A 144179-nucleotide genomic window follows, 5' to 3' on the forward strand; every position below is an offset into this window, starting at 1 on the left:
ATGATAAGCATTGCAACGTATATCTTTAAAACTTAGAAGATTTCTCTTTGATTGACTAGAGAATAATGCATTGTCAAATGTAAATTTTGTTCCTTTAGGCAAAATAATACTTGCTTCGCCAAAACCTTCGATTAAGTTTGCAGAACCTAATATTGTATTTGCTTTTGTTTTCAGCATTGTCAATTTGGAGAAATATTTTTTATTTGTAAGTATTGTGTGTGTAGTTGCACTGTCTGCTAAACATAGATTTTCTTTGCTCATTTTTGAAACACGCAACTTAGGAAAATGATCCATGTTTCTTCATTAAAAGAAAATAATTACAATAAGAAAAACAACACTTAAAATAAACAAAAGTTATTAAAAAAAAAAGAGAAGAAAATAGATAAAAGAAAATAACAACATTAAGTCTAGATATTCTCAAAGTCAAAAGAAACACTTAATGTTCCACCAACTGTGTCAATCTTATCTTTAGAAGATTCAAAGAAGTCCGCGGCATCCAAATTTGTCATGTGAGATGGATCAAATATATCATTATCCTGGAATGCAATATTTGCTTCCACATTTTTCTCTTTTTTCTTTAGAGAGGGGATAGAGGTCAACTAAGTGTTTTGACGTACGTCAGGTATATGACCAATGTCTAGTCATTCTGCATTGGAAGCATTTATTTTCAACACTCTTTGAACTTTTATTTTGTGGAGTTTTTCCTTTGTGATCATCATTTTGTGTGGTTCTTTTGAAATTTGAATGATTAGAGCGACCACCATAAAAATAATAATTATTTCTTCCTCTACCACGGTAATGACCTCGACCACGACCACGACCTCGACTACGATTATTAACATTCAGAACATTCACTTCGGGGAATGGTGTCGTTCCGATTGGTCGAGATTCATGATTTTTCATCAATAACTCGTTATTTTGTTCGACCATGAGAAAACATAAAATTAATTCACAATACTGTTAAAACCGTTCTCTTGATGTTGCTATTGTATGAGCATATTCGAGACATAAAATGTAGAAAATGTCTTCTCTAACATATTAACATCAGTAATTTTTTCTCCACATAACAACAATTTTGAACTAATTTTAAATAATGCGGAATTGTAATCACATAATGATTTAAAATCTTGTAGCCTCAAATGCATCCACTCATAACAGGCTTTAAGAAGAATAATTGTTTGTTGATGATCATACATTTCTTTCAATTTTTTCCACAAGATACAGGATCTTTTATTATAAAATATTCCATTTTTAAGCCCTCGTGAAGATGATGATGAAGAAAAATCATAGCTTTTGCTTTGTCCAGACTGGATGTTGTATTTTCTTCTTTAATCGTTTCTCCCAAGTTCATAGCATCTAGGTGAATTTTGGCATTGAGCAACAATGACATAATTATTGCCATTAATGTCAAGGGCTGCAAATTCTACTTTTGTAAGGTTTGTCATGACAACACTATCACAAAATATTATATTTATATTAGAAATTTAATAGATATTGATTAAGTAAAATAACATTAAATTTATTAATTATAACGAAGAGAGAAAAATCGACATACCTTTAGGACCTACCTTCAGCGATGGAAGCAAGAGGAGCTCGTGCTGGTAACGTGCTATAAAATTGAGGAGCACGACGGGAACACTGATATGGATAAAATATAATATAATAATATATTTATATAACAATAATAAATAAATAAATAATAATATAACTAAAATTATATAATTGGATTATATGAAAATTAATAGAATTTTGAAGTGGATTTCTCACCAATGTGCATTATTTTGAGATGTACCAAATGCCACTATTTATAGGCAAAGTGTCGAGTAGGATGTGATTTACATGGACACCAAATATGAATTATTACAAGATACCTGGACAATATGAAAAATGATACATGGCTTTTAGGACACCAAGCATCGAACATCTATTTTTTATGATATTTATAATAGATTCAACGTATATTAAATAAATCATTAAATTTTTCATTTTTTCTAACATGTCGTCAATAAATTTAACATTTTTTAAAATAATTTATTAAGTTAATAAACAAAGAAAAAAAATTAATGTCATGTTTAATAGGAAGTTACCATTTCAATATTCCATTCAATAGATTTGTAAATTTTTAAAGATGTATGACTTATTAAACATAAAATAAAAAATTTAAAAATTTATTAGACAAAAATCAAAAGTTTAATGACTTTCTTTTTATTGTTTAGATTCCTATTGGAGACACAAAATTGAAAGTTTAAATACTTGCTAGATGAATTTTTTTTGGTCAAAAATTGAAAATCTAATACCATGTTTAATAGGAATTTAAAATTTCAATATTGCGTTCAATAGATTCGTAAATTTTTAAAAATGTTTAATAGATTAAAGACTTATTAAACACTGAATTAAAAGTTTAGAATTTTATTAGATATAAAATCAAAAGTTTAATGACTAAATTTAAATACCTGTTATTTTTGTAGGGACGAAAATTGAAAATCTGAATTCAACTTACTTTTAACTTATAAATTATATAAAAACTTATTAGACAATGTTAGTAATTTGATATATTTACTTCAAATTAATGAACGTTGCGTTACTATTATTAATTAAATTATGAGTCATTGCGTTATGTCATGGCTTCAACCCAAAGCAAAGCTTTAACCGACGGTGGTTTAGCAAAGAAATAGTTTATATTATTATTATAGTTATTTTTAGTTAAATAAGCTTTTTCTCCCAAAAATTCAATTAAATGTTATAAACAATTTAACTGTATATTTAAGAGTGGTTTTGAAAATATTGAAATTACTTCTTCTTAGATTTAAAAGTACCTCAAAACATCTTCTTTAATAATTCAAAATCATTTTTTATCAGATGAAAATCTCATTTAAAGTGTACAATCAACCACTAAACTGATTTTGAGTGGATATAATGACGTATTTTTTATGAAAAAATCACTCTCAAACATCACTAAATTGATTTTGAGTGAATAACGTCACATGCTTCATGACAAAATAATTCTCAAACACGGACTAACAATACTATATAATATACATAAGTCAGAGGGTTTACCATTCCTTTTGAACTAAACAATATACTAACTAAAAAGGTTAAGTTATTTTTTAAAAAATTTTAAGATTACGTCCAATGCATGAACATTAAATAGTATTTAATACGTCCTTAAATTTTCAATTCTTAATAATATGTAGACTTTCACTTAGGTGTCTAAAAAAATTCTAATCTATTTAAATTTTGTCATTAATAAGATCATAATGTTTCGAATTTTATGCACAACACATGACTAATAGTTAAAATCTCGTAAAACTCAAATGTTAAATACGCCAAATATCTATGATATCCTAAAAATTCACAATCACTAATCTCATAATTTGTAGAACTATTAGATATAATACTGAAAATTCAGAAGTAATTTTATAACTTTAACATAACTAAAACTCTACTTTAACCCGTTAAATTGAAAAACCTATAAATGTTGGTAGTTTCTTCAAACCTAAGAACACCAAGTAAAACTAATTAAGAAAGTAAATTCAGTTTGATTTACATGATTTAGAAATATGAAATGTTAAAGTTAATATCTTCAAATCACCATGAAAGTTCAATATTAGGAGACTAAACAACAATGGAAATCGAAAAGCAATGCAATGAACATAACATTTGTGATGAATTCATGATGAAAGTGACATATGCTATGCATATAGGTGCCAGCCAAACACCCATTCATGAAAGCAAAGATAAAAACTAGCATGAAAAAGCCGAAAAAAATAAGTAAGAATGTTCCTTAAACCTAACTGAATAATGCTCTGCTGAATGTGATGGAAACAAACATCTCGAGAAATGGAAATGAGAGAGGAAACTTGCAATATTTGCACCCCATATCTATTTATATATGATACGTTAACTTAGTCCATTGAAATTAAACGATCTCAATATATCTTATCTAATGATCCCTTTATCTTAAATGGTAGATATAAAACGTTGAGTCAAATACATATTTCAGTTAGTTTAGTTTTACTTAACAAATTTTACATCATGTAACTGATAAAAGGTATGTAATATAAATACCTACTGATAAGATCTATAACATGCATTCATCAGTTTTTCTCTTGTAAACGCTAAACTACTATAAAGCAATCTTGAAAATAAGTAAAGAAAAGAAATCTTCCCGTGGATGTATGCATCTTTGCCGAACCACGTAACTGTGCCTTCTTATTCTTCTTCTCCTTGTGTCCTTGCAAATCCTTATCTATTTTTCTGCAAAATCAACACAAAATATCAAGAAATCAAATGACAATATAATCTGAGTAGAGAGAACTTGAGAGAACTTCGAGTAGGAAGAGAGAAAGTAATTTCACTTGATTGAGTTTGTCTTCCCGAGTCCACCGATCAATTCAGCTGGTAGAAAAAATCTTGCCATACACGTGTTACTTGATCCTCTAATCTTTGTAGCTCAAAGATTGCTATGCATTTGTTGCTACTTTGTAGGTTTAAATGGTGCTTAGATGGAACTAGGTCACGTTCGTAGCTTGGGGGGATGCATATGTTGTAATTGTGTTTTAGATTATATAGAAGCCTAATTGTGCACTTTAAAGGAATTTTTTTCTCGGCTTATATGTAAGGATCCAAAAGTTGAGTTATATGCTTTTAGGACTATCGAATGACGGGTTTAGTCTTGAAATAAATTTATGTGGATATAGGGGGGAGAGATTTACTTCGACGCTTTCTATGCATTTGTTGTTACTTTGTAGGTTTAATGACGTTTAGGTGGAACTAGGACATATTCGTAGCTTGGAGGAGGAGGAGGAGGAGGAGGGAGGGAGGGATGGGATGTACATTTTGTAATTGTTTCTTAGATTAACTAGAAACCTAGTCATCAAGCTTCCTACAGCAGAAGCATAGGGAATCATCTCATCTTCTCAACTTCTTGAGGTATCTTAAGACATTGATCCTTAGACAAAATGATTGTATGTCTGAAGGGTAACAAACTCCTCTTGAAATCCTGTATCCTATACCTGATCAACATTTGATCAATGTACGATGTCCGAGACAAGGCTAACTGTTTGTTCTTGCGATCCCAAATAATCTGAATCCCGAGAACATACTGTGCCTCACCCAAATCTTTTATTTGGAATTGGGCAACTAGCCACTTCTTAATGTCAGTCAGATACCCCACATCATTCCCAATGAGTAGGATATCATCCACACACAGTACTAGAAAAGCTACTGAGCTGTTGATGATTCTTGTAAACACAAGGCTCATCAATGTTCTGGTCAAAGCCAAACGATTTGACAGCAGTGTCAAATCTGATGTTTCAAGATCTAGATGCTTGTTTTAGCCCATAAATGGACCTATTAAGCTTGCAAACTCTTTGCTCTTGATCTGGAACTACGAACCTCTCTAGTTGAGTCATATAGATGGTCTCCTCAAGATTACCATTAAGAAAGGTAGTCTTGACGTCCATTTTCCATATTTCATAATCATAAAATGTGGCTATGGATAAGAGAATCCTGATAGACTTCAGCATGACAACAGGTGAGAAAGTTTCCTCATAGTCAACTCCTTCAACCTGGGTGTAACCCTTTTCCACGAGTCTAGCCTTAAATGTTTGCACCTTTCCATCTACACCTCTCTTTCGCTTAAAGATCACTTACACCCAATAGGTCTTACCCCATCAGGTGGATAAACAAGCTCTCAGACGTTATTGAAGTACATAGACTTCATTTCCTACTTCATGGCCTTAACCCATTCATCTTTGTCAACATCCTCCATTGCTTTCTTAAAAGACAACGGATCCTCAACCCCCATCATTCGTAATGACATTTTGGGCTTCATTCAAACCCATGTAGTGATCCGGTGGGTTTATAACCCTCCCACTACGTTGAGAAAATCTCAACTCTTGAGCTGGTTGACTAGACGTTCCGACCTCAACAACTCTTGTTGATCTATCGGCCTATTCAACAACTCTTGTTGAACCCTCTGCAGTCTCAGTCTCACTTGAGATCTCATGTAAAACGAGCTTACTCCATGGTTTATGATTCCTTATGTGATATTCTTCCAAGAAAATAGCATTAGTGGAAACAAACACTTTGTTCTCACTCGGATCATAGAAGTATCCACCTCTCGTTTCTTGGGGTAGCCTACAAAGAGGCAAACCTTCGAACGCAGTTCCAACTTCTTTGGGTTAGTCGCTAGCGCATGTGCCGGACGGCCCCAAATCCTGAAGTGGCGTAAACTATCTTTACGGCCTCTCCATAACTCAAAAGGTGTTTCAGAAATACTTTTTGAGGGAACGTTGTTCAGGATATAACATGTTGTCTGTACTACATAATCCCAAACGAGTCTGAAAGATGAGCATAACTTATCATAGACCGAACCATGTCCAACAAGGTCCTATTTCTCCTTTCTGATACACCATTTTTCTGTAGTGTACCAGGGGCCGAGAGTTAGGACGCAATCCCATGTTATATCATATAGTTTCGGAATTGGAGGTCCATATACTCTCCACCACGATCAGATCGTAGTGTTTTTATCTTCTTACCTAACAAGTTTTCAACTTCAGCCTTATACTCCTTGAACTTGTCAAGGGCTTCAGACTTACATTGCATTAGGAAGAGATACCCAAACCTTGAATAATCATCTATATAAGAGATGAAATATTCATACCCACCTCGAGCTCTAACATTCATCGGACCATAGAGGTCTGAATGTATAAGCTCCAAGGCTTCTTTGGCTCTGTAATCTTTTCCAGTAAAAGGTTGTTTGGTCATCTTGCCTTCGAGACATGATTCACATACCGACAAGGAGTTTTCTTCTAAACTCTTTAGAAGTCCACTTTGCACCAACTTCTCAATCTTATTGAGGTTGATGTGACCTAACCAAAGATGCCAAAGATGGGTGTTTTCTTTTGGAGAAACCTTTGGTCTTTTAGCTATTGTTGCCATACTGAACATTTCGGTGTTAAACAAGGCTTTTATGACTAACAGTCTTAGTACATATAAGTTATTTTCCATTGAACCATAACCAATCTCCATTCCATTCTTAAAAATAAACACTTTATTCTCAGAAAAGTAGATGATATAGTCTTGTTCAATGAGACAAGAAACCGAGATTAAGTTCCTCTTAATATGAGGAACTACAAAAACATTATCCAGTAACAGATAACGTTTCTTGTCAACAAATAACTTCAACCTGCCTACAGCAACAGCTGAAACAACCTCACCAGTACCGACTTGAATAGTCATCTCTCCCCGTGGTAACGTTTTCCAGGAATTGAATCCTTGGTAAGAGAAACTGGCATGATTGGTAGCACCTAAATCGAGGATCCAGGCAGAATCATCATTCTCTACCAGACATGTCTCCAAGACCAATAAATCGTATTTACTGTCCTGTCTCCTCTTTTGGAGAGTAGTGAGATCGAGGTCGTTTGCCACAAAATTTGTTTCACATTATTCTTTTCACTGTAAATGGTCATTTTAAAAGCTTTAAACGAAAATACTAACGAATTGCTGAAAAGAAAAAAAAACACATTGAACTACGTTAGGTTTTAAGCAAATACCCATTGTAACACAAAACAACATCCAAAAAGGTTTTAGCAAAACTAACATGAACCCCGTATGATATCTAATTTCGCAATGACACTTCAAATGTTTAGGACAAAAGCCGTCGAAGGGAGGTCAGTTATCCCTCCTCTGAATTGAGAAGTTCTCAACCAGCCATTAATACCAGAACAACTCTTGCTCCTATAATGACTAGCCATCATTGATTTGGCCAAGAGATCATTAACTTACTTAACAATCTCCTGTAAGTGTGACCTTCCATTTTAAGCCCTAAAGGTTCGTCCCAAAAGGCCAATCCGAAGGGAAAAATCCGATTGGGGAAAAACCTAAAGAGACCCTATCCATTTCTGGAGTTCACCTTGATATTGACCAACTGCACAAAACCTATTCGAAGAGGGACGCTCCGAAGGCGACACAAGGGCATACAGAATGATCTCACGGTGTGAACCAATGATAGAGATCATAGAACGTGTTGACACACACCCTTCACCTACTTACTATAAACACTCTCTCTGTTCACCTTGATATTGATTTATGCAAACACCATCCGAAGAGGGATGCATTCTGGGCACCACGAGGCCAAGCATGAATCTCACGATGTGAACATACAGGGACAAATGTGAGCGAAATCATAAACATATCTGATACGTCTCTTCCTCCCACTGAGTATTTTGTAACCAAGGGTTTAGCTTACTTAGAAAAAACACGGTAAGGATTTTATCTAAGTGACTTTTAGGTTTTCAAGAGTAACATTTACCTTGGATAGTTGAAACAACTTTTGATCATCATCCATTAAACTCTTTAACAGAATTCTTGACCAAAACGTCGCATGCTTATTGAAAATTTATCTAATTCATCTTTTCCAAGTAGGTTACCAGGTAGGGTATTACGTTTTCGTCAACTTAAGAACCCCAGCCTAGTCATAATCTGCCTTAAACAAAAGGTCCCTTATATATAGGTTTATAAAAAATGTAATCTTTTATTTCAACTAATTTAATCCTATTAAATCGATTTTGAAAGATTAATATAGGTTACTAAACTCTTTAGAACCATTTGCACTTAGGTCTATCTCAATTCAATTTTAGAACTCTTTTAAAAAACTTAAGTTCACCCTAAGTCCGTATGCAATTTGAATTATTGATTTAGGTCTAATTTCCTTTATAAAACTTATAAACGGAAACAACCACAATGCTAAGCCAACACATGCAAGGCACTCATGACGCTTATAAACAGCCTAAGTGTCATGCTCAATGCATTGTCCATTCATTGCTACTTCTTTTATATAACACTTATACAAAACAGCAATGAAACAAGCAAATATGCTTACCATCCACCCTTAATCTATAAATTTATATAAAAAGATATGCTTGAAGAATGCTTACTGCATCAAAATATAACTCTATATTTCATTAATGCATGCGCATCCGCTTTCAAGTATTTCTTCATGCATCACATTTATTATATACTGATGTCATTATATTTGCACAAACTAAGGTGGTTTTTTAACTTATATGACAAACACTTGAACATATAAAGTACCATACATCACATGTATAAGCAATAAAAGTTATGAAACCGGTAAGAATTGCCTTTTAAAAACACAAAGGAAAGCTAGCCTACTGCAAGAAAAGAGTCTCCGTTCAAACAGGTGAACCGAGTTCTTGATACCACTCGGCAAACATCGCTTCTCCAACATCATGTAATAACACTGGAACATTGTACTATGATAAAACAAACGCTTTTGCTTTAATCGCTTACCAAAATGCCTCCAGAGTGTAGACGATTGTTGCCAATTTAACTAAATAACATTGTCTAGAAAATCAAACGATCTTTTAAGCGGTTTACCCCTTTGATGCATCGTTTGTACCTTACAAAGCGATGAAAGCCTGAAGTATACAACGATTGCTAGCGCGCATCCATAAACGCCTCGCTTCCGTGATCGTCTAAGGCGATTCATGTCGCTAAAGCACCATCGCTAAGCGATCGCTTAGCTAGCGTCTCGTACTCATTACGCGTGAATCTCATAGGTAGTAACTAAGTTCGATGAAGCTGCTAACTACACGATCGTTCTAAACGCACGCTTCTATTAAACGACGAGCATCCACATCTCCACTATGATTTTGTCTACCTCCAGTGCCTACGCACGCAACCAATGCCACGCTATATGGTAAACGATTTACCTCATCGCTTAATATTAGCTAAATGATCGTTCAGAAAATACTACACGATCGTCTAAAAAAAACTACTAAACGATCGCTTAGTTAAATCTCAACGATCGTTTACCTGAGGCTACACGATCCGACCAATGCTTGGTCTTCTTCTTCGTTGAGAACTACATCACCATGCACCGAAGCTTCACCACGAACGACTCGACAAACTCAAACATTTTGAATTACAAACTCGATTGCCTTGTTAATTTCGCCCAAAAGAACAGGGGCCCTTACAATTAACACTTTGTAATATCGAAAGCTTTAACAAAAAAGGCAATTTAAACCTGAAACATTAATCAATTCATCCACAAATGAAAAAAAAACGGTTAACCACAAATGCCAATTCAGATCTGTAATTTGGAATATCAAAGAACCTGGCTCTGATACCAATTGAAGAAAATCGGAAGCAAGATTTCCATGAGCAGCAGAAACAAGATTATTCCAAATCACAATCATGAATGAACAATGCATTTACAGTTGACTTCAAACAAACGGTTATGCAATTCATACAGAAATTACAACATGAATAACTACAAATGCTCAAAGGAAAAACTGTACAAACATTTGCAGATGCGTCTCCACGCTCCGATGCGCACGATCGCTCGAACAACAGCAACCTCGAACGCTCGATCTACATGACCGCAACACAGAACGAACATAACACGAACACCGCACTCGTCCTTAACGATCGCCTCGACCACAAACTTCTTAACAACACAAACGGCCTCCAGAAAACCTCGACGGTGTCGAGTTGAGTCTGACAACACCAACAAGGCAACCTTGGTATTCTCGACGTGAGAATCCAGATGGTGGGCTCTATTCGGACTTGGTATGAGGTAGACGAACGGAGGAAACACCGATCGTGTACACGGGCAAGTGGGAGATGGTGGAGACCTATCATATAGGTCGATGCCCAATCGTTTAGATAAAACTAACAGATCGTCTAGCAAAAACTATGCGATCGTTTAGCTCATCATTTAGCTTGGTTTGTCGCCTACAGACAGTACGCGATCATTTACTTAGGGCAGGCGATAGTCTAACAAAGCTATGCGATCGTTTAGTAAATACTGCACGATCGTTTAGCTCGCCCAGTTGTCGTTATCTGTATTTACTTGACGACTACCGTGAGATCCCTTTTTGCCAAGAGAAATCTCAAAAACTTTTTTCAACCTTTTGTAAAAACTTCTTTTCAAAATAGGAAAATCATTTTCCTTTTAAACTCACAGTTACCATGATTCCATTAACCACCTACGCACTTGGTTATTAAAGAAAAAGAATTAATTATCCAATAATTAATATTATTATAAATATAAATGATAACCAACTTATCATACTATATTTATAACCTATAGTTTTAATATTTCATCTCATGAAACATATAAACCATAGTTCTTTTTTTATTCCATGGTATTTAATGTAAATCTCATTTACATCAATCCTCCGCTAGATGTATCTCATACATCATACTAATTATATCATATATAACCAAAATACCTCTTGTCAATTTGAACATTTCAAATCAACACCAAGAACTGATCTTCAACTGAATCAATTGAGCTACCAAGGGGACCTCATGGACCTGTAGCTCGAAGCTCCAACGATACGTGAATAACTAACTAAACTCTTTAGTCACGGGATCCACCATCCGCTAACTGTCAGGCACTCCACTAAAGACCGACAGCTGAACTCTTCTTACCACAGATATATTATGTGTCCATCTTAACCAATCAGCAATGCGACAACTCTCCATAGATCACTCGTAAGTACAGCTGGGCCAATAACCGTTATGCCCCTATAGTTACATCTGTCTTCTTAAGTACCATTGATCTCTCTAATGAACATAAGTCATGGTTCTACTATGACCCAGTCTTCTCTTCTAAAGAGAATTGTGGCCACGATGTTCAAGCCCCAAAATCAGCCCTTAAAGGAGCAATCTCTCTACTTATCCCTGCTTCGGGAAAAGAGTGAATTCCATTTTGTGGATTGAATTCCTAGCTCCCAGATTAGACAAGTCTCTAAAAAGGTAGGCATGTTAAGTTGACAATCTGGCCACTTCTACCCATACTAATCAAAAGACCACCCTCAAAGGCAAGAGTTCCCAAAACACTCAGGATTGAGGTTGTGTCACCTATGGTCGTTTAGGTGAGATGTAAGTCTCTAGTATCAACGACGTTATATACAGAATCTAGTCATCTCGTGGTCCAGGTCTTATACAAACTCTTTGTATAGGACACCCCGTTCGCACGTCTTCACATGAATGGTCGGGAGCAACCACGCACGTCTCCACATGAATGGTTAGGAGCAACCATCTGTAGTAGTTTACAATACTTGCAAAACTCTACAAAGCAGGCCATATCCGTAGTGTCACCAGGATCAGGTATCCCACCTTAATCCTTATACTACAGACCTATTTAGGTTATCACTTAAGGCATGATCCACTTGTATATCACATATGCATGCTTAAATTCACATAAGATAGCCAAGGAGCTTTGTTTATTGGATATGAATAAATTCCAGAATTAAATAACACTTATTTTATTCATTAAACAATGTGTATCTTTAAAAAACAACAAGACTCCAAAAGAATTAGGACACCAATCTCAACAGTTCTATCTTCCTCCAATCGAACTTCAGAGAAAACCTCCATAAGGGACAGTATTGGCCTTTGTCCCAGTATTTTATTGCAAACCGCATCAAATTTTGAATTCAACCTAGCAAGAAAGTCATAGACACAATCGGTCTCCTCAATCTTCAAATACTGGACCCCACCACACGAGCAATTCCGGACAATCTCCCGGCATCAATCAATCTCTTTCCATAATAAAGACAACTTATTGAAGTACGAGGTCACGTCCATGGTTCCTTGTTTGCATTTATGGACTTGTTTTCGCAATGTATATAGACGTGAGTCATTTTGTCTTTTTTAATACAACTTCTGGACCACATCTCAAATGTCTCAAGTAGTGGCAGAATACAGCAAGAGTTTTCTGATCTGAGGTTCCATGCTGTTAATCAATATCGAGCGAAGTAGGGAGTCTTCACCCTTCCAAACCCATTCTTAAGGGTTCCCAGGGTTTGGCCTTGGTATTTCACCAATCAGATATTTGAATTTATGTCGTCCTTCGAAAACTGTTTTTATAAATTGAGACCAAGAAAAACAATTTTGGTCATTTAGTTTCTCTATTGTGATTATTCATGCAAAATTCCCTACAGAACTAGATAAAATGTTTGCAGTAGATAAATTAGGGAAGGCTGTTACCAGAGTTTTCAAGTATAAAGGCAAATTTGAAGACAATTTTGAATTAGGGTTCGTCTGTGGGTTGGATGTGGTCCTAAAAAATGACCCAAGTGTTGCGATCTTTTGTTGGAGACTAGAAATCTGTAGTTGAATTCCAATCGGAGAGACACCCATTGGTCCTAAACCTCCATCACCGATCGATCAATAAGTTGTAGGAGGTTGCTGCCCGTTCGGACCTGAAGAATGAAGCTGACCCATAGGCTCGATGGCTTGGGTGTGAGGCTGTCCGATTGGAAGCTGCACAGGTCGCGGTTGAAGCCTTAGATGAGCCGCTACTTGGAGGGCATTGAATAGGGCAGGGGTGGCACTGTAACTCGAACTCGACACTTATTGGGTCGGAGTCGCATTGGTGGATGGGTCGATATGCCTTGAGTAATGCTCGATCGGCTCGGCGCTGAGTGGTTGCATGATCGGCAGCTAGGTCTAAGTTTAGATTGGCGGTTGTAGTTGTTGGGTCGCGAGGCTAGTGTACTGCCCTCCGAACGACTGTTGGACATCAATCGGCTGTTGAGGAAGTTGGGTCTGGAGTATGTGTAGAGCGGCTGGGCTTCCAATCGGCTACTGTGGGTTGAGAATCGACCTGAGGTAACGATCAACGGCAGCCTAAATTGTAGCGGTGTTCGTCTCTTTCGCCGTTGGTCCATCACCTGCTAGGAATGATGACTAAATTTCTTCTATCGGGTCTAGAGTTTCATCCTCTTGCTTAAGTCATATTGAAAAAAGGGAAAGAAAAAATAAACAACGGGTTTACGTGAAAAACCATAGATCAGGGAGAAAAAACTACGATAGGAGAATTTTATTAATTTTTGTCACATTTACAAGCACCCAAGACTTAGATATAAATAGATTTGTAGAAACCTAAAAATAGCAGGAACACGTAAAAAGACTAAAACACCCCTAGGGCAATTACTCCTTATTTCAACCCTTACAAATGAAGAAAGTTACAACTTTGCTTCACAAAATTTTGGCAAGTCTATGGACGCTTTTTTCTTAGTACACAAAGAAATTAGGAGCTAGGAGAATAAATGTAAAAGATTTGAATATGTTCTTAACACAAATTGCAAAAATCAAGTTCTAGATTACGCAGTGAAGCAGTAACACAAACAATTATAACCATAACTTTTCACACGAGAAAACACGCACACATGTATATAATGAGACATTTTCCCAATTATGAGATGTACTCAAATGTCTTTAGAAATTTCAAAATATCATGGTGTTTCTTAAGGAAAAAGTCAGGAGGTCTAAATTTCTTTTTCATTTGTTTCTATTGATCTATCATGAAATAAAAGGGATAAAACTTCGTGCTTTATTTCTATTGTATAGAAAAGGATTTCACTGTAAAGTCCAAGCTATTGCTTGAGGAGATCATGTCATTCATGTTTAACAAGTTGTTAAGTCAACAAAAACAGTAAATGTAGCCATTGAATTGTTAAAACGTGTATATCATTGTCAAAAAAAGAAAATATGAGACGAATCTATCTTTTTAATCTTGGAGCACATTGTACTAGAGAAGTTTGTACTTTGGCTTTCAAGATCAAAGCCCATTGGTTAATTTCAAGATGGTAGATCAGTTTTCGAACTTCTCGCTATTGGTGTTGTTGGTCAATATTTGTTGTATTAATTTAATGGGTCTAGAAGGTATGATATAGAATAACCTAATATATCATTCTATAGAGTTGACTCTCTTACATTTTCTTTTTGTTTTCTAAAAGACTAAGTCGTATTAGCTACATGGGTATTCACCAAACTCCCGAACCTATTTTAATTTCTATTCTCACTTGGTCGATTATGTTTTTATATTGAGATATAAAGTTTAATATATGAACATCTTATTGTTATTATAGTTGGAGGAATACTTCATCTTAGTTGTAATCTACTAGACATGTTTACTACTTTTGTTATGCATCATAGACACATATAAAACTTTTACTTATTACCACATAGCATGTCATCCTTTAGGGTTTCACTTTCCCCACCATTTTTTTTATCAATTCAAAAAGTGCAATTGTAAGAGTTTTAAGCTACCTGAATTGCTTGTTAGGGAAAACTCAATTCTTATTTCTATGAATTTTCATAAGTACAAGTTCATAATATATGTTGTACACGACTGACAAGAAATTAGGCAAAATAAGTATACAAAAGCGAGCTAATTGAGGCAACAACCATTTGCTATCGAATGAGGATTATAAGATGGAGTCCGACGACTATGTGATTGTTACTAATATGGAGAGGGTTTTAGCTAAGGTAAATTTTGATTGGTCGGTGGTTATGACTAAAATTTATGTATTATCTTTTTGTTTTAGAAAATTGTTTATTTGGTGAATGTTGATTTCTCAAAGGATTACTCTGTTATTTATTTTGGTTGTGATTGCTAAAGAATGAAGTTAAAAAAAAAAAAAATCCTTAAGTTGAGTTGATCTAGGAAAAGAAAGAATGATAGGAAATCTTTTGCTTTTTGCGTACAAGGTTGTAAAGGTGGCAGATTTTGTGGTTGTACAATATCAGAGTCAAGGAAGAATGGCAGCAGAAACTGGAATATACAGATAGATGGCGCTTGAGGTGATAAATTTGTTGGAGGATATTGACAAGTTACTTTGTTAACTTGTTTAATTTATGAATTCAGAGATTGTATTTGAGAGTATTGGTAGCATTTCAATTTGACTTCAATCATTTTTGTGTTGCTTTTACTTTTCATCTCAAGGTAATAAATCATCTGTCATATGATCAGAAAGCATATATTTTAAGTTTTACGATTGTGCTGTGGGAACTAGTAACAACAGAGGTGTTTCTCTAGTTGCTGTTTGTTTTACTTTTCTTTAGGATTCCTCGATGTGTTTGGTATCAAGGAGTTGGAAGCACTTATATCTGATGGAACTAGAGTGATCAGTATCTGAAAATCACCAACAACATAATTTTGTCCCCCATCAAGTTCCAAAAAAACAACCCCAACCAGATCGTGAACAAGAGGAGGTAGAACAAGTTTCTGCTCATTTTTCTCAAACAGTAATGAACAGCTTTAATTTTTATGTCCGTCAAATATTTGGGTTGATCCCACCGGAGAACTTGGGGGCTTTGCCAAAGCCTACTGGCTTGTCAGCATGGCAAAATTAAACTTAAAAACTTAAATTTCAAGCTAAAATCTTCCCCAACTTTGAACTTTCCTCTTTTATTCCCTTTTAGAAACTTTAATTTCGATTGTAATTTGAAGATACCAAGGTTTTTCAATTGCTTGTTTGAACTTTTTCATATTCTACTCTCAAGTTAGATCTATGAACGTAGGTGCAAAAGGCTATTTAATTTGAGTTGTTCTGTGGAGAATTGTATTTTCATAGATTCTCCCAATATTTGTATTTTAAGACCCGTTGAAAGATTTGAAATCTAACGTGTATATTTAACAAAGCATGTATTATGTGCTAATTAACTTGGGTTTTTTGTTTTCTTGCTTCTTTTGGTCATTCTATCTTATGAGTTTTGTTTTTGGCTTTTACTAGACCAAAAATATCCGTAAATGGGAGAATCCTCTACTTGAATTTCATTTCTCCAAGAAGATGATTGCATCCAACAATACAAAAAATGGTGCGATTTTTTTTTCTTTTTTTTTTAGGATTTTGAATGAGATACAAAATATGAACACATAAATAGACAAAGTAAAGTTTGTTTCATAAGGTAAGTCTTGTAAGTAGGGGGACTACTATTTTCTTTTTACAAAAGCTTATTTTCCCACTATTCGCATCATTTAGCTTTCGTGTTATTGGTGATTTATGTTTTCTTTGAAACATAACATTGAAGAATTGAGGTATTCGCTTTTTTGTGCGACTCCGGAGTTGAAACAAATGAGAGTTGCAGTTCAAGAGAAACTAAGAAAGAGAGATAAATAGTTGCGAGCGATAAATTATAAGTTTAGACTCTTGAAAGTTTATTTTGATGTAAATCCACTTTGTTACATTAAATGTTCATTGAATTTAATTTTACAATTATATTTTAAACAAATTTTCACTCTTATAAAATGGCTATATTGTTTATATACGAATTGATTATTATTGGCTATCACAATAAAATTAAAAATATTACATATTTTTATAGCATTTTTAATTATTGTAAAACATGCTATTAAAGGTCAATCATAACATTTTCACTAAAAAAAAAAAAAAAAAAAAAAAAAAAAAAACTATTAAAAGTAAATCATAATATTTCTGTAATGCAATAAAATGTTTTCGTAATATTAAAATTATGCAACAGAAAATGGACTTTTATGACTTCTTTTATAGCATTGAAAAAACACTATGAAAAATAGGAGACTTTCAATAAGCTACGACAACATGCTTAAAAATGCTACAGAAAGTCTTTTGTAACTCTTTTTTTAAAAAAAAAAAAAAAAAATTATGTACATCCTTTGACATGGTTTAATTATTTTAAAATTAACTAATCTATTAGACATGATATATAAATTACACCAAATAGTTAAATAGACCCTAAACTTTCTAAAATATATGTAATAAAAGAGACAAAATTTAAAATTAAATCTGAAAAGCAAAAGCCTATATATATATATATATGGGAATTGACAAAAATAACCTTTTTCAAGTTTTGATTTTGATTTTTGGACCCTTTTTAAAAAATATGTTTTTTTGACTCCACAATTTTGAAAATGAATGAAAATTACCCTAATACCCTTCACATTTCAAAACTCACTTAAACCTTCCAAATCCTCACTTTTCTTTTCTATTTTCACTCTTCTCCATTTCAAAAGTGCTACGCAATGCGATGAAGTGCTATGCAATAGCGCTGAGCGATCGTTTAGATGTAAAGCTAAACGATCGTAGCGTGGGAACTAAACGATACGTTGGATTTTCTAAATGATGGCACTACACAATTGTTTAGCTACGACGCGCGCTAAGCAATGCGATGAAGTGCTACGCGATAGAACTGAGTGATCGTTTAGCTCTTGCAGGTACACGATCGTTTAGTTCCTACGACAAAGCTAAACGATCGTCTAACTTTTCTTCACATCGTGTAACGTCCGGAACTAAACGATCGCTTAACTATTTCTTTACATGAGAAGCTTCAGTGAATATCTAACTTTTCTTGATATTGCTATACGATCGTCTAACTATTTTTTCATTTTTTTTATATAAATATCCTTCTGAAAATAATTTGGTGAAGAGAACTTTTTGTGGGGTTGTAAACAAATTAAATTTGGTGGAGAATTTTTAATATTGGAATGTGAAAATTTTTTTGTCAATTATTTTTGGATAAAATAATTTTTTGTGAATAAATTTTTTAGGTGAAGAATTTTTTGTGAATTAATTTAGTAGGTTAGTTGTTGAAATTGAAAATGAGAATTTAGTAAGGGGCATAAAAGTAATTGTACAGCCAATATTTTCCATTCATTTTCACCATTGAGGGGATCAAAAAAACTTGTTTTTCAAAAATATGTCAAAAATACAAAATCAAACTCCAAATAGGCCATGTTTTTCAAAATATATATATATATATATATATTAATTCATTAATATTATTCTTCCGTGAGCGGATGATTGGCTATAACTTCCACCCTATTAATTAATATTAATATTTATACATATATATGTATGTAAAAACTTGTAAAGAAAAAATTTGGGTTGAAAAAATAATTTCAATTCTTCATTTCTCCCAAACAATTCAAGTAAGTTAATATTTCCTACATCAATCTTTCTTTATCAATTTTCAACAATTAATTTAGTCTTATTTTATTAACTTTCAATTTACGTAAACTTTTTCATCATCATTTCAATCACATATTATATTATTAAACCTTTGCCTCATTTCCATAATCATAAATTTCCATTCCATAATCATAATTTTCCATTTTCTACTTCCTCTCTCTTTGCCATGTGTCCTTCATGCATCCTTCCACCAATACCATTTACTCCATATTCTGTTCATTTCTTCCATTTCTTTCATGCTTCATGCAAAAAATGGTATCATATATATTATATAATATAATATATATATATATATATATAGCAAAAGCTTACTTAGGTTTCCTTTATATTTATATATATATACACACACTATTAATTATTATTATCATTATTATTATTATTCCATTGTGAAAAATCTAAACTCTCTCCCACCCTGATTTATGTACCAAAACAAAAACAGATTGTTTGTTTGTTGTTACCTTATTCTTTGGTTTCACCTACCTGTGTTAATTTTTTTAATTCAATTAAAATTAAAATTAAAAAACCTATGTGCCACTGAATTTAGAAAACTTCCCTGTAGTACAGACCCTCCACGTGGCACGTTCTAAGCCTTTTTTTTTTCAATACTTTAACGTGAAATGAGAAAATTATATTTGATTTGTTTGGTTTTTTTTAACCTCAAGTAAATCAAATTACATCTTTTTATAATTCAATATAATTATCTTTCACCATAAATTTTTTTTTTTAAAAAAAAAAAAAAAAAAAAACAGTTGTAAAACGGATATGTAGGATAAATTTTAATTTTAAATGATAAAATTAAAATTAAAATTTTATTAAAAATTGCATCATTTTTAAGAAAATCTAAAAGCTAATAAATAATTACTTTTTAAAAGAGTGTGAAATAAACTCGTGATTTAGAAGTTAATTCGTCTTTATATTCCTTTCTAAATTCGTTGTTGAAGAAGCCTAAACTTGGTTGAAGATTAATTATTGTTGAGTTAATTTAATTTAATTGGTTGTTAATTAATATTGATATTTTTTTAGTTCAAGTGTATGAATGTTAGATGAATATTAGAATATACTTCCCACTCTCAATCTAGGTTTGCTTTCCAACTTTACTTATTAATTATATATTTAGGGGTTTTCTTTTGCCAACAAATTTGTAGGTGTTGCCTTGGTGTCATGAGGCTATTATTATAAAAATCATTTAAAAAAATTTTTATGTATAAACAAGAGGGGAGCATGGAATTCAGTGGACACATTATCGTATTAGTCTTGAAATTTGAATAATGATATGTGCATTTTGTCTGTTTAGTTCTTAATTCTCTTAAACTTTTTCTAATACTACTTTGTTCACGTTATAAATTTGCATTCATAAATATTTGTGGACGCCATATTAATGTCAATGGATCTCATCTTATTTTTAAAAGTGTGCTTTGACGTGTCATACAATAGATAAGGATAAGGCATACAAATGTAGTATAAGAAATTTTTACTAAATAGATTAAGTTTTCAAAATGTATCCCTACTTAAAAATTGGTTTAAAAGTCCTAATTCTAGGCTACACCTCATCCCCACCCCACCAAATAGTCCAATTGATGGGACCCCTGTTTCAAGCTCCATAATTTTGTAATTTTATGACTTTTCTCAAACATAAAATCATGCTCAAGGTCTCGTCAATCCAAAGTAAAAAATGGGTACTTTTTCATTGTTTTTAGAATTTCATATCATTTAACATTAACAAAACCAAAACTCGAGGATTAAATATTTATTTTAATATATGAATGGATTTTATAGGTTTTGTGAAGTGGCTAAGGTACACTATGATTATGAAGGAAGGATAAAAGTGAAGAATCTAAGTCCACTAACATACTATTCTATTTACATGGTATTCAACACTTGTAAGCATTGATTGAAATTCAAAAGGTTTGTTGTGTTGGAAATGGAAGAAGGAAAAATGGTGTGTGTGGGTGAATCTCTTAGACAAACACAAAGAGAAGATGGATGGTTGGAGATTTTGATTTAATTAATAATTAACATTAATTATTTTACTGCTTTCATTTACAATGTCATTTTATAAATATTTTAATTACAAGGAGATTATTATCGTTATTGATTAGTTTGTATTTGGAATAAAATCTAATTCACCATGAAAGTTTCTTAAGGCGGGTGTGTGCTGATTGGGTTTCAAAACTGCACGCTAAGAAGGCCCATTGGGCTTTTTACAAAATAGAAATAAATCTAACTAAATAACATCTTAATACTAAATACTGTTTGAAGTTTTAGTGATATATATATATATATATAAACGTTAATTGGTTGCAAATTAAATAAATTCATTTACTGAGTGAGTACTATTACTGAGATTTAGTTTCATCTATATAACAAAATTTCAAACATATTAAGTGGTAAATTAATCTTATTAAGAAAAATTATCAGCAAAAAGTATATATTGGATTATAGTAAATATTTATAATGCAAAAATAGCCTATTTAAGAAAGTTGCAACCTGAATTTGATGAGACATCAATTAAATGTGGGTTTGAGATAAATCAGATATGGGGAAATATGAGGGTGTTTTTTTTAAAAAGAAAAAAGAAACTTCGTTTAGGCTAAATGAGCAAATGACGCCCAATTAAAGTAAGATGAAAGTCAACAAGCCTCTTGATCTTCCAAAATAGAAAAGAAAATTAGTTGCCTCATATGCTAAAGTTTGAGCAACAAAATTACACAAATTATTACATTTAACAAAAAAAGTGAATACCAACTCGACGCGCAAGTACCAATAAGGCATCAGTCATCTTTTTTCGTTTATGAGATATCATATCAAAAATGGTATCTACAAAATCAAGAATGATATCTACATAATATAAATTGTGATGTCTCTCTTTTCTGAACTTTGATGGAGCATCCATTATCAAATCGTTTGTACCCCACAGAGAGAGGAGATCCTTGAGAGATGAGAGTCACCCACCTTAAACCATCGATTCTTATTTTGCTGCCAAGGTTTGGTGGTTAAAGGTTAGTACAACTTATAAAATAATTACATTTAAAAAAATAAAATTTAAAAAAATGCTGGCCTAAAATCAACTGTAACAACACACATAGAAATCCACCTAATATCTATTATTGATAGAGCAATATTTGGATGCAGGTAAATTATGATTGGAGAATTTGTAAGGTGTATAACGATAAACGCAGGTAAATTATGATTGGAGAATTTGTAAGGTGTATAATGATAAATGTAGTCTGAGATGTACCTAAATATTTATCTTCATATCTTAACATGTTAATCACATATTAATCTATCCCACAACTAAGAAGCAAGGCATCATATTAATTAATAATATAGTTGAGATTCTAAGTGAAATCAAAATACATACCTTAGTAGCCACAGAACCCATAGAGCTAAAAATTCATTTCGAGAATTTTTAGATATAGTCCCGAAAATTCTAAAACTAAACTTATAATTAGTTTTATTAAAATCTAGTAGAACCAAATATGTTAATTTGGAGACTTATTTGATATAATGGTGAAAATTTTGGACTAAACTTGTAATTTTAATCTAAATGAATACCTAAACGTTGAATGTAAGAACTTATAAAAGTTTTGTTATTTCTCAAACACAACCAAATTAAATTTCCGATAAATAAGATGGAAAGAATTCTCTTAGAAATTGGAGTGGCAATTGCAATATATACACTCATGTATTTTAAATGGATCTCAATTTTCTTATTTAACATATGAATAATTTCGTTCCATTCAAATCGAGTCATCTCTTCACATATATATTACATTATATGTTGAGTTATAAATTTAGGTTCATGAATTTTTAAGTCTAATACTTTTAAACTTTAAAAACCAAAATTGAAAGGTTTTGAATTTTATTATATCCTTTTAAAGATCCACCATCTTTAGACACAAGAACTTACAATTGGAATTTTTACCTAAGAAATCTATCTTTGGCTATATATTTTCATAAATGTCTTTAAATTTGTTTTTTTTCAAAAAAAGTCTTTTAAGGTTAGTTTTTGACAGTTTTACCCTTTTATATATATATCATATTTTTGAAGTTATTTTAATGGTGGAGAGAGAAAATATATTTATTATAAAGAGATAAAATGCATTTAATATAGTTTTTCTCATTTATCAATTGGAGAGAGAAAATGCATCTATTTGAATTTTCTATTTTTCAATTTGGAAAAAAATACATTTAATGAAATTTTATTTTCTATTTACGTTAGTTTTCATATATTAATTTATTGATTTTTTTTCTGATTAATGATTATTTTAAATATATCTTAGAACATTTTGATGCATTCATGATTATTTTAAATTTACCTTAGAACATTTTGTTAGGTATTTGAAAATATTCTAAACAATGTATTAAATAACTACAGTTTATAAATTAGAGATTGACTCAATACTTGACATAAAACACAGTATAAACCAATATATGAAATATATCACAATATATAAATCTTTATAAATTTCATTTACACCATACTCTATATATCATAACATAATAGGTCTAAATTTTAAAAAAAAAATACTCGTCTATATCAAATAAACAAATACATATACCACAATATATATCAAATTTCCTACAAAAGCTAAAAAAAAGTACATATATATCACAGTATATATAAAAAATAGGAAAAAAAATTCATCTTCATATGCAGGTTTATAATACATAACCCTCCATCTTCATCTCTTCTTCTTCTTCAACCTTAGCCACTACGATTCTCTCTCCCATCGTCGTCGACCAGATTTGCTCATCCTGCTGTGTTGTCGGTCGAATCTGCTCAACTCGTCACCGTCGATTCGCCCCACGTCGTTTGCGCCATTGATTCGTGTCATCTCATGTCGAGCCATTAATTCGCTCCAAGCCGTTGTCTACCACTGGAAGGAGAAAAGAGAGTGAGAAGGGAGGAGAAAAGAGGGAGAAGAGAAAGAAATCGGGGTGAATTATGAGAGAGTATATGAAATATATTATTGGGGAGAAAGAATATATGCATGGGGGAGAGAAAGTGATTATAATATATATATATATTATATTATATATATATATAACGTAGGTAATGGCTAAATTGTAAATAGCTAGAAAATAGGGAGGTCAATAGATTTTTTTTTTCTTTTTCTTTTTGGTAAAAAATGAAAGGTTTAAAATATTATAGTAATATATGCCAATTTAACCTCTAAGCCCATTGAGAATTGAGATTTGAGGCCCAAAGGTTCACTTTTGCTCTAAGCCCAGCCCATCTTCTTTACTTCCTTTTATGATGGGGAATTTTTAGTTGGATTATAGTACCGTTGTTGTTGTCTTTTTATACTATTAATAACATTGATTCCAAAATGTATTTAATGTGCTAACATGAGTACATTACACTATTTTTCACTTTTATTTGAAGGGGGAATTCAACTTCTAACTTTCGAAATTGTTTTTATTTTTATTCATTTTGATGTTTGAACTTTTATTTTTAATTTATTTTCGCCTTTGAACTTTTAGAAAGCATCAATTTTGGTCCCTCAAAAATAAAATAAAAATAAAAATGATGAAAACAAAATGATCGAAATAAACATTTTGAAAATGCAAAAACTAAATGTAGGAAAGCTAAAAGTATAAAGATAAATGTAGTATTTTAAACCTATTTACATCATAGATTTGGGTCGATTAGAGTATAATCTAATTATTAAAAAATATATATGACAGGGATAAAGAGCTCAAAGGATTGAACGATAATTGGTTAAGGCATTGTCGCCTAACTAAAATAAAATAAAAGAAAAGAAAAATGTCATGTAAGTTGGCTGAAGTAAGTATTGGATAAGGTAGAAATTGAAGGAAGATTTATAGAAAGAATTAAAAGAATCATTTTTAATATTTAGGACTAAAATAGGTAAAGAATTGCTAATAATAGCAAAATTTATCGTCAATGATAAACTATATCATTGATATATTCTTATCACCAATATAATTTATCATTCTAGATTCTTTGAGCTAGATCTAAATTTTATTATATCTACAAATTATTTACATTATATTATATTTACTAAAATTTTGGATTTGATTGCTATATTTGTAGCTTGGAATTATCTTTAAAAAAAACACAATTTATTATATTTTAAATTTTGTTTGATTAAAATTTAGACAAAATAAGCTAAGTTGAACACATTTGAGCTGGTTAATTAACGTAATAAAAATCCTTCTTGTAAATTTGTAGATCTCAATCTTTGCAATCTTGTTTGTATTATAATATTTAAAAAAAATGCTACAATTATTGGTTGGTTCTTCACCATACACAATTTTTTTTTTCTTTTCATATTTTACTTTAAGGATTTAAAAGTTTCCATTGTTTGAATGTTTTAAAACTATTGGTCATGACCGCTTGATCATAGTTCATGATATGGAATCGTTTACGACCTATTAAGTCATAACTAGCTAAAAATGATCTTTTGTATATGAGTTGCTTAGTCAATATTATTACATAATCAATTATAGATAATTATATAGATAAATATAATAATCTTTCATTATAAAAAACGACAATGATAAATATATATTTTATAGTTTAACTAATTGAACTATATTCAAATTCGGATAAATAAATATCTTATTAGGTTATATGTTTGGAAGTTGGTCCTTTCATAACATGCTTGCAAACATCATCCATGTGAGGATGCATTGGAAAAGAGCTAGAATAAAATTTAACATTATATATTTTTTTTTTTCCTTTTTCTACATAATTTAAACTATTATGAAAAATTATCCATTTGTTTGGGCTTGAAAAGGTGCAATTTGTCCTTTAGCTCTCAAAATTGATGGTGTTTTCCAATTTTGATTAGGACTTGGGTCAATTTATGGGGATTTTTATTCAAATACCAATTTCCATATTGGAATTTGAAGCTAACAAAGTTGACCCATCATCCAATAAAATTTGATTTCTATTTTTTAATTAATATTCTCATAAATATAAAAAAATAATTAATGTTTCATATTCATATTAATGGTCAATGGATATGTATATATTTTTTTAATTTCAACAAATTTAAAAGATTGTTTTTATTAATTTAGATTTTTTTTATTCCCACATGCTAAACACAATCATTTTATTCTCAAGCACCACATTCTCAAACTTTACATTCTTATTCTCATATATCTAATGCTTCATTACCCAAAAGATTAAAAGGAATGTTTCCTTTTTTTATCCAATTCACTATTTCACTCTTTTTTTTTTTAATTATTTTTAAAAATAAAAAAAAATTGACTTATTTATAAATATAACAAAACATCACGATCATCAGTGATAGACACTAATGAACAATCACATTTTATTATATTTAAAAATATTTCTAACAATTTTACTATTTAAAACAATTTCTCTGTTTAATCTTTATTATTATTATTACTACATTAATATATGAGATTGGAAAATCATGTTTAAATAGTTTTACTTCAACACTTCAATGGTTATCTTCATTAACGTTGTTAATTTATTTTTTTATAAGGGTAATCAATTTTATATATATATCATATTAAATAAAAGGTTAAATTACACATTATTTGGTCCAATGGTTTGGAGAAAGTTCAAATTTAGTTTCTATTGTCTATAGTTAGAATTTAGTCCATCTGTTTTCATAGCTTTTCAGGATTATTTTGTGATAAATTCATTCAACTATAAAGACTATTTTTCAGATTTTACATACCAACTAAATTCAAACTTTTAGAATTATATTATAGAAACTAAATTCTAATTTTTTTTCTACCTATGCTATATAATTGATACCAAATAAGACCTTAAGCTTTCACTCGTGTGTCTCAAATATTGAATATGTCAAAAGATCTATTAAACAAAAAATTTAAAATTCAATGACCAATTAAATACAAAATTAAAATTAAAGCTTCTAAACATATAGATACATTTTAAAATCCAAAAATGAAATAGACATCATCTTGAATTTTAAGTGTGTGTATATATATATGTTATAAATAAATTTGACTCTTCAAATTATTGACCATTCTTTTGGTATGTCTTGGTGAGCACGATGTCACAATCAAAGATGTACTCAAGATCGGATTGGGGGAAAAAAAGATGTGTACTCAAAATAAATTTTTTAAGAAAAAATAAAACTAAAATATCTATGACAATGGAAGTCTCAAGAACTAATAATTTATAAAGAAACTTTTATTTACAAAATAAGTTTTTACCTTTCTTGAATAAACTATATAATTTATTATAAATATATTATAGAAAAAAAAATCGGTACTTTTGATCCACAAAGTTTAACTTGTGGTATGTTGCATTTGGGTTCCTAAGTTTTCAAATTTGACACTTTACATAAAATAAGAGATGTTTTCATTTTTAGTCGTCCTTGCCGTTAACACTTTAGATACGTTTGACACTTTGAACACTATATACCATGAGTTATTTTGGTCTACGAAGATTCTTTATTTGCGATGGGACAACAATTGCCATTAATAAAATGAAGAAGAGGATAAAAATGAGAAAGAAAGTGGGAAAGGAAAAATAATAATAATAATAATTTTAAAATAGTTAAAATAGTAATACTAATAAATTTTCAACAACTTAAAAATATGAAATTCTTGTAATTTAGCTTACATTGACGAGGACCACGATGATGATGATGATGATGATAATGATATTATTATTATTATTATTCGAAGGACCAAAAGTGTTAATGGTAAGGATAAAAGAAACAAGATTATTCCAGAATCACATGAACTAAAATATTAAGTATAAAAACTCTAGACCTAAATGCAATACATTATATTATATGGATTATGGAGATAAAGATAGTATAGATAAAGATAGTATAGGATTGGAGATAAACATGGAGATGAAAGAGAATAAAATTTTTCTATAATTTTATATTGTAGTATTAAACATTTTTTTTACTTCAAAAACTTTTAAATATTTTTTTTAAACTAAAGAAATGTTATGTAGAATTTTAAATAAACATATAGAAATATCAATCCGCCATGAATTATATATGTAATTCGAGTTGGATTAGACGAATTTTTATTTAACCGACCCGAGATTCAACTTAATCCAACAAAAATAGAAAAAGTTCAACCTAACTCAAAGACAAAGTTAATCCAACTTAACTTTTGTAGTTTGGTTTGAATAGTTTGAATTGTTCGAATTGTCGGATTTTTTAATCATCTCTAATCTTAAATTAGAAACTTGAAAAAAATATTACAACTTTTACTGTCAAATTATCATTAAAATAACATTTTCAATTGAATTTAACGAATTATATAAAACATAGGCCTAGCAACAATTGATCGAGAGTTTTATTGAAATTTTTTGAGTTAAGGGAGGTTAATTCAATGAACAATCGCGTACATATATAAATTCCGTTTATACAAGCTTTTGACTTCTATTGAAATTAATTACTTCGAAAGGATTTTTCATTATTTGTTTTTTTTTTCTCCCTTTCTTTTTGGTTAAAATTAGTGGATAATTATAGTGAAATATGAACCGAAGATAAAAAAAAATAATTATGAATTTAGTAAAATTTGATTTATTTTTGCTACAATTAAATAAAAGATACCTACAAATTAGAATTTGGATTATATAAAAATAATGTAACTTATAATTCGAAGAACTAACACAACATGTGAGCCATAGTTGACACGACACACAACCCATCGGAGTCATATTAATATGTCATGTTAGAATTATCGAATTAAATAATATAATGTTGGCATGCATGTTTTATTTATATATAATTTCATAATTTTGATTAACACGACATGACACGTGTGTTACTTCTATCATAGTGTAATGAATAAATTAATAATAATAATAAACACCAACTTTGGAATTGTGTCAATTAACATAGTGCTTTTACTGAAAAATATCTAGTACTATTTTAGTATCTACTTCTTCACGTATTATTTGACATATCATTAAATGATGTGTTAATTTATTATTTACATTATTTCATGGAGTCTACATAATTCTTAAATGTTATTGTTGTGACAGTAATGAAAGTAGTATAGAATTAATAATTGTATTGATTTAAGCTCTTAATTTTTGTAGTCAGATCAATCTACACCTATTTTAGATTTCATTTGAAAATTTTCATGTGAGATTTATAGTTTTACCAATTAAACTTTCTAAATTGCCATAAGTGAATTTTCTTAAGATTATTTTAGAAAATCAATATGCGTCAATTCTTACACGTGTACTAAACTTCTTCAAATGTTGGATTAAAAAAAATAGACAATTAGAATCAACACATAAACAATTTTAACGGATAAGTCTAATTTGATTTGCTTATGAAAGTTTAGAGGCTTAATTGATAAAATAACACGTCTCACACAATATTTATCTAAACATAATGTAATATAGGGTATAAATTGATACACTTACCAATGCTTCAAGTTTTAATTGATATAGTCCCTAAACTCTAGAGTGTGATCGATATTTTCTTAATGATAATAATATAAAATGAGAAAGAGATTAAGAGTCTGTTTGGATTCACTTAAAAAAATATTTTCAAAAAACTCATTTTTATTTAAACACTTTTAATTAAAAAAATGTTAAAATACACTTGAAAAACTATTTGGAGAGGTTGCTAAACATTTCAATTTCTTATCAAATGGCTTATTTTTAAATTAAACACTTGAAAGTGTATCCAAAACACACCCTTCTTCCAAAATAATTTATTTTTAAAATTATACACTTAGAAATATATTACAAGCACATTTTAAATTATAAATTTAATTCTTACAATCTTTAACTTTGTGTCATATATATGTTGTTAAAATATAAAATGTTTCATATAGATCTTAGACTTCGAAATATATAGTTACATATATATTTTTTAAAATATTTATAATAAATCTATATACTTTCGATTTTGTATTTAATAGATCATTCATCTATGCGACTTATTTTAGATCTCAAAAACATAATACACACAAAATAGATTAAATAATATGAAGACTAAAATAAAACAAAACTTAAAATACTAGGACTAAAACGATATTTTTAAATCTTACTTAACAATAATAATAATAAACAATAATTTGGTAACACTACCCACCTCCAGCTCACACTTTCAAAAAATCAAAATGGGCCCTTTACAAAGGGGAAGTCCAAAACGTACAATAATGTCACCCAAAAGTGTCATTTTTTGCCTTTCCTTCATAGGTTAGCCTATGCATTATTGTTTTGTTTTGCAAATTTCAATCTTTTTTCAAATTAGGAACTTTCAAGCAAGGATTAACATCTCCTATTGAGTATGAAATCGAGCATAGTTCAATTGATATACGAATGTATTAGAAATTATGAGGTCTATGTGTTAGCTCGAATTTTTTGTCACCTACAAACCTTCATTAAGCAAATAATATTTATAATTTTACCGAACCTACAACTTATACTACTATGTAGCACAAGCGGCAAATATAAGGTCGAACCTCAGAGAATCTTGAGATGAATTAGCCTATTATAATCCGAATGATAACCAAGTGGAGTTTTTTTGTAAATTTTTAATTGCAAAAGAAATTGAAAGTACAAATTTAAAAGCGTAATTGGAAATGGATTAAATCAATTTAAAAGAATCTAGTCTAGGTATTAAGAGTCTTCCGATATCTTGGTTATTCATCTACTTTTAATCCATGCAATGCTTGCTAATTATCATCATAGCTTATGCAAACTAATAAACTAGAATTGCATACCCTAATTTCATGATTAATTTCTTAATTATCAAACTAGATACTTCAATTAATTGGGTTTGAGGGCATCTTAATAATTTTCTCTTTTGTCATGATTGATGCTACTAAGCTCCTTTTCAACTCTTTTAAGTCCGTTTTTTCCAAATGTTTGTTCTACTCTTTAATTGCTCAATATCTACAAAATAAGATAATAAACATATAAAATTCACAAATGGAACTCAATTAAGCTAAGGAATATAGCACTTTATGGTGTTATCAGTATGGTTCGAATTCTCTACCCTCAATTATACTAGAAAAAATCTCCAATCGAGTTAAAAAAATATATATTTAATCTCTTAACTTTTATGGAAAACAACAATGTAGTTCTTGAACATGAGTATATAACATTTTAGTCTATATACTTCTAAATTTGTAACAATTTAATTAGTCTCTACTTTAGTAATTGAAGGTGTTGGGATGCCTTGAATCCTAAACCTAATTAGAATTGGGATTTGTTAGAATGCTTTGATTCCAAACTTATTTAGAATTGGTATTTCACATATTTAATTATTTAATTATTTACCTTCTCCACTTAGGGTTCAAAGAAGTGCTCTATATAAATTCTCTAACCTTATAGGCATTATTTGGCAGATTGTATTTTTTGTAACGTTCTCTCAAATAAAATTGTTCTCCCTCCACCCCGTGGATGTAGCTAACATATTGTTGACTAACCACGTAAATCTGTGTGTCAATCTTCTCTATTCTTTTTACATTCTTTTCTATTCTTTGATTGTTGATTTCGTAACAAACTGGTATCAGAGCCAATACATTATGGTTTCAAAAATTTCACATTTGTTCAACAACTAAAAATATCTGGCGTGAACGTAAAAATCGACAAATTCACGGGAGAGCAGTGCAGTTTGGTTTTTTAGGGATAGCTTCAACAAAGTTGTCGATCTTCGAAGTTTCAGCCATTGGATCATGCTGAATTTTTGTAAGCTTTTTAGGGACAAGATACAATCTCATTTTGAATGGTTGTATTTTCGTTTTCAATACTGGTTTTGTCCACAGTTGCTACTAAACAGAATTTGTAACACTGTACTGTAGTTTGATTTTTCAAAGATAGCTTTCACAATGTGGCCGATTACCGAGGTTTCAACTGTCGGATCGTGCTAAATTTTGGTCAGCCTATTCGGGACACATAACGACTCGTTTTGAACGGTTGGATCATATTTTTTACCCCTTTTTTTTTTCCATAATTGTTGCTGAACAGAATCTTTAATACTACAATGTAGTTCAGTTTTTCAAGGACAACTTTCACAAAGTTATGGATTTTTGGAGTTTCAACCGTTGGATCATGCTAAATTTTGGTCAGCCTTTTTGGGACACATAGAGTCTCGTTTTGAATGATTTGATCTTTATTTTTTAGCTCCGATTTTGTCCGTAGTTGCTTCTAAACAGAATCTGTAAAACTGTAGTGTAGTTCGGTTGTTTAGGGATAACTTCTACAAAGTTCTTGATTGTCGAAGTTTCAACCGTTGGATCATGTTAAATTTTGATCATCCTGTTGAGGACATATATAGTCTTGATTGGAATGGTTGGATCTTCATTTTGAGCTTTTTTTTTTTGTCCATAGTTTCTGCTGAACAAAATCTGTAAAACTGTAGTATAGTTTTATTTTTCAGAGACAACTTCCACAAAGTTTTCGATTGCTAGAGTTTCAACTGTTGGATCATGTTGAATTTTGGTCAGCCATTGGGTACACATAGAATCTCATTTTGAGAGGTTGATTGTTGTTTTGAGATCTGGTTTTGTTAGTAACACTGTTAAACAAAATCTGTAAAACTGCAATGCAATTCGGTTTTTCAAGAACAACTTCCATAAAGTTATCGATTGCCAGAGTTTTTCAACCATTGGATCGTGCTGAATTTTGGTTTTTTCTGACTTATTTTAGTTCATTCATTTTTGTTTGGTTCAAGTTTATTTAATTTTTATTTATTTGCAATTGTGGCAAATAAATTTTGCGGGTTTTTGTTCCATTTTCAAATCAAATTCAGCCCAACCATTTGGTTCAGTTTGGTTCAAATCAATTGTTTTGATTCCGTTCATACACTTGGTCTGGTTCATTTGTTTTAGTTCATATGTGGTTCGTACGGATTTGATTGTTCGTTATGACTTGTTTGCAGTTTGTCTATCAAGCTCATGAAGCCTCAGTTTTCTGTGTGGGTTTTTCAGTTTCAGCTTGATCTGCCTTTGTGCATTTCCTTTCCAAGCCCAGATCTACTGATTTAATTCGAAAGTATTTTTCACATACTCAAGTTGTTCGCCATTCTATCATCTTGAGTTTGAAGGAGAAGTCTAAGTATGTTTTGCAATATATTTATGTTGCATTTGGTACTTGGTACATCTGTGGGTTTCTGATTCCAGCCCAGGCCTGCTAATTTGATTCAAAAGTTTTCTTTGCAAACTTAAATTGTTCTTCATTCTACCACCTTGAGTTTGAGGGAGAAGTCTGAGTCTGTCTGACAATATATTTATGTTACAACTGGTACATATGTGAGTTATGATTCCAGCCCAAATCTGCTGATTTGATTTGGAAGATCTTTTTCGCAAACTTAAGTTGTTTGTCATTCTACTACCTTAATTTTGAGGGAGAAGTCTGAGTATGTTTAACAATATATTTTTGTTGCATTAGGTACATATGTGGGTTTTCTGTTTCCAGTCCAAATTTGCTGGTTTGATTTAGAATTTTTTTTTCATAAACTCAAGTTGTTCGTCATTTTACCACCTTGAGTTTAAGGGAGAATTCTGACTATGTTTGGCAATATATTTATATTGCATTTGGTACATTTGTGGGTTTTCTGTTTCTAGTTCAGATCTGCTAATTTGATTCAAAAGTTTTTTTTCGCAAAATCAAGTTGTTCGTCATTCTATCACTTTGAGTTCTAAGGAGAAGTCTAAGTATATTTTGTTGGGTTGTATGTCCTAAAACTTATAGTTTGTAAACAGTAAACATATATGAAGTTTATTTAGACAAGTGTTGTTGATTGTTTTATAACTCTAAATCCAATAAACTACAAACCTTTGACTATTGTTATTGGGAATGGTGTCCTAAATCTCCTTGTAGTCTTATAGTTTGTAAACTCTGTAAACATATGTTATTAATAAAATAAGTATTATTTTATAAGCATTTACTCAATCCAATAAACTAAGATCTGAGGTTATTTTATGTAAATTTAAACAAGTATGTAGATACATACAGGTGGATCTTGTTTAATTTAATAACCTAAATGGTTTGTAGTATATGGATAAAGGAAGGATACCTTAACCTGGTGACACAACGAATATGGCCCGCTTTATAGATGTTACAAGTGTTGTAAAGTGCTACAAATGATCTGATCCTAAACATTGTGTGGGGACATGCGAGCGGAGATATTCTATACAAAGAGTTTGTATAAGACCAAACCACGAAATTGAAGAAATCGATCATGAGGATCTCCATGAGCAGTGGAATAGATTATTTCCAATTACAATCATGAATGAACATTATAAATTATAGTCGTAAATAGAGACAAACGATTATACAATAAATACAGAAATTACAGCATGAAAATACAACTAAACAAGGAAAATACTACGAACATTTGTAGACTCGTCTCCATACTCCTTGCTCATGAACGCTTGAACACAATGACCTTAAACGTTAGAACAACACGACCGCTTCGCAGCACAAACACCGTGCACTTGATCTCAGCGATTGCCTCAGTCACGAACACCCCAGCAACACGAATAGTCTCCATAGAACCTCGACGGTGTCGAGTTGAGTATGACACCACCAAGAAGGCTACCTTGGTATTCTCGATGTGAGAATCTAGAGGATGGGCTCTGTGTGGACTTGGATTGAGGCAGAAGAATGAGGAAACAACAATCGTGTACATGATTGGGCAAGTGGGAGATGGCTGAAACCTATCGTATAGTCAATGTCCAATTGTTTAGCAAAAGCTAAGTGATCGTTTAGCTCATCGTTTAGCAACATGTCTGTCACCTACAAACATTACACGATTATATACCTTTTGTCAAGCTGTCGTTTAGTAAATCCGCATTTACTTGACAAGCTCCGTGAGATTCTTTTTCTGAGAGAGAAACCTCAAAAACACTTTTGACAAAAAAACTTACTAAAATTAGGAAAAAAAATTTATTTTTATCTCACGGTTACCATGAACCACTAATAACTACTCACTCAATTGGTTATTAGAGAAAAAGATTTAATTATCTAATAATTAATATTATTATAAATATAAATTATAACCAACTTATCATACTATATCTATAACCTATAGTTTTAATATTTCATCTCATGAAACATATAACCATAGTTCTTTTTCTATTCCGTGGTACTTAATGTAAATCTCATTTACATTAATCTTCCACTAGATGTATCTCATACATCATACCGATCATATCACATATAATCAAAATACCTCTTATCAATTTGACCATTTCAAATCAACACCAAGAACTAATCCTCAACAGAATCCATTGAGCTACTAAGAGAACCTTTTGAACATGTAGCTCGAAGCTCCAATGGTACATAAATAACTGACTAAACTCTTTAGACATGAGATCCACTATCCATTAACTGTCAGGCACTCCATTAAAGACCGACAGCTGAAATCTCCTTACCATAGATATATTATGTGTCCATCTTAACCAATAAGAAGTGTGACAACCCTTCACAGATCGCTCATAAGTACAACTGGGCCAATAACCGTTATATCCCTGTAGTTACGTCTAACTCTTTAAGTATCACCGATCCCTCTAATGAACATAAGTCATAGTCTTACTATGACTTAGTCCTCTCTTCCAAAAAGAAGTTGTGGCCAATATGTTCAAATCTCGGAATCAGCCCTTAAGGGAGCAATCTCTCTACTTATCCCTGCTTCGGGAAAGAAGTGAATTTCATCTTGTGGATCGAGTTCCTAACTCCCAGATCAGACAAGTCCCTAAAAAGGGAGGCATGTTGAGTTGACAATCTGGCCATTCTCATCCATACTAATCAAAGGACTACCCTCAAAGACAGGAGTTCCCAAAATACTCAGGATTGAGGTCGTGTCACCTATGTCGTTTAGGTGAGATTAAGTCTCTAGTATCAACGACATTATATACAAAGTCTAGTCATCTCGTGGTCCAGGTCTTATACAAACTCTTTGTATAGGACACCCTCGCTCACATGTCTCCACATGAACGGTCATGATCTACCATCTGTAGTAGTTTACAACACTTGCAAACCTCTACAAAGTGGGTCGTATCCGTAGTATCACCAGGATCAAGTATCCCACTTTAATCCTTATACTACAGACCTATTTAGTTTACACTTAAGGCATGATCCCCTTGTATATCAACATATACATGCTTAAGTTCACATAAGATAACCAAGGAGCTTTGTTTATTGGATAGAGTAAATACCATAATGAAATAACAATTATTTTATTCATCAAACAATGTGTATCTTTACAAAAACACGAGACTTCGAGAGAATTAAGACACCAATCCCAACAGAAATGATTAGTCTCTTTCTATAACACCATTAATAATAAAATTTGCATTTCACTAGGATGACCATAAGTTACATCACCTGAATCCTGAGTGAGTGGGAATTCCTGCCTATGAAGGCGTCCTTTGATTTGTATAGGTGAGAGTGGCCAGATTGTCACTCAACAAGCCTACCATTTTGAGGATTCGTCTAATTAAAGAGCTAGGAACTCAGCTATATAAAACGAAATTCACTTTTTCCCTAGTGCAGGGATAAGTAGATAAATTGCCCCCTTAAGGGCTGATTTCGGATCTTGAACATAGTGGCCACACCCTCTCTTGGGAAGAGAGAATTCAGTCATAGTGGGACTATGACTCATTGTTCATTAGAGAATCAGTGGTACATTAAGGAGTTAGATGTAACTACAGGGGCAAAACGATAAATTGACCCAGCTGTACTTACGAGCGATTTGTGAAGTGTCCATCGCGTTGTTGATTGGTTATATCCAATGGACATAGAAATATATATGTAGTGCAAATAGTGCCACTGTCGGTCTTTAGTGGAGTGTCCAGTTAATGGATGGTGGATATCATGATTAAAGAGTTTAGTCAGTTATTCACGTACCGTTGGAGCTTCAAGCTTCAAGGCCATAAGGGCCCCTTGGTAACTCAATGGGTTAAAGTTGAAAATCAGATTTTGGTTAGTTTGAAGTGTTCAAATTAAAAAGATGAAACTTGATTATATATGATATAATTAAAATTAATCCAATTATATGTGATGTAATTGATATGATGTAATTGGTACATTATTTTATTGGAGGAATTAATATAAATATGAATTATATTAAATACCATAAAATAGAAAAAGAACTATGGTTTATATGTTGCATATGATGCAATATTAAAACTATAGGTTATAAATACAATATGATAAGTTAGTTATTATATTTATTTATAATTTATTGATTATATGATAATTAATAATTCTTTTTCTTAATAACCAACTTAAGTAGGAGGCTATTTGCGGTTTTATGGTAACTGTGAGATAAAAAGGAAAATTTGTTTTTCAAATCATGAAGTTGTATCATCTCACAAGAAAAACTATCGAGTAAAAACTAGTTTTGCTAAACGATAGTATTAGAGCCTAAACGATCAAGTACTGAGTTTACTATACGATAGTTACTCGTTGCTACACGGTCGAGTATCAAGTCTATATAATAGGCTTATTCTTCTACATGATCTTTTGATCGCATACTCGATCGTTTACCTCCTTCATTCCTCTATCCAAAATCATACAGAGCCCACAACTCTTGGATTCTCACACCGAGAATACCAAGGTAAACTTGTGGTAGTGTCAAGTTTTGTTCAAGGATCGAGGATCGAGTTCTATTCGTTAGTAATCGAGGATCTTCCAGTTGCTCGTTGAGATCGAGTTCTAATCGTTGCGTTCGAGTTCCTGTTTGGATGCATTCGAGTTTGATCGAGGAAAATACGTGAAGAAAGAGTTTTTCAAAGGTACTATACTCAATCCCCTTGTATTTACTTAAGAAGCATGTTGTAATTTATTCTCTATGCATAACTGTTTCTATATGAATGTAATTGTTCTTTCACAATAGAGTTTGGAACGATCTACTTCCGCTCACTGGTTCTCTAATTTTAGAGTTCCTTCAATTGGTATCAAAGTCACGTTGTTCTGATATTCCAAATTTCATTGTTGTATTGAATTTCATTTACAGTCTTTGTGGGTTTTAAGTATTCTGCAATGCATTTAAGTGTTCAGTTCGGTTGTGGATTTTGTTGATGGATGTTTACGGGATGATTGTCTCTGTTTAAAGCTTTCATTTACATTTCCAAAAGTTAATTTGTAAGGGCACCTACATTTTTTGGCATAATTAACAAGCAATCGAATCTGTATGCAATTTTTTATTGTTGTGTTTGAGTTGTTCATGATGAAGCTTTAGACGCATGGAGGTGTTGTTTACTTTGAGGAAGAAGACCAATCGTGTTGATCGCATCGTGTAGCTCAAGCTAAATGATCGTTTAGATTTGGCTATGTGATCGTGTAGACAAGTTCTACTCGATCATGTAGTATTTACTAAACGATCGCATAGCTAATACTACACGATCGAGTAAAGAGTTTACTCGATCGTGTTGCGTTGGCTACTCGATCGCGTAGACGCTCGGGGTAAATGATCACATAGAGTATATGATACTCGATGCATGGCGCGCGCACTAAACGATCGTGTAGACTAGCATGCTCATCACATAGTCACTGGCTACTAGATCACTTGGTTTATGATACTCGACACTTGCTCCTCGATCGTTTAGACAATCATGCTTCATCACATAGTCATTGCCTACTCGATCACATGGCATGCATTGCTCGATGTGCGTTGCATGATCACGTAAGCCTTCATGCTCATCACATAGTCATTACACACACAACCCACGCTAAACGATTGTTTATACTTGATCGCGTTACTCGACGATCTGAAGAAGTTGCTACATGATCAACTGAAGAGGCTTCGCCCAGGCAATTCAAGACCCGGTTCGCTTGTTTGAACCGGTTGACTCGATGCTCTTTGTAATAGTTAGCTTTATTTTTTTGATTTTAAGGTTAATTATCCCGGTCCATCAATTTTATTTAATGTACGTGTGATGTACGTTTGTTTATATGCCATAATGTATGACATATAGATTTAAAACTCACCATAGGTTATGCATTTTATTCATGCATCATCTATTCATCTTTATATTATAAGAGTTATAATATAGTAGTTTGCATGATGAAATTACTTTAAAAGCATGTTCATGCATCATATAATATAAGAGTTATAATATATGCATGCATGAAAGCATATCCATGCATCATCTTTATGTTATAAGTGTTATAGTATAAGGGTGTATGTTGGCGTGTAAGCTTGGTTCATTACAAGTTATATAAAAGTTATATATAGTAATGACTGAAAATTGCATGAAGCATGACACTTAGGTTTATTTATAAATGTTATAAATACCTTGTGGAAGTCTGGCTTAGCTATGTGGTTGATTTTAATTGTTTCATTCTTTATAAGAGTTATAATTAATGAAATTAGAATTAAAATCAATAAGAAAGAGTTGCATGAAAACTTAGGTAAAATCATTTTTAAAAGAGTTTTGAAATTTGATTGAGATAGACCTAAGATCACGGTTCTAATGAGATTTGAAGCCTTAGTTTAATCTTTTAAATCAATTTAATAGGACTAAATTGATTTGAATAAAAGATTAAATTTTTAATAAATCTATCTATAAGGGACCTTTTGTTTAAGGCGAGTTCTGACTAGGCTGGGGTATTTAAGCTGACGGAAACAGAACACCCCTACTTGGAAACCTATCTGGAAAGGTGAATTAGATAGATTTACTACAAGCATGCAATTATTGATTAATATTCATTAAAATGTTTAATGAATGTTGATCAAAGTTGTTTAACTTTCCAAAGTAAGTGTTACTTTTGGGCAAACTTAAACAGTCACTTAGTAAAATAATTAGCCGTATTTTTCTAAGTAAATTAAACCCTATGTTGTTAAAATACTCAGTGGGAGAAAAAATATATATGTGATATGTCAATTCCACTCACGTTTCTCTCTCATTGTTCACACCATGAGATTCATGCTTGGCCTCATGGCACCCTGGGTTCCTCTTCGGATGGTGTTTGCATGGGTCAATATCAAGGTGAACGGAGAGAGTATTTATAGTAAGTGGAAGAAGGATGTGTGTCAACATGTCCTGCAGTCTCCTTCATTGGTTTGCACCGTGAGACCTTCTTGCACGGCTTCGAAGCGCTCTGAGAGTGTCCCCCTTCGGATGGTTTGTTCAGTTGGTCAATATCAAGGCAAACTCCAGAAATAGATAGGGTCGCTTTAGTTTTTGCTCCAATCGGTATTTCCCTTCGGTTGTCTGCTTAAGGCGGAACTCTAGGATCTAAAATGAAAGGTTACACTTACGGGAAATTGTTAACCAAGTTAATGATTCCTTGACCCAATCAATGATGGCTAATCGTTATAGGAATAAGAGTTATACTGGTGTAATGGTTAGTTGAGAGTGTCTCAATTCAGTAAGAGGAGAAATTGACTACCCTTCGGTAGCTTTTGTCTTAAATCACTGAAGCGTCATTGCAAAACTAGATGTATTACGGGGTTCATTTAGATTTTGCTAAACCTGATTGGATTTGTTTTAAAAGAGTAATGTTAAAATCTAACGTAGATCAATATGTTTGTTTTTTAAGCAAAATGTCAATGTTTGATTTTTCGTTAGTTGCATTTTCTACTTTGATCGGTTTTAAATACATGACGTGGAAAGAGTCTATTAAAACATTTCGTGGAAAACGACCTTGAATTTGTCATGTTTAAGGAGTGTCCTCAAGTCTCAACCCCCTGATGCACCGCAAATTGTTCGTAATGCATATGAAGTGTGGATGAAAGCTAATTCAAAAGCCCGATTTCACATTTTGGCAAGCATACCTGATGCATTGGCCAAAAGGGTTCAGAATATGGTCATTGCATGTGAGATCATGGACTCGTTGTAAAAATTGTTTGAATATAAGTTCTCGCTTTTTAAGCAAAATGGGATTGACGACAATATAACTAGAGATCCCAAAATAATCTCTAGTCTTTATTAAATGTCAAGGGACTAAGAGAGAAAGTAATTATTGCTAACTCTGATGAAGTTCATCGATGAGGACTGTCCTCTGAAATGAAACTTGGAGTTTACAATATAGGTTCTGATACTGATCCCACTACTCTCCAGAAAAGGAAGAAATTCGAAAATGATAAATGTGATTTATTTATCTTAGAGACATGTTTGGTAGGGAATGATGATTCTACCTAGACACTTGATTTAGGGGCTACTAACCACGTGTGTTCTTCCCATCAAGAATTTAGTTCCTGGAAACGGTTAAAAGCCGGAGAGTTAACTCTTAGAGTCGGTACTGGTGAGGTTATTTCAATAGTTGTTATAGACAAGCTTAAGTTATTTTTTGACAATAAACGGTATCTATTACTAGATAACGTTTATGTAGTTCTCATAACAAGAGGAGACTTAATTTCAATTTCTTGTCTGATTGAATAAAATTATTCCATCTTTTTTTTTTTTTTTAGAATAAAGTGCTTATTTTTAATAATGGTATAGAGATTGGTTTTGGTTCAATAGAAAATAACTTGTATGTACTAAGGCCGTTAGTCATAAAAACCTTGTTTAATATTAAAATGTTCTAATGAGCAACAACTGTAAAAAGATCAAGAGTTTCTCCTAAAGAAAATGCCCATCTTTGGCATCTAAGGTTAGGTCACATTAATCTCAATAGGATTGAGAAGTTTGTGAAAAGTGGACTTCTAAATGGTTTAGAAGAAAATTCTTTGCCAGTATGTGAATCTTACCTTGAAGGCAAAATGGCCAAACGACCTTTTACTAGAAAAGGTTATAAAGCCAAGGAAACTTTGGAGCTTATACATTCAGACCTCTGCGGTCCGTTGAGTGTAAGAGCACGTGGTGGGTATGAATATTTCATCTCTTTCATAGATGATTATTCTAGATATGGGTATCTATACCTAATGTGACATAAGTCTAATGCTCTTAAAAAGTTCAAGGAGTATAAGACTGAAGTTGAAAACTTGTTATGTAAAAAGATAAAAACATTACGATCTAATCGTGTGGAGAGTATATGGACTTAGAATTCCAGAATTATATTATAGAACATAGAATCACGTCTCAACTCTCAGCCCCAGGTACACCTAAGAAGAATGGTGTATCAGAAATGGAAAACAGAACCCTGTTTGACATGGTTCGGTCTATGATGAGTTATACTCATCTTCCATACTCATTTTTTAAGGAAATCAAGCATGAAGATTTCCATGAGCAGTGGAAGGATCGTTCCAAATTCCATTTGAAATTGAACATAAACATTTACAGTACAAAAATGGAAACTAATTGGTCATGCACAACAAGAAATTACAGCATGTCTTAAGAGAGTGTCAAGGGATAGAGTATGCGTACTTTTGAAGAACCATTCTTCAAACTCCCTTGATCAGCATCCATAGCAACACAACCCTCGAACGCAACGACCAGTGCAACATGATCACCAGCACGAACACAAGGATCACGAACCTAAGGAATGGCCTCCAGAACCTCGAAATTAATCAAGTTGAGTGAAGACACCACCACAATGGTTACCTTGGTATTCTCGGTGTTAGAATCCAAGAGTTGTGGGCTCTGTATGGACTTGGTTAGAGGAAGGGACTGGAGGACAACAATCTTGTAGATGATCGAGCAAGTAGGAGAAAACATGGTCTATCGTATAGACGATGTGCTCAATCGTGTAGTAAATGGCAGTCTATCGTATAGCTACGACCAGTTGAATAAACTATCGTATAGTTAAAGTCCACGATCGTTTGGTCTCTCTATTAGCTACCGCTTAGTGAAACACTTTCACTTGATAGCTTTACCATGAGTTATTTTCGAATTGAGTAACTTTTTAAATTTGGAAAACATTTTTTCTTTTATCTCATGGTAACCATAAAACCACCAATAAACTCCCACTCAATTGGTTATTAGAGAAAAAAAGATAATTATCACATAATTAATATTATTATTAATAAATATGATAACCAACTTACCATATTATATTTATAACCTATAGTTTTAATATATCATCTCATGAAACATCGAAACCATAGTTCTTTTTCTATTTTATGGTACTTAATGTAAATCATATTTACATTAATCTTCCACTTGATGTATCTCATACACCACACCAATTATATCACATTTAATTGAATTTCCTCTTGTTAATTTGAACACTTTAAATCAACCCCAAAAACTGATTCTCAACTTGAATCCATTGAGCTACCAAGGATACCTTATGAACCTGTAGCTTGAAGCTCCAACGGTACGTAAATAACTGACTAAACTCTTTAATCATGAGATCCACCATCCGTTAACTGTCGGACACTCCACTAAAGACCGATAGCTGCACTCTTCTCACTACAGATATATTTTTGTGTCCATATCAACCAATCAACAGTATGATAACCCTTTACAAGTCGCTCGTAAGTACAAGTGGGCCAATTTACCATTTTGCTCCTGTAGTTACATCTAACTCCGTAAGTACCACTGATTCCTCTAATGAACAATAAGTCATGGTTCTACTATGACTGGGTCCTCTCTTCCAAAGAAAGGATGTGGTCACTATGTTTAAGACCCGGAATTAGCCCATAAGGGAGCAATCTATCTACTTACCCTTGCTTCAGGAAAGGAGTGAATTCTATCTTGTGTAACTGAGTTTCCAGCTCCCTAATCAAACAAATCCCCAAAAAGGTAGGCTTGTTGAGTTGGTAATCTGGCCACTCTCACCCATACTAATCACAGGATTGCCCTCAAAGGCAGGAGTTCCCAAAACACTCGGGATTAAGGCCATATCACCTATGGTCGTTATAGTGAGATGTAAGTCTCAATTATCAACGGCGTTATATAAAGAGACTAGACATCTTGTAGTCCAATCTTATACAAACTCTTTGTATAGGACACCCCCACTCACATGTCTCCACATGAATGGTCAGAATCAAATCATCTGTAGTTGTTCACAACACTTACAAACCTCTACAAAGCGGGTCATATCCGTAGTGTCACCAGGATAAGGTATTCCTCCTTTATCCTTATACTACAGACCTTTTAGGTTATTATTTAAGGCATAATCCACTTATATATTTCATATACATGCTTAAGTTTACATACAATAACCACGGATCTTTGTTTATTGGATATGAGTAAATGCAAAATAAAGTAAATCTTATTTTATTCATAACAATGTGTACAATGTTTACAAACTACGAGACTACGGGAGAATTAGGACACTAATCCCAACAGTTTTGGGGATATGCAGTAGAGATTGCAGTTTACATTTTGAACAACATTCCTTCAAAAAGTATTTTTGAAACGCCTTTTGAGTTATGGAGAGGTCGTAAAGGTAGTTTATACCACTTAAAGATTGGAGGATGTCCAGCCCACGTGCTTGTGGCTAACCCCAAAAAGTTGGAACCTCATTCGAAAGTATGCCTATTTGTAGGTTACCCAAAAGAAACAAAAGGTGGATACTTTTATGATCCAAATGATAATAAAGTGTTTGTATCGACAAACGTTACCTTCTTGGAAGAAAACCACATAAGGGATCATAAGACACGAAGTAAACTTGTTTTAAATGAGATTTCTAATGAGACTACTGAGACTTCAACAAAAGTTGTTGAACAGGCTGATAGATCAACAAAAGTTGTTGATGTCAGTACATCTAGTCAACCATCTCAAGAGTTAAGACTGCCTCGACATAGTAGGAGGGTTGTGAACTCACCTGTATACTACATGGGTTTAACAGAAGCCCAAAACATCATATGATGGAATTGAGGATCTATTGTCTTATAAGCAAGCCATGGAAGATGTTGACAAAGATGAATTGATTAAAGCTATGAATCAAGAAATGGAGTCTATGTACTTCAATTCTGTCTGGAAGCTTGTAGATCAACCTGATGGGTAAAACCTATAGGTTATAAATGGATCTACAAGAGGAAAAGAAGTATAGATGGAAAAGTACAGACCTTTAAGGCTAGACTTATGGCAAAGGGTTATACCCAGTTTGAGAGAGTGGACTATGAAGAAACTTTCTCACCTATTGTCATGTTAACGTCTTTCAAGATTCTCCTGTCCATAGCCACATTTTATGATTATGAGATATGAAAAATGGATGTCAAGACTGGCTTTTTGAATGGTAATCTTGAGGAGACCATCCACATGGCTCAACCAGAAGGATTTATTCAACAAGATCAAGAGCAAAAAGTTTGCAAGCTTAATCGGTCTATTTATAGACTGAAACAAACATCTAGATCTTGGAATATACGATTTGATACTGCGATCAAATCTTATGGCTTTGATCAAAATGTTGATGAACCTTGTGTTTACAAGAAAATCATCAACAGCTCAGTAGCTTTTCTTGTACTGTATGTGGATGATATCCTACTCATTGGGAATGATGTAGATTTTCTGACTAACTTTAAAACGTAGCTAGCCACCCAATTCCAAATGAAAGATTTGGGAGAGGCGCAGTTTGTTCTAAGGATCCAGATCATAAGAACAAAAGGTTGGCCTTGTATCAGGTATCGTACATTGACAAGATGCTTGTCAGATATTCGATGTAGAATTCCAATAAGGGCTTATTACCTTTCTGACATGGAATTGTTTTGTCTAAGGAACAGTGTCCTAAGACACCTCAAGAGGTTGAGGAAATGAGGTGGATTCCCTATGCATCGGCTGTTGGTAGCCTTATGTATACAATGTTATGTACTAGACCTGACATTTGCTATGTAGTAGGGATTATTAGTCCATATCAGTCCAATTCAGGATTAGATCACTGGACAGCAGTCAAAACAATCCTCAAGTATCTTCAGAGAATGAGAGACTATATGCTCATATATAGAGATAAGTATTTGATCCTTACAGGATAAATAGACTCTGACTTTCAAACTGATAGAGATTCTCGAAAATCGACATCAGGGTCAGTGTTCACTCTGAATGGAGGAGCTATAGTATAGCGAAGCATCAGGAAAAGATGCATCACAGACTCCACTATGGAAGCAGAATACGTAGCCACTTGTGAAGCTATTAAATAGGTTGTTTGGCTTAGAAAGTTGTTCCAAATATGTCTTTGTCGATCATACTTTATTGTGATAATAGCGGGGCTATGGAAAATTCTAAGGAACCTTGGAGTCACCGAAAAGGCAAGCACTGTAAAACCCGAACCCTAATTACTTAAAGTAAGAATAAGTAATAAGATGTCTCCTAATGAGTTAAATGAAGCCATGTTTTAGGAGGGTTAGAGGATGGAAGCAAGAAGAAATAAGTTCTTGTGTAGCTAAGTGTAAACCCCGAAGTTCCTAAACAAGTATGTTTAGCCAAAGAAATGATATATTAAATATCATATAAGTAAAAATCCATGTTATTTAAAGAAGTTGTAGAGAAGAAAAGAAAAACACAAAATAAGGAAGCCCACTTATTGGTTTGGCACGTGGCGGTTAATCCTTGAATTCGGGAGGCGACAGGAAGATTAAAAGGGAAAAGGAACTTCGAAAGTTTGGTTTCAGAAATCTACATGAGCAAATTTAGTTAAATTGGTGCCATTTGAAAGCTGAGAGAAACTAGTTTTCAAGGTTGTCTTGTTGGAGAAGGATTGCAAGAGAAGAAGAACAGAAAGTGATGAAAATTATAGAAGAGATAGAATCTTGGGTTAATCAGGGCCCAAGGTGAAGATTAGAAGCTCTAGACCAAACTATAAGGAATGTTTGGCTGAAATTTTAAGGTAAGAAACATGTTTGTAGAAGGAAGTTTCTTCAAAAGAGATCTGGATTTTGAGTTATGAATTTTTAAAGTTATAATAGAGAATCTATGCATAAGCAAATAGCTACTTAGAAAGAACAAGCAAACAGCTCACCGTGGAGATTATAGCGAGATTTTGTGATAAGGATCTCGCTAATGAAGGAAATCTCGCTAATTTTGTGATGAAGATCTCGCTCTAAAAGGGAATCTCGCTAGAAATGGGGCTGAATCTCGCTAGAAATTGGGCTAAGTATCACTGGTATCGCTGGTAAGGTGAGTATCGTTGGTATCGTTGATCTCGCTCTAAAGGATCTCGCTAGTATTGCTCTAGAAGATCTCACTGACCTCGCTCATGGGCATCTCGCCAGTAAAGTTGTCTTTGTTGATGAAAGTTCCTTTAATAAGTGAATTAATTGAGGTATTTTACTAAGAATTCTAAGTAGTTCGAAAATTATGTCCTTTCAGGCCAAGAGGAGCTAAAAGATGCGTATAATCGGTTAAGAGGCCAACGAGCTGTGAGTGACTATATGATGGCTTACTGTTTTAATAATTTAGAAACTATGATCTCTTTGAAGATATGTCTCATGCTAAGTGTTTAAATGATGTGCCAAGCAACATATTTGTGAAACTGTTTCTCATGCTAAGTAAAGCATGTTTTCCATGGAATTGAAATGATTTAGATATGTTATCTTGTCCAAATACTATCAGTATGTTTAAGTAACTCCATTTTTATGATGAACCAATATGATGGATGAACTAATATGATGATTTGAGCACTAAGCCTTAGTGTTCAACTAAAGGTTTATGACTAGTTATATGACGGATACTGAAGGACAATGAGAAGGTATCCTTTCAACTAAAGGTTTATGACTAGTTATATGACGGATACTGAAGGACAATGAGAAGGTATCCTTTCAACTAAAGGTTTATGACTAGTTATACGACAGATACTAAAGAACAATGAGAAGGTATCCTTTCAACTAAAGGTTTATGACTAGTTATAGGACAGATACTGAAGGTCAATGAGAAGATATCCTTTCAACTAAAGGTTTATGACTAGTTATATGACGAATACTGAAGGATAATGAGAAGGTATCCTTTCAACTAAATGTTTATGACTAGTTATATGACAGATACTAAAGGATAATGAGAAGGTATCCTAGTCAAGTACCTAAGGTATGATGGTACTCAGTTATAACCACATGCACGTAGGTAATATGATGTAGAGGGATTGAGCAAAAGGGTTCTCCCCGACTAAGGTTGGCATTGAGGGTTAGATCTAATAGTTCACTCTCAACTAAGGATAAAGGTAGTCATATCTTCTTCTAGGCTAGAAGGATACTTTGGAATTACTAATGCTTATGAATGTTTATCAACGCATGATGTTACTAATGTATGGGTTTTCCAAGTATGTTTTCCATATCTAACGCATGCTAATAGTTTTACAAGCTAGTTCAACTTGATTTATGCCAACTTATTTTGCAAAGTATGAAACATGCATTAGGGTTAAAGCTAAGGTTGTATGAAGCTTGATGTACTATGCTTTAAATACCTAAGATTGTCAAAGTACATGCGTTAGTATTCCTAAATATACTGAAAGGGATATTGAAGGTAGGGAAGGTATCCTAAAGAGTTTCCTATGCTATATTTGAGAACTATTCTTTAAATGCTTTTCGAGAACTTGATAGCTTGAGTGAGCCGGATATCAAAGGTAAGGAAGGAATCTGAATAAATGTACCTAAGGTGTTGACGGTACATAGAAAACTCCATGAGCACGTGGACAGGTCTGAATGAGAGGCCGAGGTATAGGTCTCTTAGCCGATAACAGACGTTGGGAGCTAGAGCGATGCATGCTCATTCTCAACTGAGGAATAATGATGTTAATAGTGGTTTTAAAGGTTTTATGTACACGTTTGCTTGGTATACTCTAGTTTCAGTATCATGTTTTCAAGCTTTCGGTTTTAAGCATGAGATTTATATTTTTATTAAGTCACTCACTGGGCTTCTAGCTCACGTTTTCAAATGTTTTTCTTTTTCAGATAGCGGTCAGTTCCCAAAGGACTATTCTGCTGCTGCTCTTCCCCTCAAAGAAACAGGTTGAAGGAAGCGTAATTGAAGACCTATATTAGTTAGTACACATGTGTCTGTCTAGTGACTAATACTCTTGATGGGGCTCACTAGGTTGTAATATCCATGTATAAACGATGTTGCGAAACCTGTAATGTAAATGTGTTAAGTTCTGAGTTAATATGTATGTATTCAGGGTTTGAGTATTATTTAGTAGGTAAGATAGGCAGTAAGTGCAAGTAAAGGGTTGGTAACTGCTGTAGTCACCATTTCGTCCAGGTTAGAAGGGTAATCTGGTGCGGGATGTGACAAGCACATAGAACAAAAGTATCATTTGATTCGAGAGATTGTGCATGCGATGATGTGATTGTCATGAAGATCGCGTCGGAGCACAACATTGTTGATCCGTTTACAAAGGCTCTCACGAATAAAGTGTTCGACGGTCATCTAGAGAGTCTAGGTCTACGGGATATGCGGCATCTTGTCTAGGGCAAGTGGGAGATGTTACTGGAGTATAGTGTATGCCCTAGTTTATTGTATTTTGTACTGTCTTTGTATTGTACATTAGTCTCTTGAGGCTTTAGAACAAGTGAAAGATTGTTAGGAATGGTGTCCTAAATCTCCTTGTAGTCTCGTAGTTTGTAAACTCTGTAAACATATTGTTATTAATAAAATAAGTGTTATTTTATAAGCATTTACTCAATCCAATAAACTAAGATCCGAGGTTATTTTATGTAAATTTAAACAAGTATGTAGAGACATACAAGTGGATCTTTTTTAAATTAATAACCTAAATGGTTTGTAGTATATGGATAAAGAAGGTATATCTTATTCTGGTGACACTACGGATACGACCCGCTTTGTAGATGTTACAAGTGTTGTAAAGTGCTATAAATGATTTGATTCTGATCATTCATGTGGAGACATGCGAGCGGGGATATCATATACAAAGAGTTTGTATAAGATCGGACTACAAAATGATTAGTCTTTTATATAACACCATTAATAATATAGATTTGCATTTCACTATGATGACCATAAGTTACATCACCTAAATCTTGAGTGAGTTGGGAATTCCTGCCTATGAAGACGATCCTTTGATTTGTACGGGTGAGAGTGGCCAGATTGTCACTCAAGAAGCCTACTATTTTAAGGATTCGTCTAATTAGAGAGCTGGGAACTCAGCTATATAAAACGAAATTCACTTTTTCCCCAATGTAGGGATAAGTAGATAAATTGCCCCCTTAAAGGCTGATTTCGAGTCTTGAATATAGTGGTCACACCCTCTCTTGGGAAGAGAGGATTTAGTCATAGTGGGACTATGACTTATTGTTCATTAGAGGAATCAGTGGTACTTAAGGAGTGAGATGTAACTACAGGGGCAAAACGATAAATTGGCCCAATTGTACTTACAAGCAATTTATGAAGGGTCATCACACTATTGATTGGTTATATCCAATGGACACAGAAATATATCTGTAGTGCGAAAAGTGCAACTATCAGTATTTAGTGGAGTGTCTGACAATTAACGGATGGTGGATGTTGTGATTAAAGAGTTTAGTCAGTTATTCACGTATCGTTGGAACTTCAAACTATAAGTCCATAAGGTCCCCTTGGTAGCTCAATGGATTCAAGTTGAGAATAAGATTTTGGGTTAGTTTGAAGTGTTCAAATTAACAAGAGAAAATTTGATTATATATGATATAATTAAAATTAATTCAATTATATGTGATGTAATTAATATGATGTATTTGATACATTATTTGATTGGAAGAATTAATATAAATATAATTTATATTAAATACCATAAAATAGGAAAAGAACTATGGGTTATATGTTGCATATGATGCAATATTAAAACTATAGGTTATAAATAAAATATGATAAGTTAGTTATTGTATTTATTTATAATTATTAACTATATGATAATTAATAGTTCTTTTTCTTAATAACCAACTTAAGTGTGAGGTTATTTGCGATTTTATGGTAACTATGAGATAAAAAAGAAAAAAATCAAATCATGAAGTCGTATCATCTCACAAGAAAAACTATCGAGTAAAAACTAGTTTTACTAAACGATAGTATTAGAGCCTAAATGATCAAGTATCGAGTTTACTGTACAATAGTTATTCGTTGCTACACGATCGAGTATCAAGTCTATACGATAGGCTTCTTCTTCTACACGATCATTTGATCACATACTCGATTGTTTACCTCTTCCATTCCTCTATCCAAAATCATAGAAAGACCACAATTCCTGGATTCTCACATCGAGAATACCAAGGTAACTTTGTGGTAGTATCGAGTTTTTTTCAAGGATCGAAGATCAAGTTCTACTCGCTGGTGATCGAGGATCTTCCAGTTGCTCGTTGAGATCGAGTTCCGTTCGTTGCATTCGAGTTCCTCTTTGGACACGTTTGAGTTTGATCGAGGGAAATACATGAAGAAAGAGTTCTTCAAAGGTATTATACTCGATCCCCATATTTACTTAAGAAGCATGCAATAATTTATTCTCTATGCATAACTGTTTCTGTATGAATGTAAATGTATATGTTCTTTCACAATGGAGTTTGGAACGATCCGCCTTCACTTACTAGTTCTCTAATTTTAGAGTTCCTTCAATTGTCATGAATACTTGGACTTTATGTGGAGACATAAACTAGATCAAGTTTGAGTAAAATAGCCTAAACAGTCTATAGTACTTGGATTAGATTGGGTACCTATTTCTGGAGATACTATCAAATACGGTCCACTTTATGATTGTTACAAATGTTGTAAAGTGTCATAAACGATGTGATCAGTTCGTTCATGCAAATGCATGTGAGCGGGGGTGTTCTACACGATGAGATTGTGTAAGACAGACTATGAACTAATCAATGTTATGTATTAACATAGTTTACTGTTAACACTGACTGATTTCACTTCTTAATGACCTAGATAACTTGATCTAAATCCTAAGTTGTCTATGAACTCTTGTTTATTCGCGATTGTCCCTTGATCTACATAGATGAGGGTAAGCTCAACATCGTTGCTCAATATGCCTCCCATTTCAATGATAGGACCAAATAGATGGCTGGGGACATAGAATTTGCAATATGGAACTCACTCCTACCCATTTTAGAGATAGTAGAAAAGCTGTTCCCTTAAGAGTTGATCCCAGGTCTTGAACAAGGGGCCTCATCCTCTCGTTGGCCTAAAAGGGAATGGATTTAGTGATTATGATCCTAAATCAATTGTTCATTAGAGAGACAGTGGTACTTAAAGAGAAAAGATGTAACTCAGGGTATTTCAGTATTTGACCTAGCTAAGGTTATAAATAACCTGTGAAAGATCAACTTAGTGAGGAGAATGCAACTACGGGCTATAGTGAACAGTCCTATTAGTTAACAAATGTTGATTAACTAGGTTAAAAAGTTTGACCGGTTAGTCACAAATCGTTGGAGCCCATGATCTGTAAGTTCATTAGATCTTCTTGCTAGCTTATTACGGATAAAATTGAAGAATTAGATGAAGTGAGAATTTGAAATGTTCAAATTCGGGCTTAAGAGAAAAATGTATTTTATATGAGATAATTTACAATTAAATAATTAATTAATTATATTTGACAGTATTCTTGATTATTAACATGAAAGTGTTTTTTTAAACTTGATTAATGTGATTAATCAAAGTTAGGTGTCAAAAAATAATTTAATATGTGATATTAAATTATTTTTTAAAATATTTTCTAAATTATGAAAATGTTTTTCATAAAAAAATGATTTATTATTTTTTTAAAATTAGTTAGTAGAAAAATCCAATTGTTGGATTTTCTCACTAACTAAATGAAATTTATCATGTTAGAAGAGTTTGAGGTGGAAGATATGCAAGATATGATTTTGCATGTAATTTGTCTTTAAATTGTTTTTTTTTTTTTTTCAAATGTGAAAAACTATTGCTTCTTTAAGTTTTGAACTTTAATCTTCCACACAAAATCTCTTTACTCTCCTTTTACTAAAGTGAAATCCTCTTGTCTTCACTAACAAAACGGTCCTACCACCATGTTCTTCAACTGGAGAATAGCGAGGATTTACCGTTGGTAGTGTCGAACAACCTCGAAGAGGAAGATTGTGGTGGATTCTACAAATGTTGTATTTTCTAACCTTTTATGCATGCTTATTCTTAGTTTTAATGTAATTAGAATGTTATCGATCCTTACTTCTGCTGTGCATGTTGTTCTTTATATTCCAACACATTTGGCTATATCTTTTACGTTTCATTTGGTACATCTGTTATTTGTGAAAGAATTCAAATCAAGGTGGAGATTTGTTGGAATGTCTTACTGAATGTTTTGAGTTGTTAGTGATTCCTTATGGGACATTTTGAGGCATGAGGGATAAGTCTAATTACATTTGGCAATGTGTTTTATGTTGCATTTAGTACATTTGTTATATGTGAGAGAATTCAAGTCAAGGTAGAGATTTGTTGGGATGCCTTGCATCAAAACCTAATTACACAATTGGGATTCATTGGAATGCCTTAATCCTAAACCTACTTAGTATTTAATATATTTAATTATTTAATTATTTAATTATTTACCTTCTCTACTTAGGATTTAGATAAATGCACTATATAAACTCTCTAACCCTATTACTTGGCAAGTTATATTTTTTGTAATATTCTCTCTAATAAAATTGTTCTCCCTCTATCTCATAGACGTAGCTAACATATTGTTAATGAACCACCTAAATCTGTGTGTCGATCTCCTCCATTCTTTTACGTTCTCATGGAATTCTTATTAAATTGAACATTGTTTATATACACACATACATATATATACATATGTTTTTTCTCCCAAAAAAAAAAACATACATACACATGTATATATATATATGGAATTAACTTCATTTTATATCTTAAATGTCAAGTTTATATATATATATGTCTCATCATTTCGATTGAAGAGTAATAAATCATTGGAATTGGCATTTTAATTTGTTATAAAATTGATAATTGAGTTGATTTGGGTACTTATTATTAATTTAGATCTCAAAAGGAGAATAGATTATTTATCAAGTTGGAGGTTTTTTCCAAGGTAAATCAAATTGCAATATATATATATATTTCATTGGAATCAGAATGGATCTCATACATTTAATGCTTGTATTTTTATCTAAGAAGTCTAAGGTTACATATTCGAATTCCAAAACTCCACATCTTTGTAATTTTATGTTTATTGAAAATACATATATATTAAAATTGGACCATTAAATTTTAAAATATATCCTTTTAGAACTATTAACTACCTATTAGAATTTTTTTTTTTTTTAATTATATCACCATTGTAATTAATTTATTGATCAAAAATGCATTTTATTGTTTTTGGGTATTTGAGAAAAGTCATTTTGACTAATCATTATCTTGCTCATTTTCAATTCAATATAACAACAAAGATTAAACTGAAACTTTTAAACTAATTTACCCATGTAAAACTTTTAACTTTTTTGAAAACTATACAATAAACTTCACTTGATATTGACCATTGACTAGTAACTTAAATATATTTCTAGTAATATTTTAAATACAAGTACTTTTTCTAAGTAGATAGGTTAAATCTTTATTTAACTTTTTTCATTAAAAAAATTAAAAATCTTTGCTCTCACTTTCGTAATATTATATTCTAAAACGTGTTACAATTAATTATAAAGAAAGAATAAATATTACATCAAAATGAATATAGTTCATATAGATTAGTATTTGATTCCACATTCCATATATTTTATAATAATAATATTAGGAATGAGAATATACATCTTTAGGCCAAACTTGAAGATAAGCATTAAAATGAACTTAGCCTAAATCCAACTACAAGAACATATATCCCAAATTTTAAGGTTAACCAATAATCACCTAATTCCATTTCCCATTAAGGATAAACATAAATGCCTGGTAGATATTTTATTAGATATTTTCAAATAAGGCTATAAGATTTTGTCTCCCATTAGTTGACATTACTTCAAAACTTTCCTTCCTCTATCTAAATTGAAATAATCTAAAACCAAATAAAAATCTAAACTTTCAATTCTTCCGGATTAATCAAAATATATTTATATATAAATCAATTTATTGTTTTTTTTATCAGACTAACGTGCATCAAAATCATTCAATTGAACCATATTAAGTCATCAACTCTTTTCACCGTATTTTTAATTTTCATAATTCTTGAAGTCCAAACTTATATACATCTCAACTAAAACATTCATCCCTTTATATCATTGAATGGTCAATTCTAACAAGTAACCATCATAGGATTTTAAAATCCACCCACCATGAGATTTAAATCTAATCCATCCTCTTATAATCTCTCGAGAAAATTTCAAAGTATTGTAGGAAAATTTCTCATACTCCCTCCATTTAAAGTGTGTCATGTCAGCGTGTTGATGTTAATGTGAGGTCCACTAGTATTTATTTATAAACAAAGGGAGTATGGTATTTTCATACTTTTTTTCTCAATCTCCCTACTTTCTTTTACATGTCCAATAATTACTAGACCAAATTATAGACGTTATTTGTTTTATGAAGAGAAATCCGTAATAATACAACGAACAATTTTATATGATTATTGAATACATAAAATTATCAAGAAAAATCCATTTTTAAATCTATAATTGCTATTAGAAAATAACAATCGTTATGAATTTGCGTCGGCTACAAACACTTTTCATGTAGATATACAAAGATCGAAAAGAAAAAGGACGTTTTCTTTTAATGTTTCTTTTGGCTTTATATCATTAAATTATAAATAAAAACTAAGGAGCAACTCATAAAGAGGAGCCCAAGTTGGGTGCTATTGCCCCCACCACTTTCATCTCTTTTAAAAGAAAATTTAGAGTAAAAAAGAGAGAAGGCCATGGCCGATTTTTCTAGAGCTTTTCTTAAAATGTCAGAATAACAATAAAAGAGAGCTTCAATCTTAGCTGTTGTCTTGTCCAGTAATGGAGATGAGCCCATAATTCTTTGTCTCCATCTTCCTCGCTTTAAATTCACCTCTCTTTCAATCCTTCCGTGCGGTGGAAATTCGAGATTCGATTCGGTTTGATTCCAATCGATTTCGTTTTGGAATTCATGAAGATCCGCTGTGATGTTTGTGATCAAGCTGAGGCCTCTGTTTTTTGTTATGCTGATGAAGCTGCTCTTTGCCATGCTTGTGATCTCCATGTTCATCGCGCTAATAAACTCGCTGGAAAACACTCTCGATTCTCTCTACTTCAACCGATCAAAAAGGATTCTCCTCGTTGCGATATCTGTCAAGTAATTTTTTTCACTTTTTTCAAGATGTTTATACTCTGAATTTTGAGGGGGTTTTTTTTTTTTTTTTTTTGTAGAAATCGAATGAATTTTGTTGCAGAGAATCTCTGCGTTTTTTTGGAAATATCTGATTTCTTTCATCTGTTTCTGATTTCGCGATCGTTGATTTGGAGTAATTCTAAGAAGATTCGTATTGATTTTGATTTTCCTTTTTAGGAACGAAGAGCGCTTGTATTCTGTCAACAAGATAGGGCAATTCTTTGTAGAGAATGCGACATTTCGATTCACGAAACGAACGAACATACACAGAAACACAATCGATTTCTTCTTACAGGTGTGAAGCTTTCTTCGACTTGTTTTTCGTATCAAACGTCTTCGTCTTCCAATGGCTGTGATGCCGCCATGGATGTTAAAACTGGAAGCTCCAACGCTTGCAGCAAAAGACCTAAAATGGCCGCGAATGAAATCTCGAGCTCTCATTCTGGTGAAAAAGCTACTCCGCCGTCGACGAGTAATTACAAGGTTGAAGACGGCCAAGGAAGCGACGGCGGTTCGTTCTCGACGAGCAGCATATCGGAATATTTGGAGACATTGCCGGGATGGTGTGTGGAGGAGTTTCTAGATCCTTCCGCCGCTGCCAATCGTTTCTGTAAGGTTTGCAGTACACCCTCAGTGTAGAGTTTTGAAAGTACTTTCTGAACTTAGGTATCTATAATCTGAAAAAATTGATCAATTCAACCAAAGGTTTGAATTAGATTGAAATATATAAAAAATTTATGGAATTGATTGAGTTTGGGCTAGTCTTACTAAAATGATATAAAAATTGAATGAAATCTATCGATATTTATGGATATTCTTTTCTTTTACTATTTTTATAAATAGTTTGACAATTTTTGTAAGGAGTCTATCATAATTTTTTTTTTCCTATTTGACAATTTTTTATCTATGAATTTCCTACTTTAACTTATCATACAATTATAACACATAAATTTATTTTAATTTTATTTATTTTTATTATTATTATTTTGATAATTTATTTTCCAACAAATAATCTCACCTTGAAATTCTAATTAAAAATTATTTTTTTTAAAAAAATTACATATTAACATTTTACTTATTTTTATTTTAAAAATAAATAGTTGATTTGAAACTAATTCAATTCAACCTAAATATTTGATGGTTTTGTTAAATCTAAAAAGTACTCTAACTCGATCCACGAACCCCTTGTGACTGCTTCTTCTTCTTCTAACGGATTCCCGGATTTGTGTACAGTTTGATGGAGAAATTCTGGAATTTGGGAATCAAAATCTGGAAAGGCAACAAGAATCACCAAACACTGCCAAGAACACCTTGGAGAATTTAGGTAAAAATTCTCAAACTATAAGTAGTAGGTGTTGGAATGGAGTACTTGGGATCTCCATGAAAACTTGTAAAGATGAAAAAATTGGAACAGTGGGTAATCAGATCATCAGTGGCCAGATAATTTGGCTATGAAACAAACTCTCTTAAAGAAAAAAGAAAAAAAAATCAAGAACAAACAGAAACTAACTTTTTGTTTGTTATTTTTTGTTTTGTTTTGTTTGTTTGCTGCTGCTCTGATAATTTGCATATTTTACCTCCAACCACCATTCATTCTCTTTGTATTTCCATTCCCTTTTGCTCATTTTTTTAATTGGTTCGGATGAAGATGAAATAAAATATCACGTTGGTTGTTTCCTTTGATTTGGCAACTAAACCAACTTCTTTTGTCTAGGACATTCTCATTTACTAATTTTATCATATTAAAGATTGTAATCATAATTTTTCATGTGTCAAATTTTCTTATTTCTTTTTTATAATTTATTTTATTTTATTTTGATACGAGGGATATTTAAAGATAGGTGTATATTCATGTATTACCCTGTATATATGGTTCAAATAATCCATTTTTAGTCTTAAGGCTTTCAATCTGAACTCTAGCCTAGGATTGTCCCACAAATAATAATAATAATAATGAACTAGCCCTCAAAGTTTGAAATGATTGCTCTCTAGCTGGATACTTTTATGACTAGGCTATTATTTTAGGCAATAGTTTAGGATATTTAATAAGATATAAAATATTGATGTCATAGAAATATTGAAATCGCAATTTTACAAAAGTTTCAAAGTTAATAATGCTTCTGTCAATAGATATTTTTGAAATAATTATAAAATTGAAAAAATAATAATAAATAAACATTTTACATTTTAAAATTAATTAACATGCTTTTTAGTTATATTATAATTACATTAACGACATTTTTTTTATTTATTTTAAAGAAGAATAGAGAAGTAAAGAGAAGATGAGGAATATGTGAGAATTATGAAATTTGAGAATTGAACTTTCGAATCATTTTTTGGTTAGTCAAATTGAACTTTCAAATTATTTTTCTTTTCTTTTCTTTTTTTAAGTCAATTAATGGTTTGAGAACAATTTAAAATAATTATTTTTTAATTTTAAGACTAAAATGACTCCTTTAAAACTTCAATTATCAAATATAAATCAATCTTTTCAAATGAACTTAACTCTGGTATAATAAGTTAGACATTCGATCTTTCCTTTTGATATATTGTCAACAAATAATAAAAATCAGCCTCAAATTTTAAGGGACTAAAAGTCTAGTTTCTCTCTCTCTCTTTTTTTTTTTTTTTGAATTTGAGAGTTGTGTTTTGAGTTTAGGAGCTATTTCACTTGCATGATTCTATAACTAAGTAATAAATTCAAGTATTTTTATGAATTTGAATTTAAGTACTTTGTTGATTGATTACTGTTATCTATTAAACAATTTTCTATTTCAGTTTAAATTTTAAAATAGACTGATTTTTCGAATTATTTTTAAATAAAGGAGAAATGAGCCAACTTATTTATAAATATAGCAAAATGTCACTATCTATGATTGATAGATCGCAATAAACATCTAAGTGATAAAAGTCTATCGTAGTCTATTGTTGTCTACCTTTGATAGAAGTGACATTTTGCTATATTTAAAAATGCTTTCAACAGTTTTACCATTTAAAACAATTATCAATAAATTCACCGCTAATCTTACTTGAAATTTGTTTCTTTTTTCTTTTTGTAGAACAAGAACGGTAGTTGCAACTATTGTCATACCATAAATATTTACCATGGGGTTTATCGAGAAACCCAATGGAGCACAATTTTAATAATTGCTCGGAATTTCATTGTCAACCAATACACAATCATTGTACCTTTCAACTTAATATCCCCACCTATAATTTCAGTAATCCTCACATATATATACATGATTGACTCAAAAGTTTAAATTAATAGATAAACGTAAATTTAATATTATATCACCTAACAATAATACTTATTGATATATCGAGTTTTCCAAAGAATGAAACCAACGCTAAACTTAAAAGTTAGACGGATGCGTAAAGAAGTATTGGTTAGATGGGAGATGAATCATGTAAAGCAAACAAAAGAAAAGGAAAATAAAGATTTTAATATTTACACATCCTCAAACTTTAAAAAATAATCATTTTAGCGTTACAAAAAGATTCAGTTCGATTTTAGGATGTACCCATCTACTTACAGCTCACTCAATTTTTTTCTTCTCCTTTTTAAAATATATATTTCTTTTTTTAGTTTTTTTTTTCCTATTGTGTGGTTAGAATGAACTATTAAAAGATGTGTAGCTCGGAATGCATCCAAGTATCACAAGTATTGTTGTTTTAAAACATTTATCATTATTCTAACAACCGTAACTATTATAAACAAAAACAATGACATTTTTAGAAGTTATTTACATATATATTTAATAGGAAAATACTTTGTTGTCCCCTGCATCTATCTTAGTGCATTTTAAGTTGTTCAATAAAAAATTGTCATGTGGTAGTTTTGTATTTTTCTTAAAAAAAGATTTATTTCTATTCATAAAAATTGAAAGTATGGGATTAAATGCAGTTTGAGTTATATCTAATCATTATTCTATTTAAAATACTTAATTAAACGATTGAGTGAACTCTAAAAAGGAGAATATATCCTAAAATGATAAAAACAAAAATGAGGTTAAAAAAAAAAAAGGATAAAAGCCTTCAAGGCCGTGTATTAGTTCGGGTACAAGGAACTAGTACTTGCAAAAAGGTAGAAATAAGGAAGGGAAAAAAAGTACTTGTAATATAGGTTTCTGAGTTAGGGATAATATGAAATAATTACCTGAAAATTCACTTGTGTGAAGAACTCAGAATATAAAACAAAACCAATTCCATAGGTGTCAGATTCTCCATGCCACTCAAGCATTGACTTTTCAATGGTACATTCTAGATTACTTCTTTTTCTTTTACAGCACACTTCATCTATACGATTAAAAAAACTCAAAAAAGATTATAGTCAAATGCCTTGATGGATTAGAAAAAGATAAATGCAGCTTTGATGAATCTGAGATAGTAAAACGTGAAACTTAATCAAAGATTATTTAAAATTAAAGAGTGTTGAAGTTAGAATGCATGTAGAATCGAGAGTGAAATGAAAATGAGATCATAAAACATGAAACAATGAAAAAAAATGAATGAATCGAAAACTGTCGAAACAAGATGAATTTAGTATTATAATTTGGACACAGAATATTCAATCCAAACATAAATTTTGAATTACATTAGATTCTAAATCCATTAACGTGAAACAAATCACCCTTTTTTAAGTAATTTTTTACACTTTTTTTATGCAAAAGGACAAAGCCAAACAAAAAGTTGCATTCGATGCTTCTTCCAAAGTAACCAAGATATTCCCAACAATATTCCTGCAAGCTGCAGCCCGATGTTTTTCATTCCTTAAATTTCCCCTCTCCCCCTCTCTCTCGAACTCCATAGGAAATGACATAGTTCCATATTTTTGTGTATAACAATTTAATTCTTCAACTTTGATTTAAAACGATTCAATCTATAAATTTTTAATTTTGTAACAATTTAATTTTTATACTTTAAAATTTAAAATATTTTGTCCTTGATGTAAAAAAATATCAAAATTAGATGAAAATTTTTATTAATTTCATAGTATAGATTTTGTATTTTATAAAAGTGTCGAGTTTGTATTTAGTTTATCAGTTTATCTATGCAATAAATTTCATTAAAACTTGACACTAATAATTTCTACGATGATAGGAACTAAATCATAACAAACTTCAAATTAAAGTTGAATAACTAAAACTTCGTTTGGTAATCATTTTATTTTTGAAAATTAACCTATATCATCTACATTTCTTATCCTGATTAGCATATTTCCTAATTATAATAGTTGAATTCTTAGTCAAATTCCAAAAACAAAAAATTTGAAAGCTACTCTTTTTAGTTCTCAAAATTTGGCTTGGTTTTTTAAATCATTGGTGAAAAGTAGATAACGGAAGAAATTTAGAAGTAAAAGTAGTTTCTATAGACTTAATTTTTAAAAATAAAAACAAAAAACAAAATAGTTACGAAACGAGACTTAAACTTTTACTTTTATGAAAGTTTAGGGACTAAAATTGATTTTACCTAAATATCGAGGGAAGCCTATAATATGCAAGAAAACAAACCAGTTTCCAAATCTGCATGAAATGACACAAAGTAAATATATCCATGTCCAATTAAAGAAATGGTTCTACAAGCACAATGTGAATAAATTAATGATATGTAAAAAGAAAAAAACTTAGGCCCCTCCATAAGGTAAAAGCGAAGTAGTTGCAATATTTAAATTGGCAGTTGAAGTGAAACAACTAAACTAAGCAATAAAGCTTTCCATGTTGAAAAATTGAAGTTTCTTAACTACTTTAATATGATCTTTCTCTTCAAGTATTATTTTACATCTCTCAGAGATTTGAACACAATAAATAATTATGTACCTTTTGTACAGTTGCATATAAGCAAAACTAATAAAAGAATCTCGTCCTCCATCACATCATAGATTGCCGACAGTTGAAATATTGAATTTCCTGTCAGTACATGATACAAACTGAAGTGAAACAGGTTTTCGCACATTCAATGGTACAGTAAAGCGGTCATAACGAGTGAGAAGAACAGATTTGGCAATGCAGATTGAGGTTGTGGTTGATGGAATACAAGAAAGGAAGGTATGAATTACCTTGTAGGAAAAGGGCATATAACAGCATGTCAAGAAGTAAATGCAAAGAGTCTATCTACAATCTTTGTACGACAGATTGGACACTCAGAACAGGCAAGTGAACAAGATTTACATACTGCAATTTCAAAAGACCAAAAGTTAGAACCAGGAAACAAGATGTTGGAATTTTTAGAAGATGTAAGGAAACTTACAACAAAAATGTCGACATGGAAGAAGAATTGCTGCAGTTGGCAATTCGAAACAGACTTTACACATGTGGGAATTCGTATCTACATTTCCTAGACACTTGAGATCCTTTTCCTTCATCTCTTGCATCCGTGCCTGAAAGGAATATGAATGGTAAGGATCAAAACATATTGCACTCCTATGGTGAAAATCCTTTCATAGAAGAAAAGAGGTATCTAAATATTTCAATGTTCTACTCTATTGAAATTTTATACCTTAAGGCGAACAACCAATGGTTCCTCCTCGCGAGTTTCTTCGGGTTTTTTCAAATTATCAACAAGATTGGCATCTTCTTCAAAGATGGTTACTGTTTCATTATCGTCCATTTTTGTATCAATAACATTTTCCATTTCAGAATTCTGTCTTGCATCACTTTTAACATCTGAGATAGCTCCACCTCCACCCTCTTTCTTCAACTTAGCAACCAGTACCCACATGTTAGCTAAATCATTTTCAAGAGCTGCCTCCCTTTTTTTTGCTTCTTCCATTTTCTTTCGGTAATCATCTTCTACAAGTTCCTTTTCAGCTAAGGCAGCCTCCAGAGCTTCCTCTCTTTGTTTCCTTGCGTGAAATTCCATTTGTAAATCATCTGGATCAAGATTCCAGGAGTCAAAATCATCACTGGTTGCTGCTGAAATATCATTAGACCAGCCAGAGAGCCTTCCCTTCCGTCCAGGTCTCGAACCATCATTGTACTTGCGATTCCCACTGTGATTATTTTTAGAGTGGGCCAAATCTCGCGCACTCATTAACTCCTTTTCTAATTTTGCATTTTGTAAGGAAAGCTTGGTGACTTCAGCTGCTAAATTCTTCAACTCAACAGCAGCAGCAGAGGCTAGCTCCTTTGCGTAAGAAGCTTCTTCTGCCAATTTTTGATTCTGTACATGCAACCCACTGATCTCTTCTGAAAAGTGAACTGATTCCAATTTCAGTTTCTCATTCTCAATCTCCTGCTTAAATAAAGAAGCTTCAGATAAATCATGCACAGCCATTGCTCTAAGTTATAGAAAAAATTCAAATATGAATAAATAATTAGAAAAATATAACATCTATCATAACCTACAGAAACAAAAATAGAATGAACAGACAGAGTCATGTCATAAGAAGCATACAGCGCAGCGACTCGTCCTTATATACACTATTATGGTCTAATCCAATTATGACAGTGATGCCATAGAATCATATAGATGAAGCGTCAAGAACCAGTAATCAAAAAATTAGTATAGTCAACCAAGAGTGAAAAGGCTTGCCTGCGATTGAATCTTCTTTTTGAACTCTTCAATATACTTTTCTGGAAGACAACTTTCAGATGAACTTGACAATTTATTGCTAGTAACTGAAGCCAACTGTTGCTCTAAAACTTCTACTTTCTCCTGTAATTCTCTGTTCTCTGCACACTGCCAGGAGACAAATATAGAAGCAAGTGATGATCCAAAACTAAAAAAGGGCAGAACAATGAGAAGGAAGCTTCCTAATTAGATCAATTGCTCGATGAACTGTCCACTATAGGGATCTTGTGAAAAGAGTGCACGTGAATAGAGAAAAAGAGGTGGCAACAAACCTTGTTTTGCAATTGCTCTTGAAGAACACGATTGTCCGCTGTTTTGATCTGGAACAAGAGAAGAAAATTGGTAGATAAAAGGATTTTGCAATTATGGCTCCTAAATACTACTAACGACATATTGGACCAGTAGTATACATGACCACATTCTGAATAAATCAAACTTCCAACCAGTTGAACAACATTGTATCAAAGTCCTTCAATTGATTAAACCAGAAAACTTACCTCCAGCTCAAAATCCTTTTCACTGCACTGAGTCATTAATCTTGTAATGGTCTGCAACCATCAAAAGTAGTAGAAAATGAAATTAAAAATTCTAATTAAAAAATAACAATAATAAATAAATAAATAAGTTAAAACAATTGAACGTAAGTCAATGAGCTCCAGGAAGTAGCACCTGCTGCATTTCGACCATCGATGCACTAGAAATTGAAGACTCGCCAGCCTCAGTAATTCGTTGTTCCAAAGCCCTCATTTGCCTCTTCTTTTCTTGAATTTCATGTTCTAAGTTCTGGATCTGGATGAAGGAACAGAGACATGATTAAAATATTGGCTTAGGAACCTTGTGTTAACTTCTGAAGCCAATAAGATGCAGCAAATAAAGAAAACTCATGACTAACTATACTTGAACTTTAGAACCATCAGGATCATCAACAGACTGCTCCACCAAGCGTTTCAGTGTGCTGGTTTTAAACGCAATCTCTCCAGCAAGCATCTTAACTTGCTCGACAAGCAGATCCATCTGATCTGACAATGTCATCTCGTCCTATAGTACAATATAAACAATCATTTTTAATATTCATAGCTCATAGCTCTAAGAAAACAGAAAAACCACCCTTAAAAAGAATCTGTAATAAAGAAAAGAAATAAATAAAATAAATAAGAAACCAAAGACCCTCACGAGCTCCCATAGCTGCATAAATTGATATCATATAATTATGTACATTATAAATTGCCACTGTTGCACCGATGAGAATTGGAAAAAAACTGATAAGCTTTCGGTATGATGTTTAATTTGTGAAGAGAAACCCATGTAGATGTAACATCACAGAGAGTCTAAAGCACCAATAATTTCACTCACGTTAGTTGATCCAGTGATTGCACTATCAGCTGGTAAGGGTTCCCCGTTCAGCTGAATTGAAGAGAAATCTGAGTGTACAATTGAAGATGAATCATTTTGATTCTCACTTTCGGATAGCAATCCTTGGGGGACCTCCGACTTCTAAAAAAGAAAATTGAAAAATGAGCAACAGATATATTGTTCTCAAACTTAGTAAGAACTGCAGACGCGTTGAAATAGGAAAAGGGAGGCGACTTGACAAAAAACTTAGGTATGTAACGGGAGTTGGTATTTTCTCCTTTGCTATTAGATGTTACATAGCAGAAGACTAACTATTTGAACACTGTTTTATTCCACAAGTAACACAATTGATAATTTGCATTGAAATCTTATCCAAATAAAAGCAGATGATGATGATGATGATAACTGTTACAAAAAAATGCATGGAGGAAGAACCACAGAATTCCTGGTTCCAGTCACTAACAGTAAAATGTTTCATGTGCAGAACAAGGCAATATAAGATGAGAGTGCTCGTCTTGGATTTTTTAAGCACTGAATTTTTAAGTTCTTCACATTTGTGATGCCAATGAGAAGCACAAGAGAAGTGAATGTGCATGCGTATGTTGAAGAAAGCTTATAAAGACCACTTACATCATCAAAAGAAGATTTGTTCCTTTGATGGCTAGGAACATCACTCAAACATCCAGGAATAGAATTCTTAGAAGAGACAAGTATGAGTTTAGTCAGCCTCTGAATCCTACTCATGAGAGCAACCTTGGCTTCTTCCTCCTCCTCTAATCTTGATTGCATTTTTACTTGACCTTCTTCCAACTATTTAATTATACATGAAATTACACAGTGAAATAATATTCTCAAAAATAGTAATTGAGCCACCAAACATGACCGCAGAAAACAAAAACCTGTTGCCTCAAATTCATTATCTCCTCATGATTAACACCAGTAAGCATCCCCCTCTTCAACTGATCAAGTTCTTGCTTGAGGGTTGAAATTTCTCTCTGGTACTTCTTTATCAAAGATTTCTCATCAATTATCTGAACATACAATAAAGAGTTAAGAAAAGTGTTAAAGCTCATGTGCGACATTTTCTTTTAACATCGTGTCAAAAATATAAACTTCAATCAACCTTATTGCGTGAAGCATAGATTTCAACTCGTTTGGCCCTGCTAGCAAACTTCAATGTATTGTGAGTTTCCTCCATGTTACTGGATGCAGGAGTTACTGTGCAAATAAGCTGGAGATAATTTAAATGTTACATCAAAAGGAAGTTGGCAAATTTTACTGCCCAAATATTCATGGTAGGTAAAAGGGAAAGCAGATATTAATAAATCAAAATGATTCATCTATAAGTTCCATTTACGAGAAGCATGGACTACAAAGAACCTGTTTCTAAATCATATACTCACCGAAACGTGTCCATGCCCACTGAGTGAAGATTGTAGAAGACGGGTAAGCTTAGAGTCTCGATAAGGAACATGGGATGCCTTTCCCTCGCTTAATTTCCCAATAACCTTCACAGTGCAACCAAATATATAAATTACTTCCATCTTGAGGTATCCCCTACATAAGGGAAACCAATATCACAGAAGTACGAACATTTTCATGAAACATATGAAAATTAAACTTCTTCACAGGCATTCCAATTTCTACTGTACTAAATGGCTTGATGTAATAGTTTAATCTTAAACACAACAGGCCCGTAAAATCACGAGGATAGTGGATAATGAACCAAAACTTGGTTTACTAAATCAGGAACAGCATGACACAGGATTCTAATTGTACGGTTATATTTGTTAGGGAAAGAGCGCAAAAATATTTAATCAATGCACAAAAGCCCTATAAAAAGGCACCTACTGTTCCAAGAGTCAAAAGGCTTTTGTTTATATAGGCTCCTTCCTTTCTCCTCAGTCCAGTAGTTTTGGTCTTTGAGCTCTCGGACCCAGCTAAATCAATCAAATTCTGTTGCATGGAGTTAATATTAATGAGAATGACACAATAAAATTTAATGGCATCACATATCAGAATGAAATAGGACCAATCTTACAACTTACAAGTTGAGAGAAGATGACACCGTCATACTCATCACCACGTGCACTACTTTCAATCATCTGCAAGAGCATACTGCACACTTAGTTTAGAGAGGCAGAATGATGGGAAAGAATGCACTAATTGTTTCTAGCACACAAATACATTCGTCAAGAGTGGGGGGATGGGGCCAAAATTTCCCATAGAGCTACCACAGCAGGGACAAGTTTGTCAGTTTATAGTTTTTAAATGCACTTCCATAAAGAGGTGATGCCGGGATTGAAGAAATGAACTGAAGAAAAAGCAATTGGATGCTCCACCAGGAAGGAAATTCTTTAGGTTTACCAGTGTAAATATGGTGTGACTCCGGCTACTGAAAAGATTGAAATTGTTTGATCCAACATGACGATGCTCTGCCATTTAAGACCTTTAGCCATAAACCATTTATACACATAAAAGGGCGCAATGAGAAGAGAAATGGCATCGAAGCAGAAGATCTCAGTTAATACCTTCTCCAGCGGCTATAAATGATAAAGCATGGCCAGGAGACAAAACTACTTCCTCCTTTATACCTTCAACATAAGTGCCCTAATTGATGACAGCAGCATCAAATATACAATTATACCAAAACAAAAACAGTTTACAGGGTGATGACTACAAGGACAAGTTAAAAAAGAAAAAAGGGCACCTGTGCATCTTCCCTAACACGCAAATTCTGACCTGTTGGATCCAGCAAATCATTTATCACCTGGTATCAAGAATGAGAATATGATCGCGAGTTCAATAACTTTGAAGATTGGAATGTACTATTTAGGACTTTGCGCCTGATTGTTTAGTATGTCAAAAATTATATTCTTCATATAAAAACAAGATATCCTTTGACGCTCAACAATGTAGGACATAAAGTGAATTTACAACCACCGATGGAACTCGGTAGTCAGTCTAAAGATAAAATAACAATTGAGAAATGATCGAAATAACAATTTAGAAATGATCGATCACTGAAACTCTAAAACTTCTCTGTATAGAATTACTTACTTCATTGTATATTTCAAGGTAAGATACACGGAGCAAGAATTCCCTTCCAGGAGTCTACACATAAAAACAAACGCTCATCTATATGGACAAATACTCTCAAAAATAAATAAACAGTCTTTTAAAATTTTCAACAGATAAATATAATATGATGACCTGCAGAAGCAAGGAAGAAAAATAAGCTAATAAAGAAAAGGCTAATTACAGTAACGCAAAAGTCGTGCCGTGCAAAAATTTTTCATATATAGCATCCTTTTCTTCATAGTTCATGTGAATAGCAAAAATGACTTCCTAAATATCAACACTTGTCAATGTTATATAATAATATGTATTCATTCAATGTTAAGGCACTTAGGTTTGAACATTCACCACAATTTGTGATGTATATCTTCAAAAGATTATATGACAAAAAAAAAAATTAATCATTAACCAAAAAAACCAACAATTCAACAATTTACTTTATTATTAACCTAAATATTGTTGATTAAAGTAGTAATTTTGCATGTCCATCAACCAAACATGATAGCTGGCCTGAAATTTTATTCAGCACGATTCAATAATTATTCTAACATTATTCAGGAGTGTAACGATAGTACTAAGTTCTGCTACTTATTATGACTTCTAGAGAAATTAAGTATTTCCTTCATAAGTAAGAACACAATCCAATGCTTACTTGAACTGACTTACGCTAGAATCAACCCACCCCACAAAAGTAAACATAAAAAGTTTTGGAAAGGACCCATCCCACATTGTCCCCTACATCCAAGACTTTTCATTCTAAAAATATACAAGATTTAAATAAAGATTAAGAAGAAACACATGTATTTGGCATACGCCTTTTTTGTTTTTCCAGTTTCCTCTCTGAAAAACTGCTTGAAAAAAGTATGGAGCCCTTTAAGACTTGAGTAAACGTCAATCATTGATGAGTCATGACAACAAGGCATTAAGTGCCTACTGTCTATCACAATAGGCTCCGTGTTGGCTACCAAGTACCACCAATAGGAACAGGTGATGAACTACATAAGAACCATAGAATGCATTTTTTGTGCACTTGCAAGACAAAGCAAGCCAAAGTCTTTTAAAGACAAGATTAATGGTTTGTTATGTACCAGAGTATAAAAGGAACAATTACAAAAACTATAACATCGACAAAAAGAATAATTAAAACTCAAATGATGTTAAGCATCTTAATGAACAGCAAGAACTGCACTCAAGATATTAATCGGCAAGAGTTTTGTGAAAAAATTATCAAGAAGTTAAGCGAACCAAATTAAGAAGTCATCAGTAAGGCAAAGAACTGGAGAATACTATTTCAATGTCTCACTTTAAAATTAAGCTAGGACACTTACATCTTGGATGATGCTGAAAACATCTTTTATAGCTAGTGGTATGATACCTGGAGAGTTTTGATCTCCCTGTGAATTATTTAGAGAAACAAATCAATAACATTACTCACGCATGCAAAATAGGGTTTGCAAAGCTATAATTGAGGGAGGTAAAAAAGTATAAAAAGAGATAACACGGTGGAAAATACCATGGACGAAAAAGCAGATATGAAGTAGAGGAATAGAAAATTATTGAATCAGCTCATAACAACGTCATATTGGCTATCAGGCAAATTAGCACGCCTCTCAATCAAACTCATCACTCTCTGCTAATCAAGTTTCAGATCTAACACCAACCTCTAGTAGTTCCAAAATGAAATGGATATGGCGTGATTGAAAAAATAAATAAACTATTGGCACTTGCTTTGTAGATTCTTTTATCTTTCAATAGAAACGTCAAATAGTGCTGCTACTCACTTTTGAAAGTCCTTTTTTGTAGTTTTCAGCTGAATATATAAAAGGGAAACCCCAATCTATGTGTCATTAGCCCTCAAAAGGTAAGCGCCAGTGATAATTAACAGCATGACCAAGAACCAGGAGACTGAAAAATTAAATGCTAAAGTTGATTCAACAAGAAATCAGAGCTTGTCATCCCTCTATCCACTTCACTATGGCAAAATTTATCCCAACGTGATCAGCGTGTGAAGTTTCAAGCATGCTGGTATTCATCAAAAAGAATTGTGGGGTTATACTTGTGGAGAAGGGGGAAAAATAAGAAAAAAAACCAACTTGGTGAAGAATATCCAGAGTCAACTTCAAGAAGTAAAGTTCCAAAGATTTACGTGTCCAAAGAATGATAATCACGCGAACACATAACAATTCAAACTTTTAACAGGGCTCTTACGAACATGAATATTAATGGTGAACAAAGCAGTTAGTCATAGTTAAAACAAGCTGAACTGTTATAATCCGGTTGTCATTAAACAGTTCAGGGTTCCTATACATAATAATGATAATTCACACTTTCACAGACTCATGAGTGATTGATGTATTTAAGGAAATCAGATTGAATAATTTGACTATTATGTTTAGACCCCATTAAAGTAAAACCCCCAAAAAGATTACACGTGGGTAAAACGCCAAAGCATCATACATACATGCATAGTGTGTGTCTTCCCACTGCTTGTCACACCGTAAGCAAATACAGTGCCTGCATCATATCAAAAAACAGCAGAGCTAAGATCTTTTTATAGTTAGATATAATGAAGTTTTCCTCCTAGATATCCAGTAATATCAAGATCAATCTAATATTTCCTTCATTATCTTATATCAAAACTTCAACCACTCTACAAGTAATTATGTTGATTAGTTCAAAGAATGTCGAGCTCAGTGAACTCTAGAAAGTGTTTCGCACCATTAACACCCTCCATAGCTGACTTTACAACTGGTTTAGCCGCCACTTCATACACCTCCGGTGAAGTCGTATCTGGTCCAAACACCCTATCTGCAACAGAGAAACACCGTCCTCAAGATGTTATGAGCACGAAAACTCATACATTACTGCTATGTTAATCGAAAATAGCATTCCTACCCAACCCTCACGCTAGCACAAGTTCAAATTGAAAAAATTCAAATTCAAAAATGGGTACCAAATCCATAGGCCGTGGCTGGATTATACTCATTGCGCACGATCTTATCCCCATCCGCATACCAAGCAATCTCATCCCCTTTCAGAAACTCCCTCTCGCTGCAAGCATAATCCCCAGACTCAAACTCAAATCAATCGCAAAAACACCAACACTAAAATCAATCACGGATCTGATTCAACGCCCTCCGATCTCTCCACTTACCTCAAAGGCCGAAACCGAATCGTCACAGAAATGCTATCCCCATTCCTCATCTCATCCACAGGCTCAGCAATCAAATCATCGGAAATAAACCCAACCGGCGAGCAATCACCATAACTTCCACCTCCATAGTGCATTGAATCCGACCCCCCTCGACCATGAACCATCGATCTAGAACCAAATCCACCACTCATTCCATAGTGCGAAGACGCCGAAGTCGAGCAAGATCGAGGAATCATCTTCCCGTTTGTGAAAGAACTCGGTGATGGACTCGAATAGTAAGAAGAAGCAACAGATTTCCGGTTAGAATACGGCGAACTACTATGCGTTCGGGACGATGACGCCATAGACTGAATCCAGCAAGTCAGTGACGACTCTGAAAGCACAAAATGCAAATCAAATCGAATTGAAAAAGGAAAAAAAAAACCCAAAAAAACAAGAATAAGAATCAGAAGCAAGCAAAAAAAGAAAATGTGTCAGAGAACTCACATGGTTGCACAAGCAAAAGCGAAGAACATTGAGAATTTGTTTATGCTTCTTCTTGTTGTTGTTGTTCTTCTCTTTTTCTCTATGCTAATAATTTGGTTCAACGCTTTAAGCTAACTCCCATGGAAGGAAGACTTTAGAGATTGTTTCGTCTTCTTTAAGACAAAGAAGAGTTGCAGGGACATAGATAGAGAGATGATATTTTAAATTTTTTAATTTGAATTTTTTTTTTTTTTTTTTTTTGGTGGAAATCATATTATTCTTAATATTATTATTATTAATTTATTTTCAACTTTCATTTAAATTTGAATCATATTCTAAGTTAGTTTCTCAAAATGTATATTTTAGTCTCTAAATTTTTAAAAAACAATTTATTTTAAGTCCTACTATTAAAATTATATTAACTCTTCGACGAAAATATGAATGAACTTATATTTTTTTATGACTAGAGTCTAGATATATTGAGCAATATGAATGTGCCAACGACTAATACACCAAAATAGTGAACTACAAATGTCTTTTAAATTTTCCTGCTTTGCCACCTTCAAAATTGAAACTCTAGATTTTTTAGTGTGATTAACTTATTTGGTAGCATAATCATTCGAAAATACAAGTTAACTCGTCATTTTTTTTAAGAATTAATAAACTCTTAATATATTAGGGACCAGAATAAGTATTATTTAAAAAGTTTAAAAAACTAAGAAGAATATTTTTAAAAATTTAGGAACTAAAATAAAATAATATTCAAAGTTTAAGAAATAAAAGAACATTTTTAGAAGTTTAGAGATTAAAATATAATATTATTAATAGTTGGATATCCAAAATAAGATTTAAATGTATTTTGAATTATAGTATTTTGTGTAATAAATTTAATGATGGTAACGTGGCAGATGGCTTGGGGTGGCTTTCAAAATCGGGAAGAGAAAAGGACTTTGAAAAAGTAAACCTGAAATTTAGCGGGAATAACAGTGGTCATTGGTCTGAGACGACAAAACGTTTCATTAATTACAAATTAAGTTAAGAATTAGTTATATAGAGTGATGATTTAATTTATGATTTGTAAATTGTAACTATTTAGTGGTAAAATTAATATAATATGGTAGTTTTAAAAACTATTTATAAAAATATTGTAATTTTGAAATTATTTAGAAAAATATTTTTTTTAATAGGTCAATGGTTCAAAATTTGACCTCTCGACCTTTACTTTTTTTTTTCTTTTTAATAATTTAGAGATCAAATGTTGGAAATTCGACCTCTTTTCTTTTTTTTTTAAAAAAAAAAATCCATCTTATAAAAACAATTTATAAAAATCCTACCTAAGTTGAATTTTGAACCCTCGACTTTAACTTCTTTTTTTTAATAATTTAGAGATCGAATGTTGGAAATTCGACCTCTTTTCTTTTTTTCTTTCTTTTTTTAATTTTTCATTTTATAAAAATAATTTCTAAAAATATTTTTTTATTTTATTTAAATTCTAAAAAGAATAAATTAAAAAAATAATATCTCATAAAAATTTAAAAAAATGTAAATTAAAATATCTCATTTATATAAAATAATTACAAAAAATCAATGTATCCACAAGGCGGACGTCGTCGATTACGAGCTGGTTGTCATCATCGACTTCGAATTTGAGGTTGCTCTGATTCTTCTTGATGTTGCTCTGGTACCTCTACAGATGCTTCATGATATAAATATTTATTATGCTCTCCATGACCCCGACCATGTCCATATACATATGAAGACGAAGGACCAGCATCTGAGTCATAATGTCCTGAACCAAATGTTGGCATCATCATCATCGGACTAACATAATTAGCTTGACTCTACGTCTGCATCACAGGGGGCAACTCTTCCACATTATGGGCAACCTCGTCAAACTCATCCTCTTCCCGTACAGGTCTTCTACGTATAGGAGCTGGTGGAGGAACAATAGGTATATCGTACATATAATGTATCTCTTCTATATAACTTTGGTTGTCCCTACATATAGCAATAACCTGGTTCGGATCATTCGCAACATCACGGAGTCTACTATTATTCGATCTCTGTGAATTATAAACAATTAGTAATATTTAAAATAAATTTAAATTAAAAATAATTAGATAATATTCATTCATTTACCAAATGACCCACGGCTGCTCCCGGACGAGTGACGTAGCGCCTTGTGATATTATTATACCAATGAATGTAGTCTTTAGTGACTTCCCTGTCAAATTGTCCAATAGAAACCCCCACTGCAATAAACCTTGCATGATAGTGTCATCGCACTACCAAATGTGCAACTTTTTTGGATCAATTTACAGTCTTTAAGTCGATATCATGCAGTAGGGGTTCAGTATTACAAGGCGATGAGACATCCTGCTGAAAATCGAATTGCCTCATCACCCTGTCAAGAAGATGTCACTCACCAATGTGAAAACATATGAGAGAACTCATCGTCCGCCATATGTTTTGACCATTCGTACAGAAAATTGGACAATGTATACATAATAATTTTGTACGGATCCCAAATAACCTGAAACACAAAATATTATATTGGAGAACATTAAAGATAAATACAATAAAAATGTGTATAAAATAATCAATTAGGTTCAGTGTAATGTACCTGATCAGGTTGAAGCAGATCAAACATATATTTGTACTGGCTGACTACATGTGTGGCTATCCTAGTCACACAAAATTTATCTCTCCACCTAAGTTTTTAAATTGATAATTTATAATCTAAATTAACTAGATTAGTGATATAAAAATTAAATTGAATTAAAACAACATACCGAGAACCGTAGGCTCGTCCAACTAACTAAGTGTCATTAACATGTTGTAGTTGTGAAGCCATTGTTGGAAATCGCTCCCAAACCCATAGTTGCAAAAGTATGAAAGGCCCAACTATCTCTCGAACCTCAGGTCTTGTTGCTTTGCATAGTTGTCTATACGACCATGCCAAACATGCTCCACAATTTTGTATAGTAAAAGGTACAAACCTCACAATTTAATTGATGAATGTGGGAGAAGAAGAAGATTTGTTGAAGGCAGTGAGAATGAAAGAACGAAGGCAGTGAGGAGAAAATGAGAGGCTGATCTTAAAGGTTGAAAGGCAATGAGGAATGAAGGCAGTGAGGAGAGTGGGGGAACGAAAGCAGTGTGAGAAAATGAGAAAAGACAGTGGGGTTATAAGCTAAATGGTCGAGTTTTCAAAACTCGACCTCACGAGGTGGGAAAGCAGTATGGGATGGGACTAGACGCTGACGCGCTGCAGAGATTCATATTCTTTTTAAAGGAGGTTGAAGATTCAAATCACTCTAACACATGCCGTAGAGATTTGGATTCTTAGCTATGCGATCGTGTAGCATTTGGTATACGATTGTGTAGTGAAGAAAGAGAGCTCTTGAGAGGCCATCGCAACGTGCCCTCATCATGTACTTCCACTATGCGATCGTGTAGTAAAACTTAGCGATCGTGTAACATTTGGTATACAATCGTATAGTAAAAGGTATGCGATGTATACGTTTTGAGAAGGTCATTGTCTATTTGTAATAGGTAAGCGATCGTGTATTAAAGAAAGAGAGCTCTCGAGAGGCCATTGCAGCGTGCCCTCATCGTGTACTTCTACTAGGCGATCGTGTAGCATTTGGTATACAATCATATGGTAAAAGGTAGGTGATTGTATAGGTTTTGAGAAAGCGATCGTCTGATTGTAATAGCTAAGCGATCGTGTAGTAAGGAAAGAGAGCTCTCGAGAGGCCATCGCAGCGTGCCCTCATCGTATACTTCCACTATGCGATCGTGTAGTAAAACTTACGATCGTATAGCATTTGGTATGCGGTCGTATAGTAAAAGGTATGCAATTGTATAGATTTTGAGAAGGTCATCGTCTATTTGTAATAGGTAAGCGATCGTGTAGTGAGGAAAAAGAGCTCTCGAGAGGCCATCGAAGCGTGCCCTCATCGTGTACTTCCACTATGCGATCTGTAGCATTTGGTATACGATTGTATAGTAAAACGTATGCGATCGTATAGGTTTTGAGAAGGCCATCGTCTACTTGTAATATGTAAGCGATCGTGTAGGAGTTTGTGGGCGATCGTGTAGTGAGGAAAGAGAGCTATCAAGAGGCCATCGCAGCGTTCTCTCGTCGTATACTTCCACTATGCGATCGTGTAGCATTTGGCATGTGATCGTATAGTAAAAGGCATGCGGTTGTATAGGTTCTGAGAAGGCAATCGTGTAATAGTAATAGTTAAGCTATCGTGTAGGAGTTTGTGGTCGATCGCAGTGGATTTAGTAAGCGATCGTTTAATCATATCGAGCGATTGTGGATAGATTGTAAACGATCGTTTAGTTTCTAATAAATAAGTTGTTCATCGATCACTTGTTCTTTCCGGATGTTTGCACCTATTGTTACGTTAATAAAGAATTACTAAACGATTGCATAGTAATTTTACTAAACAATTGTGTGCGATCTTGTATATAATTACTAAATGATTTTTTAATTTCCTTTAGGTCGAGGGTTTGTTCTATAATTTTCCAGAGGTCGAGGGCTTTGGAAAATTTTCTCATATTCTCTTACAATTTTTTTTAGTTTTCGACAGGTCGAAGGTTAAACCCTCATCCTCTTCTCAATTTCCTTTGGGTCGAGGGTCGAACCCTCGATCTCTTCTTTAATTTTCAACAGGTCGAGGGTTGAACTCTCGTCCTCTTCTCAAGTCGAGGGTCAAACTCTCGATCTTTATTTAATTTTTGATAGGTCGAGGGTTGAACCCTCGACAAAATATTTTAAACTAAATCCCCACCTCGAAATCTCCAAAACAACCATAGATTTCTAAATAGTTTCAAAACCACTATATTCCCTAAATAGTTTTCCTAATCACAATATTTAAAAAAAAAAAAAAAAAAAAAAAAAACTTCCTATTTAGTACCTACATTTTTATAGTTAGAATTAGAATGATTTATCTTTAAATTTTATCATCTAATAACTTAAATCCTGTTAAGTAATCATTTCGATTTTTATTTTTAGCTTTTAAATTTATTTTCTCTCAATTTCTTATCTTAATTTGAATATTTATCAAGTACGATAGTTAAGGTGTGGTAATCATTTTGTTTTTAATTTTTGTTTTTGAAAATTAAACCTATGAACATTACTTTTACATCTAAATTTTTTTCTTTTTTTATCTTATTACATCAATGGTTTAAAAAATCAAGTCAAATTTTGAAAGTTAACAAAAGTAGATTTCAAAAAGTTGTTTTTGGAAATTTAATTTGGCTAAGAATTCAACCATCGTGTTTAACAAATATGCAAATCATTGTAAGAAATGTGGATGAATTTGGTTTTTTTTTTTTTTTTTTAAATGGTTATCAAACGGGGCATAAAATTTTAACCAAATTCATAAAACAAAAATAAGTTTTCAATTTTTTTTTTCAATTTTTAAAAATATCATTAATAAATAGATAAAGAAACAATAAATCTAGAGATGAAAATTGTGTTTATAAGCTTAATTTTAAAAAAGTAAAATTAAATAGTTACCAAACAGAGTATTATTTTTTATAATAGTCAAGTTTGTTTATAAAATGACTTCTTAAATTGGAAGTTTATGTCCCGTTTAGTAATGATTTTGTGTTTTTATTTTTTGATTTCAAACTTTATGTTTGTTCACCCTCAAATTTTCAATTATGATTTTTTCACATTTTTTAAAAATATGCTTAAACTCCTAGCTGAATTATATAAAACAAAAACAAGTTTTTGGAACCTATATTTTATAGGCCTCATTTGGTAACCATTTTGTTTTTTGGTTTTTGTTTTTTAAAATTAAGCATATGGACACTACTTCCACTTTCAAATATCTCCATTTGTTATCTACTTTTTACCAATGGTTTAAAAAACCATTCTAAAATTTGAAAACTAAAAAAATTAGCTTTCAATTTTTTATTTTTTTTTTTGAAATCTGGTTACAAATTCAATTATAGTACTCAAGAAATATGCAAATCATTATAAGAAATGTGGATGAGATAGGTTAACTTTAGAAAACAAAAACAAAAAAATCAAATGGTTACCAAATGAGACCTTAGTTATTAAAATCTTAATAGAAAATGAATAACAAAATGTAGAAACTTATATGGATAGATGTAACATTTATAAGCTTAATTCTAAAAAAACAAAAATCAAATATTTATCGAACACACCTAAAAATTAAAGGAGACTAAATAGACACCAACGTGTTATTAGACTTCTAATTTAACATATTTTTTACTTTATACTTCTTTTTAAGTTAGTTAATGATGAGTTTAAGTACGAAAAGTTAAACCATGTTAAATTACATGAATGAAAATATTATAATTATCCATGTCTAGAAAAATACGTGAATCATGATCAATTAGTATCTAATAATTAGCTAGTGCATTATATAGTGATCATCTTGTAATTAATAAAATTATTGAGTGGTTTTCCTTAATATATATATATATATATATAACTTTGTTTTAATTGTTCGTTAGTTATTTGATTCTTTTTTAATTAAGAATATAAACATTTTTTCCATCTATGATTTTTTATCTTGTTAAAAAGATTCTTCATAATACATTGGATAATATTAGGGTTGATAATATAAAATATGTTCATTTAATCGTTTTAAAATATATCATAATAGAAATATAAAAATCTAGATAGAAATTCATATATAAAATAGTGTAGTTAGTGACTTAAGACGATGTGTTGATATCATATAGTTTCTAATATAACTACAGCTCTTAAATGTTTATAAAAATTTAAGAATAATGTTACAAATTTTTTAAAAAGGGCAGTTGTAAATATAACAATTAGACTCAAAGTATTTATAAATATAATACGATGTAAAAGAATTTGCAAAGGTAGAAAAATATTTAGATTTTACTTTCGAAGAACATCAGTGATAGCCCATATCACTGAAAGAGTCTATAATTGATCGATTTTGCTATTTTTGTAATTCTTTTAAATTTTTGTTACATTTAATTATCATTTCTAAAAGTGCACTTCATACAATTATCCTTTAAAAATATGAATTTTTTAAAAAAACAAATGACAAAATTTTAGAATATTTTGTCAAAAACAAGCCTAGATCGACTAGCATAAAATTTATATTATAACTTCAAGATTAAAGTTTGATTCTTTTGTTTAAAAAAAATAAAAATAAAAAAAAAGTGTGAAAATAACATTATATAATTTAACCTTTATTTAAAAACCTTTTTCCCTTTGAAATGGAATATAACAACAGAGAGAGACTGGAGAGAGGCGCGGCGGAGAGTTTCCCAGTGCCACGTGATTGTGGGGACCACCACCGCACACTTTACACGTAGGACCTCGAGGGCAGATGTAACATGACTAGTAGTTAGTACAACCATGTTCCAGTTCCCCACGTGGGGCTACTTTCGCCTTTTAAGCACTCCCGGCGGCATTATATTCCACGCGCTACCACGCGCCGCCCTCAAACTCCGTCCATTACTATCCCGTAGACGTGCACCCACGACCACGATAATTGTAATTTAAAATTAATTTTCTCTCTCTTTTTTCTCCATAACCATTAAAATCAAATAAATACACAAATACTCCGATTTATTATAAATAGGTATTATATACTCATATTTAGTCTTTAATACTAAATATCATTTTTCCATTACCACATATGTCATGGATGCATCATTCAACTACTCATGCACAGTATTCAAACTATATCACATCCAACTTGTCACTTTGCCAATAAATAGTGATATTTTGTAGATTTTGAAATGACACACATTGATGAAAAATCTACTCCAAAATTCCACTCAATTTTTTATATTATCTGATTTTTCATAATTTTAGTCATTTTATTTTATTTTATTACTTATTTATTAATTATATTTTTCATATTCGTGTTCCTATTGTGTTCCGTTGTGCTCCTCGATTTCACAACACGTTATTAGCACGAGCTCCTATTGCTTCCCTCGCTGAAGGTAGTTCCTAAACGTATGTCATTTTTTTCTCTTTTTTATAATTAATAAATTTAAAATTTAGAATTTTTCATATTTAACACATTAAATTTCTAACATGAATACAATATTTTGTGAAAGTGTTACCACGACAAACCTTACGAAATTGGAATTTGCATCCCTTGATATTAATGACAATAATTATTTGTCATGGGTGTTCGATGCCGAAATCTACCTGCATGCTATGAACTTGGGAGAAACAATTAAAGAATGAAATACAACATTTGGTCAGACAAAGTAAAAACTATGATTTTCCTTCGTCATCATCTCCACGAGGGATTGAAAATAAAGTATCTTACAATAAAAGATCATTGTATCTTGTGGAAAAAATTGAAAAAATGTATGATCATAAAAAATAGTTATTCCTCCTAAAACTCGTTACGAGTGGGTGCATTTAAGGCTAAAAGATTTTTAAATCGATAAGTGATTACTGATGTTGATATGTTAGATAAGACATTTTATACATTCCATGTCTCAAATATGCTCCTACAACAACAATATTGATATAAAGGTTTTAACAATATTCTGAACTAATTTTATGTCTTATCGTGGCCGAACAAAATAATGACTAATGAGTTATCGATGAAAAACCACGAATCTCAACCAACTGGAACGACATCATTCCCTGAAGTGAATGATATGAATGTTAATAATCGTGGTCGAGGTTGTGGTCGTGGTTGAGGTCGTGATCATGGAAGAGGAATAAATAGTTATTAGTTTTCGTGGTAGTCATTCTAATCATTCAATTTTCAAAATAACCATGCAAAATGATGATCACAAAGGAAAAGTCTCACGAGATAAAAGTTCAAAGAGTGTTGAAAATAAATACTTCCGATGCGGAATGATTGGGCATTGGTATATACCTGTCATATGTCAAAACACTTAGTTGATCTCTATCGAGCTTCCCTGAAAGAAAAAAAGGGGAAATGTGGAAGCAAAATCTGCATACCAAGATAATGATATATTTGATCCATATCATATGACATATTTGGATGTGACGGACTTCTTTGAATCTCCTAAATAGAAGATTGACACAGTTGATGGAATATCGAGCGTTTCTTTTGACTTTGAGAATATCTAAACTTAATGTTGTTGTTTTCTTTTATCTATTTTCACTTTTTTTTTTATTAAATGTTAACTTTTGTAACTCTTAAGTGTTGTTTTTCTTATTGTAATCATTTTTTCAGTCAAGAAACCTACATCATATTCATATGTTGAGTGACTAAAAGATGAACAAAGAAGATCTATGTCTAGTAGACAGTGTAACTACACATACAATACTTACAAATAAAAAGAAAGCTTTTCCAAATTGACAATGCTGAAAACAAAAGTAAATAGAATATCAGGTTCTGCAAACTTGATTGAAGGTTTTGGAAAATAAAATATTATTTTGCCTAGAGGGACAAAATTTACAATAAATAATGCATTGTTTTATAGTTAATCAAAGAGAAATCTTTTAAGTTTTAAAGATATATGTTGTAATGATTATCATATTGAGACTGATAGTAAGAATAATGTGTAGTATCTATATGGAAAAGTTTTTTGCTTTATCTTCTAGAGTGTATTATACTCATACAGATAATTGAAACATATGCAATAATGTACCTAAAGTTCATGAATCCAGATATATTTGTTATTTGGCATGATAGATTGGGTTATCTAGGGTCTATAATGATGAGAATAATTATTGAAAATTCAAATGAACACTCATTGAGCTAGGAGATTCTTCAATCTAACGAATTATCGTGTGGTGCTGGCTCTTAGGGCGAATTAATTATTAGACCATCACCATCTAAAATGGGAACTGAATCACCTGCATTTTTAGAACGAATTCATGGTGATATATGTAGACCTATTAACCCACCAAGTGGACCATTTAGATATTTTATGATATTAATAGATGCATCATGGTCATACATATAATTGTTATCAAGTCGAAATCTTGTATTTGTAAGATTATTTGTTCAAACGATTAAGTTAAAAACACAATCTTCTAATTATACGATTAAAACCCTTCATCTTGATAATACCGATGAATTTACATCCCAAGCTTTTGATAATTATTGCATGTCAATTGGGATAAATATTTAACATTTTGTAGCTCATGTTCATACACAAAATGATTTAACATAATCATTTATAAAAGTTTGCAATTAATTGCAATACTATTACTTATAAGAGCTAAGGCTCCACATCTATATGAGGACATTTTATTTTGCATGCAACGTCACTTATATGCATTAAGCCAGTAGCTTATCACAAATACTCGTAATTACAATTAGTTTATCGCCACAAGCCAAATATTTCCCATATGAGAATTTTTGGATGTGCAGTATATGTTCCAATTGCTCCACCACAATGTACTAAGATGGATCATCAAATAAGGTTAGGAATATGTGTTGGATTCCTCATCAATTATTAAATATCTTAAACCCTTGACGGGTGACGTATTTACTGCTAGATTTGCTTATGCCATTTTAACGAGACAAATTTTCCAACATCAAGAGGAGGAATTAAGAATTTGAAAAAATAAATTACATGGAATGCATCGTTATTGTCTCACTTAGATCTCCATACAGATTTATTGTGAACTTGAAGTTCAAAAAATAATTCATTTGCAAAATATATCAAATCAATTACCATATGCATTTATAGATATAAATAAAATAACTAAGTCACATATACCAGCTACAAATGTTCCATTGAAAATTGATATCCCAACACAATAAGTTGTCACTAATGAGTCTGAACATGCCATAAGCGTGGTAGACCAGTGGGTTCTAGAGATAAAAATCCTCAACAAAGAAAAATAATTAATAGTCAAGAAGACTTAGTTGAAGATGTAAAGACCCATAAAAAAAATCATGACATGACTAATGAGGAATATGAAATACATAAAGATAATAATGAGATTTCAATAAACTATGTCATGATAGGAAAAAAAATGAAACTGAACTCATGTAGTTATTGACAACATTTTTGCGTATAATGTTGCTCTTGATATTATATATGAAAATGAGAATTTTGAACCAAAATCTGTTAAAAAAATGTCTAACATAGAAAAGATTAGCTTCAATGGAAAGAATCAATCGAGGCAAGATTAAACTCACTTTTAAAACGTCAGATTTTTAGACCAGTGGTCCGAACACCAGAAGGTGTCAAATCTGTAGGATACAAATGAGTATTAGTGAGAAAAATAAATGAAAATAACAAGGTCATAAGACTAGAAATACCTCATATTGATTATGAGGAGATGTAATCTCTGGTGGTGGATGCAGTTACACTGAGATATTTAATTGGTCTGACTATGTATGAAAGTCTAGATATGCATCTTATGGATATAATCACAAGTCTAGATATGCATCTTATGGATATAATCACAACATATTTATATAGATTTCTTGATAATGATATTTATATGAAAATCCCAGAAGAATTTAAGGTACTTGAAACATATAAATCAAAATTTCAAAAAACGTATTCAATCAAATTACAGATATCACTATATGGATTAAAACAATCAAGACGAATATAGTACAATCACCTGAGTGAATGTTTGTTAAAAGAAGGACATCAAAACGATTCAATATGTCCACATGTATTTTAAATAAATCACAATCAGGATTTGCTATTATAATTATATATGTTAACGACTTAAATATAATTGGGACTCTTGAAGAGTTTTTAAAGACAATATAATATCTTAAGAAATAATTTGAGATGAAAGATCTCGGAAAGACAAAATTTTGCCTTGGCTTATGAATTGATCATTTAGCAGGTGAGATATTTATTCATCAGTCAACTTATACAGAAATTTTTTTGAAAATATTTTATATGAACAAAACACATCAATTGAACATTCCAATGAAAGTTCGTTCACTAGATCTGATGAAATATATATTTTGATCTCGAGATGATAATAAAGAATTTTCTTAGTCCTGAAGTACCACATCTTAGTACAATTTGTGCACTTATATATCTTGCTAATAATACAAGACCATATACTATATTTTCAAATTTTTTTTTAGCTATATATAGTTATTCTCTAACAAAAAGATATTATAAACGGAATTAAACATATACTCCGTTATCTCTGAGGAACAATTGATATGAGCTTGTTTTATTCAAATAAATCAAATTTTGATGTAGTTAATTATGCAAGTTTTGGATATTTATCTCACCCACGCAAAGCTAGATCTCAAATAGGTTATTTATTCACATGTAGATGAATTGCTATATCATGGCGATCGGTGAAACAGATCATAGCGATCACTTCCTCAAATCATGCTGAAATCCTTACAATTCATGAAACTAGTCGAGAATGTGTATGGTTAAGATCAATGACTCAACACAATTCATGAAACATGTAGCTCGTCTTCTAATAAAAATCTTTGAACGATATTATACGAAGACAACACAACATTTATAGCCCAAATCAAAGGAGGATATATTAAAGAAGATAGAACAAAACATATTTCACCAAAACTTTTCTACACTCGCGATCTCAAAGAAAAATGGGTGACATCACCGTACAACAAATTTGTTCGAAAGATAACCTGACCAACTTATTTACAAAGGCATTACCTACTGCAACCTTTGAGAAATTAGTGCACAATATCGGAATTCTACGATTTAGACATCTCAAGTGATGTTTCCATGAGGGGGAGCGAATATATTATATTCTTTTAGGATTATTAGATTATATGAAATATGTACTGTTTTTTCTTCACCAGAATTTTTTCCATTGAACTTTTTCCTAGTAAGATTTTAACGAGACATATTTTATATATTTATAATGGACATCTAAGGATGAGTATTATAAATATTATAAATAGGTGTTAGATGCACATGCTTGGTATCCAATACGAAATGCCATTTTTCTATTCCACATATGTTGCCCATGTATCATTCAACCACTCATGCATAGTGTCCAAAGCATACAAATCCTACTTGTCACTTTGCCTATAAATAATGACATTTGGTGGATCTTGAAATAATGTACATCGGTGAGAAATCCAGTTCAGAATTCTACTCAATTTTTCATACTATCAAATTTTCATATTTTTAGTTATTTTATTTTATAATTTATTTATTTATTCATTATTATATTTATATATTATTATATTATATTTTCTCCATATTCGTGTTTCCGTTGTGCTTCTCAATTTCACAACATGATTCAATTGCTTGTCAGCCAAAAAGTTTGCTACATTACACTTGTTCAACCTCAACTACTGAATTTTAGAGCATTAGATTTGATATTATTTAATTTTATCCCAGTCTTGAGATGTAATTGTGTACATTGATGTTAAATTATTGTTTATGGAAACAATCTTATTAAAGCTCCTGAGTTCCATAAACGACTTAGTTTATTGTTTATTGTTTTTGTTTTTGTTTTTTTTGGGTTTGTTTTAGGAACGAGTTGGTTTTTAGGTTGTACGACATTGTTTTAATTTCATGTCTATCGTTTGATTTAATTTTACTTGAGCACAACTTGTATGCGAACTATACTCTCGATCAATAGTTTAAAATTTCAAATCTTTCACCTTCGTATTATTCAACTAAAAATAGAAGGAAAAAGAAAATCTACTTGAAACACTTTTATAAATTAGTCAACTTTGAACATGAATCAACTGGTTTAATTGACATAAACACGTACTATCAACTTCAACATCAATAGCTTGATTCTCTTGCCTCTCATATTATTAAAAAAATGGTCAATAGCTTATATGATTGGCCAATAAATTAGATACTCGAAACTTCATCCCTATATATTGTTGAACTCGAATAAAAAATATACATGATTAAATTTTCTATTAATAGTTTATCAAGATTATATTTTATAAAACTCAACACTTGAGATTATTTAATATTGAACACCTTTTAAATAGCTAATAACTAAATAGTTCGATTCATGTATTGTTAACATTCTTTTTAGTTAAAGATTTCGATTTTATATACTTATTGGACCATAACTCAATCGATCTAAACATATGTCATCAATAAAAAAGTCAAAAGTTTGAATCTCTCAACTACCACATTGGTGAGCTTAAAAAAATAGATATATAAAGACATGTGACTACGTATTAGGTAGACGAGCAAAAGACACGTGATGTCATGTCATATCAATCGTTTTCAAAATAATCTAGGTTAATTTAATGACAATAACAATTTTTTAATAACGTTTCAAATTATAAATAAAATAAAATCAAAATTATGAAAATAAAATCTAATGGATTTATTAATTTATTTATATTGTTAAAAAGCAAAATCCTATAACCACTCTATGGTGGGATTAGGAAGGCTCATCTGAAAAAGGACAATTAAAATTGGTAAAAATGTTTGGTTGAAGATAAATCAAGATGGGTTTGTTTTAACTAACCAAAAAACCTCTCATTTAAATTAAGACTTTATTGGGATAACCTTATTTATTTATTTATTCTTCTTTGAAAGGGATAGCTTTCAATTGTAGATGTTTTATTGTCTTTTTAAAAATTTTGGAATTTTGAAATATTGTATTATGGTAGTACTTAAACTTCAAAACCCATTTTGGCCTATTCCATTAAAAAAAAATTTACTTTGCATTTAACATGAAATTGAGGATAATTGTGTTCACTTTACATTGAACTTGATATAAATTCATGAAAAGCATGCTTGAAAATTTATTTTTTAAATATACTAAGATACATATGGAGAGGGAGAAAATAAAAGTAAAATATTTAAATGCATGGAGATTTAAATGGAAAGTAGATCTAAGAATTTAGTTATTAGATAAAAATTCACGAATTATTAGTGAATACCTAACAATTAATTAGTTAAGAAATTTGGAAATGTCACTTGTACGTCAAATGTTTGAATCTCTAATCCTTTATATTATTTAGAAAAATATAGGTTAATTAACATTTAAGTATAGTTCATAAACTTTCTTGGTTGTATGTAATAGGTTCATGAAATTTTTAATTTCGTATCTAAAAAATCATTATCATATCCAGGTTAGCCTTCGATTTTATGTCTAATTGGTTCGTGAACTTTAAAAGGTCTTGAATTAGTAAAAGACCAAGTCTAAAATATTTTGAAGGTTTAGACACAAAATAACAAAAAATTTAGAGATTTACCATATACTTTTTAAATCGAATGACGACCTACTTGTAACAAACCTAGACGTTAGAAGACTAAACTTGCACGTTAACAAGATATATAATATAGCAATTATTTACTAAAAAATTAATTAAAAAGTGTTAAATATACATAAGTTATATATAAAAAAACTATATATATATATATATATATATATAAAGGGCCAACTTTTTCTATCCTTTTCACTTACCTCCATTGGCCATGCTTTCTCAAAATATTTTGACATGAGCTCTTTTCAATTGATGATAAATTATTTAGTTCTTTTCATTTTTCTAATTCTACAAATAATTAAGAATCATATATGGATGTTGGGTTAGTTTTAATCAGATGTTAGGAACAATAATAGAATAGGAAAATATATAACTATTATAGGAATTATATAAATTAAAAATAAATAAATAGTTGTTTGAAAAATTAAAAAGATAAAAGTGTGAAAGAAAGAAAAAGAAAAAGAAAAAGAGGAGGAACCTTTCACAGAGCTATATAGATATATGATCGAAGTATACTTGCTAATTTTCTCATTTAAAAAAAAAAAAAGAAGAATATTTACTTACTTTGATTCCTAATAAAAATTCTAATGCTTCATGATGCAACTTTCCAAAAATTACTATGAGTCATTTTTAGTTTATAGTTTGAATTTTGTAAAGTTTATATAGTTTTATTAGTGAACCAATTCAAGTTTTAGATTCCTTCATTTTGGAATCATTAGAAACTCTAACAGAATAAAACTTATTAGAGTTAGAGAAAAAATGGTTAAATTAAGTTTGATCAATGTATGTAGTATATTTGTGTTTAATATGTTAATAAGTTTTCAATTATGTATCTAATATGTTCTAGTTTTTAAAAATATCAAATATGTAAATGAACACTCAATTTTATGTCTAATAAATCATTGATGTATTCTTTAAAAACTAACTAATTAGTTGAACATAAATTTAATTTTGTGTCTATAAATTGATAAACACTCAATTTTGTGCCTAGTAAATTTGTGAATGTGAAAAAAAAAAAAAAATCTAATAAGTCAATCATTTATTTGACATAAAATTGAAAAGGTTGTTCATAGACTTGTTGGGATTGGATACCTCTTATATCAAAATTTATGGTTTTTTTTAAAGGAACCAATTTACAACTTAAAATTTAAAGCCTAAATTTGTAATTTAATCGAAAAAGATGGTTTCAAACCATTGATTTTTCTATCTATATTTTTTTTCTACAGTTTGTGGAGTTAGGAAATCAAATCTCTAATTTCAAAGTTAATAATACGAGTACTATCCTAATTGAACTATGCTCGTCTTCACATATTTTACTATCTCATTCAAACCCTTTAAATGAAGTGTGGGGGGAATGTATGGAACAATCTCGTTATTCCACTCCATGAAAATATGTATGAGAAAACTGATTCTAATATGTAAGGGTCATGGATTTTTTTTCCTCTCTTTTCAAGGTCATGAACTAACCAATAATAGATTTTAAAACACAACATATCAAACCAATATTTTTTTTACAATTATTAAACCAACATTTCAAATACGTAAAAGAACAAATTCTAAAAGTTTATTTATTGTTTATGACACAAATTTTTGTGGTCGTTAACATATTTATATATTAGTTGAATTATGCTTGCTTTAGATAGTCCCATATAATTTTGAAATTTAGAATTTAATCATTATGATTAGATAAAAATCCTATAAATAGTCCATATGATCAAATCCTTGTGAATTATATAGTGTAAAAACTATTTTTTAAGATTTTTTCACACCATAGATACTAAATTTTAATAAATCATAATTACAATTTAATCTATAAGGATTGTTTGATGAGGTAGAATGTAATTAGGATTACTAGAAATCTGGGAGGCGTTGAGATGCATGAGGAATCTAGAGAAACGAAAAATGGAATCGTGAATTGTGAAAACGATGGAAAAGAGAGTTGAGTTGAAAATTGTAGAAATTTAATGAGTTTGGTATTACAAATTGGACTCAAAATACTCAATTCAAAAATAAATTTTAGATTACATTATATTACAAACTCGTTCTATTACAGTCTTCCAAACAACCTATTGGAGGACTAGAGATTGTGGTTGCCCATGTTAGGAGAGTTGGACCGTTTTAGGGATGTTCAAAAAACCTGTTAACCCAACCAACTCGGATTACCCAACGCAAACCGCATTAAAAAAATATTAATGCGTTTGGGTTGGGTTAAAAATGTTAAAAAATATTAAATTCAGGTTGGATCTCGGGTTACCCAATTTCAGGGTCGAGTCAACCCGATCTATTATTATTATTGGGTTTAATTGAGTTGGGTTGATCCTCCAAAAAAGAGTTTATTATTAGCCAACTCAAATTTTTGGGTTGGTCCACAAGAATCTTCCAAACCAGCCCACCTTCTTGGCAGTTTTACTTGAAAAGGAAGCAATGAGCTGTAGTGGAGGCAGTTTTTTCACGTGGGAAGGTGGGGCCCATTTGGGAAATGGCCACGTCAAATTTTGGCCATTGATGGAGCCTCGGCCTCTCTCCTCTTTTTTGGGCTCTGAAGAGGAGGAGCTGTCCTTTTCCCCTATGGGCCCAAACTTCATGGGCCATCCCCCACCCAAAAACCAACCAAATATATTTACACCATCATACGCCATTCCAATCCACCTACGACTACGAGTTAATATTTGTGCTAATTAGCAGTGACCTGATATAATTATTCTGAGTTATAAGTTTTCTCAATTTAAATATTTCTTACTAAAAATTTGTTAAAGATATTCTAAATCTTATTGGAGCTTAATTCTTCTCGAACTTAAGAGAAGTCTTGGGAGAGAGAATTGTGAATTTCATTCCTTGTTTGGTCCAAGAAGTTTGTGACACTACTATAAAACATCAATTTTGTACCTTATTAACTCCTTACATTATGGTCCCCGAAAATTCACAATTTTCCATATTGCATAATTTTATAGAGTTCACAACTCAAATTCTTGCCTCTGACGTCCTCATAAGTCTTTGGTTTTCAGATTTTTAGAAGAATTGCAATATTTAGAACTTTTAGTTGTTCAAATCTTTCATAGTTCATGGCATCAATCTTAGGTTATTCTGATCCCCTCCTCTTGGAGGTGTAAGACTATTTATAGAATTTCTCAAGCAACTTACATGGGCTTGAGCCCAAATTTCCATATTGGGCTTAAATTGTGTTGGGCTATGGGAACAAATAACTTGAATTGTTGGGGCAGATCCAATTTATAGTTTTGGGGCTATTCAGGCAACTAGACAAATTTATTGATTGCGGTCCATGCTTAATCACCTTTAATCCAATAAGACTATTATTGTGATTAACCATAAATGAGACGCGCGATCATTTTTAGTTTGTTATTTATTTATCTCCAAAATTTAATTTATGAGCAGAATAGTTTTGAATTGATCCTAATATAATAAAAATAGCATTTGTTGTAACGACGTGACAAAGTTTGATCGACAAAATTTGTGCAAGTCTAAATAACAATGACCTACAATTTGTATGATTTATAATATATAATATATAACACATTTTGAATAGTTGTTTTAGTTTTGAAATATACTTCCAAATACTTGTTTGAAACAAATTATAGAAGGGTAGGAAAAACATACCCAAGGATTAAAATTTCAATATTAAAATTTCAATTTTATAGATATATAGATAAGACGTTGACATCAATAAAATTTCATGTAAATAGAAAATTATAAAAAATAATTTAAATTAATAGTTCATTGTTTTTATTTTCAAATAATATTAAAATATATATCGACATATCAATATTTTCATATTTTCATAAATTTAACATCAATATCAGAGATGAATCAATATTTCTACCTCATAAAAAAGTCATCAAACATAAGAAAATAAATAACAAAATATTAGTAATATAACATAAATAATAAACTGTTCAGTTATTTGGACTAAACATTTTTAATAGAATTTCGAACTAAGTTATATCTTCATATCATCGTCAATCTTTTTTTTAGAAAAAGGAAAAATGGGGTGTTGCGAGAATCGAACTCGCGACCTCTCGCACCCGAAGCGAGAATCATACCACTAGACCAAACACCCACATGGAAACGGTTTCAAACTTAACTTATATATTGTATTAATTTACAAATTATCTAAATTTCTAAGTTTCTTCCCGTTTCAGTGAAGCCGAACGAAGAAGCAAGCAAAAATGGGGGCTTCGATAATCTCCTTTCACTCTCACTCTCTTCTTCTCCGATCAGTTCCCTCTTCTTTCTCCACCTTCTTCTCCAAACCCTCCGCCGCCGCCGCCGCTGCCGCCGTTTGCTTCAATCAATTTAAGCCCGTCAGTTCAAACTTCTTCACTCGCGAATCTTCTCACCATTCCCGGTCTTTCATTCCCTCCCCATCCCTTTCCTTCCCTCGCTCCTTTGCCTCCACCATTTCCGGCCCCTCCGAGTTCAGATTTGATGAAGACGACGATGAAATTGAAGATGAAGATGAAAGTGATTACGAAGATGAAGTCGAAATTGAACGGGAAGAGGCCGTTGAGGATGGAATGGAAACCGGTGTGGCTTCGGAGTTGTCTTCGTTGATGGTGAATAGAAATGAAGTGAAGAATATTCCGAGCTTGACGATTAAGGAGAAGAAAGAGCTGGCATCGTATGCTCATAGCTTGGGAAAGAAGCTGAAAAGTCAGTTGGTGGGAAAATCTGGCGTCACTCCTGGCTTGGCTACTTCTTTCATCGAGACACTTGAAGCCAACGAACTTCTTAAGGTTTGTTGGTTCTATCAACGTTCACTTTTCTGTTTGGTTGAATTCTGATACTATCCATTGGTCTATATGGTTTAAGAATTAGTGTTTATAAAGCCACCATTTGAAGGGAACCAGTGCTGTGGACATCATCAAGTGTCTTTGCAAAATCGTTTCCTCTGCTTCTTGTAGAACTTGAATAGCAAGAACATTCTGGACACAATTTGCTTGTATCTGTAGTTAGGAGGACAACAGTCACATTGGTTCTTGGAGAAAAGAAATTTGTCTGTTGGAAAGTAAATTTCAATTGCTATTATAGAATGGTTGATTAATTACTAGGGAATGGTAAATGTTTGTATTTAGAACTGATTTCCATCATATGGTTCATTGATCATAGATTGAATTTGTTGATACATAAGTTAAGCTTTTGTAAACTTAAAATATAAGAGAAGATAATTGTACGTTTTAAGTTTACCAAAACTTAACTTATGTTACGACCTTATTTGAAAGAGATGTGTTCTATACGTTGTACAACTGTGTTCTTGACTTCTAAAAAGCTTAATATATGTGCTTCTTGCACTTCATTTGTGTTAAGTACCTCAAATTTTTATTCAATGATGGTTAGGGGCATACAGATCCATATGAGACAGCCACATTAAGTGTTTTCTAGTAAACCTAAACACGGACATTTCTTGTTGATCGAGTCTTCGTTTTATTTATTCTCTAGGCTTATTTTGATTGATTGAAGCCCTTTTTTAGTTTTAGTTTGGCTCCCTTTGTGTATGAGTTTATTTACACCTTTTCTATTCTATATTCTTTCATTTTTTCTCTATGAAAGTGAGGGTTCTTAATGAAAAAACAGTGATATTTCTGGTTGAATGGTTTTGCTAATGACGAGATATATAGCGTCCAGAACTGGATCGTGATTCCTATCTGTAAACTTGACTATAGCTTCATTTCTTTGTTCTTTGTTCTTTTAAATGTTGAATATTAGAAAATCCTTAGAACAAACTAAAATAAAAGAAAATTGAACCACTCGATACAGATCAAAATTCTCGGAAACTGTCCAGAGGAGCTAGAGGATGCAGTGAGGAAATTGGAGGAATCGACTGGCTCTGTGGTGGTGAATCAAATTGGCAGAACTGTTATCATTTATAGGCCCAGCATCACAAAAATGAAAGCAGAGAAACAAAAACGACAAGCACGAAAAATTTACGTGAGAAAAGAGCTCGATCGAGTCAAATCCATTTTGCAGGTAAAGTAAATGCATTGGCATTCTTGATCTTTTCTTCAAAATGTTTAGTATTATATTGCAAGTTCCCTCTTAAATTTGAATACTTGTATTACTACAGAATAAAATACAAACGCCTAGGAGCTCGAACCGTGGTCGTCGTGGAAGCAGCAGGTATTGATCTGAAGTAGGATTCACATCTAGCATTTATATTTTGGAGGAACAGATTTCGAATTTTCATCTCAATGTAAGTTTTGTTCATACCATTCTTGTTCTTGTAGTTCCACTAGTTTTGATTTATTTCATTAATGTAGAGATTTTTACTCTGCTTCTACTTCATAGGTTTAGAGGTTAAACAAGATTATAGGGTGTATGAGAGAGTTAGTAGTAAGAGCAAACTAATTAACATAGAATAGGAGAGCCTCCGAAGATGAAGACATTGGACTTATTCTCATAATTCATCACTCGTAACTTAAAAATAGGTCCCATTTAATCACGATTATTGATGTTTATCAATATTTCGGAATTGTAATAAAATGTGGGTCTTACCATGAAATCTGGAATCAAATATTGTAATCTGATTGAGGGCTAAAAGGTATCAATCAAATTACCTTTAAACCCATCATATTTTTAAAAATATTTTTGAATGATTTTCAGATTTGGTCTTAAGTATCGTGTTTTGGGTTATCTCTAAATTTTATCGGTAAGACCAATCCAAAATCTTGGGATATGGTCGATATTGGTAAGATCAGTTAATTTTGGAATCGTGTTGCTGTTTTTTTTCCTTCTTTCTTTCGGGGAAAAGAAAATCAAAGAAAAACAAATGGATTTTTTTTTTTAAAAAAAGAAAAACTAATTTGTTGAATGAGAGAATATGAGCAAATTGGAGGGGAAATTTTTGTTAACAGAAAATAGAAACCTTAGCTTATTGATGTTATTTTTCCAATAATAATATCAATAAAAAATAAAAAAATTCAAAATTTTGGGGTGTTATCTGATCTTTAATGGTATCTATATATAAAAAAAATATAGAATTTTAAGATGTTATTTGCTGATATTGTTTTTTTTTGTTTTTTTTTTTAATCTAAAATTTTAGGATGTTATTTGCTTGATAAAAAGATTTAAAAAATTCGGGGATCTTATTTGATACCTTAAAAAAAATCTAAAATTATGGAAGGTTGTTTGTTCGATAATGATATCGATAAATAAAGGTATCAATACAAAAAAAATTCAAAAGGAAAAAAAATCCATTAAGTTTACACCAATAGTAATGGTTAAGTAAATAATATCAATAGTAATTAAATTACGTTTACAAAATAGTTTAGTAAATGTGTTCAAAAGCATTCTAATTATCTTTACAATTGAGGTCCATTATAATTGATTCATTAATGAAAATCTATTATGTTCACCATTTTTCATTCCAATGAGGTAAACACAAAGCCTTAGTTCTATGAATTCATCTTTCATATGAAAAATATTACATAACGAAATATTTTATTTGGGAAAATTATCACAAATACTTGGGATTGATCATTATAGGAGGAAGAAAAAAAATAAATCAATTTTTACTCTTGAAGTTAGCAAGTTTTTTACTTTTTCCATAAACTATAATATTGAATATAAAGGTCTCGTAATATCATTATTTAGTTTTAAAAATTAAGTTTCTAAATTCTACTTTCACTTCTGAATTATTAAGTTTCTAAATTCTACTTTCACTTCTCAATTACTATGTTATGTTGTTCATCTTCTATTTTAATAACTAAAAAAGAAGTATTTTTTAAGAACTATTTTAGTTTTTAGATTTTGACTAAGAATCCAAAGGTTTACGGAAGAAAAGTGAAAATCCGGAGAAAGCAATGGAAAGAAAAAAAAGAATAAATTTAAAAAATAGAATACTACTAAGCTTCAACATTTGTTTAACCTTTTGCCTCATAGATATAATTGGGATGTTAATGATGAAATATTATTTGGTGATTCCGGCATTAAATGGTTGACATTTTTTTACGGTTGGATTATGAGAAAGTACTTCGAATTTATATCAAGTATTGGGAGCATTTTTCGAACCCACATCCGAATGTTACTATGAAACAACCATATTTATATTGTGGTACTTTAATTTAGTAATTTATGCTTAATCTAGGTCTTATTTGGTAATTATTTAGGTTCCGTTTGGTAACTATTTCGTTATGTTTTGGATTTTTGAACAATAAGTCTATTTCCTCCCAATTTCTTACTAAGATTTGCATCTTTCACAAGTATAATGGTTGAATTCTTAGTCGAATTTCAAAAACAAAAACAAAATTTTAAAAGCTACTTCTTTTAGCTTCCAAAATAAACTATTGATAAAAAAATAGATAACAAAAAAGAAAATTTAGATGTTAAAGTAGTGTCTATAGGTTTAATTTAAAAAAAAAAATGGCAACAAATGGGATCTAATAGTTTTTTGTTTTTGGTTTTTGAAAATCAAGTCTATTTTCTCCCTATTTCTTATAATGATTTGTATTTTTTTTAAAAGTATAATGATTGAATTCTTAGTCAAATTTCAAAAATAAAAACAAGTTTTTAAAAGTTACTATTTTTAGTTTTCAAAATTTGGCTTGATTTTTTAAACTACGGGTAAAAAGTAGATAATAGAGAAAGAAATTGGATGTAGAAGTAATGTCTATAGGCTTAATTTTCAAAAACAAAAATTCAAAAATTAAGGCATCGTTTGGCAACAATTTAGTTTTTGGTTTTTTTTGTTCTTGAAAATTAAGTTTATAGACACTATTTTCACTTCCAAATTTCTTTATTTGTTATTTACTTTTTACTAATGGTTTAAAAAACCAACCCAAAATTTGAAAACTAAAAGAAATAGTTTTTAAAAACTTAGTTTTGTTTATGAAATTTAGCTAAGAATTCAATTATTGTATTTAAGAAAGATGCAAATCGTTGTAAGAAATGAGGAGAAAATAAACTTAATTTTCAAAAATAAAAAATAAAAACTAAGGTCTCGTTTAGTAATCATTTCGTCTCTTGTTTTCTGTTTTTGAAAATCAAGCCTATTTTCTCTCAATTTCTTATAACGATTTGCATCTTTCTTAAGTATAATGGTCAAATTCTTAGCTAAGTTTCAAAAACAAAAATAAGTTTTTAAAAGCTATTTTTTTAGCTTTCAAAATTTAGTTTGGTTTTTTAAACCATTGATAAAAAGTAAATAATAAATGAACAAATTTGGAGATGGATGTATTATCTATAAGCTTAATTTTTCAAAACAAAAGTTCAAAAATCAAATGATTACTAAATAAAATCTAAATGATTACCAAATGGAGTCGTAGTAATTTCTTCTTGGTAAGAGGGATTAATAGAGATATATAATCTATTAGGATTATGAACATTTATTATAGTATTCAAATATAACTGAAAACATGCATAATATCGCCACAATATTAGAAAAGTACAAATTTCTCACCTTTTTTTTTTTTTTAAGTAATTGAGTATTTAAAAGTAAAAACATCATACCTTGGGTTAAGGTATACGTGTAGGAGTAGTTTAGTATATATTTGGTATTGCTTTTAAAGAAACGTATAATATACAATTGCAAGTTTAGACCTTTTATGTTGGTATGTAATATTTATAAGATAACCTACATCCCGAATAATAAAGATTCCATAAGATAACAAACAAAATTGTTGTCATCGCAATTGTCTTTTTTAATCGAAATATACATGGGAGCGTTTGCTACAAGGATTATCATAGGACTATAATCACCTCTTGTTACAGTAAGTATACAGTGAACACTATTTCAAAACTCTCACTTGGTACAATATTTACTATTTACTATAGTTTTTACTATTTTATATTCATATATTTTTTTTTATTCTTTGCCACAGTGTTTACTATTTCATTTTTAAACTAAAATAGTTTACAGGTCAAACACATATTATTATAATCCAAACTAAAATAATCTACATCTAGAAACGAACTATTACAACCCAACAACTATAATAATTTAGTACTAGAATAACCAACCATTTGCCTGAAATGTCCCCTATATATATATATATATATTTGACAATTAATAGATTATAACATTAAGGCTCCGTATAACTATTTGGTTTTTCATTTTTGAAAACTAAGTTTATAATCACTATTTTATGATTTTCTAAATCATTATTCTATGATTTTCTTTGTCAGAGTTTTAAAAACTAAACCAAAACTTGAAAACTAAAAGAAAAAAAGTTTTCAAAATCTTGTTTATGTTTTTAGGATTTGGCCTAAGAATTCACATGAAAAACATTCTGCGGATTTGGTGTGAATACAAACACAAATTTCAAAAATAAAAAATAAACAAAATTAAATGGTTATCAAACACAACTTGAACAAATTGAGATGGTTTTTTGAGGGAATATTAACTATTTTAATATTTGGTAAAATTATAAGTTAATATAGAGAAAACTACTTTTTCTTTTATATTTAAAATTTAGTTAATCGTAGCTTCATTTCGAAGTAAGATGACTTTTCTATCCAACTTTTAAAAATTTTAATTTTGTAGGTTTAAAATCTATAGACACTAATTTACTTTTATCTTACTTCTATCCATCTCTTAAAAAATCCTATTTTATACTAATTTTTGTAAGTTCAAAATCTATAGACACTAATTTACTTTTATCACACTTCTATCCATCTCCTAAAAATTCTTATTTTATATTGATTTCCACGAATTTAAAATCTATACACACTAATTTACTTTTATCTTAATTTTACACTTGCCGGCGATTATCTTAAATGTTATGACAACCCAAAATAATAATGTTTTACTAATCAGTTTTAAAGATGGTATATTAATAAGTTAAATAATGACAATAAATATATATTAAAATAAAATCATATTGATCCAAGCCAAATTCAGTGGCAAATTTTCTTTCAAATTTTTGTCGTGTGATTTTGATCCAACGGCTGAGTTTAGCAGCCACCAACCCATGTTTTGGTAAATTATTGGTATATAAAATAAGTCCGATAATATTCCCACCCTCTTAGGGTCTGTGATAGGTAGTTGATTTTGTAAAATTGATTTTTAAATAATTAAATTTATGCTTGATTCGAATTTTTTAAAATAATTTTTAAATATTTAAAAGTAATTTTAAAATTATCATGTTTGGTTCTAAAAGTGATTTCGAGTTATCAAATTATTCAAAATTTTATTTTTTATTTGAGAAATTATTATTTAACTAAATAATTATGGTAAATATCTATTTCTATTTATTTTATTGTTAAATTCTTTATGCATGGTTGATATTTTGACTAAGGTGAATGTTTATAATAGATATTGAAAGAAAATTCAATATATATATAATTGTTTATTTTATTAACAATTTAGTGATAGAGAATGTTTGTCATCTTTTGTTCAAGTATTTAATATTTAAAAAAAAATGATTTCATAAATAGTTAACCAACAATATTTTAACAAAAATTGAATTAGATAGCCATCTCGAGACCGATTCCCAATAAATCACTTAACAAAATTCACCTATCAACTAATTGTTAGCATAAATTCTTAATATCTATATTGAATAGATAAACCCTAGGATCATTCATGCCAAATTGTCAAGAATAATTACATACCGGTTTCCATTGAGAAACTAATGATAGCTTCAAGATGATGATAGATAACTATGGTCTTCCTCAACCAAAACTCCGAAGGCCTTTAGTGGGATCTCTCTCTAGATGGGATTCAAGAAAGACTGACTGCTTATTGTTTTGGTATATTGGGGACCATAACTCTAAGGTCTTTTTATATACTAGTTTAATTAGGGTTCCCATTAAACCCTAATTAACTAGGAATAAGTTTCTACCCATTAAGTCCATACTCAATTAGGAATCTAGGGCCTTAATTAATTCAATTACATAATAGGACTCAATCTAATAAAATAACCCAATGTGATAAATTATTAATCCACATACATAGCCCATACTTTAATTAAATATATTATTATTTAAATATGTCTAATAATCTCCCACTTGGGTTATGTCTATGTACCTGATATAATTAAATCACATAAACCTTAAGTGTGCATAAACAAGTTATTTCAATAATAGAATTCTTCTTTAGTTCAATTTGGTCCATCTCCTTAGCACGGAATCAAGGTGGCTTTCGTCACTACCCTTGTAACTAAACCTTCCTTGATCACCAATTCCAATACATTTAATGACATAGATCAAATATGGATGGATAGCATGGAAATTACATGCAAAGTAATCTAAATCATGCCTATTTCCAACTGGTCCAAATTCCTTAATGAGATCATGTTAAAAAACTTTATGCTAAACTGCATGCATGGATAAACGAGTTCAGATAATAAAACATAAATCATCAACTTTATTTTATATAGAAAATAAACAAAATAAGGTCAAAGAACATCCTCAATAACAAACTCCCACTAAACCATGGAATTAGAAAAGTGACTAACACCCATGTGAGCAACATGCTCATGAAAAACTTTAGGTGGTAAACCTTTAGTCAATGGATCTGCCACCATAGAGTTTGTTCCTATATGTTCTATCGAAATTTGACCATTTTTAACTCTTTCATTAACAACCAGAAACTTCACATCTACATGCTTTGACTTCATATTGCTTCTGTTGTTATTGGAATACATCACTGCCGACTTATTGTCACAAAATAATTTTAGTAGTCTTTCTATGCCAACCACTATCCGCAGCCCAGTGACAAAATTTTGCAACCATATTCCATGATTGGATGCCTCATAACATGTTATAAACTCCGCAGCCATGGTAGAAAAAGCCATACGTGTTTGTTTAACACTTTTTTAGGATACAGCTCCTCCAGCCAACATGAAGATATAGCCTGAAGTAGATCGCAAAGTGTCTTGACATCCAGCATAATCAGAATCAAAATATCTAATGATCTCCAAAACTTCTGATCTCCGATAAGTGAGCATATAATCTTTTATTCTCTGTAAATACCTCAAAACCCGTTTGGCTGCTTTCCAATGATCTATCTCCAGGTTACTCAAATATCTGCCTAACACTCTAACTACGAACGCAATATCTGGATGCGTACATATTTGGGCATACATTAGACTTCCAATGACCGATGCATAGGGAACCTTCTGCATCTTCTTAGTCTCGAGTGTGGTCTTGGGGTATTGACCTAAATGAAATTTATCACCTTTGGCGATTGGGGTATCTCCCGGTGCAATCTTTCATGCCAAATCTACTCAAGATCTTTTCAATGTAGTTATTTTGTGACAATCTCAAAATACTTTGAGAACGATCTCGCAGTATTTCAATTCCTAATACAAAAGAAGCATCACCAAGATCCTTCATCTTAACATTTTTTTTTGAGAAATCTTTTAGTGTCATGCAATAAGCCTACATCATTATTAGCTATGAGTATGTCATCGACATATAACACCAGAAAGATTGATTTACTCCCACTGAACACTCCCACTGAACTTGTGATATACACAATCTTCCATAATGTTCACTTCAAAACCAAATGAGGTTATCACTTCATGGAATTTGTGATACCATTGACGAGAGGCTTTCTTGAGACCGTAGATGGATTTCTTTAATTTGCACACCATAGACTTTGAATTACCAGACACAAAGTTTTCTGGTTGCACCATATAAATCGTCTCATCAATGTTCCCATTGAGAAACGCAAGTTTTTACAATCCGATTCTGGTGGGTAGCCTCTATAATCAGATGACTAGCCAGTGCCATGGATTGCCTTTAAAAGATTCTTTGATGAAAACCAGAAGAAATTCTCTTTGTAATAATGCCTTTCTTTTGAGTAAAACCTTTTTACAACAAGATGAGCCTTATATCTTTCGATATTGCCATGTGAATTCCCTTTTGGTTTTAAATATCTATTTACAACCTATGGGTTTCACTCCTGATGACAGTTCAACAAGTTCCTAAACGTCATTGTCTTTCATGGATTTTATTTCCTCTTCCATAGCACTTATCCACTTTTGAGAGTTAGAACTTTGTAAAGCTTGTTGGAAGTTGATTGGATCATCTTCCATTACGCCTATATCATCTTGATGTTCTTGAAGAAACACAATATAATCATCTAGAATTGCATTTCTTCTCTCTCTAGTAGATATTCTTAATGACACTTCTTGAGGTTGTTAAGTTTGAACTTCAAGTTCAACAATGGGGACTTCATTGTTGTCTTGTTCTATAATTGGTTCAATAATGAAGTCAGGAATTGAAGCCTGAACATCATTTGTAATCACATGAGGAAAAGAAACCAATTCCTCTTCAAAGACAACTTTTCTTATGTTATCTTCCCCTTTAAACTCAACATCCTCAAGGAATCTAGCATTTCCTGTCTCAAACAATGATCTAGAAGTGGGATCATAAAACTTGAAACCCCGAAAGTGCTCAAAATACCCAACAAAATAGCAGCTAATAATTCTTGAGTCCAATTTTCTTTCATTAGGCTTATAAGGTCTAGCCTCAGCTAGACAACCCAAAATGTGAAAATGCCTAATACTAGGCTTCTTTCCTGTCCACATCTTATAAAGGGGTTTTAACTACTGCTTTACTAGGTACCCTATTAAGGATATATGCTACAGTCTTTAGTGCCTCACCCCAGAGGGATTCTGGTAAAGAAGAATGACTAATCATACTTCTTACAATATCCGTAAGTGTTCTATTTCGCCTCTCCGCTACACCATTTATGCTGGGTTTGCCTGACATAGTGTATTGCGGGACGATTCCACATTCCTCTAGGTATTTAGCAAAGGGCCCTAGACGTTGTTCACCTGATCCATCATATCTACCGTAATATTCACCACCACAATCAGATTTGACAACCTTAATTTTCTTTCCAAGTTGAAGTTCGACTTCAGCTTTGAAAGACTTGAAAACGTCCAAGGATTGAGACTTCTCATGAATTAAATATAGGTACCCATATCTTGAATAGTCGTCTATGAATGTAATAAAATATTGTTGTCCATTCCAAGAGGTCGTAGGAAATGAACCACAAATGTCTGTATGTATTAGTTCTAAGACGTCTGAGCATCTGTTGGCACCTAATTTTCTTATGTTTGTCTGTTTTCCCTTAATACATTCCACACAAATGTTGAAGTTACTAAAATCAAGGGAATCAAGAATTCCATCTGACACAAGTCTTTGAATTCTCTGTTTAGAGATGTGACCTAAACGCTTGTGTCATAACATAGTGGAATTCTTATTTAATTTACACTTTGTACCACATGAATTAGATAACAGGATCTTGTTAAATGAAGCAAAAGAATCAAGCATATATAGATTATCAATTAAAGAACCGGTACCAATAAGCTTAGAATCTTGAAAAAGACTAAGTTTATTATTTCCAAAAGAACAAGAAAAACCAAATTTGTCCAAACTGAAAATAGAAACTAAATTCCGTGTAAATGACGGTACAACAAAAGTCTCATTCAGATCCAAATAACAACCAGTTTTTAAAAGTAATCTAAAATTTCCAATAGCTTCAAATAGAACTGCTTTGCCATCGCCCACATAGATGAATCTTTCAACATCACTTGGCGGCTGGCTCCATAGGCAACTCTGCATCGATATACTTATGTGAGTTGTAGCATCAGAATCTATCCACCAAGTATCTGTAGGTATAAAAGCTAAATTAACTTCAGAACAAACCAAAGTAAGAAGTTTACCCTTCTTTACACGCATTTGGCGTACTTGGGACAATCTTTTTTGAAGTGATCTTTCCTTTTGCAGAAAAAACAAGGATTTTCAGTAACTTGTTTCTTGTTTTTATTCTGCTGAGATGTCCCTTCTACAGTATCCAAAAATTTCCTTTTCTTCTTATCACGAGAGCATGTTGCCAAATGAGCACTTTCTGTTATTTCTCTCTGAATCCTATCTTCTTCTTACACACACTGTGAGATGAGTTCATTAATACTCCATTTATCCTTCTGAGTATTATAGCTTATTTTAAACTGAGTGAATTGTGCAGGAAGAGAGATAAGTACCAGATGCACGAGTAAATTTTCATTTATCTCGGTACCAAGTGCCTTTAATTTACCTGCGAGATTGGACATTTCCATAATGTACTCCCTTATGTTTCCATTGCCCTTATACCTCATAGAAGTTAAAGAAGTCAAAAGACTACTTGCTTCCCTTTTCTCATTTTTAGCAAAATATTTCTCAATTTGAGCAAGGAACTTATTGACATTTTCACTTTCCGTGATAGAGCCTAAAAAAGACTCCGAAATGGAGTGCCTAATGATCATCAAACATATGCGATTTGACCGTTCCCACTTCTCTATATTAGCCATATTTGGCTGTTCCTCCGTAGAAGTAAGTTTATCGATCCTTAATGCAAAGTCCAAATCTATACACCCGAGAAGTATCTCTAGGCTTTCCTTCCAAATCTTGAAGTTCGATCCATTCAACTTAGGGATTGAACTCAGATTTCCAGATATTTGAGTAATACCAATTGAAACAATAAACAACAAAACATATGCTCACAATTAAAATATAACAAAATAATTTCACATATGTGGTGGGCCCTTTTAACAAGATACTTAACACAACATTGATGTCCAACCTTTGGGCAAAAACACCAACTGTAAATGGTACTCTCAACGTAGTAATCAAAGTACTAACAATTAACCCTGTCAAAAAATAGCCTTTCTTTGGACCGACTATTTTTCACATGAGCAATCCTTATAATTGTCACATACTCATTACCACATGCATACCCACAATTTGGCCAAATAATTATCTTCCTTTGAGCCGATAATTATCTGCATAAATTCATGAATATGCACCTCTTATATTTTAGAATTAAATTAATCTAGATAACAGAGACTACTTTGGTAACATATTATTTTGACCAATTCAATCGAAAATATAAGACACAATAATATAATAATATTATTATGCAAAAATAAAGGAGGAAGAAACACCAAATAGTCTTTACCAATATTCACTTAATAATTGCATACACATAATACATCAAAGCAACATAAACATGTGAATATCACCAAATATCATCAAACAAATTTAAATTTAGTCTACAACACGATCAATTACTTTTGAATCCACAACATGATTAATTAAATTTAACTTAAATTCATAATATGATTAATCAAATTTAACTTAAATTCACAATATGAACAATCAAATTTAAACTTAAAATTTACAAGTGATTGATCAATTTTAAGCTTAAATGCACAAATTTTCAATTAAAATTGAGATTTAAAAAGAAGATTATCAATTAAAAAAACTTGATTTTAACCCATGAGAGCAATCTGTTAAGAAAAAAAAAAGAAAGAAAAAAAGAAAAAAAGAAAGAAAAAAGAAAAGAAAAACCAAAATAAACATTATGAATTCAAGCCAACATTGTGTCGCTTGCATCCTCAAATGGTTGCGACCAATTCCTTCACGTCGGCGACCCAATTCCCTCACGCCGACAAGACGAATTCTATTGGAAATATGGCAAGGCAACAAAAATTATAATGTCGAAGACCTTTGACTATATGAATGAATTGCTTTCTACCTATTACCGGCATGAAGTGAGGGTTTCAGCTTCCCTATTTTTTTTTTTTAATTCTTTAATCACTAAAAGAAATCAAAATTGAATCACAATATCATTACGAACATATACCAACAATTTAACATGAAATTCATGCTCTGATACCACTTGTTAGCATAAATTCTTAATATCTATATTGAATAGATAAACCTTAAGATCATTCATGCCAAATTGTCAAGAATAATTATTCCATTGAGAAACTAATGATAGCTTCAAGATGATGATAGATAACTATGGTCTTCCTCAACCAAAACTCCGAATGCACTTAGTGGATCTCTCTAGATGAGATTCAAGAAAGACTTATTGTTTTGGTATATTGGGGACCATAGTCCTAAGGTCTCTTTATATACTAGTGGTTCCCATTAAACTCTAATTAAATAGGAATAGGCTTCTATCATTAAGTCCATATTCAATTAGGAATCTAGAGCCTTAATTAATGGGCCCAATCTAATAAAATAACAAATGTGATAAATTATTAATCCACATACATAGTCCATACTTTAATTAAATATATTATTATTTAAATATGTCTAACACTAATTTTTTCAAAACCAATTGAAATGATTTAAATTTTTTTAAAAATCAATTTTAACTCATGTCAAATACCATTTGAAAAATGATTTCGACAACAGAAAAAGTGATTATGACCATCTCAAAATTACTTCCAAACATAACCTTAGTTATCTCGTATGATGTTTTTAGAGTAATTTTGTGCAGCGTTGCACTCATCTCCACGTATCCTTTTTCAATCCCAAAGAAAAAAATATATTGATTTTTCATTTAAAAAAAAGTTTACCACAGGTAGGGGCAACCTTGGGACACACCCGATAATTTTTCGTTGACTTATTGAATTACTCTTTTGAATTTATAAGGCAATTGGTTTTCGTGATTTTATTTTTGATTTTTAAGGAATCCCATATGTATATTTTAAAAAAAATTCTTTTATATATCCATTTAATGTTAATTTCTAGTTTTTCTTTTTCTTTTTGAGTAAAATCGAAGGAACCAAACTAAATAGGTGACAATCTAAACGCATGATAGGTTGATTTTCTATCTAGTTAAGCACTTCATACCATATATAAATCACATTGCCCTTTCGATACTATAAGTTTTATATTTATTTATTTGTTTGTTTTTGCAAAGGATAATTTTTTTCTTTACTTGCAATAATTAGTTGGTCCATCTTTTTTATACATAGAAAATAATTAATTGGTCCAAAATAAATAAATTCTCATAACATGAGATTGTTTCATTCCTATTTTGCCCATGTATATCTTTTTTCTTGAAAATAATTAGCCTATGTATTCTATGGGCTAAGTTCAAACATAATATATATATATTTTTTAAAGTAACGATAAAAATAGGATATATAGGAAAGAAATTATAAAAGTAAATTGATAAAAATAGGGTAATTACAAAAGTAAAATGGAAGAAAAAAGTATTGACAAAAAAAGTTGCAAAATCGTGTATCTGGTTGATAAAAATCGTGGCCTCCATGTCAGTATATGACTTGCTCAATGAAAACCAAACTCGTGGATGGGGTCTACAATTTTCATATTTTTATTTTAAAAAAAATATTAAATTTGAACAGAAGAATTGATTAGATGGTTGATGTGGCAAACCCTTCTCTTCTTTCTCTGTCCCCTTCGTTCTTTCTCTTTCACTTTCTCCTTAAAATGTCAATCTTTGTAATATACTGTCACCTCAAACCCTAATAAAAGCATTGACAAATGACAACCAAAGGAAAACCTTAATAAACAAATAGAACCCAAGTGAGTTGTTTGGTATTTTTGCCTCGTCCCTTGTCTTGAGCTCGACCTGGTGGCATCTCGATGTCGAGGATGAAGTCATCATCGGAAGGATTTTCAACTTCGACTATTGACTAGTCGCCTACAAGAGGATAATTGTAACCAATTCCATAGTTCATGAGTGGTTTTTGTAATTTTTCCTTCATTTCTGTCTTTTGTCCCATGAAGTTACTTCACGAGACAAACTTACAACATTATGAAAAAATAAATACATATTGTGAAAATGAATAAATTGTCTCGTGAAGTAATTTCATAAGAAAAACTTACAACATTATGAAAAAATAAATACGTTTCATGAAGATGAATAAATTATCTCGTGAAATAACTTCATGAGACAAACTTGTGAAGTTACTTTTCAACATATAGATGACATGTGGCTAGGAAATCGTGGACCACATCCACGATTAAGCCTTAAATCGTGGATCGGGTACCCGATTTATACTCGATACTTGTGGACCCCATCCATGATTTCACAACTCAATATTCAATACTTTCAAACCCACCCTATTTTTGTCCATAAATATTAAAATAATAATATTTTTTTTAAAAAAAAAAATCTTATTCTTAGTCAAAGAAACAAGAAGAAAATGAATAGAGGACATAATAATAGTTCTTATATTATTCATTTCAAGATCAAAATGGGATGGCCTATATATAAAACCACATAAATCTCTCATATATCTTGGGTTTTCCTAAGGCGATCACTGAATTAGATTGTTCAACAACAATCATTTTGCTACGAAATCTAATGTTTATATGAAGAAATTTGGGAGCTGGCAAAGGGTTTTCAAGAAATTCCATTTTCTTATGTATAATGTAATAGGAATATACAACGACTCATGAAGCTACCGTGAGAACTAGAAGATACATGTTTTAAAGTTATGGTGTAATTTTTTCCTTTATTGGGCCCGTTCCCTTGATTTTTCTAATTCTTATGCCCATAAGGCCTACTAAAGTAATTTTCTTCTAAGAAAAAAAAAACTCATATATCTTAAGATAATAATATAACTTTTGATGATATTATTGTTCTAAAAATTTGGATGGTGTGACGATGCTATGTGATTAGGCCACTAGTTGTGTACATATTGCAAATATCTCACATCATATCTCAGGCGTGTGCTCACCATTATTTTTTGGCATTCCATACAAGTGTTTGCTACCTCTTTTTAAAACCAAACTATGACTTGTTTTAAGAAAGTTACAAAAAGAAATTTTGTTATTTTATGTACCAAATTCACACAATCCTTTGAATTAAGAAGATATATTAGGCAGAGTTGTCACTTCCCAAATTAAGATACTCCCATCAAAATTATTTCCCTTTCTCAAATTCATTCACCAAAAACAAAACCAAATTTCTTCATCTCTATAAATTCATCATTCCTCTCTGAATCAATATATCTCAACTCAATGGAGTTTCTAAATCCTTTTTCTTTGTTGTTTTTCTTCTTCTCTCTTCCTCTTTTCATCGTTTTTTCACGAAGCTTACATTGTAAACTTCGTTACCCGCCTGGCCCCAGCGGATTTCCCATCATCGGCAACATGTTGATGATGGACCAACTCACCCACCGTGGTCTTGCCCATCTCGCCACCATCTACGGTGGCCTCTTCCACCTCCGCCTTGGCGTCCTCCACATGATGGTCGTCTCCACACCAAACGTGGCACGTGAGTTCCTTCAAGTTCAAGACATCGCCTTCGCAAATAGGCCTGCGAACGTTGCGATCACATATCTCACTTACGACCGTGCCGATGTGGCCTTTGCCAATTACGGTCCATTTTGGCGCCAAATGCGAAAGATTTGTGTCATCAAGCTCTTCAGCCGCCGACGCACCGAGTCATGGGCGTCGGTTCGTGACGAAGTCGACGCCCTAGTCCAAATGGTTTCAAGCAAAATCAGGCAGCCGGTGAATATCGGTGATCTAGTTTTCAGCTTGACACGAAACATAACGTACAAGGCCGCGTTTGGATCGAGCTCGCACGAAGGACAAGACGAGTTCATTAAGATCTTGCAAGAATTCTCTAAATTGTTTGGAGCTTTTAACATTGCAGATTTTTTGCCATGGTTAGGATGGATTCATGCTCGAGATTTCAATGAAAGAATGGCAAAAGCTAGAAGAGATCTTGATGTGTTCATAGATAGCATAATCGATGAACATTTACAAAAGAAGATGAAGAAATTAAAGGGAAAGAAAGAAGATGAAGAAGAAGCTGATTCAGATATGGTTGATGAATTAATGGCATTCCTTGCTGATGAGTCAAGTAGTAATAATGAGTTCGATGATTCACAATCAGTTCTTAAGCTCACTAGAGACAATATCAAAGCCTTAATCATGGTAAAATTTCCACACATTACTTTCCTTTTAGATTTTTTTTTTTTTTTTTTTTAAATATAAGGAATAATTGATCTTAAAATAGATTAAGTTTCAAATTTGTTTAGGTTTGTTTGATTTCTAAATTTTTAAAAATGATATCTAATATATTCTTAACTTTCAATTCGGTGTAGTCTTGAAATTTAAAAATGGTCTAATAGTATTAAGGCTCTTAAACTTATAATTTAATTTTGTGCCTAATAGTTATATGAAGTTTTAGTTTTGTGTCTAATAGGCAATTGACCCATCCTATATTTTTGAAAACTCATAAATCTTTCGAAAAAAATAAAATGAAAACTAGAGTTCTATTAGACATAAGATTCAATTTTATATCATAATGATTAGTTAATCTTTAATTTTTTTTTTGAATATATTAACAACTTATTAACATAAAATTGAAAGTTAACTCATTAGACATAGTCTATTAAAAAACTTTTAAAACTCATAAATCCACTGGACACAAACACAACAGTTTTGATCTAAACTAGAAAAAGATTAAAGTTCTTTTACATGAGGTTGAGTCTTAAATGAGAAATATTTAAAATAAATTAATTACAATATTTTAAAGGATTTTTTGGGTTATTGCTAGACTTAATTTTTTTCTAGTAACGCTATATTTGAATTAAAATAATACTTTATTTAAAAAATCAAAATTATATTTTAATTATGCTGTTTTTGTTAAATTATATATATATTTTCTAGATTTGAAAATATTTGCTTATTTGCAGAAGAAAAAAGGGAAGATACTTACTCATATTATACTAATATAGAAATGCCCCTAAAATTTATGGTTGAATATTGGCTAGAAATGAAAGAAATAAAAGGGTTAATTATTACCTTTGTTTTACTTTAGGTTATATATTTTTATTATTTTTTAAAATTTTCGTCCCTGTATTTTTTAAATATCTATTTTGATTTCTTTCTTTTTTTTTTTTAAAGTGGAATTTTGATCTCCTTTTACAAAATTTTATTCAAGTGAAACTATTTAACACATTTTATTAATGCTACATTATTTATGCTACATTACTAAAATTTCCAACGTGGATAAATTATTGGATTAGAAAACGATATTAATGGCCGATTGAATCACAAATATTATTTAATAGATATGGATATTAGAGATCTAAAATATAAATGTCTGAGTTTTAAATATCTGGTATACTTAATGTCTGTATTTTGATTTGCAAAATAATCAATGTATGGAAGTTAAATGATTGAGTTGATTTACTAATTTTGTATATAAAAACTAAAACTAAAACTAAATAATTACTTAATAAAATATAAGATAAATTAAATTTAATATTTAAAATATTATTTTATTGACTATTATTTGATCATATAAAATATCGATAAATGAATATTTATTATTTAAATTATTTTATTTAATTAATAAAAATAATTAATTATAATCAATAATAAAAAATATATTTTAACGTAAAATATCAATAATAAATTTATGAATTGAAATTATCATAAATGTATTAATTAATTCTAATATGAACATGATGTATAACTTATATGAGTTAGTTTTGAAGTAAAAGGAATTTAATTATTAATTTAAGAAACTTTAATATATTTTTTTTAATTAACTTTTCAGGATGTAATGTTTGGCGGAACGGAAACAGTAGCTTCAGTGATAGAATGGGCAATGGCGGAGTTAATGAAAAATCCCGAAGAGCTCAAAAAGGTCCAACAAGAACTCACACTGACCGTTGGATTAGATCGGATGGTCCACGAATCAGACCTCGAACATCTCCCCTACTTAAAATTCGCCGTCAAAGAAACCCTCCGCCTTCATCCGCCGATTCCGCTGCTCCTCCACGAGACCGCCGCCGACTCCTCCGTCGCCGGTTACTTCATTCCGACTGGTTCAAGAGTCTGGATCAACGCCTGGGCGATCGGCAGAGACCGAACCGCTTGGGAAGAACCGGACCGGTTCTGGCCAGGGAGGTTTCAAAACGACACCGCTCCAGATTTCAAAGGGAGCGATTTCGAGTTCATCCCGTTCGGGTCGGGTCGACGATCTTGCCCCGGAATGCAACTCGGACTTTATGCTTGTGAGATGGCGGTTGCGAGTCTTGTTCATTGCTTTTCGTGGAAATTGCCGGACGGAATGAAGGCCGATGAGCTCGATATGAGTGACTCGTTCGGACTCACTGCTCCGAGAGCGATTCGACTCGTTGCCGTGCCGAGCTTTCGACTTAACTCGCCTGAGTTCGAACTCGAAGGGAAGAGACGGGAAGATGTATAAAATAAATTGAAAATAGAAAGAAAAGATTTAGATTGTTGGATTTTAAAAATAATTTTGATGGTTATGCAAAGTATATTTCTTTTAATTTTTTTTTTCTAGTTTCTAGTTTTAGTTTTAAATTTGGTTTTTTTTGTAGAGTTTTTTTTTTGTACAACAATTGTGAAGATGAAAATTGAACTTATGACCTCTAAGAATGAAGACCATGTTAATCATCAAGCTAAGCTTACTTTGGTATGTTGTTGGTGAGTTAATTACATGTTTGAGAGTTAAATTTATTAAAATTACTTTTGTCACGCTCAAAATCACTTCGAAACACGACTTTAATCACTCAAAATTAATATATTAATTTTAAACATTTAAATGCAATTTTCATTATTAAAAACGTGTATCATAATGATTTTACAAATGACAAAATCGAATTTAATTATTTTAGAATCACTACCAAACATGCTTGAAGTATGGATGAATTGTTTTGAATAGAAAAAAAAAAAAATCCAACATCACTTAATTTTGATGGTTATGCAAAGTATATTTCATATTTTTAAGGGATATTTTCACATATAGAAGAAACGGTTAAATTATATACAGAAATAATAAAAAAAATGTCGATAGACACTTATAGACTTTTATCAGCGTTTATTAGTGATAGACTTCTATAAGTTTCTATAAGACTTCTATCAACTTCTATTAAAAAAGATTAAAAATTTGCTATTTTATGTAAATAGTTTTACTTATTTTTCTATTTTAAAAAAATTTTCTTTTTTAATTTCTAGTTTTAATTTTAATTTTTTTTCTTAGGCTGGTAAGAGTTAAGTGCATATTTGAAAGTGATTTTAAAATCAATAAAACCATTTATGTCATGTTCAAAATCATTTCGAAATACAACTTTAATCACTCAAAATTAATTTAATATTTAATTTTACACTTTTAAATACAATTTTTATTTCACCAAAATTAATTTTGAATCAATAAAAACATGTTTTACAACAATTTTAAAATTAACACAATTGATCAAATATACTGGTTGAATTGGTTTGGATTGAACAAAAAATCAAGATACAAAACTTCAAATTACTAACTGTATTAAATTAAGGCTAAATACATTTAGAAACTCAAGTAAATTAGAAAGAAAGATTCTCAAATAGATGGAACAAATTTACATTAAATTTGAGTGGTTTTTATTGTTCATATTCATCTATTTTTCTCTATTTATTTTGGAAAGAGTTACAAATATATATATTCTAATCTGGTGGAATTATTTTAGAGGAGAATAAGTTTTATTTAGGTGATTTTGAACTTATTTTAGATAGAATCTGATAGATTATTTGTTTGAGATTTTAATTTTTTTAATGAATTAATATTTTAATTAATACAACTTAGGTATAAATTGATAATACAAATTATCCCACTTTATTTCGTTTAAATCCTAATATTTAGATCTTTTTTATGATAGGAGGTTCTTTTTTATGTAAATAATGTTAATTATAGATTTTTTTTTTTGGGAAGTTGGGGTAGCAATGTTAGGGTTAGTAATTATGGCTACCCTTTTTAAACTTTTTAAATATTCAAATATCAAATACTTTTCAAATATTTTCTATTTTGAATTTTTTATTATTCTGAAACTACTACTGAAGTTTTTTATTCCTTCACCTGCGTGTTCTTTCCCTTTTTATTTCTTTCTTTCCTCTCTCTACACCTCATTTGAATCTAGTTATGATAGGAGTGACCATTCAAACAGAACCGTTTCTAAAAACAGAATCGAACAAAAAATTTAATGAAACAAAAAAAATATATGATTAGGTCCAATTTGAAGAAATTTTGAAACTAAATTAATTCGGTTCGATTCGGTTTAATTTTGAAAACCGAATTTTAAAACTGAATCGAATCGTTTTTAACTTTTTTTATATATATATATATATATATTTAAAAAGAGTAAAAACGTATTTAAAACCAAATTGTTTTTAATTTAAAGAATAAAATCGAATTCAAAACCAAACAAAACTGAACCGTTTTTTAATTAAAAAAATAATATATATATATATATATAATATATATATATATATTCTCCCTCTAAAACTCATTTGAATCTAGCCATTTCTGTAGATCTCAGGTTAGTCAAATCGGTAAGGTCTATTTCTTTTGGTTCTTCTTTTTCTTTCTTTCTTCCTTCCTTTTTTGTAGGAATTGTTTGTGTTTATGCACGTAGTTTGATTTCTGATTTCGATTTCGACATAAATTGTTACTAATTTTGATTTTGTCCTTGCAATTTTTTTAGTTCGATTTTTCTTGTTTTCATCTATTTAAGATTTGAAAGTTTTGTTTTGTTTTCTTTGGTTTTGAAATTAAGATACTGCTATTAACCTTATCTACAATTTATAGTAGGAGTGTTCATAGGTTGGGTTAAAGAACTTTTTAGATCCAACCCAATTATTTGGGTTATAAATTTTTTCAATCCAAATGACCTTTATTAAAAATGAACCCAATCCAACCAGGGTTGATTCGAGTTAATCGAGTCATTTATCCAAAATTTTGTTATAAAAAGAAGCAAAACGTAAATATGTATAAATCTAATTTAATTGTTTTCATATATTGAATTAAGATAAACAACTCAATTTCAATTTATATAGTAAAAATTTTGTTTCTAAAGTGCAAAGAAACTATTTTTAAGAGTTGTTGAAAAATAAATTATTAAAAAAATATTGGAATTAAATAAAATTAAAATTAATATATGTATAAATAATTGTGTTATAAGTAACAAAAAAAATATATTTTAAAGTTAATAATAAATTCGAGTTGATTTGGGTTATATTAAGTGAACCCATGAACCAACCCAATCCATAAAATTTTCACACGGATTGGGTTGGGTTTGTTTTTTCAGGTCATTGGATTTTTTGAACACCCCTAATTTCTGATTCTTCTTCTTAATTTTTGTAGGAATTGTTCGTGTTTATATGAAGTTTGATTTCTAATTCCGTCTCGTTCACGTTTAATTGAAAGTTGAGATATTATTTTTTTTCTTCATATAATGGCCGATGATTTAAGAAATTTAACTTAGTGTTGGATTGTTCTCTGTTTTTTCTATGTGAATTATAGTTTTGATTTGATTTCAGATGTTTTTGACACTGATTTTATTCGATTCTTTTACGTTGGTTTTGTTTTGTTTTTATATAATATATCAACGATGTACTATAATCATATCAATGGATGAAATTTTTTAATTCCAGTCGAGGTTAGAATATTCAATTGATGGAACCCAATTAAATTTGTATGAGGACTTGAAAAAAATGTAAATTGGACTAGATTTTTGTATAAAATTAGTCAATTAGACTGCAATTGTGTAATTAAGTATATTTATTTAAGCTATTTGTGTAGAAAACTTTAATTTAAATTAGTTAAAGTGACAAATGTCTATATAACATTTAATTTCAAAACCTAACAAGATCAAAATATCAAATTATTAAAATAATAAATTAATTAAAATTATAATTTTAGTCAAATTTCTATTTCAAATTCAGCCCAACAAACATTCTTCTAAACCTTTAAAGATTATTTTAAACTTAATTATGCTAAAATAATTAAGATGATAAATTTAAACTAATTTAAAATTCAACCACCGATTAAATATAAGAAAATATTTTAGAAACTCAAGATTTATAAATCTGTACTTCATTCCTAGTTATGAAGCACATATACTTCATGTGAGGAAAAGAATCCTAGATACTTCCCCTGACACGTGATTTGATGTATCTATTTTTAATGTTTACCTTTTTGTAGAGAAAAAAAATATAAGCAACTCAACTAATCTTTTTCAATCTAAAACTAGGCAACCTATTAAAAAAGCTCACTACTCGAGTCCAAAACTAAAGGAAAGAAAAAAAAAAATATAAGACCAAATTCTAGATTCATCTTATCTTCATCTTCACATTTGAGTCCCTACAAAGTCTACCAAAATATAAACCATTTGAATATCTTCAACCATTCAACGAAGTTCTTCGTTTATCTTTGTACTTCTTCCTTTAATCTTCTTCTTCTTCTTTAATCAATACAAGTCACTTTTCTATTACATTTTATCGACTATTGTACTTCAACATCTTAGATGCCGTTTTTTGTATTTATTGTACTTAGTATTTGTATTGTATTTTGTACTATTGTCATTAACTTGATGCTAAATTTATCTAAATCCTAGATTTTTTTAAGAAAAAGAAAACGTATCTTTAATGTATCAGTATCCTAGATTTTTAGAAACTGACGTATCATCGTATCCTATCGTATCATATCTGTATCCGTGTCAATGCTTCATAGATTTCTAGTGTCACACCCCCTCCCAGATTACCCTTTTAATTTAGATGAGAGTGTGATAACAGTAGTTACCAACCCTTTTTTTTGTGGCACTTACTGTCAAACTATCATCCTTAACCTGCTTAGTAATCCCTGGAATATAAACAACAGTTTAAGATACTCAAGCTCAGATAACACAACTAGGGTTAAGCACACAATGCAATTACATCATTAACAATATAGAGTTTAGTGGGTCTCGATAATTATCCTTTGTCCCTAACATGAACAACGCATATGTACAAATATTTACAAGTAGACACCTAAAACTTTTCTGAAAACTAGAGTCCTTGAGTGGTAGAGCAGCAGTGCAGCTAACATCGGGGAATTTGACCACTACCTAAGGAAGGAAACATTTAAAATGAGTGAGCTACTAGTCCAGTGAGTGACTATAAATCATAAACATCATGCTTATAACTGAAAACTTGCCAAGCAAACTCAAACTTATAACTTTCAAACATAACATAGCTTAAAACATAGCTTAAAATGTTCTTTAGTTGAGAGAGAACCCTCTTTGCTCAATCTCTCAATGTCATACCTTAGTTGGTGTGGAGAATTCTCAACACAACCAACGTCAACTACGTGCATGTGGTAATAACTAAGTACTGTCATACCTTAGGTACTACTGTCTAGATACCTTCACAATGTCCTTTAGTATAGAGTTCTAATAATCATCATAAAACTCATACTTTGAATTTAAACATGCTTTAGTACATAAACAACATAAATCATATGCTTAAACATTATTACTATTAAGTATAAAACTTCCAACACATGCTTCTTAAAAATTAAGTATAGAAATACTTAAGCCATGTTTCCACAAACTTCTTTGACTAGATGCGTTAATAGGCTTAATGAAAACTAGTTTGCTTGGAAACCATTTAAACATTTTTTAAGCATAAGCAAGCATGAGTCTAAACATCAAGTAAAGCATATATTACTAAAACATTGGAAAGCATTTAGTTTTGTCACTCACAACCTTTGGCATTCCTCCTAGGGTTGATAATCCTTTCCTATTGGCATTAACCTTGTGGAAATGATAACCATGTTTAGCCATTGCCTTTAATCCTTATGTGAGATTAACTCACCTAAATAAGCTTAACATTTAACATATAGCATGCATTTTCATGCTTAACACATACCTTCTTATGTGTTCAATACTTAGAAATTTCTTGCGTTATGTTTCTAGGTCATGCGGTCATAAGACTACCCATGTGCCCATTGCATGCCTCATGCGCTCGTCCAACTGCACGCCAACATATCAACAACGCAACCTTGCACCCAACACTTCGCGTGCCTGCTTGCTTAGCCCTGCTCGTACAGCCGCATGGTCAAATGCCTCTACAGCACCCCCTTGTGCTCATGGCTTTAACATGCACCGCATAGTCCAATGCATCTCAGCAAATCCTTCGCACGTGACCTTGCCGTGCACGCACGTGTTTCACCAGCGCCACCGTTTGGCCTTCCAACTACTTGTTTGCTTAACCTAAGCAGCTGCCTGCTTATTCAAACCAAAATCCCAGATTCATCTTTGAGCTCGAATAACTTATTTTTCAGATATTTTCTTAGAAAATTTCCTTCTACAAACTTGTTTTAAAATTTTAACTCTGAATTCCTTTTGGTTTGGCCGAAATCCTTCAATTTTCACCACTGGCCCAGATTCACCCGAGAGCTTGACTTTCTTGAAGTTTTATTTAGATTCCAATTTGAATCCGTAGGATATTTCTTCCGGAAATTCTTGTGCTTCAACCACACTCAACACTCAAATGACTCTGAAATCACCTCAATAGCACGAGTAGATTGCTCAAATCAAATTCTTGAACTGAGGCCCTATTTTTATACTAAACACTGCATGCCTTCTTTAAATCTTAGGCTGCCAACTCTACCACTAAGTGGGATTAGTATTGGGGTTGATGCCCTAAACCTCGTAGGGTCCTATAGTTTGTAATTGTATTGTACAAATATTTTATTTATGTAATAAAATATATGATATTTTATTTCAAAATTAGTTGCATTAACCACAAACCAATAAACTAATATCCAAGGTTATATTGTAGCTTAAACATGTATGTAAAGAAATATGGGTGGATCATATTTAAGTGATAACCTAAATGGTTTAGTAGATAGATAAGGCTGGATACCTTATCCTGTTGACAATACGAGTATGACCCGCTTTGTACATGTTACAATTGTTGTAATGTGCTACAAATGATCTGATTCTGATCATTCATGTGGAGACATATGAGCAGGAATATTCTATACAAAGGAGTTTGTATAAGACTGGACCACGAAATGTTTAGTCTTATTATATAACGTTGTTCATAATAGAGACTTACATTTCATTAGGATGACCATAGGTAACATGACCTGAATCCTGAGTGAGTTGTGAACTCCTACCTATGAGGGCGGTCCTTTGATTTGCATGGGTGAGAGTGGCCACATCGACTCAATAAGCCTACCATTTTAGGGATTCGTCTGATTGGGGAGCTGGAAACTGATAGAATAAATAAGCATGCAATTGAAGCGATCAGAATCAATAAGGTTCTAATTACATTTAATTTGAGTTCTAAAAGCATGCAAAAACAGAATTTTCAACAAGAGGGTTTCAAAAACACGTACCTTTGTAGAATCCTCCAAATCCAAGCTGCTCTTCTCGATTTTCAACTTCAAATCTTTAACGAACCACCAAGAGATCTTCTCTATTATTCTTAGCCTTAAATTGGAGTGGTGTAACTCAAGATTGAAGTGAATTCTAGAGGGAAAAGAAGAGGTTTTTGAGAGAAGATGAAATTTTGCAGAAAACTCACTTTTCCAACAGTTTAGTGTCTTCTATTCTCAAATTTCTGAGAGTTTTATGTATCTAATGCATGCAGCCACTTAGTCATGAAGGTCAACGACACTTCAATTTCAAAGATTAAGTGGGCTAGGTGTGTCTATGAAATTAATCCACCTCCTACTTCAAAAGTAACAGATTTTCCTATGACATTTTTAATCTTTCAATTTCCACTTTCATTTCTAATTTTAATCAATTAAAAAATATCTAAATTCAAAAAACAAAAAATCAAAATTTGAAATTGAATATGAAAATTAATTTGGTTTTAATTAATTAAACACGTTTAATTAATTAAATAATAATTTAATATGAAATATTAAATTAATCAAACACCTAATTTTGAACATAAATCCTATTCATGTAATTAATACTTAAATCAATATTTAAATATTATAAACTCTCAAATTTTGTTTACTTTCGATAAATTAAATGTTTAGTTATATCGAATATAATTATTCAAACACTAGTTGCAATTTAAACACTTCAAATTAAAAACTTTAAATTCAAATTGAACATTTCAAATTCACTTAATTTACTAATCCAAAGTGTTCATGTTTTACGAGCTAGTAGAGGGATCTTATGGATCTATAGATATTGAGCTCCAACGATTTGAGATTAATTGGTTAAACTCTTTAGATCGAATTAATCAATATTTGTTAACTACCGAATCACATCACTATAGCTCGATAGTTTCACTCTCATCACTGTAGATATATTTGTGTCCACTTGATTTAACCATAATTAGTAAGTCGACCATTCACAAGTTGTTTGTAATAACGGCTAGGTCAAATGCTGTTTTACCTCGAAATTACATCTTACTCTTTAAGTTTCACTAATCCTCTAATGAACAATTAGTTTGTGATCCAATCACTAAACCGAATCCCTCTCGAGCCAATGAGAGGGAGGGGCCCCTTGTTCAAGACCTGGATTCATCACTTAAGAGAACAACGTTTCTTCTATCTGTAAATCGAGTAGGCGTGAATTACATTTTGCACCCTATGTCTCCAGCTATCTACCCGATCTTACCACTAAAATGGGAGGTTTATTGAGCCGGTGTTGTTGAGCCAACCCTCACCTATGAAAATCTAAGGATAATCTGAAATAAATAGGAGTTCATAGTTAGCTCAGAATTAAGATAGAGTTACCTAGGTCATCTATGCGAAATGGTCAGTCTAAACAGTAAACAACGTTATAAAGTAAGAGTGACTTATTTATTGGTCCGATCTTATGCAAACTCATTACATAGGATGCCTCTACTCGTCATATCAATACATGAACGAATTAGGATCACTTCGTTTGTAGCACCTTACAACAAATTGTAACAACTACAGAGTGGGCCGTATCCAATGGTGTTACCAGAATAAGGCACCCAACCTTATTCGTATACTATAGACTTTTTTTTTTAACTATTTACTCGAACTTGATCCATCTTTATGTCTCCACATAAAGTTCAAGTATTCATATAATAGCCATGGATCTTAATTTATTGGATTTAGTCTTTACAAGTGCAATCTACGTATTCAATAATTTTATTGAATAAATGTCAAATAACATATCTTTATTGAAAAATAGAATATGTTCAACTTTACAAACTGCGAGTTTTAGGACATACAACTCAACAAATTCCCACTTGGACTAAAAATCCTGTGGATAAATATATACAAATATATACACAATGTTGAGTTCAATGAGAGAATAAATACAATAAACTAGGGCATTAGATACCCATTATTTCTCCCACTTGCCCTAGTTCTAAATATCTCGTAGACCTAGTCCTACTAGATGATCAACGAACACTTTAGCTGAGAGGGCCTTTGTAAATGGATAAGCCAAGTTGTCTTGTGAGGCTATCTGCATGATGATCACGTCTCGTTTGTGTACAATCTCTCTGATGAGATGGCACTTGCGCTCGATGTGTTTTCCATGCTTATGGCTTCTAGGTTCCTTTGAGTTAGCAATCGCTCCACTGTTATCATTGAAAAGAACCTTGAGCGGAAGTGGGATCGTCCCATTTTCCATTTTTCATAGAAAGAAATTTTTACAGAAAAGAAAGACAAATTATACATTACTTAAATTACAACATGCTTAAAAATAAGGTTTTAGAAACTTTTACCTTTGAAGACAGATCTTCAAGAATCCCTCGAACTGGAAATTGGCACTACCACGATGGCGACCTTGGTATTCTTAGGTAGAGAACCCAGGAGTGGTGGGCTCTGGCTATTTTGGAATGAGGGAATGAATTGAGAGAAGAGAGGAGGGAAAAGAATTTCACAGAAACTTACAGAGAGCACAATTTTCTCTGTTCAATAACGTATATCTGTCTGAATTCCTTTCTTATGGGATGATGAATGAGACTCTCTCCTATCAGATGCCCATAAAAAAGAAAACAACCACTCACTTACGTGGGTTGGAGAGAAAAGAGGGGGAGAGAGTTGTAACTGCCTCCCTCATTTAAATTAAAAAAATTAATATATATATATATATATATGATAACGAACTTATCATATAATATATATATTAAATCATATGTTATATCAAATATAACATTCAATCTAATACTTAATATTGTATCATATACAATACAACTTATAGTTTCTTTTCTCTCTCATATGACATTTAATATGAATCACATTTATATTAAATTTAACGAATATGAATCCAATTCATATAATTAATATTTGAATCTTATTCAAATATTTATTTCCTCTCTCAAATGCTATAATGTATCAAATACATTATAAAAATTATACCATATATAATTAAAATAACTTAATTATACCATATATAATTAAAATAACTTAATTATATCATATATAATTAAAATAACTTAATTATATCATATATAATTAAATCCTCCAATTAATTTGAACAATTCAAATTAATCCAAAAAATGATTCTCATTTAATCCTATTGAGCTACCAAGGGGACCTCATGGACCTGTAGTTTGAAGCTCCAACAATACATGAATAATTAATCAAACTCTTTAATTAAATTATTCACCATCCATTAACTATTAATTAAATTATTCACCATCCATTAACTATCAGACACTCTACTAAAGACCAACAACTGTACTCTTTATACCACAAATATATTTCTGTGTCCATTGGATATAACCAATCAACAGTACAATGACCCTTCAGAAATTGCTCATAAGTACAGTTGGGCCAAAATTACCGTTTTGCCTCTGTAGTTACATCTAACTCCTTAAGTACCACTGATCCCTCTAATGAATAATAAATCATAGTCTAACTATGACTAAACCCCTCTTGGGCCAAGAGAGGGTGTGGTGCCACATAGTTCAAGCCCTAGAATCATTCCTTAAGGGAGCAATTTATCTTCTTACCCCGACTTCAGGGAAGGAGTGATGACATGCAGAAATGCATGCCATCTTAGTCCTTTTACTTAGAATTATGAAGGTTGTTAAGCAGAAATTGCGTCGATCATGATAGAAATTCACGAGAATATGAGTTTGTGTTGATCGGCATGTCGAATATCAGCTAACCCATTACTTTGCGTTAATTATGCGTTCAATGTTCTATTTTTGTAACCAATGCAGGAAATGAACGCATAGACGACCGTATGCGAAGAAACACTCCATCGCAAAGGCAAACGCATCGATCAATGCATGGATGTTGTGGTAATCAGCAGTATGCGTCCATCGCATGGGAGTTGCGCTCGTTAAGCGATTGCGGTCATCATGTAGAGTTGCAGTGTTAAGTGAATGCGGCCATTGAATGATTGCGGCTACGCGACAACGCATTCTAATGGGATCCACACAAGGTAGATGGAATGAACGCATCAACGCATCTACCTCGAGAAAATCCAAAGCTGATGCTGACATTTCACCTACCGCGCTGTTGGTGGCAGAGGTTCAGAAAGGACTGACGCATCGAAAGTCAGACCCAAAGAAGTCCAATTAATGTTGTCAGTGGTCCAAACTCTATAAGTAGAAGCCGATGAGCAAAATTTCCAAGTTACCCAGGGGAGGATCCTTGTGAATCGGGGACTTTCCCCACGATCCAGAAAAACTGCGTGAGAAGATGGTTGAGAGTTTTCACCTCCTTCATCCATTCTGAGTGATGACTGGAGTCTTCGACCGGAGCTAAATCTCGAGAGAGTAAACTCCTCCACCCATCCATGGCACCATCGGCAGCCTTGACGCACATCCGTTGAAAGCAAAGTTTTGCTTCTAGCCGGCCATTTCTTTTTCCTTTCTTTTCCTATATTGTATTGTATGAAATTTTGAATCAAGAAATTAATACAATGTGTTTTCAATGCATTTCTCTATTCCTTCAACTCCATCTCTATCTTCTTGCTCAGCTTCTTTACTTTCATTGCAACACTTAGTGAGATTGCTTGGGTATTGCATACTTAGTCATGTGGATTAGGGATATGAAGCATGTAGCAACCCACCGAGAGGTGTGCATTGTGTGAGTGCGTGAGTAATCTTATTCACTTAGTGTGAAGTTGCGGCAACGCCTGTCTATAGGCTAACACAATGCTTGTCTATGAGTAAAGTCAGCAACAACCAACTGCCCGGGAGGGTAAATGGTTGGTCGCATTAAGCAATGTTTGCGTTGTTCATTAGGGATAATAACAACCTTGCGTCAACCAAGTTCATGCGGTTACCTTGTCCTATGAGCGCATTATTCGTCATTTAGGCATACTTGAGAGAGTAGTCTAAAACCCAAATCTAAGACTCGAGAGAGCGGATTGGAACGCATAGGCAAGAATGGGGATCTTAGAGATAAGTTCTGTTTGTCAATACTGCATCGCATGCACCCTAGGAATAGGAATGATATTATGTGGTTGCATATTTGTGTGGATGTCATTTTGTCATTACATATATAAGAATAGAGGCTTATGTGTAGGCCCTGTAGACTTAGCACATATATCGCATGCATTCTAGCATTAGAAGCCGTAGCATTCGCACCGAGAGGTGGTTTACTATTGTATGTGGGTTGCATGATTGCAAGGATTGCGTTGACTAGGGTTGCCCTTGCGATCACTCTTAAGTTTTTCAATGAAAACATCTCCGCATTTTATCTATTTTCCCGCATATTTATTTTCATGTCAAGGTTTGTCGCATCTCTACCTTTCATGCATGTTCTCATTGCGTTGTCTGTTAGATAGGAGTAGGAGTAGGATTAACGTAGCAATATCCCCTCCATTCTTTTATTTATACCGCCGCATGCACATCACCGCAAACATATAGTTACAAGTCCCTGTGTTCGACCTTGGATTACCCGAGAAACTTGCGTTCATGTTATAATTGGTGTGAGCACAAGAAAACTTGTGGCAGGACGCATGGTCATCTCATACATTCGTTAGCGCATTTTTCATTCTATCGTATGACCATCGACACATGACTATCCACACATATCTTAGGAATATGCATCGCATATCGCATCCATGGGATTTGGTTGTCGAGTAAAATTGACTTCCAAATACCGCGCATTAAGTTTTTGGTGCCGTTGCCGGGGTCTTAGCAAATAAATGTTTGTTAAGTTTTGTGTCTCTGCGAGAAAACTTTTTATCTTGGGTGTATTGCAGCTTGTGCGACCAGGTTGCAAACAATGTTGAAGTGTAAGCGATGCGCTAAAAGCCAATGTTGACCCCAAGGTAGAAGGGCAATCAGTCGCAAAAGAGCTGAAGGTGATTCTAAGCACATGACGGCCGCATGCGCCCAACAATTGCCAGAAGTTCCAATGGTCAAGGCAACTTGATCTAAGCAGTCGAGAGCCATCTCTTGCATGGAAGACTCCTTACGGTGACAACACTCTTATTTTTCTAGGGACGTCTTCCACTCTATCTTTACATTGCTTTCTTAGCATAGGTTATTTATTTTATTTTGTTATTTTGGATATATGGCTGCTTCCTTGGTTTTGGTTACGTTTGCTCTTGTAGGTGCAACACTAAGTCTCCTCGATTCGTAGTTCAACGGAAGAATTCCTTTCACCCTTCAATGCATGGCTTCAATCGCGTGGATTCCAATGCATGAGTGCATGCGTTGTTCTGCCTAAGGTCTTTTCTTGTTATCTTGTACGCCTTATCCTTTTGAAATTCTCTTTTTCCCGATTGCATTGTTTTGCGATGTTTCTATGATGGTACATATAGTTCACCGCATTTTCTAACTAATCAACGCAAGGCATTCTTTACTTTTATTAGCTTTTTCAAATTTTGAAAGTCTTAAGTTTTATTTTGTGCAAACTTATGTTCAAACATTTATTATCGCATTCTTGTAATTTTGTTTTTAGCTTTGCGGTGAGAACGCTGCCAACCTCTAAGTGTGGGGGTGGCAGCGGTCTTGGAGAATTGCGTTCATTATATTGCGATCATTTGAAAAAAAAAAAAATTGAAGTGAGATTTTGAGAATAATAACTCCACTATTTATGCAATGGGGAAACCCATGTTGATAAGAGTTAAGCTGTGAAAGGCACTTGCTCGAAGTTGGATGTCTGCATGACACACGTGGGGGCAAGCCAAAACGAAGGCAAGTTGCCAGGATCAGCGCATTGCAACTCCTCTGTCCGGCGCAAGCCAAAACAAACGAGACAAGAGTTGAGTTGAATATGGAACGTAACCAAAGTTGGATACCCGCATGACACACGTGTGGGTAAGCCAAAACGAAGGGTATAAGCAGGTTCAACACCCATTTGAATGTCATCGCAAAATTTTGAAGTATTTTTTTTTTGAATGAACGCATTCTCAAAAGCTAAACACAAAATTGCAGTGAATGAATAAAAAGGTTTTTGAGCAAAGGCTTGCCGGATCTAAACTTAGACAAGATCTTTTTGAAGAAGCAGCCAAAGTAAAGGAGAGCATTGTGGTGATGGTCAAAGGTATGTGTAAAGGGAGCAATTTATCTTCTTGCCCCAACTTTAAGGAAGGAGTGAATTCTTTCTTGTGTAGTTGTGTTCCTAGCTCCCCAATCAGACGAATCCCCAAAATGGTATGCTTATTGAGTTGAAAATCTGGCCACTCTCACCCATACAAATCAAAGGACGACTTTCATAGGCAGAAGTTCACAACTCACTCAGGATTCAGGTCATGTTACCTATAGTTATCCTGGTGAAATGTAAGTCTTTATTACGAACGACATTATATAATGAGACTAAACATTTCATGGTCCGATCTTATACAAACTTTTTTGTATAGAATATCCCTACTCATATGTCTATACATGAATGATTAGGATCAGATCAGTTGTAGCATTTTACAATAATTGTAATACCTACAAAGCAGGCTATACTCGTAGTGTCACAAGGATAAGGTACCCAACCTTTTCTATCTACTATAGACCATTTAGGTTATCATTTAAACATGATCCACCCGTTGTCTTTACATACATGTTTAAGCTAAAAGATAACCTTGGATGTTAGTTTATTGGTCTGTGGTTAATGAAATTAAAAATATGGAATAAAATATCATATATTTTATTAAATAAACAATGAGTTTGTTCAAAAAACGTTTACAAACTAAAGGACCCTACGAGATTTAGGGTATCAACCCCAATAATCTCCCACTTGACCTAAAGCTAGTGGGATGTACAATATAGTCAAAATACAAAGTACACAAATAATAAACTAGGGTATAACACGTGCCCAGTACAAATCTTTCACTTTCCCTAGTCTAGACATGACCTGTCCCATAGACCCATACTTTGTAGGTGACCCTCAAACACCTTAGCCGTGAGGGCCTTTGTAAATGGATCAACAATGTTGTGCTTTGAAGCTATCTGCGTGACGATCACGTCCCCTCGATGCATAATTTCTCGGATGAGATGATACTTCCGCTCTATATGCTTCTCGTGCTTGTGACTCCTAGGCTTTCGGGCTGTCTCTTATACACATCTAGATGTGTATAAGAGACAGCTCTATAGGTGACCCTCAAACACCTTAGCCGTGAGGGCCTTTGTAAATGGATCAACAATGTTGTGCTTTGAAGCTATCTGCATGACAATCACGTTCCCTCGATGCATAATTTCTCGGATGAGATGATACTTCCGCTCTATATGCTTCTCGTGCTTGTGACTCCTAGGCTTTCGGGAATTAGCCACAACACCACTACTATCACAATAAAGTGTGATGGGCTTTGACATGTTTGGAATGACTTCCAGATCAGTCAAGAATTTCCTGAGCCAAACAACTTCCTTAGTAGCTTCACAAGCCACTACATACTCAGCCACCATGGTGGAGTCAGCAATGCACCATTGCTTAGTGCTTCTCTAAACTACTGCCCCTCCATTAAGAGTGAACACTAATCTTGATGTGGATTTCCTAGAATCCTTATCAGTCTAAAAGTTAGAGTCCGTGTATCCCATAAGGATCAAATCCTTAGAACCATACAATAGCATGTAGTCCCTCGTTCTTCGTAGATACTTGAAGATGTTTTTAACGGCGGTCCAGTGACGTAATTTTGGATTAGATTGATATCTACTGACTATCCCCACTGTATAGCAGATGTCAAGTATAATACATAACATCACATACATTGGGCTGCCAACAGCCGATGCATAAGGGATCCGTCTCATGACCTCAACCTCTTGAGGTGTCTTAGGACACTATTCTTAGTCAACGTAACTTCATTCCTGAAAGGAAATAAGCCCCTCTTGAAGTTCTGCATCAAATATTTGACAAGCATCTTGTCAATTTATGGCACTTGAGATAGAGCTAGCATTTTATTCTTTCGATCTCTAAAGATCTGAATACCTAGAACAAACTGAGTCTGTCCCAAATCTTTCATTTGAAATTGTGTCGCTAGCCAATTCTTAACCTCAGTCAGTAAATCTATATCATTCCCAATGAGTAGGATATCATTTACATATAATACTAAAAAAATTACTGAACTATTGATGATCTTTTTGTATACATAAGACTCATCAACGTTTTGATCAAAGCCATAAGATTTGATCGCAGTATCAAACCTTATGTTCCAAGATCGAAAAGCTTGCTTCAATCCATAAATGGATCGATTAAGCTTGCAAATATTTTGCTCTTAACCTTGAATTATGAATCCCTTGGCTGCTCCATGTAAATGGTCTTTTCAAGATTGCCATTCAGAAAGGCAGCCTTGACGTCCATCTGCCAAATCTCATAGTCATAATATGAGACAATAGACAAGAGTATTCTGATAGATTTAAACATGGCAACAGGTGAGAAAGTCTCCTCATAGTCAACTCCCTCAACCTGGGTATAACCTTGTGCCACTAATCTAGCTTTGAAGGTTTTCACCTTCCCATTAACAACCCATTTCCTCTTGTAGATCCATTTACAATCGGACCCCATCAGGTTGATCTATAAGATCCTATACGAGATTAAAGTACATAGACTCCATTTCGAGATCCATCGCTTTGATCTATCCATCTTTTTCAATATCTTCCATTGCTTTCTTGTAAGACAATGGATCCTCAACTTTGCCATCAGCTACCATAGCCAGGATTTCTGTTAAACCCATATAGCGAACAAGTGGTTTTTCAACTCTCCCATTACGCCAAGGTTCCTTAAACACTTGAGGTGGGTTTGGCCTACTGGATGATCCTACTTCAATAACTTTTGTTTAGGTACTAGGTTCTTCAACAACTCTTGTTGAAAATTCAGTAGTTTCTTTGGAAATTTCATTCAACATAATCTTACTTCGGGGCTTGTGCTCCCTTATGTGGTCTTCTTCAAGAAAAGTAGCATTTGTTGATACAAACACTTTGTTTTCTTTAGGATCAAAGAAGTAACCACCTCTTGTTCCTTTGGGATAGCCTACAAATAGACATAATTTTGAACGTGGTTCCAATTTCTTAGGATTAGCCTCGAGCACGTGTGCTGGGCAACCCCAAATTCTGAAATGGCGTAAACTAGCTTTACGACCATTCCATAATTCCAAAGGTGTTCTAGCAACACTCTTGGATAGAACGTAGTTCCGGATGTACGCTGCAGTCTCTACTGCATAACCCCAAAACGAGTCAGGTAAGGAAGTGTAACTCATCATTGATCGAACCATGTTCAATATGGTTTGATTTCTTCTTTCTGATACACCATTCTACTGAGGTGTACCAGGTGCTTAGAGTTGGGATACTATTCCATGTTCTATCAAATAGTTCTGGAATTTTAAATCCATGAACTCTCCACCTCGATTGGATCGAAATGTTTTAATCGTTTTGTTTAATGCATTTTCAACTTCAGCCTTGAATTCTTTGAACTTTTCAAAAGATTCAGACTTATTTTGCATTAAATAAATATACCCATATCTTGAATAATCATCAGTAAAGGTGATGAAATATCATAACCTCCCATTTTTTTGACATTCATCGGACCACAGAGGTCTGAATGTATTAGCTCTAGAGATTCTTTGGCCTTGTAATCCTTTCCAGTAAAAGGTCTTTTAGTCATTTTGCATTCAAGGCAAGACTCACACATAAGTAAAGATTTTTCTTCTAACTCACTTAGAAGTCCATTCTTCACCAATCTCTCAATCCTATTTAGATTGATGTATCCTAGTCTCAAGTGCCAAAATTGGGCATTTTCTTTAGGATAAATTTTAAGCATTTTATGTTGAGTTACTGCAGTCTTAAACATTTTTATGTTATAGAGGGTGTTAGTTGCTAATGGTCTTAGCACATAAAGATTGTTTTCCAGTTTTGCAGAATAAATATCAATACCATTCCTAGAAATAAACACTTTATTTAAAAGTAATTGATAGTATAAGATTGTTCAACCAAACACTCTACAGAACTAAGGTTCCTTTTTAAATTAGGAATTACATATACATTTTCTAAAATAAGAAATTTGTTATGTAAAGTCAATTAGAGACCTCTTACTGCCACAACTGAGATGACGTACCCAGTTCCAACCCGCATTGTCATCTTACCAGCATTTAGTTGCCGCTAGGAACTAATTCCCTGAAATGAAGAATAAACATGGTTAGTGGCCCCAGAATCTATAATCCAGGCAGAATAATCATTCTCCACTAAGCAGGTTTCCAATACAAGTAAATCATATTTACATTGCCTGGCCTTCTTCTTTTCTGCCAAATATTTGGGGCAGTTCCTTTTGAAATTCCCATCTAGGTTGCAATGGAAACAGATTCCCTTTGCAGCCTTGATCGGTCTTTTACCCCTTTGAGCAGAAACTATAGGGTTAGCTTTCCCCTTTCCACCCTTTTTATTCTTCCATTTTTTGGTGCCGGAGGAAGAAGGTATAGACTTAGTCTCAGAGGTCAAACCTCTGTGGAACTTCTTAGAAGATGAAGTAACATTTACTTCACCCTTCTGTTCCTTGCTTTTCATCAAGGATTGGCAAGTTTGTAGCTCATTAAAAAAGTGGTCAAGTTGTAGTGAATCCTGTTCAAAACAACATTGCTATGAAAGTGGAGGAAACTTTCAGGCAAAGATTCCAAAATAAAGCTAACCTGACTGGCTTCATCGATTCCATACCCATTCATCTCCACCACATTGAAGTGGACCATCATGTTGAGAACATGTTCTTGAATAGATGCCTCTTCTTGCATATGGGCGTTGAAGATGCGTTTTAGAGCGTCATGCCTGAGTTGTGCGGACAGTAGTCCGAACATTCCCCTTAGGGACTCCATAATCTCACGGGATGTAAGCATGGGCTCATGCTTTTTGGCCAAGATTTCGTTAAGACTTGCCAAGATATACGCTTGGGCCTTATCGTTTTCCCGTGTCCAATGTTCGTAAGCTTTTCGAATATTTTGAGAAGCATTGAGAGTTGGAATAGGAGGATAATTCTCCATGAGGACAAAACGAAGATCTTCATGATCGGTATTGTGTTGATTGTGTTTTTCCAACTAGTGTAATTTTCTCCCGTTAATTTATCTGCGGCGAGTAAGTTTAACGTAGTTGTAGCCATAATAAAATAATTGTTGAAAAGGAACAAACTATTTACAATTAATTTACTTTGCATTAAACCCCTAAAAAAAGCAATCAGTTTTAGCAAAATTTCAATGTACTCTAAGTTATATCTAATTTTGCAATGATGTTTCAGTGAGGCAGGACAAAAGTCAACGTAGGGTGATCAAGTAGTCCTTCACTGAAATGAGACATTCTCAACCATTAGACAGAAACAACACATTATTACTGTGACTAACAGTCACCATTATTCGGTCCAGAATCTGTTAACTTGCTTAACAATTCTTGTAAGTGTAACCTCTCATTTTAGGTTTTAGAGTTCTGCCTCAATGAGCCAACCATAGAGAAAACCCGATTGAGACATGAAACTAAAGCAACCCTATCCATTTCTAGAGATCAAATAAAGCATCATGCAATATTGCCATCTTTTAGGGGGACACCCACGATGCCATGAGGCGATGCATGAAAAGTTTATTTAATCTAATGAGAGAGACCAAGGAATGTGTTGTCACACGTCTCACTGCTACTTACTATAAACACTCTCTCCATTCACCTTGTTATTGATATACCTAAATGCCACCCGTAGGGGGACACCCATGGTACCTCGAGGTCGAGTGTAGATCTCACGGTGTAAATTTATAGGGAGAAACGTAGAGGATAAATGAAGTATCATATACCCTATTTTCCTCCCACTAAGTGTTTTACCTAGGGTTAATTAACTTAGGAAAAACCCGGCTACTGATTTTAACTAAGTGAACGTTTAATTTTCTAAAAAACCACACTTTTCTTTGATGATTAAACAACATTGATTGAAGTCCCATTAAACTCTTTCATATACTTTGATCAAACTTGCATGCATATAACTGTTGGGGTTGATGGCCTAAATATCGTAGAGTCCTATAGTTTTTAAATGTTATTGAACAAAATCTTTATATATTTAATAAAATATGTGATATTTTATTCATTGTCTATAAAATATTTGATATTCTAGTTGCATTAACTACAAACCAATAAACTAACATCTGAGATTATCTTTGTAACTTAAACATGTATGTGGAGACATATAGGTGGATCATGTTAAGTGATAACTTAAATGGTCTGTAGTAGATGGATAAGGTTGGGTACCTTATCCTGGTGACATTACGAGTATGGTCCACTTTGTAGGTGTTACAATTGTTGTAAATTGCTACAAACGATATGATCCTAATCATTTATGTACTAGACATGCGAGTAGGGATAATCTATACGAAAGACTTTGTATAAGACTGGACCACGAAATGTTTAGTCTCCTTATATAACGCCGTTCATAATAGATACTTACATTTCACCAGGATGACCATAGGTAACATGACCTGAATCCTGAGTGAGTTGTGAATTCCTGCCTATGAAGACGGTCCTTTGATTTGTATAGGTGAGAATGGCCAGATTGCCGACTCAACAAGCCTTCTATTTTGAGAATTTGTCTGATTGGAGAGCTAGAAACACAGCTACACAAGATGGAATTGACTCCTTCCTCGAGGCAGGGGTAATTAGATAAATTGCTCCCTTAAGGGCTGATTTCGGGTCTTGATCAATGTGGTGCTACACCCTCTCTTGGCCCAAGAGGGATTTAGTCATAGTGGTACTATGATCTATTATTCATTAGAGGGATTAGTGGTACCTAAGGAGTTAGATGTAACTATAGGGGCAAAACGGTAATTTGGCTGTACTTACGAGCAATTTGTGAATGGTCATCGTACTATTGATTGGTTATATCTAATGGACACAGAAATATATCTGTAGTGCGAAGAGTGTAGCTGTCGGTCTTTAGTAGAGTGCCCGACAGTTAAATAGATGGTGGATAATGTGATTAAAGAGTTTGATCCGTTATTCACATACCATTGGAGTTTCAAGCTACAGGTCCATAAGGTCCCTTTAGTAACTCAATGGATATAGTTGATAATCAATTTTTGGGTTAATTTGAAATGTTCAAATTAATAAGAGAGAATTTAATTATATATGATATAATTCAATTAATTCAATTATATATGATATAATTGACATAATGTATTTGATACATTATAGTTTAATGAGGAACAAATATTTGAATATGATTCAAATATATTTTTTATGAATAAGATTCATAGTTATTAAATTTAACATAAATATGATTTATATTAAATGCCATAAAATAGAGAAAAAGAACTATGGTTTATATATTGTATATGATGCAATATTAAAACTATAGGTTATAAATGTAATATGATAAGTTAATTATCATATTTATTTATAATTTATTAATTATTTGATAATTATCCATTTTTCTCTCAAACCACCCTTAGTGGGGAATTATTTGGTTTTATGGCAAATTTGGGATAAATGAAAATGTGATTTTAATTATTCCAAGAGATCATAATTCATATTTATTTATAATTTATTAATTATTTGATAATTATCCATTTTTCTCTCAAACCACCTTAGTGGGGAATTATTTGGTTTTATGGAAAATTTGGGATAAATGAAAATGTGATTTTAATTATTCCAAGAGATCATAATTCATATTTATTTATAATTTATTAATTATTTGATAATTATCCATTTTTCTCTCAAACCACCCTTGTGGGGAATTATTTGGTTTTATGGCAAATTTGGATAAATGAAAATGTGATTTTAATTATTCCAAGAGATCAAATTCACGATCGAGTAATAAAGTCTTCTATACGGTTTCCTTGAGAGACTCAACGATTGAGTAAGAAAGTCGATGCAATAGATTTGATCATCTACACGATAGCTTTGTTCATTCCTCGATCGTCTTCCTCCTCCAACTCCAAACTCCCCTCTAACCACCTGGATTCTTACACCGATAATACCAAGGTCACTAGTATCCCTTTTTGGTTTGAGTTCTCGTTCTTGTTTGCTGCTTTTCGAGGAGAGTTCGTGACTTGTACGACGCGTTCGTGAATGAGTTAGATCGAGGGATTAACGTAAAGAATGGTTCTTTAAAGGTATAATCACTTGAACCTTTATTTATTATTCGAAGGCATGCTATAATTTAGTTTTATGTATAATCTGTATAGTTTTACTGTAAATGTATGCATTCAATCAAAATGGGATTTGGATGATCCGCTTCTGCTCAAAGGTTCTCTGTCAAAAGAGGTCCTTCATTTATATAATATGATAAGTTAGTTATCATATTTATATTTATATTATAATTATCATTTTGAATAATACGGAAGGGAGTTACAACTCCCTTCCCCATCTTTTCTCTCCATCCACATTAGTGGGGGTAGTTATTCTTTATGGCAAGAAGAATAAAATAAAGTCGTTTTCTTCTTCTCCTTCGACATTGTTGTTGAACGATTGAGGAAAAAAAAGACAGAACTGTTCTGTGTCTTTTGTGTTCTTGAGAAAGATCTCAATCTTTTTCTTCCTCCATATTAACCTTCTCTTCTTAACCAAAATAGTTAGAGTCCACTACTCATGGGTTCTCACCCCGAGAATAACAAGGTTTCCATTGTGGTTGTGTCTGGGTTTTGTTCGAGGTTATCTTGAATAAGATCTTCAAGAAGTTGGTGATTTTGGAGGGAGAATCGTGAAGAAAAGGTTCTACAAAGGTGATATTTCTTGAAACCTTTTCTTGTAAAGCATGTTGTAATTTAGACTTTAAATGCATTTCTTATTGTTGTTTACTGTAAACTTTATATTCAATGAATAATGGAATTTGGTCGATCCACTTGCGCTCAAGGTTCTCCTCATACGAGTTCCTACAGTAACAAATCTATTTAATTTACCTTTCTAGGCAGGTTCTTAGGTAAGGGTGCGACGTTTCCGACAACTTAAGTACTCCAGTCTAGACAAAACCCACCTTAGGTAAAAGGTCCCTTATAGATACATTTTGTTACATATTTAATCTTTTATTAAAAATCAATTTAATCCTATTAAACCGATTAAAAGATTAAACTAAGATTTATTATCTCATTAGAAATGTGATCTTAGGTCTATCTCAATTATGTTTTAAAACAATTTTAAAAAATGATTATAACCTAAGGTTTGCATACAACTCTTAATTATTGATTTTAATTCTAGTTTTATTTAGTTATACCAATTATAAATAAATGAAACAATTAAAACATTTATTGCATGCTTGACATACTTCAGTTAATCATAACATTTATAAATTAACCTAAGGTAGTGTCATGCTTCATGTAATTTCAATTCATTACTGATATATATAACAATTATATAACAAGGTAATGAATCATCCTATAGCATACTTCCATACATTCATTCAACCATATATTATAACAATTATAATATAATGATACATGGATATGCTATATATGCATGCATACATATACTATAACATTTATACTATATGATGCATGTGCATGCTATATAATTTAAATCATGCATATACATATATTATATTATAACACTTATAATATAAACTGATGCATGAATATAAATGCATAACCTATGGTGGATTTAAAACTATATGACATACAATATGACATATAAGAAAAAACATACATCATATGTGTATTTAAAAACTAACAGTTAATGGACCAAGATAGGACACCTAAAAGGAACTTAAAGGCTAATTATTACAAAAATAAGAGCCATCCGGTTCGAAACAACTAAACTAGACCTTGAACCGCACGAACCAAATTGCCCACCATGGAACTCTCTGCAGTGATCGTGTAGCAAACATTGTAGTAAAGGCTACACTAAATTACTGCATGATCTTGTAGCAAAAGTTATACAAGCTATACGATCATTTAGCATAAGCTACACGACCGTTTAGCAAAGGCTACACGATCGTATAGCAAAAAAAAAAAAAAAAAAAACTACACGATCTTGTAGAACTGCTTTCTTCCTTATCAAAGAATTGCTTTGAATTTCCTCTTTGTAGCTCACCAGGAACAGTACGAGCAACTCAAAACTTTAAATACAGACTCTATAGCACAAATATGCCCAAAACAGGGCCTTTACAAACCAAATTTGTACAAGAATAAAGTCTTAAAACTAAGTATCCTATCTCGAAACATCCATCAACAAAACCACATTTATTACAATACCATTCATCGCATGAATCATGAACAGAATGCAGAAAAGAAAAACCCACCAGCATTGTAAAAATTAATTCAATAAGAAATGAAATTTGGGATCAGTAAACCAACAACCTGGCTCTTATACCAATTGAAGGATCTCATTGAAGAGAACCTTCGGTGGAAGCGGGATCATTCCAATTCCCATTCTTCATAGAAAGAAATTTTTACAGAAAAGAAAGACAAATTATGCATTTACTTAAATTACAACATACTTAAGACAAATTATACATTTACTTAAATTATAACATGCTTAAAAATAAGGTTTTAGAAACCTTTACCTTTGAAGACAGATCTTCAAGAATCCCTCGAACTGGAAATGGACACTATCACGATGGCGACCTTGGTATCCTCAGGTAAAGAACTCAGGAGTGGTGGGCTCTGGTTATTTTGGAATGAGAGAATGAACTGAGAGAAGAGAAGAGGGAAAGGAATTTCACAGAAACTTACAGAGGGCACTATTTTCTCTGTTTAATAATGTATATCTATCTGACTTCCTTTCTTGCAGGATGATGAAAGAGATTCTCTCATATCAAATGCCCATAAAAAAAACCACCCACTTATGTGGGTGGAGAAAAAGAGCTCTCTCTCTCTCTCTCTATATATATATATAACAACTAACTTATCATGTAATATATATATTAAATCATATGTTATCAAATATAACATACAATCTATAGTTTTAATATTGTATCATATACAATACAACTTATAGTTTCTTTTCTCTCTCATATGACATTTAATATGAATCATATTTATATTAAATTTAACGAATATGAATCCAATTCATATAATTAATATTTGAATCTTATTCAAATATTTATTTCCTCTCTCAAATGCTATAATGTATCAAATACATTATAATAATTATATCATATATAATTAAAATAACTTAATTATATCATATATAATTAAATCCTCCAATTAATTTGAACAATTCAAATTAATCCAAAAACTGATTCTCATTTAATCCTATTGAGCTACCAAGGGGACCTTATGGACTTGTAGTTTGAAGCTCCAACAATATATGAATAATTAATCAAACTTTTTAATTAAATTATTCATTAACCATTAACTGTCGGGCACTCTACTAAAGATCGATAACTGCATTCTTCGCACCACAAATATATTTTTGTGTCCATTGGATATAACCAATCAACAGTACGATGACCCTACACAAATTGCTCGTAAGTACGGCTGGGCCAAAATTAATTTTGGCCCTATAGTTACATCTAACTCCTTAAGTACCATTGATCCCTCTACTATAGACCATTTAGGTTATCACTTAAAACATGATCCACCCGTATGTCTCTACATACATGTTTAAGCTACAAGATAACCTTGGATGTTAGTTTATTTGTTTGTTGTTAATGCAACTATAAATATGGAATAAAATATCATATATTTTATTAAATAAACAATGAGTTTGTTAGAAAAAAACATTTACAAACTATAGGACCCTATGAGATTTAGACACCAACCCCAAGAATCACAATATAGGGTGATCGGTAGGTGCATATGTGGAACTACTTCCAAATCAGTCAGGAACTTTCTGAGTCATACTGCTTCTTTTGCTGCTTCACTTGCAGCTACATACTTAGCTTCCATTGTGGAGTCAGCAACACAACTTTGCTTGATACTTCTCTAGACTATTGATCATCCATTTAGAGTGAAAACTGACCCCAGAGTTGATTTCCTTGAATCCACATCAGTCTGGAAGTCTTAATCAATGTATCCAGTAAGGATCAGATGCTTAGCACCATACACGAGTATATAGTCTCTCGTTCTCCAAGATACTTAAGGATGTTTTTAATGGCAGTCCAATGATCATATCTAGGATTGGATTGATATCTGCTAACAATTCAACTGCATAGCATATATCGGGATGAGTACACAACATGGCATACATTAAACTCCCTACCGCTGATGCATATGGAATTCGTTTCATAACCTTAACCTCTTGAGGTGTCTTAGGACATTGTTCCTTAGACATATGAATTCCATGTCTGAATGGTAATATACCTTTCTTGGAATTTTTCATGTTATATCTAGACAACATCTTATCTATATAAGATGCCTGAGATAATGCTAAAATTCTATTATTGGTTCCGAACTATTTGGATCTCAAGAACATACTGCGCTTCTCCCAAATATATCATTTGGAATTGCGTACCAAGCTATCTCTTGACGTTAGCCAGAAATTCTACATCATTTCCTATGAGTAGAATATCATCAACATACAGAACTAGAAAAACTACAGTTTTGTTGATAATCTTCTTGTAAACACAAGGTTCGTCAACATTTTGTTCAATAAGATTTGATCACAATGTCAAATCTCATATTCTAGGATCGAGACGCTTGTTTCAATCCATAAATGGATCTATTAAGCTTGCAAACCTTTTGCCCTTGACCTTGTTGTATAAACCCTTCTGGTTCATCCATTTGCCAGATTTCATAATCATAAATTGCAACTATGGACAAGAGTATCCTTATAGACTTTATCATGACAACCGGAGAGAATATTTTTTCATAGTCTACCCCCTGTCTTTGGGTGAACCCTTTGCTATAAGCCTAGCTTTATAAGTCTGTTTCTTACCAGCTTGGTCTCGTTTTCTCTTGTAGATCCACTTGCAACCGATGGGTTTTATCCCTTTTGGTTGATCTTCAAGATCCTAGACTAAATTGAAGTACATTGACTCCATTTTAAGGTTGATGGCTTTAATCCACTAGTCTTTATGCACATCTTCCATTGCTTGTTTAAAAGTTAATGAATTCTCTAAGCCATCACCTGGTATGATGACTTAAGTTTTTGTTAAAAACATGTATCGGTCGGTCTGTTGCACAACTCCCTTACTATGTCAAGGTGCTCTCAACTCTTGAGAAGGATGTGAAGTACCAGTTTCATCAACTAAAGAAAATCAGACATGAAGATTTCCATGAGCAGCGGAAGGATCGTTCCAAATTTCAATCATATATGAACATTAACAATTACAGTAGAAACGGAAACAAACGGTCATGCACAAAACGAAATTACAACATGCTTTTCTAAAGATCAAGGGATACAATTAACATACCTTTGAAGACTCATCTTCAACACCTTCTATCACGAACGCTCTAACAGAGTCTAATACTGCAGCACACAAACGCTTGAACTCAGCGATCTCCAAGATCATGAACTATTGGCAACAACCACATGAACACCGCAGATGCAACGAACGACCTTTGATAAACCTCAACAATGTTGAGTTGAGTATGACACCACCACAATGGTTGCATTGGTATTCTTGGTGTGAGAATCCAAAAGTGTGAGCTCTATGTGGACTTGGTTAGAGGATGAGACCGGAGGAAGAACAATCGTGTAAACGATTGAGCAAGTGGGAAATGACAAGGTCTATCATATAGACAATGCCTAATCATTTAACAAACGCGCTATGCGATCGTTTAGCAAAAGATGCACGATTGTTTAGCTCATCGGCCAACTGAGTAACACTCCACAATCGTCTAGTCTCTTCAAGCTATCGTTTAGCAAATTGAATTTATTTGACAGTCTTTCTGTGAGTAATTTTCGAGAATGGAAATCTCACTTCAACAACTATTAAATTTAGGATTTTTTTCCTTTTATCTCACGGTTACCATGAAACCACCAATAACCTCCCACTCAATTAGTTATTAGAGAAAAAGAGATAATTATCCGATAATTAATATTATAAATATATATGAGAACTAACTTAGCATACTATATTTATAACCTATAGTTTTAATATTTCATCTCATGAAACATATAAACCATAGTTCTTTTTCTATTCCATGGCACTTAATGTATCTCATACATCACATCGATCATATCATATATAATAGAATTACCTTTTGTCAATTTGGACATTACAAATCAACACCAAGAACTGATTCTCAACTTGAATCCATTGAGCTACCAAGGGGACCTTATGGATCTATAGCTCGAAGCTCCAACGGTACGTGAATAACTGGTTAAACTCTTTACTCACAAGATCCACCATCCGTTAACTGCCAGACACTCCACTAAAGACTGACAACTGAACTCTCCTTATCACAGATATATTATGTGTCCATCTTAACCAATCAACAGTGTGATAACCCTTCATAGATCGCTTGTAAGTACAACTCAACCAATAACTATTATGCTCCTGTAGTTACATCTAACTCCTTAAGTACTATGATCCCTCTAATGAACATAATTTATAATCCTACTATGACTGAGTCCTCTCTTCCAAAGAGAAGTTGTGGCCACTATGTTCAAGCCCCGGAATCAGCCCTTAAGGGAGCAATCTATTTACTTTCCTCTGCTTCGGGGAAGGAGTGAATTCCATCTTGTGTAAGTGAGTTCCCAACTCCCAAATCAAACAAGTCCCAAAAAAGGTAGGCATGTTGAGTTGTCAATCTGCCACTCTCACCCATACTAATCAAAGGATTAGCCTTAAAGGCAGAAATTCCCAAAACACTCAGGATTGAGGTCGTGACATCCATGGTCGTTTAGGTGAGATGTAGGTCTCCAGTATCAATGGCGTTATGTACAGAGTCTAGTCATCTCGTGGTTCAGTCTTATACAAACTCTTTGTATAGGACACCCCTGTTTGCATGTCTCCACATGAATGGTTAGGATCTACCATCTATAGTAGTTTACAACACTTGCAAATCTCTACAAAGTGAGCCATATCCGTAGTGTCACCAGGATCGGTATCCCACCTTAATTCTTATACTACAGACCTATTTAAGTTATCACTTAAGGCATGATCCACTTGTATATCTCATATACATGCTTAAGTTTACATACGATAACCATGGAGCTTTGTTTATTGGATATGAGTAAATGCCAGAATGAAATAAAAATTATTTTATTCATAAAATAATGTGTATAATTACAAACAACGAGACTCTGGGAGAATTAGGACACCAATCCCAACAATCTCCCACTTATCCTAATGCCTCGGGAGACAAATGTACAATACAATAAAAAACATGTGCAATATCCAATAAACAAAGCTCCATGGTTATCGTATGTAAACTTAAGCATGTATATGAGATATACAAGTGGATCATGCCATAAGTGATATGAGTCTTGACGTCCATTTGCGATATCTCATAATCATAAATTGTGGCTATGGACAGGAGTATCCTGATAGACTTGAGCATGACAAAAGGTGAGAAAGTTTCCTCATAGTCAACTCCCTCGACTTGGGTATAACCCTTTGCCACGAGTCGAACCTTAAAGGTTTGTACCTTTCCATCTACACCACTCTTTCGCTTATAGATCCACTTACACCCAATAGGTCTTACCCCATCACATGGATCAACTAGCTTCTAAACGTTGTTGAAGTACATAGACTCCATTTCCTGGTTCATGGCCTTAACCCATTCATCCTTGTCAACATCCTCCATTGCTTTCTTAAAAGACAACGGATCCATTACCCTATCATTCGAAATGACGCTGTGGGCTTCAGTTAAACCCATGTAGCGATTTAGTGGGTTCATAACCCTCCCACTACGTCGAGGCAGTCTTAACTGTTGAGCTGGTTGACGAAATGTACCGACCTCAATAACTCTTGTTGATCTGCCAGTCTGTTCAACAACTCTTGTTGAACCCTCAGTAGTCTCAGTCTCACTGAAAATCTCATGCAAAACGAGCTTACTCTGTGGCTTATGATCCCTTATGTGGTATTCTTCTAAGAAGATAGTATTTGTAGAAACAAACATTTTGTTCTCACTCGGATCATAGAAGTATCCACTTCTCGTTTCCTTGAGGTAGCCTACAAAGATGCAAACCTTTGAACCCGGTTCCAACTTCTTTAGGTTAGTCACAAGCACATGTGCTGAAGAATCCCAAATCCTGAAGTGGCGTTAACTATCTTTACTGCCTCTCCACAGCTCAAAAGGTGTTTCAAAAACACTTTTCGAGGGAATGTTGTTCAGGATATAACATACAGTCTCCATTGCAAAACCCCAAAATGAGTCTGGAAGATGAGTATAACCCATCATAGACCGAACTATGTCAAACAAGGTTCTGTTTCCTATTTCTGATACATCATTCTGCTCAGCTGTACCTGGGGCCGAGAGTTGGGATGCAATCCCATGTTCTATCCTATAGTTCTGGAATTGGAGGTCCATATACTTTCTACCACGATCAGATCGTAGTATTTTTATCTTCTTACCTAACAAGTAATCAACTCCAGTCTTATACTCAGGGCTTCAGACTTACGTTGCATTAGGTAGAGATACCCGTACCTTGAATAATCATCTATGAAAGATATGAAATATTCATACCCACCTCGAGCTCTAACACTCATCGGACCACAGAGGTCTGAATGTACAAGCTCCAAGGCTTTCTTGGCTCTATAACCTTTTCCAGTAAAAGGTCGTTTAGTCATCTTGCCTTCGAGGCATGATTTACATACTAGCAAGGAGTTTTCTTCTAAACTCTTTAGATGTCCACTTTTCACCAACTTGTCAATCATATTGAGGTTGATGTGACCTAACCTTAGATGCCAAAGATGGCCGTTTTCCTTAGGAGAAACCTTTGGTCTTTTAGCTGTTGTTGCCGTACTGAACATTTCAGTGTGAAACAAGGCTTTTATGACTAATGGCCTTAGTATATATAAGTTACTTTCCATTGAACCATAAACAATCTCCATTCCATTCTTGAAAATAAACACTTTATTCTTAGAAAAAGAGACGGTATACCCTAGTTCAATGAGACAAGAAACCGAGATTAAGTTCCTCTTAATATGAGGAACTATGAAAACATTATCCAGTTACAGATAACGTTTCTTGTCAACAAATAAGTTCAGCCTGCCTACAACAATAGTTGAAACAACCCCACTAGTACCAACTCGTAGAGTCATCTCTCCCTATGGCAACGTTTGCCAGGAACTGAATCCTTGGTAAGAGAAACTGATATGATTGGTAACACCCAAATCTAGGATCCTGGTAGAATCATCATTCTCTACCAAACACGTCTCCAAGACCAATAAATCAAATTTACTGTCTTTTCTCCTCTTTCGGAGAGTAGTGGGATCAGTGTCAGAACAACTGACACTACTAGTTTTGTCATCCATCCCTTTGTGCTCGAAAGGTAAGAACTGATGTTCAAACAAATCTTGCGACGAGTCCATGATCTCGCATGCAATGACTATGTTCTCAACCCTTTTGGCCAAAACATCAGGTTTGTTAGCCAAAATGTGAAGTCAGGCCAATGAATTAGCCTTCATCCACACCTCATATGCCTTACGAACACTTCACGATGCATCAAGTCGGGACTTAAGAACATTCCTCAACCATGAAAAATTCGAGGTCGTTTGTCACGAAATACGTTTCACACGATTCTTTCTAATATATGTTCGGTCATATTAAAAGCACTAAATAGAAATACTAACGAGTTGCTGAAAAAAAATACATTGACCTACGTTAGGTTTTAAGAAAATACTCGTTGTAAAACAAACAACATCCAATAAGGTTTTAACAAAACTAACATGAACCCCGTGTGACATCTAGTTTCGCAATGACGCTTCAAAGGTTTAAGACAAAACCTGCCGAAGGGAGGTCAATTATTCCTCCTTTGAATTGAGAAGTTTTCAACTAGTCATTAATACCAGAGCAACTCTTGCTCCTACAACGACTAGCCATCATTGATTTGGTCAAGAGATCATTAACTTACTTAACAACTTCCGTAAGTGTGACCCGCCATTTTAGGCCCTAGAGATCCGCCCAAACAGCCAATCCAAAGGGAAAAAATCTGATTGGGGCAAAACCTATAACGACCCTATCCATTTCTGGAGTTTACCTTGATCTTGACCAACTGTACGGAACCCATCCGAAGGGAGGACGCTCCTAGGGCATCACAAGGGAGTACAAAATGATCTAACGGTGTGAACCAATGATAGAGATCATAGGACGTGTTGACACATACACTTCACCCACTTACTATAAACACTCTCTCCGTCCACCTTGATATTGACTCATGCAAACACCATCCGAAGGGGGAAGCTCCTAGGGCACCACGAGGCCAAGCATGAATCTCATGGTATGAACATACAGGGAGAACGTGAGTGGAATCATAGACATATCAGATACATCTCTTCCTCCCACTGAGTATTTTATAACCTAGGGTTTAGTTTACTTAGAAAAAATATGGCTAAGGATTTTAACTAAGTGACTTTTAGGTTTGCCCAAGAGTAACTTTTACCTTGGATTGTAAAACAACTTTTAATCATCATCCATTAAACTCTTTAACAGAGTCTTTGACCAATTGTCGCATGCTTATAGAAAATTATCTAATTCACCTTTCTAGGTAGGTTCCCAGGTAGGGGTGTTCCGTTTCTATCAGCTTAAGAATCCCAGCCTAGACAGAACCCACCTTAGACAAAAGGTCCTTTATAGATAGATTTAAAACAAATTTAATTTTTTATGCCAATCAATTTAATCTTATTAAACTGATTTTAAAAGATTAATCTAGGTTACTAAATTCTTTAGAACTATTTGAACTTAGGTTTATCTCAATCAAATTTTAAAACCTTTTAAAAAAACTTGAGTTCATCCTAAGTTCGCATGCAACTCTTTCTTTGATTTTAGTTCTAATTTCCTTTATAACACTTACAAATGGAAACAATCAAAACCACAATGCAAAGCTAACACATGTAAGGTATTCATAATGATTATAAACAGCCTAAGTGTCATGCTCAATGCATTGTACATTCTTTGCTATCTTTTTTATATAACGCTTATACAAAATAGCAACAAAAATAAGCAAAGCATGCTTCCATTCACCCTTAGACTATAACACTTATAATAAAAGGATGATGCATGATAATGCTCACTGCATGCATAATATAACTCTTATATTTTATGATGCAGGCACATGCTTTCACGTAATTTCTTCATGCAATATTATAACATTTATAATACATGATGTATGAATAATTGCACAACCTAAGGTGGGTTTTAAACTATATGTCAAACACTTTGCCATATAAATGCCATAAATCACATGTATAATAAACAAATGATGATGAACTGGGTAAAATTTCCTTAAATCCTCAAAAAACAAGCTAACTATTACAAAACCAAGGAGTCTTTGGTTCAAATAGGCGAACCGGGTCTTGAACCATTCGGGTGAAGCAATGCATCTCCACTCATCGTGCACCAAGCTCCCTACAATCGTCTACACGAAAGAATAATTTGCTATATCGCTTACCAATGCTCCCATAGCTAAACGATCATTTAGCAAATATTGTGTACCTTTTCCTAAGAGATGAAACACGAGGTACGTGATCGTCTAGTGCGCTCCAAACAACGCAAACCTTACACGATTGTCTAAACGACTATGATGCGGCAAAGCACCATCATTTAAACGATCACTTAGCGAATGTCTTCGTATCGTATACTGCGTGATCGTGTGGGTAGTAACTATGCGATGAGGCATGCTAACTACACGATCTTCTAGCGCGCGCCTTTTATTAAATGATGAGCATCAAATGATCTCACTACAATCGTCTACCTCCAGTGTCTACGCGATCGAGCAACCAATGCTATGCGATAGAGTAAACGCTATACCCCATAGCTAAACAATCGTTTAACA

At 32.3% G+C, this 144179-nt stretch overlaps 4 protein-coding genes, 1 long non-coding RNA gene and 1 other non-coding gene across 7 annotated transcripts; 4 read left to right on the forward strand and 2 right to left on the reverse strand.

The window, feature by feature from the left end:
- The first annotated feature begins 55237 nt into the window (after positions 1–55237).
- LOC120077848 (B-box zinc finger protein 20-like) lies at positions 55238–57464 on the forward strand. Of its 2 annotated transcripts, none has more exons than XM_039031922.1 (3): positions 55238–55715; positions 55929–56366; positions 56985–57464. In XM_039031922.1, exons 1-3 carry the CDS (start codon positions 55530–55532, stop codon positions 57204–57206), a joined length of 846 nt encoding a protein of 281 aa, XP_038887850.1. In that variant the 5' UTR covers positions 55238–55529; the 3' UTR covers positions 57207–57464. The 2 variants fall into 2 exon arrangements, with proteins under 2 accessions (XP_038887850.1, XP_038887851.1); XM_039031923.1 differs by having other exon boundaries at positions 55239–55715; positions 55929–56361; positions 56985–57125.
- A 3981-nt stretch (positions 57465–61445) lies between these two features.
- On the reverse strand, positions 61446–71571 carry LOC120077847 (kinesin-like protein KIN-7D, mitochondrial). The gene is made up of 26 exons (XM_039031921.1): positions 71395–71571; positions 70909–71281; positions 70708–70805; positions 70473–70562; positions 70216–70268; positions 69083–69148; positions 67737–67790; positions 67387–67446; positions 67208–67286; positions 67044–67111; positions 66725–66781; positions 66528–66632; positions 66080–66184; positions 65800–65907; positions 65576–65707; positions 65307–65486; positions 64677–64817; positions 64221–64361; positions 63993–64112; positions 63821–63871; positions 63596–63643; positions 63285–63431; positions 62250–62984; positions 62001–62130; positions 61810–61924; positions 61446–61660 (listed from the first exon to the last, which is right to left on the reverse strand). Exons 2-25 carry the CDS (start codon positions 71250–71252, stop codon positions 61839–61841), a joined length of 3198 nt encoding a protein of 1065 aa, XP_038887849.1. The 5' UTR covers positions 71253–71281; positions 71395–71571; the 3' UTR covers positions 61446–61660; positions 61810–61838.
- Positions 71572–90516: 18945 nt separating this feature from the next.
- TRNAP-CGG lies at positions 90517–90588 on the reverse strand. Its single transcript has one exon. It is a non-coding gene; the product is annotated as a tRNA-Pro (tRNA).
- Positions 90589–90661: 73 nt separating this feature from the next.
- On the forward strand, positions 90662–92950 carry LOC120078082. The gene is made up of 3 exons (XM_039032290.1): positions 90662–91264; positions 92286–92495; positions 92593–92950. The coding sequence occupies exons 1-3, from the start codon at positions 90698–90700 to the stop codon at positions 92650–92652; spliced, it is 837 nt and encodes a 278-aa protein (XP_038888218.1). The 5' UTR covers positions 90662–90697; the 3' UTR covers positions 92653–92950.
- Positions 92951–106982: 14032 nt separating this feature from the next.
- Positions 106983–110473, forward strand: LOC120078529 (cytochrome P450 84A1-like). Its single transcript, XM_039032804.1, has 2 exons — positions 106983–108167; positions 109801–110473. Exons 1-2 carry the CDS (start codon positions 107244–107246, stop codon positions 110452–110454), a joined length of 1578 nt encoding a protein of 525 aa, XP_038888732.1. The 5' UTR covers positions 106983–107243; the 3' UTR covers positions 110455–110473.
- A 21744-nt stretch (positions 110474–132217) lies between these two features.
- On the forward strand, positions 132218–135190 carry LOC120078526. The gene is made up of 4 exons (XR_005482028.1): positions 132218–132469; positions 132929–133078; positions 134866–134928; positions 135081–135190. It is a non-coding gene; the product is annotated as an uncharacterized LOC120078526 (long non-coding RNA).
- The last annotated feature ends 8989 nt before the right edge of the window (positions 135191–144179 follow it).

This window comes from Benincasa hispida, chromosome 5, assembly GCF_009727055.1.
Source record: "Benincasa hispida cultivar B227 chromosome 5, ASM972705v1, whole genome shotgun sequence".
NCBI classification, from domain to species: domain Eukaryota; kingdom Viridiplantae; phylum Streptophyta; class Magnoliopsida; order Cucurbitales; family Cucurbitaceae; genus Benincasa; species Benincasa hispida.

Coding starts and splice junctions, on each gene's coding strand:
- LOC120077848 (XM_039031922.1), top strand. CDS start 55,530: ATGAAGATCCGCTGTGATGTTTGTGATCAAGCTGAGGCCTCTGTTTTT. Junction 55,716..55,928: donor CTCGTTGCGATATCTGTCAA/GTAATTTTTTTC, acceptor TTTCCTTTTTAG/GAACGAAGAGCGCTTGTATT. Junction 56,367..56,984: donor CTGCCAATCGTTTCTGTAAG/GTTTGCAGTACA, acceptor ATTTGTGTACAG/TTTGATGGAGAAATTCTGGA.
- LOC120077847 (XM_039031921.1), bottom strand. CDS start 71,252: ATGGCGTCATCGTCCCGAACGCATAGTAGTTCGCCGTATTCTAACCGG. Junction 65,487..65,575: donor TAATGAATTTGAGGCAACAG/GTTTTTGTTTTC, acceptor ATAATTAAATAG/TTGGAAGAAGGTCAAGTAAA. Junction 63,872..63,992: donor CGATGGTCGAAATGCAGCAG/GTGCTACTTCCT, acceptor TGATGGTTGCAG/ACCATTACAAGATTAATGAC.
- LOC120078082 (XM_039032290.1), top strand. CDS start 90,698: ATGGGGGCTTCGATAATCTCCTTTCACTCTCACTCTCTTCTTCTCCGA. Junction 91,265..92,285: donor AAGCCAACGAACTTCTTAAG/GTTTGTTGGTTC, acceptor CACTCGATACAG/ATCAAAATTCTCGGAAACTG. Junction 92,496..92,592: donor GAGTCAAATCCATTTTGCAG/GTAAAGTAAATG, acceptor GTATTACTACAG/AATAAAATACAAACGCCTAG.
- LOC120078529 (XM_039032804.1), top strand. CDS start 107,244: ATGGAGTTTCTAAATCCTTTTTCTTTGTTGTTTTTCTTCTTCTCTCTT. Junction 108,168..109,800: donor ATATCAAAGCCTTAATCATG/GTAAAATTTCCA, acceptor TTAACTTTTCAG/GATGTAATGTTTGGCGGAAC.